The 144179-nt window shown below is 40.5% G+C and overlaps 2 protein-coding genes across 6 annotated transcripts; both read left to right on the top strand.

The window, feature by feature from the left end:
* Positions 1-638: 638 nt before the first annotated feature.
* LYRM7 (LYR motif containing 7) lies at positions 639-9487 on the top strand. Of its 3 annotated transcripts, XM_027670998.1 has the most exons (6): positions 762-973; positions 2972-3066; positions 3638-3710; positions 4332-4402; positions 6412-6493; positions 8861-9487. In XM_027670998.1, the coding sequence occupies exons 1-6, from the start codon at positions 916-918 to the stop codon at positions 8935-8937; spliced, it is 456 nt and encodes a 151-aa protein (XP_027526799.1). In that variant the 5' UTR covers positions 762-915; the 3' UTR covers positions 8938-9487. The 3 variants fall into 3 exon arrangements, with proteins under 3 accessions (XP_027526801.1, XP_027526799.1, XP_027526800.1); XM_027671000.1 differs by lacking the exons at positions 762-973; positions 2972-3066 and adding an exon at positions 639-755; XM_027670999.1 differs by lacking the exons at positions 762-973; positions 2972-3066 and adding an exon at positions 2533-2562.
* Positions 9488-42048: 32561 nt separating this feature from the next.
* On the top strand, positions 42049-125297 carry CDC42SE2 (CDC42 small effector 2). Of its 3 annotated transcripts, none has more exons than XM_027670993.1 (7): positions 42049-42318; positions 43323-43380; positions 56905-56977; positions 92428-92750; positions 118253-118354; positions 122790-122907; positions 123338-125297. In XM_027670993.1, the coding sequence occupies exons 4-6, from the start codon at positions 92697-92699 to the stop codon at positions 122886-122888; spliced, it is 255 nt and encodes an 84-aa protein (XP_027526794.1). In that variant the 5' UTR covers positions 42049-42318; positions 43323-43380; positions 56905-56977; positions 92428-92696; the 3' UTR covers positions 122889-122907; positions 123338-125297. The 3 variants fall into 3 exon arrangements, with proteins under 3 accessions (XP_027526794.1, XP_027526795.1, XP_027526796.1); XM_027670994.1 differs by lacking the exon at positions 42049-42318 and adding an exon at positions 42598-42710; XM_027670995.1 differs by lacking the exon at positions 42049-42318 and adding an exon at positions 43171-43189.
* The last annotated feature ends 18882 nt before the right edge of the window (positions 125298-144179 follow it).

The following is a 144179-nucleotide window of genomic DNA, read 5'->3' as shown; positions in this document are numbered from 1 at the left end:
AAAAATACTCTGGGAAAGGAGAAGGCACCCCACAAGGATGATAGATTCCAACCCTTAGCCCTGCACAGGAGCCTCCCCGGGAGTCACATAAGGTGGTGTCCCGGGGTGCATCAGGAAGGGCATCGCCAGCAGGCCACAGGAGGCGACCCTGCCCTTCTACTCAGTCCCGGTGGGGCCACATCTGGAGTGCTGTGTCCAGTTCTGGGCTCCTTGGGACAAGAGGGACATGGAGCTCCCGGGGCGAGTCCAGCGGAGGGCAAGGAGGAAGGGTGGGGGACTGGAGCATCCCTCTTACGAGGAAAGGCTGAGGGAGTTGGGCCTGTTCAGCCTTGAGAAGAGGCAACTGAGGGGGGACCTCATCAATGTGCATAAACACCTAAAGCAGGGGTTAGGCTCTTCTTAGTGGTGTCAAGGAACAGGACAAGTGGCAACGGGCAGAAACTGATGCACGGCGAGCTCGACCTGAAGACAAGGAAGAACATCTTCACTGTGCGTGTGACCGAGCACTGGAACAGGCGGCCCACAGAGGGCGTGGAGTCTCCCTCACCGGAGACATCCAAGAACCGCACGGGCGGCGGCACCGGCAGCAGCCGGCGCGGCACCTCCGGGATCGCCCCTCCCTCATCGTCCTTCTCCTCCCGGATCGTCACTTCCCCGCTCCGTCACTTCCCGGCTTCGTCACTTCCCCGCTCCCTTCCCGGGCCGGGTCCGGCCCGTCCCCCCGGACGGCGGCCGCCATGGGGAGCCGCGGGCAGGCGAGTCACACACACCTCATGTACTCACGGGAGTTCTCCGGGCGGGGTTGGAGCTCTGTGGCGTTTGTAGGAGTCAAAAGAGATAAGACTGTCAGGACAAGGAGGACGCGAAGCTAGGGAAAGGAAGGGAGGGGTTTTCACGCAAAGGCCGCTGTGGGAAATGGAAGCGAGGCGGGATAAGCGGAGGTTAAAATGCATGGAAAGCGCGACTCGTGAGGGTAAGGTGAAGAAAAGCAAAGAGTGAAGAAATATTTAAACTTTCCGTATGTGCGGTGTAGAGTACTGTCAGGCTCGAGAACACCTTTTTCAGCGGCGTTTCGAAGCCTGGTTTGGGAGCGCTGATGCACTGAGGTGTTGGGGGAGTTCTGTGTTTAAGTGGGGGGCCGGTGAGGTCAGAGGATTCTGCATTAATGTGTCTTGATCAAGGTCATCCAGTGCAATTGCTGTGTGGCTGGGGTGGTGAAAACTGCCCAGGAGGGGTTTGCAGAAACAGAGTAAGAATATGCCGAGTTGGAAGGGACCCACAAGGATGATCGAGTGCAGCTCTTAGTCCTGCATAGGAGCCTCCACAAGAGTCACGCCATGTGCCTGAGAGTATCGTCCAAATGCCTCTTGAACTCTGTCAGGCTTGGTGCTGTGACCACTGCCCTGGGGAGCCTGTTCAGTGCCCAACCACCCTCTGGGGGAAGAACCTTTTTCTAATATCCAACCTAAACCTGCTCTGACACCCCATTCCCTGGGTACATGTCACTGGTCACCACAGAGAAGAGATGCCCATCCTCTTCCCCTTGTGAGGAAGCTGTAAACTGCTATGAGGGTGGGAAGGTGCCTGAAAATTGCTCATCAGAGAGTTCGAAATAACCATAAAAGACTTCCAGGTTTCACCGTACGTGTCTTTGACACAAAACCACTGGTAATGTTTATTCAGTATTTACAAAGATGGTGAAAAGATTACAGGGTAGAAATATTTCAGAATGTCCTGAAGTAATTTAGTCAAATCTATTAAAATACATCTACAAAGGAAAAAAATTTATTTGCTGCGTTCTAATTCTGTGAGTTTACTTTCCACAGATTAGCCCCTCTAGGGAACGTTGCCATTAAAGGCAACATGGTTCTGTTCAGCTGCTAATTATTAAGCACCCCAGAAGCTGAAAAGGAGTTAGCAGCTCCCTGTTCTTTTTTATGTGTTTCTGCTGAGATTGATTTAACTGATTGTGAAGACTCATTCTAATTCTTGTGAAAGTGACAAAAGGTTTTTTACTTGAACATTCGTGAGACTCTTGTGCAATTGAGAATGCACTAATTTGCCCTCTTTCCAGAGAGATCTGTTATGCAGTTACATATACTTCTCAGCATGCTGAATCACATGTTACAGTAAAAGTTACGATGTGGTCTAATCCACGTGGTGAGGTGAGATTTGAAGTTGTCCTTTGATAGCACTAAAGTTGAGTAGGTTAAAGAAGCAGCACTGAACTAGAAAGTTGCATGTACTTACCGGTTTATGTCTTTTTCCTCTTCCTAAAAGCTATCTTTGTGTGTGTGCATGCTTCTGGATGAATTATCTCAAGGTGTGGCCACGTGAGAAGCTGAGTGAAGGAGGAGAATTTAGCTTGAAAATCTAAAAATATGTTGACATCAGTTGAAAACAGTAGCTTTCAGAGAAGATTACCATTTCTGATGTTGGCAGACTTAAAGCAGAGACAACACTTTTGTCAGGGCCCTGCCAGGATATTTTTATTTGCGTTTTACTTTTAGGGGACAGTCATGTTTGCATCTCCAGCTCATACAGAACATGCTGATAAAGAAGGTGGTTATTTCACAGTTACAGCCCTGCATTTCCTCCATATCCTTCTAAGAAATTTTTTGAATACTAATTTTGAGAAAACAATTTAATATTATTATGAAGTACCTGGATTGTGCCTTCTAGAGATGCCAAAACATGCTAGGAAGTACTAGAAGGAGCCTCAAAAGGTATCTTGCTGTCAAGACTAGGTGGGGATTTTTGGTGCTTGTCAGAGATTCTTTTCAGTCTCTGACAAACACCAAAAAAGTCTCATAAGGACTTGAGGATTTCTGTAATTCATTGTAGTCTGGGTGAGTGAACAGCCTAAACCACATGCCTGTGAGCTGTGTTTCTCATGGGTTTTCCTTTTCATACATATTGAGGTGTGTCCTCTCTACATTTAAGTCCTAATTTTTTGAGTGTTTGCTTTTACTGAAGTTTTTGTTTGCTGACCTGGCAGTTGTATTTAAGGGAAGGACTTTGCTTTTTGTTGGTTCTGCCACACCACCTGTAGAAAATTATGCCCAGGTATCGCACAGAGTCATGGAAAATAATTGTTGAATTAGTTAATACACATTTTCAGATCCTTTTGAAATTCACTTTTCTCAAATTGGTTTGTAAGTGTAAGAATACTATAGTTATCTCTGTTTCTGCCTTTTTCAATAATTGGAGAATATCCACTGAGGTACCCTTGATAGTACCTTCAAGTAACTTGTCATTTAGCGTTATTCCATTTCTGTTGGCTTTATTTGACACCCGCACAATAAATATGTTTGTGTCCGTGTATATTCAGGATTATATACCCATCATGCCAAATAATTACTTAGGAATGTAATGCTAGCATCTTAGATTAATTTGAAATGTCCAGAACTTGAAATGTCTAGGATTTTGATTTCTTCACATCTAGTTTGGCTGCAAGTTTTCTTTTTTATGAGGAATTGAAGTAAAATATCTTAGATATTGATTTGATTCTGTTGAATTCTGTATTAAATGGAAATAACATGAATTTTCGACCAAAACATTTTTAGTTGTAACATGTTAATTTTACCTGAGAATCCTGCTAGCAAACAAGTTAATTCTATTGTTGTTGTATTGGCAGGTTTTGAAGCTTTTTAAGTTGTTACACCGAACACGGCAAGAAGTTTTTAAAAATGATACCAGAGCCCTTGAAGGTGAGATGCTTGTTTGGTGTGTGCTTACTTGTATTTCTGTGGACCTTTCTTCTCCAAATACACAGAGAATTCCTAACATAATTTTTCCTTACATCATTCCTTTCCATATTTTTAAGTAATCATTGGGAGAACTTGCAATAAGTAACCAGAGATCCTTCAATTTGAAACAAAAAAATGGTTATTAGATTCAAGCACTCAAGCCATATTTTGTAAGGGAAATATCTCTTTTTTTGAACCCTGCTAATCTTCCTGGGAGATTTTTTTTTCTTTTATTTTTAAACTTCCTCTCTTCAGTCCAGCCAAAGCATGTTTAACTGTACTGAACATTTGAATTAGTTGTCTGTGTATGGTTTCTCCTCAAGGGATAAGTCCTGTTTTTTTTGGTAAACAAGCTTCCCTATATAGTTCAGAATGCTAGATAGGGAATCTTATTTTATTCCTGTACCAATTGACTTAAAATATGACATCACATGAATTGCAAGGAAATCTTAATTGAAATACTTCAAGCGGATTGTCACAGGAAGGTGGAATAAAGGAATTAAGATTGTGAGCTTTGAGGCAATGAAAAGCATGGGATACGATTTTTGTTCACTCTTTAGGTTTTTTGTTTATTTTATTTAGCTGCAAGACAAAAGATAAATGAAGAATTCAGAAATAACAAAGACGAGACATCTGAGGAGAAGATAAATGAGGTACTTGTTTTCTTTTTTTTTTTTCCAGTTTGCAGAAGAATACTTATAAATGACCTTTTTATTTAAAGAATCTTTAAGTCAGTGGAGGTACATTGAGACATCATGAGAGCCAGCTTAGTTTGAAAAAGCTGCTACATGGATCTCTGTTTATAAATATATAAATACCTCCAATGGTATTAATGAGAATTTTTGCACATACAAAAATACATAAGTAGAAAGTGTCTTCTGACAGTTCAACATGATTATTATGGGGAAAATGCTTGCAATTGCTATTTTCATGTAAATACTTTATACTTTGCTCGTAACATTTCTGAGCTGTGGTCACTTGAGTTTACCTGGCCATTGTGTAGACAAGCACAGAAGGATACAGAGAAATTAAATCTGCTCAGTTACTGGCAGATCACAAATGAGTCAGCATCTTTTGTGGGAGGCAAAAAACAGCAAAATTATTATGACTGACTGTAGTATAGAGGTATTAATTATACTACAGGGATTTTTTGCTTCTTCATTCCCCATGGTGCATTAAAAGTAGAACATTCTGTTAACTCACTAAGTTAGTTACCTTTGCTCACCTTTACACTTTTTACTGAGTCATTTCTCTAAAACTTACTGAGGCCTGATATGAAACTTCTGTATTTTAGGTGATTTTAGTTCTTAACATCTATACAGAGTGAATAACTTAGTCCTTGTCATTCAGCCTTTTAACAGATTGTATTTACATTGTCACTGGGCGCTGGTTGGACAAAAGTGCCTCCATTCATCCCTTGCAGAAATAAATGTAAACCTTTTCCTCATACCAACCACTGGACAGTAACATAAATAGTCCTGACCATTTAGTTAGGACTTTCTGCATTTCTGCTCGTTGTCAGCTTCCAGTAGTAATACCCTGTGTTTGTGTTCCCAGTATCTGATCAGCTCAGCTATGTGGTTTGGGGGGTTTTTTTAGTAGATGCTCAGGAAAAATACTTGCTGTAATTTTTAAATCTGTATTTTTTAGGATTGGTAACCTGCAAAATACACGTGTAACTTTTTCATGTGGGTTAGTTGATACTTGATTAAATGTGTCAGTGAAAGAAATGCCAGACTTTCATCCCAACTACGCACTCGTAGAACATCACCGAAGCTGTCAGATTTGTTATAAATACATACATATATATATATATATTTTTATACACACACTGAATAGACAGTTGCAGAAGAACTGAATCAAATGATATACAGGATACCTGCTCCAAACCCTTAAAAGGGAAAGGCATGAGAAGAAATGCAGTGTAGATGTCAAGTCTTGAGCTCTAACCTTTGCAGGGATCCTCTTCTGTTGGTTCACACTACTTTCTAGTATAAACATGTCTCCTGAAGTGTCTCACTTGTGCACTTTCATTTGTTTCTGACACAAGTATCATGCAAACGTTAGGTTCTCTTAATGGTACAGCAAAACAACCAACAAGGGTGCTTCAGCTTATCGTCTTAATGAGGGAAGGAATTCCAGGCCTTTTGCCAAATACTAATGCCTCTGCTAATCTTAGGTAGTGCCTTGTTCTTGTACTGCTTTTCTGTGAAACCTCAGTATTCTTAATTCTTGTCATGTTTTTCCCTCGTTTTTTTCTCCTTATTTGAAGAGCAGTAGTGTTAAAAGAATGAGATTGCTGTTTCACTAGGGCAAATATTATTCAGGCATTCAAAGTGTCTTTGATCATTGGAAGCTAGTTAATTGTTTCTGTAATTGCATTTTACCTTATTTGTTTGCAGCATTATTGTATATTCTGCTGTATGTTACTGAGCTGAAGTTTCTTCTCTCATCTGTGTATCAGAGTAGTTTATATATCAATCTGTAAATTATTCCAGGATCCCCAAGGCAAAAGCTGCATATAGATAGCTAACTGAATAATAGAACTGACTGGCTTTATTATTTGAATAGTCGTGTAGTATGGAAAATATCTTCAGGAATAATCACATATAATGTAAATTACTCTGTTGTGTTTTCTGTGCCTTTTTGTTCCTTTTTCTAGTTTCTGAAAATAGCTTCAGATGTTGAAGTGATTCTCAGAACTTCCGTTATTCAGGCAGTTCATACAGATTCTGACAAAATAGGTGAGTAGGTCTGCATGCTAAAAAGATGTTTAAGAATGTTATAGTTGTGTAAATAAATACAGAATGTGAAAATAAGTAAAGGGATAATGAGACAAATTGTATTATTCTTTGCCCAAACACTTAATGTGAGCTGTTGATTAATGTCACCACCTAGGACAGGTGGAGGCTTCAAAGGTACAAAGTTTCTTACACAAATACTTTGAAATACGGAGGCTGGTGGAAAAGAGGCGGTGACTACTTTTAATGCCCCTGATGAGAGGAAGAAGTTATGACTATTTAACCAGCTATAACTCTTAGGAGGGACAGCAATTGGGTAGCAGGTCAGCATGCAAGTACAGGTTAGTCAGTGTGTGTGTGTAAATGTAGTAGCCACAGTATCTGTGTGTAGGTGCTTGCTCTGCCAAGTGGGTGGAAGCTGCCTGAGGAGAATTAGCAAGTGCAGTGTGTACACTGTTCATAGAACAGCTTTTTGAGGATTTGAGTGTTCTTTCCCAAAACCTTTTTCCAACAATTTCAGATTCAGGTTGTGCTGTGGAAGATCCGTGACGCAATGATGGCCTTGATGCAAAGTCGATCCAGTTCTGAAATTTTGATTCCTGGTTTGGTAGTTCTTCTATTTTACAGTCAAACACTAGAGAAAGCACACAACTGTGTGGTAGGGAATAGGGAAAATCTTCACCTGAGTACATTGTTTTCTTTCACTTGTGTCTAGTGTTTTCTGTAAAGTTTTTTAGCAGTTGTGAGGTCTAGGTTTGGTAAAGCATTTAACTTTAAAATGGCAATTGTGATGAAGCCCAAAGATGTCTAAACCAGTGTCAAGTCTTCTACAGAAGAAAAAAAGCTGAAGACTTGTCTTAGAACAAAAAAAAACAAGGGGGAACATCTTCCCTAGTGCAATTAAATTATTGTGCTGTCACAGAATCAGTTCACAGGGCACTGTTATCCTCTAAAAAGAATTTGAGGCACAGTGGTGTACAGTCATGTTGAGATTCATTAGTAAATCTTTGAGAAAAAAATAGACTGAGGTTTTCTTACTAAAGAGAAGGCAATTTCAATTAGGAGCTTCTTAGTTATATTAGACAAATTTTCTGGTTTTTTTAAATGTTTAGTTACATTACTTGGTAGTATACAAATGTCTCAGTCCTTTCATTTTGCTTTAATTTCTGATTAAGCTGACAGGAGTAGAGCTTACATTTTATATCAGACATGCAGTATGTGCTGATTTTGATTTGGTGTGTTGGCAATGTATGTTCAAAACTTAGCTTTGAAAAGGAAGGTTAAAAATTCTCCTTTCAATTTTTATTTGTTTGTACTTTTACTTTTCAATACTTTATATCCAGTTCTGGGTCTTTTTTAGTATTTGTTCTAGGCATGTAGATCAACATGTTTTGTCATACCTGTACTCCCATTGATTTTATCTAAGAGAAATGTAATGGAAATTTTACTTAAAGCTCTTAGAAACTTATTAAATGCATCAGTATCAGTACTTAGATGCAAAAAGAGCATACCCTCAAGAAAATCAGGGGTTTTTTTCATAAGGTAAGGGATATCAGTGCACTTTGGACAGCATGTTACTCATTGCACACACAAACACACAGTTTTGCAGGTTTACTGCATCTCTTGCAGCCGCCTGGCGTAGTCAAAGTACAGTGATTTCAGGTGTTTGTGATTTAGTTTTTGCTGCTGGAGCAAATCTGACATGACACAGCTCCTTCACTTCATGAAAAAAAGACAAGCTGATTCTGACAAGTTAGACAGCAAGAACTAAGGTGTCAGGAAGGGGTTAAAATGGTGTATAATTAGGCAAACCCTAACACAGTGCACTTCTGTGACAGTGTAGTCAGTTCTGTGACAATATAGTGGCAATAACTTTCACTAAATGCTTTCTTTCCTCTTGGCCTTTAAAACAGGTGTGACAGGATAAATAGTACAGATCAGATTCCAGGACTTGGGGGAGCAGGCTAAGTCAAATTCAGTATTAATTTTTGAAACTATTGAAGTAAACATGACTCAGGCTTGATAAAATTGCCATTCACTTTCCTGCTAAGAGTTACTGCAAGGCTTTGCCTTTTTTTATGGCTCCTTGGTGCTGTTAAAGTTTTCAGTGCTCTTAAAAGGAAAAATGGGAAGGCATTATTGTGACCAAGTGAAGGTAAAAATCTTAGCATTAGTTTTTCTTAGGTAGAAGTCATGATGCTGCTTGTACACTTAACAGAAGTTCAAATCCTCATTCAGATCCTCACCATAAACCCAAAGTTCAGATACTCGTGATCCTCATGAGATCCTAGGGGTTTTTTTGTGTAAAAACAACTTTGGAATAGTATTTTCCGTAACATTATAGTCTTACTGGGGTTTTTTCTATTACAGTGCTTATACCCAGGAAAGATCTTCTACAAGACAACACTCCTTACTTAGATAAACCAACAAAAAAGCAAGAATCCTGAGGAAAATATGTCCCTCTCACCAGAAAGTTAATATCCTGTCATGACATCTCTGAAAACCAACCAACAGTGTATCCTTGTTTTAAAGCCAAATTTTGAAAACAGTTAAATATTGTTACCAGGAAAACAGAGACTGAAGTCAACTCACCGTTTTTATTGAGTGCTGTGATATCATCATGCACTTCTTCTGTGGAAGATACTGATATTTCTACAGAACTTAAAAGTACACTGCTAAATTGTGTTACTTCAGCCAGGAAGGTTTCTGATTATGACAGCTATCAGACAGAGATTGTTTCCTAGCAATCCACAGTTTGTCAAAGCTAAATAAAAATTAAATGCTGTTTTTAATCCTGATAGTATTTATTTGTAAGTTTCTTGTTAATCGTAGGCTGCTATGAAGTAATGAAAAAACATCTTGTGGCGCTTGCCATAAAATTTATGCTTTGCACCAAAAGCATGATTTCTGAAGTGGTCATTAATTGTACACTAATATACTGAGATTCTTGAGAGAGTTCTTAAGGGTTATCTGAATAAATTATTTTTATTTTACAGATGGGAGAGCATGTGTAATGTTTTTCTTCTCCCATGCACCTTGGCAGGAGCAGGAATGTTAGGGTTTGAGTTCTCAGATGACAGCACAACAAGAGAAGTGAGCCACAATCTGGATGTTGGCTTAGATCATATGGTTTATGAATTTATGGTTTGTATTTGAACTTGTGATTACTGAGTGACTTACTGAGGCATTTTCTAAAAAAGGAGCCTTGCTGGTTACTTGCAAGTGATCTAACTTTCCTAGAGTGCATGTATGAGGAGTTTAATTAGTAAGCCCTAATCACTTCCATTTTTTCTTAGAGTCTTACTTGCTTCTTTTGGAATTCATCACAATGAGCTGTTTACTTCCATTTTAATCGGCACCAGCTACAACTGCATAGAATCTTGCCTGTGTGAAGCCAGTAACAGGCACCATACTAGGATCTAAATGCCTCACACAGGAGTGAGGTAGTCCAGTAATACCTCCCAACTCTCTTCCAAGTCCCAGTGATCCTGTTTATTTTTAATAAGCCTCAAAGATGTCAAAATTGCATATCTGTGTGGGTCCTGATGTGGCTTCACTGACTGAGTAAACCAGGAAACTAGTGCCTTCATCCAGTCCCTTTTCCTCACACAGCCTGCTGGTGTTGTAAGTATTCCTTTCTTTGAAACTGTTGCTTTTGGCTACCGTGGGCAGGGCAGCCAGCAGTGAACACAGCCGCCAGTAACCCTCTTGCAATTGCACTGATGCTCCCTGCGCTGTAGCTAGGAGGCAGTAGGCAAATGATGGGGGATAGAGTGAAATGACTGCAGTTCCTGCTATTTCTTGTGTTCTGGTGGCTCCACTACAGTGTCTCAGTCTGTAGGGCATGTCCTGTTCAAGGCCCCTGGTGTTGTTTACTTCCCTAAGGACAAGGTATTTTCAGGTTTCCCATCCCTCTGCAGCCTGATTACATCGACTTTTTTTGTCCCCATAGGGAGCTTAAGAGAGGGGCATGCAAGAGAGATAAAACAGAAGGTAGTTGCAACTGTAAAGAGAAAACAGAGCATTGCCTCAAGCAAAAGTGACTAACTTGTAAGCAGAAATAATTAAACAGGAGTCTGGCAAGACTGGCAAATTATATAACCATTGAGGTGTACATCCCATGGCATGTTGGAATTGGGAGGAATTCACCTCTTGTAAGACCCACTGCTTTAGGCTGTAGGCGTAGCCTCAGTGATTTTCTCCTTCAGATAGATTTCATAGAACTGAGGCCTGGTAGGTCTTCACTCTTTCAGTGCTGCTGAAAAGCAATGTTGCCCGTTACCATTAAAAATATGCACTGGAAGACTTCAGTGATGTTACAGTAGGTGGTGGTCTTCTATATGCTGTTTGAGGAAACCACAAGTGGAGAAACTTTTCACCTGTAGTATTGTGCTGTCGTGTGTTCCAGGGTTTTATTTTTACTCAGAACACATTAGTAGAAGTGTAGCACGGTGTGGTGAAAATCCCTCGCTCAGCACCCTTTGCGGCGAGTGAATCCACGGGAGACAGACTTTGTCCGGGCAGAACTCTCCTGCAACTTTGTTAATCCATTTATGTACACAATAAAAGTCCGAGCCATCGAGCCAGGCCAGGTGTTACTTATCTGCACACATACCACACAGACACTCCCGTGGCCGCTTTCAACCACGAAGAACAATCATGCTTCAAGCAGCTTTCCAGCTTGACCTTGTGATTCTTTTTTACACACACGCTAATCTTAGCTCTGGCTCGCTCAGGACCACAATATTTTTGCTTTAATATTTTCTTCTTCTTTTTCTATCATCCAGGTGGCTGGTGTTGTCTTGTTTAGCTGCTCCTACAGCGCAGAAGTGTCAACTGACAGGATCAGGCTTGGGATTCAACAGGCTCTCGTGTGCTTCATCTTGCCCACATCTTGAATACTCACCGTAAAAACACAGAATAAGTCACCTGAACAGCATACACGACTGGTGAAAATATAGTGCATGGTAACAAAAATAGTTGGTAGAATTTCATGGCCTTCGGAACAATTCTTACGCTCTCTGCAGTATGTTTAGGGTCTGTACGTTAACATTCCATGTTCCTGCTGTCTTTGTGCATTCCTGGGCAGCAAAGACAAACTGAATGTTGCAGTTCTGAGATGAAGAAAACCAACGTGATGGGAAAAAGGCTACTGATGTAAGAGACTGATAGGCCTGTTCATTGTTCTTATTCAATATGGTCTTAAATAGGAATCCAAGGGATATCTAGACCAGGATAGATAGGAATCCAAATACGTAACTGAACCTAAAAGTATTTCAGAGTTGGCTGCTGTCTGGGCCCAGCAGGGGTTTGCTTTCTGCAAATTTAACTTCGCAGTCTTGAAAGACTCACAGGCCTGCTTAATAAGCATCTGCTAATTAAAGGCTTCTTTATGCTAGTTAGTTGGTGGTAGTGACTATTCCTCTTCCCATTATTTCTTGCTTACCTGTTGGTTCACATTCCAGAACCCAGCTATCTTCCCAGTTTCCATTTCCATTTTCATTTCACTCTGGGTGTGAATCTGTTCTTGATACCACTGGCTTTGTGCTTATACATGTTTATTTTCTTTCATTAATATCAATAATAAATAGGACAGGAACTATTGTTGCAATCCCTCTGGAAAGTTTGAAGTTTTAATGGGGAAAATATTTTAACTAAGTGGCTTGGGAGGGGAAAGGCTGATTCTTTACAACAGAGACTGTAATTTAATAGGCTTACAATCGCATAATTCAGTCGCATTAAACTTTTTCAGGTTTACTGGAACTGCAGAATTTTTAAAGCAGATATATGTGCCTTTCATTCTATAGTATGCATTATTAGTCTTGAAAGATAAGCCTTGCAGGTAATTGTTCTTTGAACTGTACAAGGTTTCTTCAGTTGTTTGGTTTTTTTTTTCTGCAAGTGGTAGATCAGGGTAGGGATCAAGCATGATATTAGTATATTTGCTATAGCCTGATACTCATAAAACACAGGTCATAGATTTAATCTATGAATTGATTTTATTTGCGCGGGTAGGATTTGAGTTGAACTTTTTATAGTCTTCAGGTGAAACACGGTGGCTTTTCTGATTTAGCAAGGCCAAATTATTCCCCTTCTCTGTTCCTGTGCAATTTGGTAAAGGAGACATTTAGTTGCTATTTTTCAAGGGAGTGCCTTTGAACCACAGAGTGACTCCACAAAGAGTTGATCTGGAAGTAGCATTAAAAATTCAATTTGGAAAAGTGGCTTGTACATTCCCTAAGGATCCAAGTTCTCAAGCAGTTTTTCAGGTAATATGAGATCGGCAAACCTGTGGCAACTTCAGTAACTAAATTAGTATTAGCATTTTTTCTTTTTCTTAGAAGTCCTGCTGGCTGAAGGAGCTGAAGTAGTCTGAATGCTGCATAACATTATGAGTCCTCTTTGTATCACAGTGGACCTGTAAATACAGCTTCAAATACTGGCAGTTCTTTAAACTTCCTTTACAAAAGGGGAAAAAATATTGACAATTGAAAACTAAAAATAAAGGCTGACCAACTTACAGGAAGAACTGAGTCCTTGTACTTCCCAGCCTTAAATAACTCTTTCCAAACTACTCACAAAATTTAATGCTAAACTCTGAAGTTTGGTGGTCTATCAAATCTTTGACCTTTAGCTTTAAGGGAAAGGAGGTGAGGGTCAGCCTCTTCTGCCACACCTGCAGTGTGAGGACTAAAACTGAGACAGAGGAGATTCATATTAGATATTAGAAAAAAAAAATCACTGTTAGGGTGGCACTGGAGCAGGTTTCCCAGGGAGGTAATGGACACACCATCCCTGGAGGTGCTTAAGCGACGTCTGGATCTGGCGCTGGGTGATATGTTTTACTGGCTAAGGGGTTACAGTGGTAGTTCTGGGTTGATGGTTGGACTGGATGATCTTAGAGGTCTCTCCCAACTTTGATGACTCTATGATTCTGCAGTTACAAAGGTTTGATGTTTTGATAGCTCTAGTAGAAATCTAGTCGTGTTTGAGGGTAAAATGTATGTAGCTTTTATTGGGTAACTTTGTGGTTTAGATATCCAAACATCTGATTCTGTTGAAAGACTTCACCAATGAAGCTTTTGTGATAGATTTATTCACTGTTTTAAAATTCTGCTTTTCTATGTCTTTTTTTTTTCCCTACTGGCAAGAGTAAACCTGAGGAGAGGAAAAGAGAGGAAGGTCACACCTTTGTACTTTGAAAAACAGCAATAGGTTTAAATAATTTGCTCTTTTTATAAGCAAATATTTCCCTTTAGTTGGAACTTCAGTGATCTGGTTTGCATCAGGCAGAGGAGGAGGAGTGAAAGTATCTACTTTTCAAATCGTGCTTTCATTTTTCTTGCAGTATGTGCTTCAGTTTTCCATCTCATCCAAAAGGCTGTGGATTGAACCCAGGACTGGTCAGGATTAAATAAGCAGCTGGTTGGAACTTCAGCCTGTAGAAGCAGGGGGAGAGGGTGACATGCTTTGAGTTGGGCCATGAAAGTGGGAACAGTTCCACTGTTACACCTGCTGCTGCAGCAGTAGCAACCCTGTTCTATGAGGTCGGTGGGTGAAGGGTTGACTCAGCTGCCCTCAGCCACCCCTTCCAGCTGAAAGACATCTCCGTAGCTGGCATGGGGCTTCTGTCACTCCTCTCATTGTGCACTGGAACTGTGGAAAGGAAAACAAGCAGGCGGCGACCCACACAGCACTCTGCACTTTTTCCGGTCAGTTTGTAAAGCAAAAAACCCAAAAAAGGCTCATTGCCATGTTTTCCTTCCCTTCCTGATTGTGTGTTTATTACGTGGTCAGTCGCTGTTCGCCTGCAGACGAGGCAGCGCTGATGTTACTGTGCGGATCTTTTTTTCAGTCTATTCATGCATTTTCTGTTTGGGAGTGTTGCTGGCCTTTGCTTCAGGTTTGCTCCTGGTGCTGAGAGGTACAGTCTGAAGTCAGTTTCTTGGGAGAGTTTTGGAGACTCAGCACAAACTGCCCATAAAAAAACAGGTGCTTTTAAGGGGAAGGGACACGGCAAGATATGTGCGTTTTTCACATGTCTTGCTGTGTCATAATTCGCAGAGTGTGACTTCCAGGCTTGTAATGCTTTTGGATGTGATTCCAAAGGCTACATAATATATAGTAAATTCTTGTAGCAGTTTGGCTTGTTATACTATAATGTTATACTGTATCAGCATGGAAGAGATTTCTCACTACCGTGGTGTTATAGCAAGGGCAAGGAAGGAATCCCTACCTAGCTGGAAATAGTCCCTAGAGGAATCTCCCTTTAATGTTAAGAATATCACAGATTTTAATTTTTTTTTCCACTGTTATTTATTTATGCATGTGGTTTCCTCAGCAATTTTCATCTGAAAATGCTTTGTGGAAACACAAGCAGACAAGTGGTCTCACTGGGCCCTGCAGTGTTGCCCAATAGTAGCTGAGGTGAGTCTGGCTCCTGTCAAACCAATAAATGAAATCCAAAATGAATGAGCATATGAATGAGGGCGAGAGCATTAAAATGCGTAGAAGGAAGAGTAAATGGAATAAAGGGATATTAAGCACCACTTTTGCAGTAGTGAAACAAAAATTTCAATGTACTAACTAGTTCTTTAAACAATTTTCCTCTTTGAAGATAAATGTCAGATTTTCATTGTTTAATTATAGTCTGCAGTGCAGACTGGAGGTGAAAGGAAGACATTATATTTGGACTGAAGAGGAACAGAGGATTGAACAGAGGAATAATAAAGGCAAAGAGTTTATTTAATTTGTGCTTGATCTGGCTTCATTGCAGTCATAATTAAGTCTGCAGCATGTTCAGAATATAACTTATCTGAACAGAAAGGTTTAGGGTCAGTTATCTGTTTTGCAGACATTTTTCTGTCTCTGCTTTATTTCTGTTGCATTCAGTGGGACTTAGGTAAATAAATTCTCGGCTGTGATGACTTGTGGAGATTTCTGGCTGTACTTTTATTCCTTATGGAGAATGAAGGAAAAGAATTTCTCCTGTAAGAGGACTGTAAAACTCTTAAATGTTATAATGCGGAAGAATAAAAGAATAAAAATAAAAGAATAAAAGAATAAAAACTTTAAATGTACCCATATTGCTTTCTGGTGACATTGTAGATGTGCACACATTAGGTAGTAAGCTCTCAGCTTCTCACAATTTCATCAAAATATGGAATCAAATACATTATAAACATGGTAGGTATGAGAAAAGAAATGTGGCAACTTAGTGTCAGACTAACAATACAAACTCCGAAAAAAAAAAGAAGAAAAAAAGGGCTCCAGAAATTGTGAGGTTCATTTTACAACTTGGCACATAGTTGTAAAGGGTGCATTACCTGCCTTTGTCAGGCAGGAAACATCAGTTATGATGCACCAGCTACATCAAATGGTGAATCATACTTAAAGCATGCTGTTTGATGTATTTCCCATTCTCCTAACACAGATCTATTTGAAATTCTGTTTTAAGATGCATGTTGGGATGTCTTTCACTATTTTTTAAACCACATTTCAATGAATATTTGAAACTATAAACACTTAAAATAGCAAAAAACCACGCAAATGCTGACACATGTTTTTTCCCCATTGCAGGGCAGAAGACCTCAAATATACAAGAGAAAAAGAGTGCAAAAAAAGCCTCCCAAACCAGGGAACAAAGTACACAACACTGTTTCTGAGATCAAGATATCCAGTAAAGCTTGCTGCAGATTTTATCACCTTGTTCTTGTACAGTTCCATTTATTTAAAACTTAATTTTCTAACAGATGCAGTAGTTACCTAAGTAATTTGTTAAATATACAGTAACTCAAAGCACAGAAGTTAAGTCAGATGATCTGTCAGGGATTTCTCTTAAGTACCATTTCCTCTGCTGCGTGTCAAAGAAAGAAAATAAACAGGGAAAGCTAAAATTTTAAAGAAACAAAAAAGGCACAAAAGCATTTGAACTGAACTGCCTGTAACATCTGGAATGGTTTTGAAACTAAAATCCCATTTAATCCTATAAAACTCACCTCCGTGGAAGTAATGGGACTTGGTAAGTTTTAGCAAGAAGAAAAAAAATATGAAGAATTTTGGGTTTTATTTTACTTAGAGGACTGTTTCATAAGTGGAAATTGCTGAGGTCAGGCTGGAACAGTGTGACAGCCTACAGATGGGGCTAAGAGGAAGTGGGGAAAACATTGGCTGAATATCAAGAAAAGCATGAAGTGCCATTCTCACTGATGTCAATTAGGCTGTGATCAATGACTTGCCATAGCAAAGTATTGCCTCCTGGAAAATGGACACCCTTTTTGTTAGGATGTTTGAAGTCTCAACTCCCACAGTACCAAAGCACACTCAGTAGAAACATTAGAATGAGTAGGAATAAGGATTCAGCTGGGAAAATAATGAGTTGTACCAGTTATATGTTAAAGTAATGTAGCAGCAACGTGCTCAAAGACACTGAAGGCAGCAGAAGCTGAAAGGGAAGGAGATTCTTACATCTCCACCGCAGCTTACAAGAAAATTAGGAGACAAGGAGAGAGATAGTCCAAAAATGATGCTGTGCTGCACTTGGCTCTGTGGGAGTGTATCTGTCTGTAACACCCCTCTGCAGTTCATGGTCTCTACAGTAGAAAGTCGTCCTGCCAAGTGACATAAAATGAAAATTGTGTGAGGTGCTAGTCTTCTTTTTTTTGTCTTAACAGTTTATGTATGAGCACCGCACATTTGACTTCTGCCTGTGGGGGGCAGGGGGTTGACATTGACATTGGCAAGATGCCAGGTACCCATGGAAACCACTCTATTTATCCCATCCTCATCTGGACAGGAGAGAGAAGATTTAACTAAAGGCTTGTATGCTGAAATAAGGACAGGGAGGGATCACTCACCTGTTACCATCATGGGCAAAACAGGCTCGATCTGGGGAAATAAGTTGAATTTATTACAAATAATATCTGGAGTAGGGTAATGTGTACCAAATATCTCAGATGATTCTTTTTGAGTGATTGATGTTTTTTCCCACTCCTGCTGAACTCTGAGAAGAGTTAACAGCAACCTATTCCATGCCAGGTAGCTATATGTGGAACTTGCAGATCACTGTGGGTATCCTGAGTCCATTAAAACCAGAAAGGCCACTGCTTCTTGTTGCCTTATCTCTACCCATCAACCTCACAACAAGGAAGCAGAAAGGTGCTGTATGAAAACACCACTTTAAAACCCCTGTTTGTGTAGCCCTCACCCACACCATTACTTCTGCAGCAGCAAGAGAGGACTTTCAGTAAGGAGTGTCTTACTTAGAGCATGACTTTGTATGAAAATTCCAGCAGTGGCACAGAATTTGAACTGGGCAGCATTTGAGCAAATACATGCTCTCACTTATATAAACAACCCAATTGAATCCACTGCTTAAAAGCTTGCAGAGCTGGCAGTGTGCTTTATAAGGACAGTTTGCCAAGGAAATAAGGAACTTGGGAGTAAATCTTTCCTGCCTTGTGTACAGAAGCAATATCATGGAATTCATCTCCACTCATAGAGCAAGAAGAATTTGGCATAATCTTCAAAGTGTGCCAAGCTCCTCTTTGCACTGGGTGCCTTTGGGTACGTAGTTACCTAAAAGCAATACAGAAATCAATAGAAAGAATGTGTAACCACTCATTTAATTTCTGGAGCCATTTGAAATCTTTACCCTGGAAAATATCTGTATAGATCTTCGCCATGGTGACTGATTACTTTTCAAAGAAAATAACTCTGTGGCTCATGTCTTGTGTGTTTTATCTCTACTGACAATGAGGCTGTTATCTAAGTGTACCTAGTGCAGTTAAAAATATATATATATACATGTGTGTGTGTGTGATGGTAACAGTCCAAAAAGATTTAGTCACAGAACCAGATGAGAGCATCAAACCTTCAGACCTTCAAACCTGCACTTGCACATGACATTTTGGTATGGAGTAACAAAATTGTCAAAGAAACTCCATAAAGCTTCACATTACTGAATGCTTGCACAGCTGTGCAGTTGTGGACATGCTGCTGCAAAAAGCCAAATTAGACATTGCATCAAGTGTTTTAACGTTCCTCATTTTTTATGCTCATCTTCATGCCTTTACATATGGTATATTAATGCTTTAACAGATTCTAAGGGGTAATTGGAACAATACGTTTGATTTTTTGACACAATAAAGTATTCTAGTTTTCTGTCCATCTGTGTACCTGGACATCCTCAGATAACCTTAGATGAACACAAGCACATCAAACACCAACACCAACACACAGCTGTTTTATGGCTTTCATTTGTGCTTTTGGCTCCTTTACTGTGTGTAATAATCTGTCCTTTCAGGAAAGAGAGGAAGCTAGAGATGTGAGTGGAGAACTGATCCTTGGCGTTCTAGTCAAAAACCTTACTCCATATTTTAGAATTGCCTTCTCAGAGCTCCAAATGGCAGATGGTATTCTGGCCTATTTCCAGCTGACCCTGAGGAGCCTAATGAATGCAATCAGGTGAGGGGCAAGCAAGTCAGTCCCTGGGGCCCTGCTTGGAGAGGTGCATGGCATGGGATTGGGGAGGGCCAGCTGTACTCACACGCACCCACAGCTGCTATTACTGGCACTTAGGAATATGTTGTGCAGGACTTGATAGTGCTGCGCTTTTCAGTGTCCCAACCTTCCTGCACAGCCATCCCCAGCCCCCAGACCAGTCACAATTTCAACATCCCAAACAGTGCTACTGCCTTGGTAGCCTCTCCCATAACCTAGCAGGCAGGACTGGATCCTCCCAGCATCATCGAGCACCCTGGTCAGTAGCTGACCCCTTGCCCTGCTAGACAGGGGTGTTGTCAGTGACCAGCCCCAGACATGGCCATTCTCACTGTCTGAGCACCAACAGAGGGAGGAGGTGCTGGGGAAGTCATGGCAGGTGACGGGGGGGGGTTGTGGGAGGCAGACATCGACCCAACATGAAGAGCTGGGTAAGACAAAATTGCAGAGGATTTCTGGAAAGATCAAAACGCTTCTCAACAGCTGCCTCCAAAGACCTGGAAATCCACAGGAATTTTGTAATTCCCTTCAGCTTCCTGCTTGGAGTTTCCTCACCAGTTAAGCCAGGTGAGTGGCAGCAAGCTGAGGAACAGCTAGGAAAAGATGATGTTACAGACCACAGAAACTCTTCCTTGTTTTCCCTCCTTTAGCCAAAGAATTTACATGATCCATCAGTTATACACCTATACAGCCTTCTCTCATCGAAAATCTGTCAGCAGCAGGCACTGCCCATAGCTGGACCATTTGCAAGCCACAGTTCAGATTTGTCCCTTTTGTTGCGTTAGGTGTAGATAAGTATTAGTTTTACTGTTTTAAGTTGAAAATGCTGTGTAACTGTGCAGATTATGTTTGCATTTTGATTCCAGTATAAAGGCTGAGGACTCAGTGCGATCCTAGAATCCTGAAGATTTCTTCATTATTCCTTCTTGATAGGAGCAGTAGTCCAGAATAGAAACTTCTTTTTTTAATTTTCAGGATTTTTGTGCTGGAGGCAAACTGTCAATGGGGTTGAATGTGTGATATTTGAATGTCAATATCAATAAATTAAGCAAAAGAAAGAAAGTGTGTGTCTGTTACTCTTCGTGTTGGTCACAGTAGCAAAACTAGTTAGATTAGGTACTTCAAAGGAGGATTTTTTATCCAAGTCTCAGCTTGATAGGCCAGGTGTTGAGGATAGAGCTATAGTTATTAAATGGACAAAGAAAATAGCAAGAAATTGAGTAAGGTATCACAAATGATAGTGTGTTGAATTTCATTACTCAGTGATATTTGGCTGTTTTTTTATAGTCTCCAAAAAGATTAGTTTGGTGTTCCAGGCCAAACCTTGCAAAGCCAAGAGCTGCTATATAAATGAACAGTAATTACAGCTATTTAGAATTTTAAACAGTAGTAAAAGCAAATGCTGAAGGGGAGGGGATGGCTTGGAACGCAAGGAAGAGGTTATAAATTTGTTTAAGAAGTAGTGCAGCAAAGGTAGAAACGGTGCTGGATACAACAAAAACTTGACCTATCTGCTCAGCCTAACATCACAAAGTTTTATTTTACGGCATGTATGTATCTATCATATCATAACAGAGACAAATAAACTGAGACAGAGGTATGGAATAGAAATGGGAACTAAGGAGACATTTTCAGGAATAAAAAAGCTGTAGATAGTCAAAAAGAGACCAGGGGCACCTTCAAGAGGAGAAAACCATGATGTGTTGGTAGCAGCCTAGCAGTGTGGAGGGTGAGATGAAGCAGAGGCTGAATTCCTGGGAGGGAGCTGGTTCCCACTTGCCTGGGAGGTCAGAACACCAGCCCTGAGCTACACATAATGAAGAGGATTGACAGGGTCAAGTTTACAGCCAAGCTGCACATTTTTAACATCTGCTTTGTGCAATAGCAGTGGGGAGCCAAAGGGAAAGAAGTTTTAGTAATCATGGCAGTAGATTGTGGGAATTTATACTGACAGTTTGGTCACCAGAACAGCAGAAAGAGAGCAGGTCTTAAAATTTTCCGTAGGGAAAAATATTTTGTGTGTTGTTATTTCCTCGTATTCTGATTATAGCAATGGGTAGTGTTTAGGATAAAGTATCCCTGGCCTAGCTAGGATAGAAATACGGCACTAGGATAGAACTACTGACATAGGACTGTTTTGAATAGAAAACAGGAAATTAATATCTGATTGAGATCTGTTTCTTATCACTCTTGTCCTGCTTTGAAGTTCCTATGTACAAAGCATTATCCCCGCAAGCACAAAATTGTTGTCATAGTAATAACTTCCCACCCTTCCTCCCTTCATGAAATTAGCTGTTGATTCCTTTACATAAACTCTCTGTAAAAAAACATCTGAGGTCGAGGCAGGAGTGAGGTACCCACGTCAGGGTCTGGAGGGTCCATCTGTGTGGTAACACAGAGGCACCAGGGAGTGTAATGAAAGCTGCCCACGCTGCCTGGTTCAGAGCAAAGGAGAGGTCAGATGCCACTGAGCTGCCAGATGTCTGGCTAAGTGAGGGGATGAATGTTGGCTGTGTGTCCACAGTGCATTAATGGCCCGTGCACAAGCGGCAGCTGAGGGTAAAAAATAGACACTGTCAGCAGAAAGGGCTAGAGGAGGTTACAGTTCCCATAGGCAGAGAAAGCTAGCCAGAGAGCCACCACTGTGGCACCACAGTTGCATTTCAGAATGACTGTGTATCTCTTTTTGTCTTCTGCATTTAGCTGTAGGAACAGGACCACAGTAAAACTTAGCAGTGTCAGGAGCACATTTGCATCCACAGCACACAAGCAGCAGAGTGTGCACTTAATACAGCGGCTGTAGAGAGTAACCAGACGTTGCACTGCTATTCACCTGAGTACCCTGCATAAGGTCAGGATAAAGGGGTGGGGTGAGAGAGCTGGTCCATGGTAGAAGTGAGTAAGAGTGATCAGCAGCTGTGGACTTGACCACAACAAAGAGGACACTTCTTAAACTGGAATAGAACATGCAACACCAGCAGCCAAAGAAGCAGAACAGCACCTGCTCATAGCTGGCCGCAAGCAGACCTGTGAAAGGGGACTAGGAGAAAGGAAAAGGTCTGGTGGCATTGCAGAGTTTCCTTAGGGGGGAGTATCTCATCCTTAGTAGTGGAATCAAGAGCTTGGCCCTCCGGGGTACAGGGGTAAGGCACTCTAAAACCCTTCCTTTCAGCATGCACTCCAGGACCTGCTCATGCACCTGGACAGCCTTCTCTGTGTGGAGACATATCAGCAGAGGCAGTTCTCATTTCTCACCTTTAAACTAATTTGTCCCTGAAGAGGAAGCTGTGTGAAATGACATGGGGTTTTTTTTGTTAGTTTGGTGAGAAGAAAACACCTGCCTTTTCTTCTTTACCTGGCCTTCCCATGACATGTCCACAGATCTAAGATCGGGACAAAAGGCCTGGAGGAAAGGCAAGGGTCTGGGATTTGGGGTAATGTTGTGGAGGTCAAGTCCTTTTTTCACAGTGTGTATCTGATATGGATGTAACAATACTGTCAGGGGAGAAAGGTCCTGCTCATACTTCTCATGGGCCTTCAGTGCTTGAGGTCACATCCCTGTTATTCTTGTACAAATAACTATACCTTGTCTTATTCATCTTGTAATGCCCAGTTTTAGAACCCTGCCCCCTTACATGAGGAGACTGGTACCTTTGTATGTGATTTGCATGTTTGTGTATGCACTCACCAACACATCTTACACATAAAATGTCTTGATAACAGCAGTATTGTCATCTTGTCATATATTAGGCTTGATAAGGTTACTTCCAAGTGTTTTTTTGCAGTGAAACAGTAGTATTTTTAGGGCTTTGTATCTGGAATAGGGAATCTGGGAGCTGAAGAATACATCTGCAGGGACCAAAAACTGTTCCAATTTTTCTGCTTCTCACAGCAGTATTTTTTATTAGAAATCACTCATTAAAGTTGATCCCGTGAGATATGGTGCAATGCTGCAATTCCCTGATGGATTACATACAGCGTCACTGTGGCACTACAAAAATAAATATTTCACATCAAAAATACTTTCTGAGCAATAATCATTCGGCAGACATACACTATCCATGAGAGAGCTGAGGAGAATTTGCTTGTGCCCACAACAGGATAGCAAAGATTATACAAAAAAATTGCTATAAGTTTATACATCAATTTAATAGTTGTTGTGTGTACTGTTTGATGCTGTATGCTTCTGCAATGTAGATAAAAGGAAAAAACATGATCTGTTTGCCTTCAACTTGTCCTAAAAGAAGCTCTGAAAATTATGATTATGTCATTAATAAAATGCTTAGATTATGGTACATGCTCTGTGTGTTCTTGCTTATTTATATATATGTAATTCTTGAATGTCCTGAGCCATCAGGTGAGACTTAGACCATGAGGCTCTGACACTCTGTAGCTGCCTCTGTAAGTGTGGAGCTCAGCTCAGGGTCTGAACTGTGTGTCTGTGTGTTTCTTGCTCCACAGCACAAGCTAGACCTTACCTGAGCTGTGTAGGGCCAGTGCCCCTGCAGGGGTGAAAGAACAGACCCAAAGGGTTCCTGCTGCTACATGCAGGTTTCTCAGGTAAGTGTGATGGCTGTGTTTGAAGTTGGCTTAGCAGGTGCTGACACTGCCAGGCTGTGTTTGGTGAAGCTGCCTTTTGACAAATGTATAACGCTGGTGGAAGTTACACGAGGGAGCACTGAAGACAAACCCTGGTGGTTCTGGTGGAGCAGGATGTGTTCAAGACACTTTCTTAGGATAGCATCATTGCTGGGTGAAAACTGCTCTATGATAGAGTTGCCACTGAGAAGGGTGACTATGCCTTGCTCCCAGGTACATGTTCTCTTTCCTATCAAAATTAGGAATTGCTTGACAAGTCAGGTAAGTTTGTTGATCTGGTTGAATGCCTTGGAGCCAGAGTGTGCCCAGGTGGCCAAGAAGGCCAATGGATCCTGGCCTGGCTCAGGAACAGTGCGGCAGCAGGAGCAGGGAAATGATTCTTGCCCTGGACTCAGTGCTGGTGAGGCCACCCCTGGAGTGCTGTGTCCAGTTCTGGGCCCCTCAGTTCAGGAAGGACATTGAGGGGCTGGAGCAGGTCCAGAGAAGAGCAACAAGGCTGGGGAAGGGACTGGAGCACAAGTGCTGTGAGGAGAGGCTGAGGGAGCTGGGGTTGCTCAGTCTGGAGAAGAGGAGGCTCAGGGGAGACCTCGTCACTCTCTCCAACTCCCTGACAGGAGGGTGTAGCCAGGTGAGGGTTGGTCTCTTTTCCCAGGAACCAGCAGTAGGACAAGAGGGCACGGTCTTAAGTTCTGCCAGGGGGGGGGTTAGGCTAGACATTAGAAAAAAATTTTTTACAGAGAGGGTGATCAGCCATTGGAATGGGCTGCCCAGGGAGGGGGTTGATTCTCCATCCCTGGAGGTGTTTAAGGTGAGACTGGATGTGGCATCAGTGCCAGGGTCTGGGAACCACAGCAGGGTTGGATCAAGGGTTGGACTTGATGATCTCGGAGGTCTTTTCCAACCCAGCTAGTTCTATGGTTCTGTGATTCTTCAAGGAAGAAACACTGACCTTCAGCAAGACAGAAGGTTGATATGTCCCGTGGCTGAAGGACCCCTGCAACCACGTGGACACATGGCAAGCTTGAGCAGCTGGATGTCGCAGAGGAGGGCAATTGCTTCTTTTAACAGCAGCATGGCCTAAGATCAGCTCAGGGTGACACTGAAAATATACCCTCACTCAGGATCAGCACAGTGCTGAGTCTCTGGGGGATAAGAGAGTGCCTGGAAAAAACAGCTGCTGATCTGTTTCATAACAAATCTCTCTTTTGGGTTGTAAACGTCATAAGGAGCCGCAGACAATTTATGCCTCTGTGTTTCCTTGGTGGATGTGATTCTCATTAATTGAATCTCTCTTTTTTGTTTTTGTTTTTGGTTTGGGGTTTTGGGGTTTTCTTTTTTTTTTTTGGTTGTGAGGCTTTGGAGGGTTTTTTATTTGTTTATTTTGGGGGGTTTGGTTTTTTTATTTGTTTGTCTTTTTGTTTCAGTTGCAAGCTGGCTACAAGTCCAATAAGATACTAGTAGTCTTTATGGAATTTTTGCTAAACTGGTACAGCTACAGGAAAAGTTAAATCTTCATTTTTGAGGGAAAATAAATGAACATTAGTTCTACCCTCTCCGGCAGCCCTCGCAGCCTACACTTCTATTTAAAATTATCTGAGCAGATATTTCATGGCTTTCTAAAAGCTGTAGTCAGAATAGTTGTCAGAAATTAACTGATTCGTAATCAATGTTGCCAGGAAGGTATCCTTGATGCAAAGCAAGTATGTGGGCAGTGTAATGAAATAAGCCCATTAAAGGAAGTAACAACTTCCTCCATATATGGAAGTTGGTGGTAATAAATGCTAATAAAGTACCTCTTCTTGGCACCATTCTCCACTTTGCCCAAACCCTCCATATGTTTCTCAACTCCAGAAAATATTCAAATTGGGAGTCAAATAGTATATATTCCAAAAATTATGTTCATTTTCAAGATACACCAAAAAAAAAGAGCCTGAGAATTTTAATAGATTAAATCCCCAGGGCTTGGAAAGTATTGCCCTTCTCATTCTACAAGTGAAGAAACAGATGCAGGGAGGTTAAGTGGTTTATTGAAAGTCTTAGATAAAGCTGGTGGCAGAGCTGAGAATGTACTTCAGGAAGACTCAATCTCATGACCTTGATCTGACTGACTCTCACTTTGGAAGGCATCTCATTATTCACAGTTGCTTTTTTTTTTTGCATAACAGCAATACTGAATTTCAATTACAGGAAAGAAGAGCTATAAAAAGTGGTAAGCTATGAGAATAAGGCTAAAAACACTAATAAAACAGAGGAGGATGTTTACTGCTGAGAAAAGTACAATGTTCAGTAAGCTGGGATCATGAACACTGCTAGTTCTGGCTTCTGCAAACAGACTTTGTTAAATTAACAAGTGGCACAAGGGATCCTCTGCTTCATTTCCAGATATGGGCTTAGTTTCCCCAGGGCTGTCTTCCATGCATTCATGTTTAAATCATATAAACCATGACTTCCCGAAAATAAAAATAGCTTTGTTAAACTTAGACTGTTAATAAACTACATCAGATTACATGAGGCAGGAAAAGTATTTCTTTGCATAATAAAAGTTTCTGGCTAGCAACAAGGCATTTTAAGACCTAAAACATGTACAAAATTCTGAGCCTCCTTTTATGTTCACCAGTTCAATTCTGAATAGAATGAACACCACTTATTTCCAAACTTGATTTCCTCCTCATGCTGAAGCTTTTAACAATAGTAAAAACCTAAACTCTACATCTGAATTCTTCTATCAGACAGAGAAGTGAAACAACTTAGAGCAGCATCAGCATTTCATATTTTCTTCTCCATGCACAGCAGAACTTCAATGTGCATGCAACTTTGTGAACAGCCTTGCTGAAGGCAAACTTGACTGTTCTCCTGCAAGGGGATAAAGAAGAAGAACACACCTTTTTAGCTTGTGAGGCAGATTGCCATTCCAGCATTATCCACAGGTCATGTGTTAGGTGAAATTGCAGCTCTGGGAGCAGACTGCCAGGTCATGTAGGTAGTGTTTGACTGCTGGGCTACTTGCACTCGCCTTCAGAACAGGCATTTGGTGAATGCAAGCAGCACAAGGTAGAGCACTGTGACAGGCAGTGTCAGACATGAGTAGCTTTGAATTTTCAGACATGCTAAATGAATGAGACAACTTGTCTGTGTGAGGTTTGACGTGGATGTGTGAAGGGCTAGGGCCTTAGTAACATATTAGACTCATTGCAATTATATTTTCATGGAAAAAATAAAAAGCAAAGCTAAATTCTGTAGAAGTCTCCTGAGATCCAAACAGGCAAAGTACTATACAGTCTTCCTGAGTTTGTGTGCAGGTCTGAATCACAGAGGACTGCTTGCAGTGCATTTTGTCTGTTCACCAAAATGTGTGTTTCAAAACAGTTAGTGAATTTGTGTTTTATTCCCTTTTTCTGGCTAACAGACCAGGGACCTTTTGCATCATCAAAGAGTGGATGTTCATTCAGTTTAGCCTAGTCAAAAGCACAAGCCAAGGAGATTATTCCCGTGCTGAAGAGGATGCTGAAGAAGGAGCCCTTCTTCCATGGGTACTTTCATTCATCCCTGTCAGTAGCTCTCTTTCTTTCACTTCTGTGTTGTTGCAGGAGGTCTATGACTGTTCATGATTGTGAACCCACTTCACCACTGACAGCAGAGCCAAGTGACAACTGGAAAAGACATGTAGGAGAAGCAGCAGCTAAGAACACAGCTTTCTATAGCACTTGCTGCCAGCCTTACTGGAAATTATAGAGCTGTGCACAACATCTTCTGCAATAATTATTTTATCTGGGATAATAGAAGCATGAAATGAGAAAAAGTCAGCTTGCGGGATTAACAGCCTTGCAGTATTAGCATATTGTGGCCATATAAAGACAGCAATAGCTGAAATTGCTTCAGTTGTTTTTTCTCCAGATAGCAGCATTGGCAAGGACTCAAAAATACAGTAAAAATCGCAGCAGAACCACTGATGCAAAAGGGAATAAAGAAGAACAATGGGGATGTTTTTTGATGAACCACTTGCTCTGCTACAGGCAGTTTTCAGAGGTTAATTTTATGATTAGTTTACACACTGTTATTTGCAAATGTGCTCTTGCTAGTACACAACACTGACTAAGTTTGAAAGGCACTTCTCCATTCTTTATGCCCTCACAGAGTTTATGGTTGTTGGAGCCTCACTGAACTGGTTCCTTCTCTCTGTCAACCATGCATGCATGCACGAGTATTTGATCTCAATATTTATTAATTCTCTGTAGAGAATATAAGTACAACAGTCAAACAGTCCTTGTATGGCCAGGGTCTGACAGTCTCATTTTTTGGAACAATATTGAAGTGAAATATTCTATGCACAGCTGTTCAATTTACATCTTTTTTTGTACATCAGTGAATTCAGGCGGCCTAAGTTAACTTTTAGGGCACTTCTATGTTTTGAGATCTCTGTGTCACAGTAGGTTTATCTGAAACTTAAACATGTATATGAATGCGGTTTTCTTTTTTTGTATTGCCAAATGAGGATCCAGCCCTACCTGTCTTTTTCAAATGTGAAAATAGAAAATAGATAAATATCTTATCTGCAGAACAGGACTGCAGTGATGTCCTGAGTATAGGCTGGGAAGCCAATGGCCCTGAGTTCTGAGCCAGGCTGGAAGTTGCTTTCAAACTCTGATGACAAAGTTACGTATGTAAATCCATACTTCAGCATTATAATAGAGTACACATTGTGTCAGGGCTGTTTAGGAAAGACTAAAAGCCCAGCACACTCCAGCCAAGTTCTGTCTATGGGTTGCTACAGTCTGCTGTGTGATGTGCTTACTGTAAACCTGGAATAGTTCAGAAAGACAGTTGCTACATGAGTAAGTAGCATGATGCAGCAGCAGCAGTGCAGTAAAGCAAAGTATTCAATTCAGAGGACCCAAGGTTTACACTACACATATTGTGGAGGTTTTGGAAGACAAATGTAGGTGTGAATTAATCGGAAATTCCTGAATCCACAGTACTTGAAAGGAAAAATTATTGTAAGCAAAAGAGACAATTAGGGGAAAAAACAAAACAAAGCAAAACACTGCACGCGCACACACACACACACACACACAAAAATCCCCCCATCAAAAAAAAAAAACAAAACAACTGCCAGAAAATATGCCTGTGGCCCAATTTTATTAGTTTTTCTTTCTTTTGTATTACAGTTCTGTATGAATTGAGCACCAGCAAAGGCATTTTTTTTTCAGCATCAAATTGGGTTGAAAGCAACCATTTTGATAGAAACCTGGGCAGAAAGATTTGCCTTTTTGTGGGTAGCCTGAAACTGTCAGGCTGGTACCAAGGTGTGTTGGCTTTGGCTGGGGTAGAGTTCATTTTCTTCGCAGTGCCTGATATGGGGCTGTGTTTTGGATTTGTGTTACAGGCCAAGGTCTTTCCTGCTTTACCTATTTGCCACACTGGTGAGGAATTTGGGAGTACATGAAAGGCTGGGAGGAGACACAGCCAGGACAGGTGACCCCAAACTGACCGAAGGGATATTCCAGACTATATGACATCCTGCTCAGTATATAAAGTGGGGGGAAGAAGGAGGAAGAGAGGGACATTTGCAGTGATGGTGTTTGTCTTCCCAAGTCACCATTACACGTAATGGGGCCCTGCTCTCCTGGAGGTGGCTGAACACCCACCTGCACATGGGGAGCATCATTCCTTGTTTTGCTTTGCTTGTGTGCACAGCTTTTGCTTTCCCTATTTAACTGCCTTTATCTTAACCCATGGGTTTTCTGTCCCTGTACCCTTCTGATTCTCTTCTCAATTCATTGGTGGGGGAGTGAGCAAGCAGCTGTGTGATGCTTAATTTCTACCTGGGCTTAAACCATGACACAAGGTCACCTGGCTGGCCATTTAACCATTCTCACCTCCTCCTTCACAATTGTTTCTTAGTTTTACTTGTTCCATTTTCTTCTTCATCCTGACTGTGAGCTCCTCAAGGCAGGATCTACAATCTGAAAGAATGTTGTAGCTGGGTAGGGGTCAGACTCTTGTCCCAGGCAACCAGCAACAGGACAAGAGGGCATAGTCTTAAGATGTGGCAGGGGAGGTTTAGGTTAGACATTAGGCAGAATTTCCTAACAGAAAGGGAGATTAGGCATTGGAATGGACTGCCAGGGAGATGGTGGAGTCACCATCCCTGAAGGTGTTTAAGGAAAGATTGGAAGTGGTACTTAATGCCATCATCCTGGAATGGTGGTTGGACACAGGTTGGACTCAATGATCTCAGAGGTCTTTTCCAGCCTAATCGATTCTGTGATTCTGTGATTTCCACATATGTGAGAAATGTCTTTTTTTGATTTTAAATATGACATAGTGAGGCTTTTGGAAGCTGGCCCAAGATGAATAGTAAACAACAACAAAACTAAAAGTAATCATATTTAATATCCTGACCTTCCACTACATTTTCAGCCTGTTTCTTCTCCCTATTTTCAAAGCAGTTGACTACCTTGAGAAATGAATTCATAACTATTTCCTACTTCTGTAGATTCAGTTTGTTGTACTTATAAAATATATATGCAGGGGTGAACTCCAAATGGACAGAAAAGCCAGAGAAACTGGTTCAGACAAATACACATCAGTAATTACAAAATTTGAACTGAAATTTTACTCTTGTGAGTTTTTTATAACATTAATATGGGACAAATAAACACTGTCTTCACTGTGGGGTAAGTACACTTTGTGGCACATCCCATTTGATACTTTCAAAGTTCCTCCTTCTCATTTTGCCCAAGGTAGACAACTATTTTCCTATTAAAGTTCCTGTAAATCTAAATAGGTTTAATCCAGTTCCCACTGAAGTTAGTAGGAACTGTTAAACTGATTTCACTAGGAACAGAAACAGGCCTCTAGGATATATCTTTGCATTATTATTTATTTTATTTTCTTTGGTCAGATTATGTCATCATAAGTACATCTTCGTTCTTGAGGAAGTCGAGCAGGAGATAGGTAAAGAATTTCATCTCCCAGGCAATTTTTCCAAATCTAGAATTAGTTGGGCAAAAAGACTTGGAAGAACACCCTCCAAATCTGTCCTGTGACCCAAATGAGTTAGCACATTTTTTTTGTTTAAGCACCCACTAACATGTGCCTAGATATTAAATTCAGCTTGCCCCTTCAAATGGGGGCTTATAAAGTGTCCTACCCTTTGTAGTCTGCAAACTTTTGCTAGAGGCTAAAAAATATTCTGTCAAAAACTTCCAGCATTTCCTGAGTGGTGTGAATCTGCCGGTGTAGCGTTACAGGGAGAGCCCTGGCAGCTATGTGGAACAGGTTTGAGCAGCGTTCGTTGCCAGCAGCGTGTCTTTGCCGTTGTTCCCACTTGTTCTCCACGTTGCTGAAGTTGCCCCAGCACTGGCAGCATGCAGGTTAAAAAGCACCTTTAAACAAAAGCTTGGTGCTTGAGAGGATTTAAATAGCTTTTAAACACGATCTCACGTTGCATGGGTGAATTGTACTGATTTTTTCCGGCAGCATTTTGGTTTAGGGCCAGGTCTGGCTATCAGCACTTGAAGTGCCATGGGGACAGGGCCTCAAAATCAAACTACTGTGTATAACCAGATGCTGACAAAACTCTAAAAGCTGGAGGGGAGTCATGAAGCAGAATGCAATTTCCAGCCCTCCACACACAACTCCCTTGCTTTTGGTGTCCTACACACCCTCCTTGTCGTGGTAGGAACGGCCGTGCGACATAAAAAAGGTTCCAACAAAGTTTATTTCCAGGAAGAAGACAGCACACCGGGGCTGCTTAGCAGTCCCTTTAAGTACAGTTTTTGAACACACGTAATCCACACGGATAGGACAGTTCAAACTCACACAGCAGAATTCTTACAGCAAATAGGTGCATTTTCTAAACTCTACTTTCTCATAACAACTTTGCTCTTTCTCAAAACAGCCCTGTGAGGTTCCCACAACAGTCCCGAGCACCTGCTCTTATTTTTCTCTCATATTGATGTTCTTCCCAACCACTCTCGTTCAAAACAGGTCTCTGTTCTCATGAGACGATGTTCCTGTTCTCATGAGACAGTGTTCTCTGTTCCCACGGGACAGTTTCTTCAGGATGCATCAGTATATTGTCAGGATCAGGGCCTCAGTCCTCTCTTTCAGTCCACTCCAGGGGTACACTTTGATCTGGTCAACATCGACTGCTTCGTCGATAAGTGCCAGGCTGCTGACAGGTTCTCTGTCAACCCCCGACACCTCCTCTACCCAATAAAGCCCATAACAACAGCCTGTGTGACACTCTTCCATGTTTTGAATTCCTTGCTGCCCAGGCAGGGCAATGCAATGTCTTAACAATCAGGATGTCTCAGCTGGTTCTGGTGTAGTCACGCAGGTAGGCTTCATGTGGTCTTGGTGCAACAAGTGGTGGTTAACTTGTTTCCAAATGTGCATTTGGGCCAACAGGTCTAAAAATAAAGGAACGAGAAGGGAAGCAGTCAGATGGTGGACACAAGGCACTTAAGTATATACTGACTTTTCAAAATTATACATCCTTATATCCTCCAGGACACAGTCCTTTTTGGGTATTGTTGCCAAGTACAGCTCAGCTGTGCGTTGTTTGCAGAAAAGACCCTTTACAGTTTCAGTGAGGTATTCAGCACTAAAATCCTTGGAATGTTTTCCTAAATATATAAACAGGTAGATAATTTTATATAGTTGTTCCCTACTGCTATCCTCCACATTTTCACTATAGCTCTTCTTTAAAAACATTTTTTGTTTTGTTGGTTTTGGTTTTGTTTACTTACACAGACTGTAATCCGTCTCTTTGTCAGGGATTTTCAAAGTTAAAACCAATTCATCAACAGCTTGTTTGGACTATTTTTGGGATGTTAGGAAAGTATCAATTGTATTATTTAGCAAAGGGTAGACTGTTAAAACTGCTGAACCTGTTCTGGTGGAATACTTGCTTTGCTTATGAATGTTGCCTACACTGGTGTGCTTTGTTTACAGAATGAACTGTACTGGAATGAATGGCTGAAATCTACTCAGACACAATAAAAGTCCTATTGCTTTTTAATAGGAGAAGTTTAATTGCTGAAGTTGCTGTAAATTTCAGTGGGGGTTCAATATCTGAGGCACCTCCCAGATCTGGCTCCTGATTTTGAACCTGAATTACACATACTATTGATTTGAGGCCTAGAGTGTTTTCAAGTTTGTCCACCCAGTCTTATCATGCAGTGCCTATTTTTTCTTTGCAATTACTCACAGTCCACCCAACTCTACTAAGATTGCCAGTTAGCAGGATGTGAATGCTTCTATTTAAAGGGGAAAATCAAGTGTGCATTCCTGCAGGTTTTTTCACTTAGTTGTTACGGATTAATGTGGCCGTTTGGTTACTTTTCTTCAAGCAGTTCCATAACAAGGTGGAGGTAGGGCTTGGGTACAAGTGGTGAATTCTGAATGGCCCGAGATTTCTCTGAGTGACTGTGGGGGAAGATGTTTCTCTGCACTGCAATCACCTCCTGCTGTGCTGCCATTGATGTCTCACCAAAAAAAAAAACAAACCAAAAATAAGGAGGTTCCAGGAATATGTGCAATACAGCACAGAGCAATAAATGCCGATTAAAACTACTTTCAGTGCTGTTCAAAGTGTTTGTTACCATATTAAAGAATATCTAAAGTCTTGTCTCACTGAGTGGAGACCTGATGTAAGAGCCACTGCACCCTCTTTACACCAGTACCACCCCACTGCACTGCACGTGCTGCCAGGTAAAACCCCAAAGACACAGCTGCTTCCACTCAGGGTTCATACTTCTGCATTTCTGAAACCCACTTCTTCTAACACTTCTCAGAAAGCTGTGATTGATTATATTTTAGTTTGCAGCTTACCAACTCGTTCAAACAGGTGAACTTTTCTTTTTTTTTTTTAAGCACAATTTCCAAGGCATTAAATCCCCTTATTTTAGAAATATATTTGTACATGCTTTTGTCTTTCAATATAGTAGGATTGTATTCAATTCAGGTTAAATATCCTGATGCTCTGATACATTATACAGAATTATTGCTGCAGAGAGCTCAGCAGTTATATCTGAGAAAATCTTCCTATCTTTGCATGGTTTCCTGAGGAAAGGAACTAAATTAACTGTAGACTAGTAAAGGGAAACAAAATAGTTGAATAAATGCTGCCTTCTCAATTTTGTGCCACAGGGGAGAAAAGGCAGTCACTCAAGATAGTGAGGAAATAGAGTTTCAAATAATATTTGGATTGCAGTGTGATTTGCTGGCAGATCTTATTGCCATCATATATTGTTAAAGGCATAAAGCTGGAAAAAAAATCTATTCTGGCTGCCTGTGGCAGTTATGATTTTCATCATGTCAGTTGGGTAGACCCATTTTCTAGGTCAATTCTCCAAAATATATACATGTGAAAAACAGAGATTTTTTTTACAGGTATTTGCCTGTTACTCTATTTGCTCTCTCTTCTTAGTTTTGTGGTAGAGCTTTTTGGGGGGGTTGTTGTTGTTGTTTTGTTTTGTTTTTTCTTGAAATTTTTTTGTTTTGTTTTTTTTCTTTTTTGTGCCTGCATAAGTAAAGCTCTTCTTATTTTAGTTCAAATTGTACATGCTGGGCCTGTCTATATGTTTATTGTAAAAAGATAAAGTCCCAGTTTTGTAAGTCCCTACAAGCTTGAGTAAAAGAGTTAGCCCAAGAGATAAGAGAAATACTGTCCAGGAGATGGAAAACAACAGAATGTTTATTAGTCTGTGGAGAAATCCCACAGTAGAGAATTTGTGAATGTCTCCACTGCAAGAAAAACTTTAGTCATCTGACTTTTTTATGAGACAGCAGGGAATCAATCACAGAATAGAAACTCTAAGAAACTAGAATATATGGGACTTCATGGAACTTCATACTGTTCTCTTGTTGATAGTCCATCTTATTTCAACCTACATGCATACATTTGTCCTTCTCTTTTGTAGTTTTGGCACAGATTGAGATATCTCTTCCCTCTGCAAATCTGAGACCAGCCTTCAGAATGGATGCTAACATCCATCTCCATCTCACGAAAACATTCTCCTACACCATTGTCAGTGTTATTTGCTACATCAGTGGACTTGTCCAGTTCAGCAATAAAAGGGCAGGTGTTTGGGTGCTGGCCTGTGCAGACACCCATGCCCTGTTGTGGCAAATTCTCTCTGTCTGGCAGCGTAACTGGACGTGCAGAACTGCACCTTTCCCGAGAATGAATCAGTGAGGCTGATGGCACAGTGATAAAAAACCTATGTAACCTCACACACACATTTTCCGGGGTGTGAATAGCATCTGAGCTTAATTTTTGAGGCAACTTCGTGTATATCCTGCCTCTGGATCGATTGGAGAGCTTTCTGAAACACCCCCGACTCTGCTTGCAGTTAGCGGGATTCCTGTTCTAGGAAAAGTTCAGCGTGTTTTTTCTAGCACATCAACTAGTTCTGCTGTAAGCCCCACCTCTTTTGATCAGTACTATTGGACACGAAATACACCACCTGTACTCAACACTGTCCGAAATCCCAGCTGCAGGTTCGAAGAGCCAATGTTTCTGGGCATAGAGTCACTGCTCAGATGCTTGGGGTGGTTGTTGTTTTCTCATGAATAAAAATGTCCAGTTAAAACCAAATGTTGTCAGTCTATGGTGGCCTGGGACTGAAAGCAATTCTGAATTAATCCAGCAGTTTGTCAAGAGATCAAAAATACCAACAACATATGAGTTGATGCAACTTACTGCCAGTTACATAAACAAGGAAAGCATCTTAATGGAATGGTTGATGGCCCAGCCAAATACTGCTGCAAACAGGCTTTTAATACTACCTACTCATCAGCTGTATAAGATTCTGAACAGAATAAACAGTTGCTTAAAATTAAATAATTAAATTTAACTAGCTACAATAAAGGTCATAGGATTAAAAAAAAAACAAAAACAAAACCAAAACAAATCAAAGCAAAAGTTACACTGTATTTCATAAGATGGAGCAGAACATGGAAGCCCCTGGTATAAAAAAAAATAAAGACCCAAACCCACACAGCGCTGTGTTAGGAAGCTGAATTTTTTTACAAGGTGAAAAACTGGTATCACTGAAGACAATGGCATGTCTTCCACTAAGTCATTTGAGTTTTAAGGTCATTTCCCTGGGTTTAGGAACTAGAGGACATTTAATGGATATGACAGAATTCACCTTAGAAGCACAAAATACCCCTGACACTGGATACAGCATCCTACTGTATTTTTTAAAAGTCAGAAACAGAGTTATTCTGTAAGTATTAGGAATGCTGGTTTTCTTTTCAGTGTTCCTTTTATTCTGGTGATAGGGGCAAAATGGGTTTGAGCTGCTTAAAGCAATGGAGATTACTTTAAAAGAAATGGAGATTTATATTCTTATTAGATGAAGACTTGCCCTCTTGTCATTAATCCTCAGCTACACTGAACTGGTTCTATTGCAGGGACTGCATTTAGAATGTGAGTACACCTGGTTTGCAGTTCAGAACGGGGCTGCTGTGGTTGCTTTCAAAAAAACAATACGTATAAATCCGTCATGGAAATGGTAATTAAAAAAGAAGAAAATGTAACAAGAAAATTAACTGAAAGATCAAAAACAAGAGAGCCATGTCAGCTTTCAAAGTGCTGCCTGGATGCTAGGAGGGATGATGGTAAGTGGTTCAGAGGTCTAGTAAGCCACTTATCCACAGCTCCTGTTGACTTCAGAGGACTTTTTCCCTGACAAATAAAAGCTTCCTGGGAAAATACTTGAACCTAGGTAGCAGCACGGATGAGATAAGTCTGTAAAACTCTCCGTGCCACTAGCAAAGCACCTAGCAATATTAACAGCAGTGGTAAGGAAAATTAGATGCCACAAAAAGGATTCCAAGGTGTTTCTTCCCATTCCCAGACCATTCTACCTGGTTTTTCGTAGTAGCATGTTGCAAGGCCTGTAAAATGCAAAGCAAGCTTTTTACCGTGCCTAGTGGAATGCCCCCAGTCCCTGGTATAACAAATAAAACTACATTTTCATAAAAAGGAAACCGAAGTAAAGCCCTAGAGCTTCTGAAATAATAATGAACTTTAAAAGTGTGGAATTATTTACTATTTGTATCACAATAGCAAGCAGAGAAGCCAAACAAATTGGGAGTTGCTTAATACTGGGCAATGTGCAAACATAGCACGAACATCACAGAAATATGCAACCTAAACAGTCCAGACAGCCAGAGGGTGAGAGAGAAAATATAGATGCATGTTAAACAACTACCAATTTCCAAAGCCAGAATAAAAACTAAGGGAAGCTACAGAAAACATATTAGAATCCTAATTATCAGCAGGTTTCCTGCCAGTATAAAAAATGCTATTGTTTGTGGAGTTTCATTTCTGTCAGAGAAAAAGGGCAATGAATGAAGGTATCATGCAGATATTTCGTTGCAGGCTCACTGTGAAGCAACTATATCACTGCAGCTGTTTAGCAAAGTTTCTTTCTGATAGAAACAGTACTATTATCTGAGAAAATCCCACTGGATTTTCACTTGGTGAGCTTCTTTTGTTTAAGGATCTTCTTTTTATTATGCAGAAAAGCTCTGAGCTACTTTGCTCAGGTCTTTACATGTTGAGTGAGAACTTACTGAGCCAAGAGGGCACGCATTCTTTTCCTCTCTCTCCATGCTTTCTTGGTGAGTGGTAAATCCGCTTCACACTACTTGGTGAAAGAGCACCTCAGTTTGTGTTTCAGGTCTCTGGTTCTAATTCAGAAAAAGACATGCGGCACCTACAAGGCCTTCAGGGAGCAGGCATGGTGCATCAGCTTCCACATGGACAGTTATTGGGCCACATAGAGGGACTTGTATCCAAAATGCATGCAGATTCAGAGACTTTGCTGGGACTTCTGGATGAAACTCCTGCTCTTCTGGAAAAAGTAGCAAGTCTTTTCCTTACCCTGTTTTGTTCACAGAGAAGACTCAATTAGAGGAAACAGTGGAAGGTGAATATCCCCGCCAGCTTCTTCTTTTACCATAAAAGAAGTCAAGCAAGAAGTTAGCCCTTCTTCTCTGCCCCTACCACCCCCACTCACTGGGCTGAGCTCCTCCTAAAGCGGGTGGCTGTGACTGGACTCCCCTTCTGCATTGGCCATAGACAGACCCTTGCAACTGACTGAACGAGCAAAGCATAACACGTTGCCTCTTGTTAGCTGAGCCACACGAACAGGCTGTATTCCTGGTTCCTTGCCTGTGGCAACTGCAAAACAAAACATGTTTGCCCAGGCTGCCATCACGAACCACACACTCACGGAATCATTCAGGTTGGAAAAGACCTCCAATATCATTGAGTCCAGCCTTTGACTGGTCACCACCTTGTCAGCTAGACCACGGCATTAAGTGCCGTGCCCAGTTTTTTCCTGGACACCTCCAGGGGTGGTGACTCCACCACCTCCCTGGGCAGCACATTCCGATGTTTAACAGCCCTTTCCATGAAAAGATTCCTAATGAAGGTATGAAGGTACACAGTTGCTACAGGTAAGGAATGTAGGTATGGTCAGCTAACGCAACTCAGTGAGTAGCAATTACCACTTGTAATTGCTGGTACACACCTTCACTGACTTGTATGTGGCTACAGTAGAAATAGAGGAATCCCACGGAGTTTATGAGTGTTATACCCACACACTATTATTTAGTCACAGCTAACACGTTCGTTGTATTGTTCATTCAAAGGAGGGAACAACATAATATTAAATTCGGAATTATAAGGTAATTTTTCCCTTTTATAATCAATCTTTTTTTGGTTTTGGTTTTTTGTTTGTTTGTTCGTGGTTTTGTGGGGGTTTTTGTGTTTTTTGGTTGGTTGGTTTGGTTTTGGTTTGCTGTTTTTTTTTTTTTACAGACACCATCAAAGCCAGCAACGATGGTTTTTTCTATTTGTTGTGTTTGGTATGCTGGCCCACCAGGTGGGAATAATGTTGTTTACCATCAGAGCTTCATATAAATACTGATTTATTTCTGCCTGACCATTTTTTTTTCATGCTTTGGCACGAGGCCCTGAGAACAGCAGGAGAGGAAGAGGTTTTTGAAAGAAAAAGTTCTTGCCCAGCTTTGGATATGGAAGAAGCAATTAGTGAAAATAGACAGTAATATGGGCAAGACTGTCACTGGGAAAAGAAATCAGAAGAATGGTCAGCCTTTAGTCAGAAAGACACAAGAGAGATACTTGGAAAGTGGTGAAAGCACCATGACTGTGCCTTTGAGGAACTAACCGTAATGAAGCAGAACACAAACTGTTGGTCAGAGCACATTTGTCCAACTCAGTTCAATCTACTGAAGGCTTAATTGAGTTTATTTGTAAGCATGGCTGGCTCTATACACAGTTTGTTCTCACGCACAACATGATTAGTACTTTATTAGTGACAATGGCAGAATATGTACCATTGCTGCCAGAAGCAGCCTGGCACATGACTGCCTTCTGACAAGTGTTTGGCACATGCTTTCACAACATAGATGAATCTTCTGACTCTGCTGCTGGACCTGGTTTGAAAAGGTTGTCTTCCTAGAGGTTTATGCTACTGGCTACACAGCGTCCCTTTGGGCACACACGTGACAGTGGGGATGCCTGAAACTCTGAAGTTGTACTGGAACCATCTCACACAGATGACTGTGGATGCAGGCGCTTTGTTCCTTGAGAGGAATTGTTCAAGCCACGTGTTACCACAGTGCTTGACGAAAATCCCACGACTCTAAAGGAGTATAATGGTACCTGTAAAGTGGATAGTCCTTCAGGGTATCGTTACTGTGTTAGGTGCTTTGGCCAAAGATTTCTGTGATGTTTCTCCAATTCGCCTGCTCCTGCATGAAATTTGACCAACGAAAACCAGAAGTTCTTACATCATATATCTTAAATATACAATATTGAAACAACACATTTCATCGTGTTCACCTTATTGGTTTGGACACTTAAAAAACCAGGATGATGTTTCTGCTGACATTTTCTGTGTAAATATGCCTACTTTCAACATTTCAATTCAACTACACGTAATTTTTTGTGCAAGTTCAACAGAATTTCTTGTAGCGTGTCTTCTTCAGTATTGCTTTGTTCCTTCTCCCAATAATTTTTCAGGAGAATAATTTCTCCAATAATTTCTCCTGAGAAACAGAGCTTGAGAAAGAAAATGAACTTGTGGTTTAGGCTGACTGATCTTCACTCAAACGCTGGATTAAGTTTCTGGTTTTACCACATCCTATATGTATAACCTGAGGCAAGCTATACTGCCTCTTTATGCTGCAATTTCTCGTCTTGAAGGTGGGGATAATAATACTTTCTCTACATCACAGGATTCTTGCGAAGCAAAGTCCATTAACAGTGAAAATCTTCAGCAGAGTGGAAATAACCATTGTAGCTGTTCTTTGCAGGTATGAATAAGGTGAAGTGCCAGGTCCTCCACTTGGATTGCAGCAATCCCAAGCAGCGCAACAGGCTTGGGGAGGAGTGGCTTGAGAGCTGTTCTCAAGCAGGGACTTGAGGATGGGACTTGGGGGTGCTGCTTGACAGCTGGCTCCATATCAGCCAGCGGTGTGCCCAGGTGGCCAAGAAGGACAATGGCATCTTGGCCTGTACCAAGAATAGCTGTAGCCAGAAGGACCAGGGCAGTGATCATCCCCCTGTACTTGGCATTGTTGAGGCCACACCTCGAGTACTGCATTCATTTCTGGGCCTCTCACTTTAAGAAGGACAATGAGGTGCTAAGACTTGTCCAGCAAAGGGCAACAAGGCTTGACAAGAGTCCAGAAACCATGTCTTAAGAAGAGCTGACAGAGCTAAGGTTTGTTTAGTCCCAAGAAGAGGAGGCTCAGGGGCACTTGATCGCCCTACAACTACCTGAAAGGAGGCAGTGAGATGGGGGCCAGTCTCTTCTATCTTGCCTGCAGTGAGAGGACTAGAGGAAATGTCCTTAAGCTGAGATAGGGGAAATTCACATTAGATATTAGAATAATGTTTTTCAGTGTTAGGGTGGTCAGGTATTGGGATAGGTTGTCCAAGAAGGTTATGGAGTCACCACCCCTGGATGTGTTTAAGAGGCATTTGGGTCTGGTGCTGGATGATATGATTTAGTGGCTAAAGTGGTAGTGCTAGGTTGATGGTTGGACTGCATGATCTTAAAGGTCTCTTTCAACCTCTTTGATTCTGTGATCTAAATAAGGGTGTTCATCATTTAAACACATGGAACAGAAACACCATTGACAGGGCACTGAGCTGAAACTGATTTTTTAGTGACTGTCTCTGCAAGGCAAGATCAGTGGCAAGGCATGCCTGATGCAGACGCTTCTCACACTGTGTCCTCCTGAAGGCAAATTAGACATAAGCACATCTGGTACCTCAGCAGACACAAAGCCCTCTTATAAAAATGTCCAAAATTGTAAAAAAATAGTCTGGAAAAATAATAAAAACCAAACGTTGTCAGTCAAGAAGTCCATATTGCTAGTTAAGTGTAAATGTCAGTGACGCATGCAGGCTGAAAAAAGAGATCAAAATGTTTTTAATTATCTTTTATATGCGTGATATCCTTTTCACACTATTTTATACAAGTTTGTGGATTTAGGTATAGACCAGGAAATTTTCCACTCCACAGCTGGTGTCTCCAGTTGCTTTCCCTGTGATACCCAAATTCAGGTTACTGGCAACTCATTAGCACTGCCACATTTTCCATTCTATCTCACGCCACTGAACCACAGATGATGTGCAAACCTGGGACAAGTAGCGCACAGGTGAGATGGCAACCTGTCTCTATGTGGAGAGCCACATCTCGACCGTGCCACTGGGTAGAGCTGCCAGCCGTACTTCTCTACCCAGCAAGGAATATCCGATTTTGTGCATTCATCATATTTCGTATTTAGGTAATGCTTGCCACCTTTAGCATTTTCCCCCTCCTTTTTATTTTTAAAAGACAATGCATGAGCTGGTGGAATGGAGTGGTGACGGCTCTCTTCAAGAGTAGCAGTGGCATCTATTTTGAACCAGTAAACCATTCACAGGTGTGGAGCACCCACGATGAGCCATCACCTCTCTGTCACCGACTCAAGTGACTGCCGGAGGGGCGGGGGGCCGGGGATGTAGCACGGGGAAATTTTACTGGCGGTCAGAGCGCGTTTGCTGCTGCCAACACAGGGAGGTCAGAAGCCAGAGACCCGGAGGTCCGGCCACAACCACACCGGCTTTCGTGACCTGGTACCCGCTACTCCTCTCCGCCCCGGCAGCACCGGCACAGCTCGGACGGTCGGCGGGGACCGCTCAGCCCCCGGGGCGGCGGGAGCGGGGCGGGCGGTGCTTTGAAGGCGCGGCGGCGGCGGCGGGGGAGGAGCGGGGCGGGCGGCTCGGCGATAGCGCTGACGGGCAGCGGCAGCCGCTCTTTGTCCCCTCCCCTCCCCGGCGCGCCCAGCCCAGCCCAGCCCAGCCGGCAGCGCGGAGCGGAGCGGGCCGGGCTGGGGATTCCCTCCCCGCGCCGCCGAGGTCGCCATCTTCGCCCCCGAGCTCGCCTCGGACGCCGCCGGCCAGGCCCCCCGGGAGCCACCGGGAGCCTGCGCCGCGCCCGCCCGCTGCATGTGACCGCCGGGCGGCAGCGGCCTCCTCCTCCTCCTCCTCCTCCGCCGATCTCGGCTGCGTCCTCCTCCGCCCCCGGCGCGGCGGGGAGGGGGCGCGGGGCGCCCGGCAGCGGGACACGGCGGTGCCGGGGCGCGGCGGGCAGACAAAGGAGCGGGCGCCGCCGTGGGCAGCGGTGAGTGGCGGGGCAGGGTGCGGGGACCCCGCGCTGGCCGCCCTTCCCCGGTACCTGCCGGCGGGGCTGGGCTGCGCCGCGGCCGCTCCCTTCCCCGGGGGGCCGAGCGGAGGGATGGGGAGGGGGGGTGGTGGGATGCGCTGCCGCTGCCGCCGCCGCCTGGGACAGCCCGGTGTTTCCCGGAGCGCCGACCCCGCGGCCGGGAAGCGGCGAGTGCGGGCCGAGCGGGGTGCCCGGGGGCGGCGGGGGCCGGTGCTGGGCGGGGCGTTGCGGGGGAGGCTCCGGCCGCGCTGCTCGGGCAGTGCCGCGGGCGCGGCGGGTGATGCTCAGCGGTCATCGCTCCTGACGCTCGGGCAAAGAGAGGAGAGGAGCGAGCAGCAAGACATTTTCTGGTGGGCGATTAAAAAAAAAAAAAAAGATGAAGAGGGGTTGTTTTTTCGTGATTTTTTTTTGTGTGTGTGTGGTTTGTTTGGGGGTTTTTTTTGGGGGGGGTGGCTGGGGGGTTTGCTTGTTTGTTTGTTTGCTTGCTTTTTTAATGGTCGTGTTCCCACGCCCCCTCGCCGGAGCGTGCGGCGGGAGGGCAGGTGCTGCTGTGGGCAGGTGGACGAGCGGCGGGGCAGCGCGGCCTGGGCTCGGGCTTTACTCGGGCTGGGCTCTGGCTTTGCTGGGGCTGGGCTCGGGCTTTGCTCGGGCTGTGCCCGGCGCAGGGCGTGGTGCCGTGGCGGGGATGCCGCGGCGCCTCCTCCCCTCCCTCTCCCGCACTCGCGTCCCCGATCCCCGCGGCGCTGCCCGAGCGCTGCAAGGGCCGCCCGGGAGGGGCAGGAGGGGCGCTGGGATACAGCAGCTATGAATTCCGTGCGCACCCAGAGAGGTGAATTAGGATTTGACGCGGTGACTTGAAATGTGGCGCTCGTCTTCTGGGTGCCAGCGTGTGGTTTTGGGGCGGTTGCTCCGTGTATGTGGCCGTGTGCTCTTACCGGAATTATAACTCTTTTCTCTCCTAGGCCGCGAGAACGTGAGGCTCTGTGACTTTGAACTCTGAAGCTGGATATGCATTAAACTGTAAGTCTCCTGATTTTGTTCCTGAACTTGAATTCATGAATGGAGTAACGATTTCATGTTTGTGAGACAAAAACTGGAGAAGTAATTTAAGTGAAACCCTAAGCAGGCTTTTCCCATGCTCCTAACAAGTATATGTCCCTCCTGGACTGTGATAATTGGTCAAAAATAGAAAAGTAAAGAAAGTCTGTAAAACCTGGGGGAAGTGTTGCCTTAAGCTTGAGTTGTCTTAAGCTCTTGCATTAAGTATGGTTTTGGTGATTGATCTTATTTAATCCTCAAGGGCTGACAGTCACCTTTTAAGGAAACACCTGTAAGTGTAATACTAGTACATTTCCCTATATTTGACTGAAGTAACTGAGGTTAGATGCTGCTTTTTCCTCAGTCATAAGCAATATTTAGTCAATTATTTTGTTTAGGTAATAGTAGCTCACTGAGGGTACGGATACATTTCTGAGAGTTGTTTTTTATGATTTTGAAACATAGATGGGTTTTTGAAAGATGCAATGAAATACTAGATTTCTACTATAGTAATGGTTTTTGAAGGGCAAATGTTGTAGATGAAACTGCAGAAAGTGATCAAGCAAACGATTACAGCCACTAATGAAATAAGTGGGAGCTCAAATAAACCATGAGTTAATTCACTGTATAAATTTAGTATGTACATAAACTGAATTGTGTGTCAATAGATGCATCACTGCTCTTTTAAATTTGGTTTCTCCCATTAGCTTGGGTGAGAAACTAGAACCTGGATATAGTTTCTGTATATCTAGGTTGAAGCTGTATAGCTTAGAAATTACATCATGCAGTCCAGAAAATATTATATGGCATTTCCTCACCAGAGGAACGAAGAACTCTGAAGCTGTTGTTGTGCGTAGCTTGTCCAGAAATGTTACAGCTCTGTCATGCATTATCTTTTGACTGAAAGGCTGTTTTGCTTAAAAAATAATTGTTGATTTATTTATGCTGTCGTAGAACCACACAAAATAAATTTGCTGTAAATTTGCTGTTGATTCTGACCATATGAGGAAGTTGCACAGTGGCTTGATGTGCAGTCTGTGGGAAGCCATGTGGACATGTTGGCTGGTCAGGATAGGGAAAAGACAGTTATAAGTGTTTTGAACATCCTATCATGGTTTCTGCTGTCCAAAAAAACAAACTGAGTTGATTTAGAAACGGGAAAGGGAGATGAGAAATTGAGTGTCTTTCTAAATATTTTACTGTGCCTCTTTTTTATCTAGATATCAGAGCTTTCATTGCAGTGATAAAACATTAACCCTAGAGTGGTGATCATGTGGTATGGAGGCATTGCAGTAAACAAGAAGTATTAAATGTCTCATTTCATATCTTCCCCCAACAAGAAGTGTAAATGACACTGTCCTGGGTTTCTAGGAGTCATGGTTTGTGGTGGTGAAATAACGCTAATCAGGAGTTGTTGCTATAATTGATTGTCCACTGGGGAGGAGTCTGTGTAACACCTGTTAGCTTGACCAAGATTTTTAGAGCAAGCTTGCACAAACCCCTAAGATATTTGTGCCAGACCCTTTGACCCTCAGAGGTGGGGTGTGAAGGAGTTTCTTTTTTTTGCCTCTTTAGTTTCTTCTTGCTAGAATTACAGTGCACTATTAGAAAAACACTTTTTTCTTTAGAAGGAAGGAGAAGGAAAACAAGTTTCGTTCTGTGATATGTAATTGAGATGGCAGTTCCTTAGAGTTGAAGAATTTTTTCAATAGGAATATCACTGAGGTACTTGCTTTGCTTAATGTGATTTATAGACCAACCTTCAGGCATGAAGCATAATATGAAATTAAATTAGTCAATAATGTAAAAAAAAGCCCCCAGTGTTGAAGTACTCCCTGGAAATACCTCTCTTGTTGATTTTTTTTTTTGTTTTTTTTTTTTTTGGTGGTGGTGGTTACTTTCGTTTTCAGTGAACTTAGCCTAGTGTAGAGTGACAAATTGGGTGTAAACTTAGCATACCATATTGGTAAAGAAAATCTCATGCCAGTCTGTTTTGCAAACTCTGTCATGCTTCCTGTTAGCTCTGGGCAGAAACCCACACGGTTAGTGTCATTTGGATAAAATTCAAATGTAACTGATTTTTACTAATTTTTTGACTGATACTTTGACTCTTCGAATTAGTTCTCAGTAACTCAGTTGCAGCTCTTGATTACGCCTGACAGACTGAGCCCAGGTACTAAGTAGCAGTTTATCTTATAGTTAATTACTGCAACATGTTTTTACTAGATAGGGTTCTAGCTAATGTTGTAGAGTGTTGCCTTGCGTAAACATAGGACGGAATGGCCCCGTTATCTGTGGTCCCTGCCATACCTCTGGGTGTCTGTTTCCCATTCTGCACCTCTGTGTGCACAGATAGAGAAAATGGATGAAGACTAGTGTGGCCCTTCCTAGGACCTTGTTGTACCTCTCTGTGTCACATCCATCAAAGCGTGTTTGCTGGTAACTGCCATGTGTGTTTAACATCAGCCTTCTTGTGTCTCCTAATTTTAATATTGACCTTTGAAGGGGATAAAGAGTTTGAAAAGAACTTAGGGTGAAAGTGAAAGTGTTAGTCACTGTTTTCATACTTCAAAAGGGAGATAAATGCTTTCTTGTATATGTTGAAGGGCTGTAGAGAAATGGGTGCTGTTTACCCCACAAACATGGCTGAAACACATAAATGCCTGTCTTCCAGTGCAATTTCACCAACTCTTAAAGTGTACTTAGCAGGGTTAACATGAAGGAGTTTTTTTAATATCGTAGCTGTCTTGCTGTATTACTTTTACATTTAAAAGTACTGAAGCAAAGTGTACACGATGACCGCACAAATAAATAAATTTATTTTTTTTTAAAGAACAGATTTTTGAATAAACTAGACGGAGATTCATTAGAAAAGCATGGACATGGTGTTCCTTCCTGTAACCAAGCCTGGGAGGAAAATAAAGGGGAGAGGAGGAGGAGGAGAAATGCTGCTCTGAGGGATGCTGATCCTGAGAGAGGTGTTTTGGATTTCTTTTTCTTCAAAAAACTTCAGTAGATCTGAAGAGAGGCTTGTGATTATTCACAGTCACTTGAAGGTTTCATGTAATTTTGATGAAACAAGTCTGTCTTACATTATTAGTATCTCTTGTTTTATTGTGTGACTAGCAGTGGTGTTAAGAAATAATGACAGATTCAAGGAAGGAGCAACCTGAAGCAAATGGGAGTGGGTAGGAGAGCAATCAAACAGCTGCACTGAACATGTTGAAGTGAGGGCTTCACATAAAGGGCAGCTCGAAGAGGAAGTTCAACAGCAAGAAAGCTGGCTGTTAGTAACAAACTGAATGTAGGAAAGTTAGGCTGGTGAGTGTCCTACAAGAGGGTCTGTGCTCAGTGACTTACACAGATGGGTTACTGTGCCTGAGAACTCCTTTGGTCTCTTTCAAGTCCAGTGTTTTCTGGGTGGTTGTAAGTGGATGTGTGAGATGAAACTCCCAGTCCAAGGGTAGCTATTGTTCTAAGGGGATCAGTAGTTTCTGTTGACCACCTAAACATCCAAGAGGAAGGGGAACTGTCTTGCTCATGTAGAAGGCACAGTTAAGGGATTGCATACCTACTTTAAAGCAGTTTTACGTGTTCCTTGTCAGTGTCTCATTAACAGAAGGGCTTGGAAAGGAGGTGTAAGGAGGAAGATGTGAGGTGTCAGTGTGATCATCAGCAGGTTTTGCAGGGTTCTTCTGGAAACATGACTGAGTTGTATTAACTTTCTCTTCTGGTTTAGTTAGCTTTTTGTCCAGTCAAATTGGCAGTATTTCTTGTGAGATGTCAGAGGGAGAGCTCATACCTTCTCTCTGCATGTGCAGTAGGTGCATGAGTGGTGCATGGGAGAAAGCAAGCTGCTTGCAATTGCACTGCCTGAAGAGCTAGGAACTGCTGTTCAGCTTGCTTCAAAGTTATGGCTAAGCTATATTCAACAAACTACTGAAATGGGTCTCTGTGGGTTGTGTTCAATGGATGGCTTACTTACCTGGCTGATGTTGAAAGTAGGGATCACTTTACAGGCCGACATCTAGTGATGTCAAAGTTCTGTTGGGTTGCAGTTGCCTGAGCACCTGATCTGATACTGTGGTAATTAGAAAACTGTGAACTCAGTCTTTCACTGAACAGAATTTGAATCCTTTTCCCACCGTTCATAAATTGTAACAGAAGTGTCATGGCCCAGGGTGAGGTTTGTCTGCACTATATAAACCAATGTCTCTGTGCTGGGGGAGAGGTGCTGGAAGAGAAATTGCAATTCATCTTCGTAGTAAAGGAGAAAGTTTGAGCTAAACAATAAGGGGCTTGTAATGCTAGGAGAATATTACACATGGTGATGACCACTGCGATCCAACAATTTTTCGCAGCTTCACAGCTACAGTACTTAGAGTTGCACTTTAGGCAAGCGGTGGTAAAATACTGTAAGTATCTCTAGCCATTAAAGCTAAAAGAGAGAACTGTTTGTTTTATCAATGTATAAACAGTACAAGGACAAAACAGCGCATGAAACAAGTAGCTGATTATAGACTTTATCATTGTTTCCTGGATGTTTTGGTATCTTATGCTTTTTTACAAATTGCTGTACAGCTCAACCTGTTTTTTTCTCACTGTACGTGCCTTGAACGTTATCAGTTACTACACAGAGTTCAGAAATGTTTCCTTAAGAAAACTTTCTTTCCATGGAATAGAAAGTGTTTTGTCATCAAAGCCTTCCCAGTCAAAATCCCAATTGTCCTCATAGAAAAAATAAGTGTGTCTGCCTTTTCAATGAGGTTGGTAATTTTTTACTTTAATTTAGTGCCTTTTCTATCCCAAAGTACTGGCCTATCATGTATGGGCTTGATATACCCTTCAGTTTTGGAAGGGGACCTTTTATCATCTTTCTTGTACTCACCCACTGAATTTGGAGGCCAACTGTTTAAGTCTTGTGTAAAAATAGGACTCCTCTAAATTGCATCTGGCTTCCTTGTCAAAACCGTTATATTACTAAATACTGAAATATTATATGCAGAAAGTGCCTCGTTACATTTATTGGTTGCTTTTATCTTACAGCTCATGTTCACTAATTCTTGTGCTGACTCTTTTAATTGGCCCCACGTGATGCAGCTATTAGCATCAAACATCAGTTGCCAAAGGAATTCCACCTACTCCTTTAAAGCTTCCTGCGAACTATTTCTCGCTTGAGCTCAACTACCTATTTCCCCTTTCATCTCTTCAAGTCAATGGTATCTTGCCCTGATTTTTTGCACTGAAGTTCTTTTCTAATAAGCTGAGTTTTATAAGGTTTGTTCTGCCTTGGTATAATTAAAAAAATTAAAATTGATATAAGAAGGTTGTTTTAAATTAAGTCTAATTCTGTTTATTTGAACTGTGTAAACAGATTTTGAGATACAATAGAAGCTGTTTTCTCCATCCAAAAGTATGTGTAAGTATTTCAGAAGCAGGAGTTTACCCATTCTATTTGGTGTTGACATATCCAAGAAGTCAATGTACAATGGACTGGAAGAAAGGTTTAAAAATATCTGTTTTAAGGCACCTCTAATTTTTAAGGGGAGGGAGGAGGGAGCAGGGAATGGTCCCTCCATACATTTTGTTAATGTATTTACTGTTTAGTTGGGGCACAAAGAATCAACAATTGTCACCTTTGCTCCCAGTCCTTTACCCTGGATATGTACATATTCACAGTAAGATGATCCTTATTTTTTAAGATTTTTTTTAATTATTATTTATTTCAGTTGAAAACTGTGATAAATTAAAGGAGACTACATCAAGGGTGATCCCATTTGGGAGAAACAATAGGCGCAGATCTGTTGTAGTCCAAGTGTGCATTTTAGTTAATATATAGGATATAAATTAAAAATTCCTTTGAAGAAAATACATTGTTCTGAAAGTGACACTTTCTACAGAGAGCTGCTCAAATATTGACTGAGATAATGGATGATTCTAGATTATGCTTTTTATACTGTATATATGCTATTTCTTTTTTCAAATTATTAAACTTCATTCCCTATCTTTCAAGCACAGAAAGCATGATGTGAAAGCTTTGTTGCTTTATTTCTCCTGGTTGAGGTCATACTGAGATGTTTTTGTCAGTGTTCTTCTGCACAGACAACTTTATCAAAACTATTTGTGACTTACTGTCTCTTCAATTGTAACTTAATTTGTATTTGCATCTATTCAAAGATGCTGAGGGCATTTCAAATACCATACTGTTCCAAAGTCCCAGGCAGCAAATTTTGCACATCACCATGGTAATGTCTGTGTGCACATGTGGGAGGAAGGCTAAAGTTGGAATCTGCATTTAACAGAATCTGTTAATATTACATATGCTCAGTGGCACTAGCACTGCTTGTTCTTTGACGTAGATATGTTCTTTGCTTAGTTAAAAACAAAGTAATATAACGGACTTAAAACTCCCCATCGTCCGTTTTTTAATTGTTGGGCTTTTTTTTTTGCGATTCTGAAACAAATCCACTGAAATAATCAGATATGTGGGTAATTATTGAATTCTCTTTCTGTTCAGAAAATGGGACATGATAATCTTGAAATCTAGCAAAGAAATTTCAAAAGCTCTTTGTTCCCTCTCTGAGAACTTATGGACAGGCTTAAGTCACTGTTTTCCAACTAGAGCCACCTACCAAGGACACTTACTACTGATAGCACGTCCTTGTGATTTCTGCCAACTTGCTGTGAATGTTTAAGGTTCTTGATTTTTGGGTAAGCCTATCTGGATGCTTTTGTACATGCAGTTGTTGCCCTCAGTCACAGAATTAGTTCTGAAGTGTCATCAACACTAGTTTGTTTCTTTTTTTCAAAGAGGAACTGTGTTGTGTTCTAGAGTGCTGAAACTGGTTCTTAATTGCCCTTATTCAGTCAGTGCTGATGACAGATAAACTTATAAATGCCTATGAATTTATAGAAAGAGTGGACAGGAGTGAAATTAAATGTGACTTTTGTCTCTTTGCTACTGTAGTCTAAGTAAACTGGAGATATAAATCTATTGGAGGCTTGGATGAAGAGTGATTTATTTTTTCCATTACTATGTTGATTGTCTGAAACCTCTAAGTAGGAGAGCTATGAGGATGGTGAAGGGTGTAGAGTGGAAGCTGTATGAGATGCAGCTGAGACTTGGCTGTATGAGACACCTGGAGAAGAGGAGACTGAGGGGAGACCTCACTGCAGTTACAACTTCCTTGTGAGGAGAAGAGGAGGGGCAGGCACTGATCTCTGCTCTGTGGTGACCAGTGACAGGACCTAAGGGAATGGCCTGAAGTGGTGTCAGGGGAGGTTTAGGCTGGATATTAGGAAAAGATTCTTCACCCAGAGGGTGGTTGGGCACTGAACAGGTTCCCCAGGGCAGTGGCCACAGCACCAAGGCTGACAGAGTTCAAGAAACATTTGGACAATACTGTCAGGCACATGGTGTGATGGTGGGATTGTCTGGTGCAGGGCTAAGGGTTGGACTGTGATGTTCCTGGGGGTCCCTTCCAACTCGGGATGTTTTATGATTCTATGAAATTTTGATGAGTTGCAATAACTCACTAGTTTAAAAATACTGACCCACTGGCATTGAGAATTACAGAGGCATTGATATGGGTTCAAAATGTCAAGCCATGACTTCTGTGTTAGATGGCCTGAGAGGGTGGGCTTCTTGACGCTGTTGTTGCATAGGTAAACCTAAAACAAAACCACCAAGAAGGACGTGGAGTTAAAATGCTCTTGCTGCACAGGATGAGTCAGAGGAGGCTCATGAGAGCTGCTTGTACCACCAGCAGAACAGAGTCATTAGCCTGGCGTGACATGAACTGTCAGACTGTCCTGAACTTACACGGTCATCTGTAGATCTGAGCCATCTGTGTGTGCACTCGCGTTACTTTGGAGTATTTTGTTTTTACAATGCTATTCACTTGTTGTACACAATCTGTCATAGTAATAACGCTTATTACTGCGGTGTTCTTCCTTCAAAATGCCAGGCCTCCTTTCGAGAGTGCAAGTGTGGGAAGTGATGACTTTGACAGTCTTTGCCTTGAGAAAACAACTTGTGTTTTTTCAAGGTTGTTTTTGTGAAGGCTGAACACTGCAGGCAGGGGAGTCATTTGTATATCTAGTGACTTGCTTGTGGAGGAGGAAGACGTTTAATGTCCGCTAACAGACTATCGCTCTTCCTAGTTCTTTAAAAGACAAAACTTGAGGGTCAGGAGGACTTCAAACAGTGGTTTGGGTGGGATTTTTTTTGTTCCATTGATTCCCTCGGACTTCTATTTCTGTTGTGTACAGTATTTGTAGTAGCACACAGGTTGATTGCCACCTGGGTGACATAAAGCAGACAGCTAAGGGATTATTCACACTAGAATTTGAAGGAAAATTTAAGTAAATTACATCTTTTACCTGATACATCACTGAACCTGCCATGGCAGGTTCTCGAAGTCTGTATTGGCAGCTGTGAAAACACAGTAACTGCTTCTGAAAAATATGCTAAATGCACCTTCCTCCCACCAAAACTCCCGACAGTCTTAGACTCTTTCAGCTGTTTCCTTATTAAAAAATGAAAGCCTTTATGGTAGTAAAATAATCTGAGAAAGAAGCATTAGGGCAAAGATACTTTTTCCTTCATTTTAGAAAGGCTTAGCCTTTCAAACACTGTCATACATACTGAGTGTCTCCATACTAAAAATTTAGTTTGTCAAAATAGAGAGAAATATTAAAAGATTTCACTCCTTATGTAGCTGAATTTTTGCACTTCCAGCCTCTGACCAAGGTATCTCTCAGTCTTCTCCCTAGTGTATTTGTGCAGCATTGTCCATTCATCTTCCAAGTAGATATGTGTGTCACTGATGAGCCAAGGAGTTTCACTGGAATAGAGAAGAAATAGGAAAGCCAGAGACCAGCACAGATACACATGACTTGGAGGTCAGTTGTCCAGGTGTCTGACACCTACTGGTTTCCAAAAGAATGATTTTATTTTTTCACTTTTTTTGCCCTCGGGGAGATTTCTGGATGCCAACTGAAGTAAATGCAAACATTATAAAGGACTGAAATGTCTTAGTCTTGCTGTCTTCTAAGGATCTCTTGAAAAAAAATGTTTGAGGTGGGGAAAAGGTGTTCAGAGATAAGTTGAAGCAGGCTACTCTCCCAAGTCCTCTCCTAGGCTAAGTTGGTGAATAGAGTATCTTCCTCCTAAATCCATATCTAACTGTAAATTCTGTCTCTAATTTGTTCTGTAAAGGACTCTAATTTTGAGATTTATATCCCTCTGATAGGAATAGGAGAAACTAAAATGAACTTTTATGATTTTTTTGTTTCTCAACTTACCTTTAATATTATGTGCCTTATGGCCCTTTTGGTGCCAAATATGCACAGCTCTGAACTCACTGACATTTCCTGACTCTACACCAATTCATTTAATAGAGCTGTAATGAATGTGAACAGTTATAAGCTTCATAATGAAAAAATGTGCTTTACTGGCTATTTGTAATTTTCTGTATGTATGTGACTTTGCCATTGGCTAGAATAGGAGGATGGTTGTAAATCTCTGTGTATATACTATTTATGTCTATGGGGGTGAACATTACTTAGCAGGTGCAAGGCTAATCCTTGGTATTTTTTCCCTTTCTGTTTTTAAAAGCTTGCAAAAGGATGAAAAGGTTAGATGTTATAATGAAGACTGTAAAACCCAATGTAAAACTTAGATTATCATTTTCTTATGGATAAACCAGTGAAACTGCTGGAGTTCACTGCTTTTTTTTCTTTTAATGGAAAAGACTGAATGTTTGCAAGCTACTTAACTAGTTGTTCATGTACCTTAAACTCATGGTCTCTTTAGCTTAGAAAATAGTTTTTCTTATGACACAAATACTTTTTTAAAGCTTACTCTGCATGTGTAGTGTTTTCAAGTACTGTATCAAATTTCAGCCTGTTTTGTGTAATTAGAAAACAACTTAGAAAATGTTGTGGGGCTACACTGACGGTTTTCTTCTCTGAATTTGATACTTAGGAATGACAATATTAATTTTCTCAAGTCTGTTAGTGCTTGTGTTGCTTCTGTAGCTGCCCCATTAAAATATACTTCTTTGGCATTTAGGTTCTCTAAAATAATGTGTGTCTCTTCTAGAAGCACTGTAGATACATTTCACCTTTCTAAGGTAACCTGTGTCTCACTTACCATATTGATTTGTACCTTGTCATCTTCGTTTTCATACACGGGTTTCATAGTGAACTCCTCAAAAAAAAGCTAATATGACTTTTAAGCTGTGGTGGACTAAGACAAATAAGAAATCATCTGACCAGATAGTATCAGGATGACAATTAAATGACCTGCTAGTGTGGTGACGTTAGTGATTTCTTGTAACTGCTTAAATCAGTGATTTAATTATTACTTAGAAACACAGGCTTGAAAACAAGGCTTCAGACAGGCATAAAGCTTCAAATTCTCATGCAATTGATAACACTTAGACAATTGCTAGTTATAACTGACTTTTTTTAATGAAAGGGTGATGTGGGCAGATCTGCAATAAGCTGTCCAGACTTAACAGAAAGTGGGCACAGCTTGATTAGTGATGTGCCTTGGCAGTACCTGCAAACAGCCATTCTTTCCCCTCTGCTGTCATTTAATAGCCCTTCAAGCCAAAAGTCTACCATTTATAGAAATGGTTTTGTTAATTAAATTCTCCATTGGGATGTGGGTTTAGTCTGTGGGCTTCTTTCACATGAGACTCCAAATAGCTGTGATATGATAACTTACAACCACTGGTCCAGATCATCTCATTTGTGACTGACTTTTCGTAATGTTGTGTACGAGGATGGCTTTCATTGTTCTGTCCTGCTGCTCTAACAGCATGGCCCTAGATTTCTAATGCTACAATTTAGGAAAGTCTGTAAGTCTATACTTAGTCTAATTTTCTTTAAGGAGAGGAGTGGAGGTAGACATTCGTCTTAGAAGTTGTAAATACAGATACTCTTATTTCTACCCTTACCTCATTTGTTACATGTTGAAATTGTTTATACAGAATTGCAGTCTCTACATGTTCAGGATGTTATGTATGCTATTAATGTGTACTCGGTGTTAACATCTCATAATGCTGAATTGTCTCAATTTTCTCTTAGTAAAATTTACTAATATGGATCTTTCTTTCGGTTGCATTACATTTGAGTGAGCAGGTCTTTGCTTAACTGCAGTTAAACTGGTTGTTTCTCACAACTATATATCAGATATTGTCTACAGAGTCTTGAACTGGAAGGTAGCTAATTTTCAATGACAGTTCAGTTACAAAATTGACACCTGCTCTCAAGGTGCATGTTTGTGTTGCTGGCATTAAGGGGTTTGTTTGCTTTCCTATTGAGCTTGTTAAGCAACCAGTGTGGTATCATGTGCTATAAACTGGTTGCTCGGTTGTTTTGTCTGAGGAACAACTTATTATGGTATGGTTGTCTTACCAAGGGGGGAAAAAAAAGTCATCCTATCTCTATTTACAGGTATTCTGAATATTTTACATAGTTCATATAGTTTATGTGGAGCCCAAGTACCATCCTGTTGAAGTGTTTTTCTTGTGTGCTCTGTTGCTTTGCTCCACCTAGATGTCCCATCTTTGGGATCTGTAGTTCTCCAGCCCTCATCCAGCAACTCTGTACCTTTTATATAGTCTGCTAAGCTTATTGTTCTGTTAGTTAAAGTTTACTTTTGTCTCCACTTCATTACTCTGAGGTAACTAAGGATAAACAAAGAGTAAAAACCTTTTGTCTCACTCCTTAGCCAAAGGAAGGAGACTGGAATCTCATACTTTCCACAGAGTCTCCTTGTGTCACTGTCAGGACTGTGCAATAATCAAACATTATTTTCCTGAAGGCCATTATAGCCAATTCTTAATACTGTTTCTTTTAGTGATCCATTCATATGACATATTTGTTTTCTGTACACCCAGATTTCTATCCTCATAAAAAAGGTGCTCAGAGCTCTTGACATCTAGTGCTGTGCAGACAAGTTTCCCCCTTTCCTCCCCAACATTTTTCTTTTGTTTTAGCATTTTTCTGCATTTGTAGTCGATTTTACTTGCTCTCATCTGCCTTAGCTCTTTGTTTCTAGTCCATAATTTTTCTGACAATCTTTTCTGAAAACTACGTGGGTAAAGATAAAAACCCCTTAATTTTACTTTTTAAATCTGTCTTATGTCAGTCTGAGAGAAAATAGAAGACTCAGTTCCCTAGGTTGTGAACAAGGAAGGGCTGAAATATGAAAAACAAGACCCCAGTAAATGTCAGCAAGCAAATCTTGCCATGTAGCCTGAAAGTTAAAACATCAGGTATCTCAAGTGTAGCAGAGAGGTGGGGCTTTTTGTTTGTGGGTTTGTTTTGCTTCTTTTTAAAAATAAAGTCTAAAAAAACACTGCCCTACCTAACATAGGAAATGCATAAAATCTAATTTCCTACTACATTTACCTTTATTTTTGCGTGCACATTTGAAGAGTGAACTGGATTGTTTGGGTTTTTCAGCTTTCTGTGCAGCTTCTGTCTGTTCTGAAGCCCACTTCTGATATATGAATGCTGTCATGACAGCTTGTCATTACAGGTGGATGCTCTCTAAACACAGGCTGTTTTCTGATTTATTATGTTTGTGTTTTTGGGTGTTTTTTTTTTGGATACAGGTTTAACAGCAGTAACAGCAGTAAATAATCTGCTACCACTTCAAGTAGCAGTGATTCTTCTTGTCTCTCAGAGCCAGCTCTTATGAGTGTGTTTCCTTTCTGTTATTGCCTGCAGTACTTGTAATCCATCCTTCCTTTAGCTGAGACCTGCTGAACTTGGTAACAGATGTCGTGGATGATAACTCAATAACAAACTTGTTTGCTAAACTTCACACACATCATGAGATTTAACTGCCAAGTTACACGTTTTTATTGGGATTTAGTAGAAACTAGTTATTCCCTGAACTACCTGGTATTACCAGTAATCTGAAGTCTGATCACTAAGAAAGATTACCTAGCTAATCTTGCAACAACAACAACAAAAAAATTGGAATATATATCTGGTTCAGGGCCTTTCCACATACTCCTGCCAATATTAAAGTCTGAGCCTAGCAAAGAAAGCAGCCAGGACTAAGTAGTTACTGCTTTTGTACCCTTGCTCCTTATTTACTTTGTATAACTGTCATATGTATGTATATATATATATAAATTATTTATGTATTTTAAACAGTGTGTGAACATATTGGGATATAAGAATAAAGAATAAAGACCTGAGAGTCACAAGTCAGTGAAAGTTTTTTTCCAACACTGCTGTGAACAAGGTAGCCTCTTATCCTTGAATTCATTCATATATGGAAGTAGCTCTGTCATTCTGACATTTGTGGTGCTCTGCAAAAGAGAACTGTTGGAGAAACTTCTGACTCTTCCCCCTTGGTAGCTGTTTTCTTCCTGGAAACATGAACTTACATTGCTCTTCATTGTGAATAATTTGCATTAGGAGCTGTAATACACGGTCACTTATGTAATATTTTTTTCCCTTTTCCGTGCTTTCTAGTATTGGGGATTTCTTCACTGAATAACTTGCTGCTTAAAGAAACGACTAGAGTAACTGAAGTTGGGAAAGTCAGGTAGGTAATACTGTCACTTTATATTTCACATTAAATATCAATGTAAACATAGATGATCTATGAATATTCATTGTTGTACTAAAACCATCAAAGCATGATATGGATTTTAGGCTTAAGTAGATTGGACCTGGTTTCATGGCACTTTTTGTGAATTCTAAGCAGCATTTCAAGTGCTTGGTGAGAAGCCCCTGATAAGAAGTCCAACAGACTTATGATAAGCAAATGTACTTTGTGCTCATAATAAAAACAGATTAATATTCACATCTAATTGAGACTAATTTTGACAGGAGGTCCAGGTATAATTAATTTAACAAATAATTTTTGACAGCATTGTCTTATTGCCCCAACATACTCTGGTATTCATGGTATGTGCAGCCACATACACTCTATCTAATTTCCTTCCCCAATGTTCTTACCAAAGTAATTTCTCAATGGATTTGTTAATTACATCAATTTCTATACCTTTGTTTCAAGTAAGGCCTCTGAATAGATCTCCAAAATGTAACTCTTAGATAAGATGGCAAAATTCTTTTGGTGATCTTTATGTAGTACCTTTCATGGCTTCAGTAATTTGATTTGTGATGTCATGTAATATGCTATTGTTTGTCCTGGTTTGCACTGATTTTAAGGACCGATTCAGTTTTCTTTCCTTCACTACTTTCTAATTCCCATCAAGTATGCATGTGTGGGGGGAAGCCCCACAATTAAAGTTTGAGGTAGTGCAAAAGTGAGGCCATGTTCCATGGGAGCAGTGGAGCTGGTTAGATGGTTTCCATGGACACGGCCTTGGGTTGCAGGGAGTACAAGGTTAAGACGGTTTGATAATGTGCAGGTGCTGGATTCCTGGATGTTGTTGTAGGAATATGTTTGTGTTGTGTGTGAAGTTGGCAAACTCAATAAAGGCTGCCTGCTGCACTGAGCAGACAGACATCTTGTCTCACTATCCTTGTGTGTCTTGTGCGTCTTTCTTCCCCCACCGGACCAGGCCTCAAGACAAGATACCCTGCGACATGCATGCTTTGGTGTGGTGTTACATAATATGTATGAATGGCCAGTGTTCTTAATCAGCTGAATTTGCCTCCACCAAAATTCTGAGATAGCTCTGTTCCTATTTGACTTTAGTAAGTGATAATGATTGTAGTACAGCTAATGGCTGTGAATTACATGAATAATGATGGAACAGTTAAACCCTGAAACTATTGCTGGTTTCTTATGAAGTTCTGTATAGCAACTTTAATTTTAGAAGGCTGCAGATTCTGCTTTAATACTGTTTTCTTGTTTTTGTCTAAAAATCCCCAATGAACTCTGGAAAAGGATTCTGTAGGGTACCAGTACTTTAGGAAATGTGCATAAAAATCTCTTACGTATGCTGTTTCCTTCTGGTGTAACTTCTGGAACACATTGCACAATTCTCCACATAGTGTTTTGCAGGCTTTGGTCTCAGCTTCATTTCTCAGGAACTACATAACAAGTATCTTTCTGTTTTACCTTGCTCTTTGTGCTGCACCATTCAGGCAGTACATAATTCTCTTTCCCTTCCCCCATGTTTCTTTGACAACTCTGAAGTGTTTTCAGTGCAGCTGAAGGTACCAGACATGTTTGGGCTTATCCTTCATGTTGTGCACTTCCTTTCCATTATCACCTGGTCTTTTTAGTTCTGATTTCACAATGACTTGTAAAATGTTTCAGCTAGAGAGGCTGGGGAAGAAAGAGTGTGCATATGAATTTGCCCTGGAGAAGTATGCGACAAGGAAGTGGTTGTATTACCAGCATGTGAAACTGAAGTGTTTCCCAAAGTGGGAGCAGGAACTGCAACCTCTGTCAGTGGCCCTGCAGTTCCTCCTCTGGCTTGCTTCTCACTGCTGTTGCTCAGGAGCATCCCCAGATGTTTATATACCCACCCTGTGAAAAAATGTTCCATTGCAGAATGAGAATGGGCTGTGCAGATGGGGAATCTCTGTCCTTGAGACTCTGTCAGGACAGGGGAGAGAGAAGAAGGAAATAGTAGCCTGACCATGTAATTTTTAAGTAATTAAATAATTTTAAAAACTACCAACCTCGTAAAAATCCACAACCAACCCTCCCTCCAGTAAAGGTGGACGGAAGGGGGAGAAGGGAAGGCAGGCAGTTGGGGTAGCATGTGTAGGGATGATAAGGGCAGGTAAAAGATGGTGACGTCTGTTTGAAGAAGAAGACTAAGAGGAAAAGAGGAGCAACATTTAATACCAGAGGGGATATGGGGCTGTATTGCAAGCAGCAGGAGAAGACCACAGGTATGGATGAGAGCTGATGCAGGAAGACCAAGTGGGGAAGAGACAGGACTTCTGGAGCACTGGCTCAGTCAGTGGTGATCCCCACTGGAGCTGGAGCAGGCAGGAAGCAAAGAGAACTCCACAGGGCAAAAATATGTGTATTTCATTCTTGTGCCAGAAACAAGTGAAGTGCACTGGGTGTTCCCAACCTGTTGGCTGCCCTTTCTGTGCGTGCTCCAGGAGTGTCTGCAGGAAGCTTCAATCACAGGTCAGGAAGTACAGCCTTCCTGACTTGCCTTGCTGGCAGCTATGAAGTTGGTGAGAGTAAAATCTCCATAAACATCTTACATTATGCCCTATTCCAGCCTGAAAAACAAAAAAAAATAGTCCTTTTATTTTATCCTTAGCCTTAAGTCCTAATAAAGTCTCTTCATTTATCTTAAGTTTTTGAGGTTCAAACTGATAGAGTGTAAGACAGTGATGCAGGGCAGTGCTCTGCTGCTATTTCCTGCTGCCTCTTTACCTAGAACTCTGAAACTTTTCCTTCCTCTGAGCCACTGCAGTTGTGTGGTTGGATTTGCATCTTTGTTCACATGCCAGTGTTTTTTGTCGCATGACTTTGACCACGTGTTTAGTGGATGTACTTCCAGTCATGTGAAGTAGAAGCATTAAGGCTTGTGGCTCTTCTTCATAGTTAGTATATTCCTCATCTGGTCTCGTGATACTCTGAAACATATACTTTCCAACTGCTTGGAGCAAACCTAGAGAAATATGGGGAAAAAAAAATACATGAAAATGGTGTTTTCCTCAACTCTTCCTTTCTAGTATTGCTAATTCACTAAAGTTCTATAATAATGGGGTGGTGAAAAAGATGGAAAAAAATACCTTCTGGAGGTAGTGTCAAAAGGGTAATGAATTTTAGATAAATGCTTTTACACCAGGAAATTACTTGAGTTTGTTGAGGAAGCCTTTGTTCCACTCGTGTCTGGCACTAAAAGCTCGTGCAACACTTCTGCAGTGCACTCCTGTAGCCAGAAGAACTACCTAAAATGTCAGTGGATTGTTTGTGGGTTGTGTGCACATCTTGATACCACTGCAGAAAAGCCCACATATCTTCAAAATCTGAATTGTGTGTTTTCTGTTATTTAGCTTTTTCAGTTTGCAGTTTTCAAATTTGGTTCATGGTCTGGCTTCTCTGAGCAAGGTTTTAATGGATTTTAGTTTCTTATGTAAGGAAATGTTTAGACTTCATCCACTATGCTATCATCAATTCTGTATGATTCCAATTTTCAATTTAATAATTGATTCATAAATTTGGAGCCGTGCCATAAAGAGAAATTTTATTTCATTTATATAATTGAAATTTAGCTCAGTGCTGTTCACTTTTAAGGGCAGAGGAAGAAAACTCATGTAAGATGTTGGATTTCAACATTTCAGTTTAGCTTGACTTCTGCCTTTAACTCCAGATTTCTGATCGTTGCATTAATTCTGTAGAATAACCCTGAAGTAACATCGGTGTAAAACTGTCCTTCTGTCACTGCATTTCAGATGCCCATTTGTGCAAACACTCACATTTCAGTACTGCTGTCTCTTGTACCCTCTGTGTTTGTGTCTGACTGTCCTCCACTTCCTTCATGGTTAGACTTAGGTCAGAGCACTGGGGTGCAACTGGATTATGAGGCTGATTCAGCTTCTCACATAGGTCTTCAAAACTGGTTTGTTGTTTTTTTCTTCCCCTGAAGCATCATATTTGCATTTTGAGGTAGAACACAGCTGATCCAATTGACCTATATTAGTGTAGAAGCCCCCAGTGCAATTTTTGCTCTCACTTTTCACAGTGAGGTGGAACATGAAGCACAAATTCTCTGAAGCTTTGTGCCACTGGAAACCGTAAAACAGGGGAAAGTTAGGAATCAAAGACTGTCAGTAAGAGAATTGAAGTCATGGAAGCCAACTTTCATGACACCTGTCTGTATGAAGAAAACAGTAAACAAAAAGTGGGAAAGAAAAGTGTGTCAGGAATGTTGGTTGATGTCTAAATTAAATACTTAAACTGGTTTGTCCTCCTCTGTGGTGTAATGGGGAAGAGAAGGAAAGCACAGGGCCCACGAAGAAATTATGCTAGGAAATACACCTGCATGATGTTCAGTTTCTGTAATTTGAAATATTGAATATCCAACCTGAGAGATCTTTCATTTTTGAGGTTTTATATTTAGGCTTCTAACTAGCTATAGAATGTGCTTTATGATGATATTTAAGTATCTCTAACAGATTGGGTAGATCTCTTCTACAAGATTTTTTTTTTCCCTTTCTGGAAGCACAGTCATATGCTGTAATCTTTTCCTTAAATTGGCTAATCTTATGTACAGTGTGAACTATGGCATCCTGAAAAACCCATATGTGCTTCCTGCTCTCTAACACACACTGCCCTTTGCAATCAAATTTTTGTTTTTATGTAGGAAAAAAAAAATGTGCCGTTTTCTAGTTAAGGCACAAAGCCTAAGAAGCCTAAGAGTATAATTCTGGCTTTTTCCACCATGAATAATCACATCTCCACGGAAAATGCCACAAGTCCCTGTAATAATGCTTGGGACAAAGTGTTGTCTGCAGAGAGAATGCCAAGGACAGTGTCCTTGGACTACTTGAACGTTGGCATCCTGTTTCCTGGGAGAGCCCAGACTAAGTGTTAACAGTCCTTGTCACAAATTGTTTAGCACTTACTGTTTGTCTTGTGTACATCAGATTTGTTGTTACCCCCCAGTGTGTGATGCTTATTCATTCAGAAAAGTTACCAGACGTGTTATGCAGTCAGATTGCTATAGGTATGAAATAATTAAGGAACCCTATTCTGCAGCAAGAGATTACTTGAAATACTTAAAACCTAGTAAGTTAGGTAGCTCAGAGGCAGAGAAGAGCTCCTGTAAAGTCTGAGAAGCTGAATCTTTACAGCAGGCTGAAAGTGTACACAAGTGGAGGAGATCTGTTTCCTTTAACGTACCTTAATGTTGTTTTTGAATTCTGGGTTGGACTTCTAACCATGACAACTGTCCATTTTCTTCAAAGGAAGGAGAAGGATAATATTCTCTCCTATATGAATGACCTAATATCAAGAAGAAAAGAGCAAGCCATGAACAGACTTGTATTAATGGCAGAATTTAACTATCAGGTTCATCTTTGCCACAGAAAATACTCTCACACTCTGTCTTTTGGACCAACAGTTGCTACAGCACACTGAAGGACGTAGAATAGATTATATTCTCTTTGTTTCTTAACATTATGTACAACTTACTGATTACTCTCTTATTAGGAAAAACACTTTTAAACTGTATTCCTTAAAGGAATGATGTGTTCCGATAAGCACTTGTTCAGAATTTTGACACATAGTTCCAAAATACTGTCTTGAAAATCTTATTAAGATTAAATTTTGGACATGCAGATTTCAAAGACTTCTTTCTTCCTTTCTGTCATTTCATAGATGCCTAATTTGCATGGTTTCTCATGTCCAGAATTGTTTGGTTGAGCTGCTCTCATGCCCGGGAGAGACTGATCTGGTTTATTGGCATATGCTCCATTCAAATCATATTAGGCTTACCACAAGATATCACTCAGTTATGTAATTTTCTTTTTTAAAATATAGTCAGTGAAGCAATTCCTCTCTGCTCCTGACTCCTTAAACATGAGCTACAGCATTTTTCAAGAATCTGATTTCTTCTTTTGACTGAGGCAGTCCAAAGGAAGCACATCTTGCCTTTAAGTCTGTCTTTGTATTGAAATGTATATCAGTCTTTAATCCTTCCAGTCTTTCTTCATTCTCAGTTATTAATCCTACCAGGAATGTTTTCTGTTACTGAGCATATTGGGGAGGAAAGGTAAATAGGCCAGTATTTCCATTATTCCTGTTGCATAATGGATCTGTGCCTCTTTCTGACTGTGTTATGCATGACTGACCTTTCGTTTGGGACTAGTTTGTTAGACTTCATTTCAAGTATCTGTCAAGTTACTTTGTCAGTCACAGACTCACAGAACCATAGAATATGCTGAGTTGGAAGGGACCCACAGGGATCGAGTCCAACCCTTAGCCTTGCACAGGACCATCCACAAGAGTCACACCATGTGCCTGAGAGTATCATCCAAAGGTTTATTGAACTCTGCCAGGCTTGGTGCTGTGACCATTGCCCTGGGGAGCCTATTCAGTGCCCAACCACCTTCTGAGGGAATAACGTTTTTCTAATATCCAACCTAAACCTTCCCTGACACCACTTCAGGCCATTCCCTCAGGTTCTGTCACTGGTCACCACACGCCCCTCTTCTCCTCCCCAGGAAGCTGTAACTGCGATGAGGTCTCCCCTCGGTCTCCTCTTCTCCAGATGAACAGAACAAGTGCCCTCAGCTGCTCCTCATACGGCTTCCTCTCAAGACCCTTCACCTTGGGCAGTTGCAGTGGCTTCACCGGGTTTTTCTTTGCTTTTTAGTTAACATGAGTGGACTTCCCATATAGCCAGAGGGAGAAACTGGCACTCAGGAACTGTGAGAGAAGCTTTTCAAGCAAGTAACCCCGGAGAGTGATGAGAAGAGAAGACAGCAGCAATCACTGATCAGAACCACTATTCCCAACCCCTCATTGTTTAACCCCCGGGCAGTTCAACACACTGCTCCAAGCTCTTCCTGGAATCCTCCTCGGAGTAACTTCAGTTCGACAAAGCTGGAATAGGCCAGCAGATGATCTTTCTTGATAGTTCTCCAGTTATTTTTATCAGACTCCAAGTCCTGTAAAGATTCCAGATATTCCTCAAATGTCTGTATTTTTCTTGCCATTATCTTCCCTTTCTTACTGGCTTCTTGTGGCTCACCTGCGGCTACTGCCCAGGAATGGTTTGTTTTGGAACTATAGCATCCTGGAAGGGTGCTTAGGGCAAGGGAATGTCCCTGGGAATATCCCTGGGTTTGAGTGTAGGTGGCTGGGGGAAAAGTAGGGAGTGAAAGGCTTGCCCTAATCATTCTAGTGGGGGAGAAGCTTGTGTGCCCCTATGAGGTTGTGAGCTGTGCTGGCGGTGGTATATGCCTCTGGCAGGGTCTCTCATGCCAGACAGGTCAAAACTGAAGGGTCAGATAAAATGTGTCCGTGGGCAGGATGAGCTCACTAGCCTCCTGGCAGTCATCCTAGGAGAAGGACAACTCTAATTCCAAACCTGGGCAGATGGTGCTCGCTTAGCCCTGTAAGGCCATCCATCTAAGAGAAGGATACTCTAATTAAACAGGAAAGTTTAAGCAGTACCTTTCAAGTGCCTCTCTCTCTCTGCATTCCTGAACATCTCTAGAAGAAAGTGTCAGTTTGACAAAGCTGGAATAGGCCAGCAGATGATCTTTCTTGATAGTTCTCCAGTTATTTTTATCAGACTCCAAGTCTTGTAAAGATTCCAGATATTCCTCAAATGTCTGTGTTTTTCTTGCCATTATCTTCCCTTTCTTACTGGCTCACCATCACCAACACTGTCTTTCAGCAGAAAGATAGTTTGAAGACAACCTGGATGCATCCTAGATCCAAGCATTGGCACCTCATTGATTATGTCTTGGTGTGACAGAGAGGCATTCGCAATGTTCATCATACCTGTGTGATGCCGGGTGCAGAATCCAAACAGATCATCGACTTGTGCGCTGTAAACTTAACTTCAACCTCTAGTTCAAACCTAAAAGGGGCAGTAATCCAAGGAGGAGACTCCAAGTTAACAATCTTCAAACAGCTACAGTGAGAGACAAATTCCAGGCAAATCTTCAAACTAGGCTCGAAAACCATTCCGTAGATCCCTCTCCTGAAACACTTTGGCAACGTATTAAAAATAGCATCCTGCAGTCCTCTGAAGAATCCTTAGGGTTCTTTTTCAAGAAGAACGAGGACTGGTTTGATGAAAACAATCAAGAGATCCAGGAAGAAGAGAACTGCTCACCAAGCACACCTTGCACTGCCATCTTGTCATGTAAGAAAAGCAGCCTTTTGTCTTGCATGCAGCAATCTCCAGCAGAAACTTCATGACATCCAGAACAAGTGGTGGGTCAATCTAGCAGAAAAAATTCAATTATGTGCAGATAAGGGTTATCACAGAGGATTCTATGAGGCTTTGAAAACAGTGTACGGACCTACACAGCAGGTCCAAAGCCTTCTACTCAGCGCAGATGGTCAAATGCTTCTCACTGATAAAACCTCCGTTCTGAATCGATGGTCTGAACACTTTCAGACTCTTTTCGGTACTAGTCGTGTACTTCAAGACTCAGCAATTCAGTACATTACACAACCGGAGCCCCAAAGAGAAGATACAAGGACTCCCTGAAACAACCTCTCAGCCTTGACCATGTTGATCTTCATCACTGGTCTACTCTGCCCTCCAATTGGGAGGTCTGGAGACACACCATCTATAACGCTGCTGATGCTTTTGAGAAAGCACCAGGATCACCCTTGAGGAGAAAAGACAATGCAGAAAGAACCGTGTCTTGTCGATACCACCTCAGGAGTCTTTCTGCTGTGCCTTTTGCAACCAGACATGCCTGTCTCATATTGGCCTTTTTAGCCAGCAACGTTCTTGTAACAAATGTGGGTAGAGTCCTTCCCCAATCTTTGTTCGTGAAGCCTAGCCATGATGATGATGATGAGTTAATGTGAGTGAATTAAAAAATGAGAATGGTAATGCCAGAATAGATCCCTTTTTAAGAGTAGTTTATTCTTAATGCCAGTATTGCGAAGAAGGTGCTTTTACTGTGGTATGGAGGAAATTTGAAATACCTTCTCTTAAAGAAGACTGCATGGGTCTTATTTGCTGTAGTATTTGTAGATACATAGATACAGATATGAAAACATATTAATTGCCTTATGCAGAGGAGGTATTGGAGGCACAGAGAAGCATTGTAATTAATCATTGGGGGTTAGGACTGCCAGAGGAATTGTCTGATTTGTAAAACAGCAAGCCACATCTGTAGTTGAATAGCACCTTCATCTCAAAAGATCTGTCAGGCTTTGAATGAAAACTGCTGAGTGCTTGGCACTTCTGGAAATCTAGCTACCTAACTTTCCATTTGAGTTTTGAGATGTTTTTAACATAAGGGTCCTAATTGGGATGCCACAAGAAGGCTGCTGTATTGAATGTTTTCTGTCCTTTAATGGACTGTGACTTAACACATAAATGAAAAGCCACACATTGACATGAATCTCTAGTCCCAGCTAATTTTAAAGTGCAGATCTAGTTTTTATACAGATGTTATTACTTGATTGATCTGTTGTAGAGCAAACAAACTCGTGGAAGTTAACTGAAACTTCTTGTTGTTAACAGAGTTGCCGTGGAAGAAAAATATGATTTACTGTCAAAATTTCATTATTTATCTTCAGATAACTCAGTCTAGAGAATGATTTTGTCAACAAGTGCTCTCTTATAAATATGATGGTTCCTTTGTTTCTGTACCCTGCTTCTTCTCCTCAATATCTCCTGCAACTATCTTTGCCCCTGGATATTCAGATAGATTTCAGCGAAGCTTCTTAATGTAGTAGGTTATCTGTCGTGCTTTTACTTTCCCTCCTTTAATTTCTTTTGTTTGTTTAAAAACAAATCCCCCACTCAGTTATTTTATATTGTATGTAGACTTCAGACCTGTTTCATAAGTGTAGTTTCTTTTGCTCTGCTGTGCTCTGCCTTGCTTCTCCCCCTCCTCTCTCTTTCCCCCAGCACAACACTGGCTTTTCCTGTTACCCCCAATATAACACTAACCTTTCCTGTTACCTTTGTGCCTCTTCCTGTTCCTTTCTGCTGCTTGTGTCTCAATATAGCTGTAGTGGTTAATACCACTGTGGTGATGCTCGTTAGCTGGACCAAGAATTTGAAGGCTGATGGATAATGTTATGCTATGAAGTCCTTCATGGGGTGGTACAGGGGACAAATTGTAACTAATTCTGTTTTAAAAGCCTTGGAAAAAGCTGATAGCTCTTCAAAAACTGGCTGTGGTACCATTTAAGGGCAAGGGACTTGATATGTGTTACAAATCACAGAATGGTTTGGGTTGGAAGGGACCTTTAATGTGGTGTTGGAGACTCTTGGATTCTCTTTGTTAACCTCTGTATTGGTTTGCTGTGACTGGTAGCTCCTTGTAAATAGGCATCAAATCCCAGGTGTTAAGTTTTGTTGCAGAAAAAATTGTTACATATCCCAAAAACAAGCATGTTCTTGTTCTAGTCTTTAGAGGTTGATGTACTTTCATTTCCATATATGTTTAAAGAAGTCATGTACGGTTAACTTACCGGAAGCTTCTACAACAGAGTAGTGCTGCAGCTATTGCTAATTTGGTAGTTGAAGCTGAGCTCAAGTGTGGAAGTGGTTTTTGTGTTTGTTTCACTGCCTTTTTTTTTTTTTTTTTTTCAACTGAGAATCCTCTGGTAGGAAGACTCACATATATCTCCAGAAATAATAGCTTGTTTTGCAGAAAGTGATGATGTTCTGAGGATGTGTTCAACAGCACAGTTGCTAATAACATGGAGTTACAAAAAAAACAAAAGCCCGTCACTTGACAAGTTAAGAGAAGTAACTTCTCAGAAAAGCTTCTGGAAAGCTTTTCACTATTTCTTTGTTGTGCTGTTAGTATTTGTACATTTAGAAAGTACTTCTTTTTGAGATACTGCATTTTCAATATTACAATAAAATAGGGTATTCACCAAGAAGTGGAGGACAGTATTTTATTGTTTTCAGAACTTTTTTCAAAAATCCCAAACACTTTGTCTCGTTCTCCTTCAAAATACCAGTATGGAATTAATGAGTCAAAGTTGATGACCACTATCTGCTGATTATTATTACTGGTGTAATACCAGCACTGTCTAAATTTTACAGCTGCCTGGGATATCAATATGTTATGAAGCAAGTTAAATCAGCATTTGTTTTGAGGGTGGTAGCTTTGTGCATGTCTCACTGAAGCAATTAGAATGCTTGAGATATCCATTTAGCAACATAAAAATATACACATATACTAGTTAATTTCAAATGTTCAAAAATGGATGTACTAGTAACATAAAAAGCAGATTTACTCTCTTTTGAGAAATGTCAGCATTATTCACTACATTGCATGTTCAAGAACTGCAGTTGTTTCAGCACCACTTTGTGTTATTCTACTGCTCCTCTAACTTTTGTCCCTCTTTATTCTTCTAGTTACTTCTGCGTTGCGTGTTGCTTAATGTGAAATAACATGTGTGGTTTTATTGTGGTTGGTGGAGTTTTCTTCCCTTGGACTCTAGCTGATGTATATGTTTAACATGGAAATTGAAATTCTTTATACTAATTGTTCTACCATCCCAATTACAGGGCTATACAATAGGAGGTGGGAGAGAGGTATGAGATCAGGCTAGATAGAAGAGCAGATGGAATCAAGTATTAAAATATTATTATATGTAAACATGGTAGCTGTACCTTTTCTTGATCTTATTTTGTTGTTACTTTAAGTATTTATGAGATGTTCACATGGAGGAAAGCCCACAATTGTAGCTTAAGGCATCACAAATTCTGGACTAGAAAAAAAATTAACTTTTTGTGGCACTGGAAGTTCTTCAGTCATGGTTCTTGAATAATACCAGTTGTATTATTCTTCAGGATTAAATGCTTTACACAGAACTGAGACAGTTAACTGTAAATGTGTTGCTTTTGTAAGTTCACAAATTAGAAATCAGGTTTGTTCATCTCTGCTTTTCTTTGTGCCCTTCAGAAATAATCACATGAGGATCAAAGACCTTAGCAGAAGTACCAAGGGGAGACATATTAGAGAAGATCTCTTTCTTAAAAGGTTACCATGAAGTAGACTAGTCTGTCCTTTGTTAACACAGAGTTAAAACAGCATACTTCTGTCTGTGGTCCTTCCAGTGCTAGGTCACCATTGTCAGGTCTTGGGACAGGTAGCAGCCTTTTAATTTCAGGCTGTGTCTGGAAGTCATCACCCCCTGACTGTTCAGGAGTGCAGTAGGTGCACAGCCTTGCCAGCATGCTCTGGTAATCTTATGGGCAGGAAATGCTGCAATTCTTATTGCCTTCTGTGGAGACTTGGCTTCCTCAGAGCTGGCGCAGATCCCACTGTCTGCTGCACAAAGAGACAGACCTTCAGGTACTGCTGATTTGACGACATTTAGTGAAAAACTAGTTTGACCTTTAGTTAAGGCCTAGAAAAACTGTGATTTCCTTCTCACCTTTTGTTGTGTGATAGTCTGACACCCTAGGTGACAATGCTTTTGTACCCCATGTAATCTCTGCATGTGCTACTAATGTAAAACTAAAGATCACTTCAGCTTGCTCACCACACAGTAAATATTCTGTTTCCATTGTAAACAACTTATTTGCACATAGACTCAAAAAACATGTTTTATGAGTTATGTGTTGGTACTCAGGGTTCTAATGAAGAGTTAATATCTTTCTCTTAATAGTTTTTTGCTCTTTAGCAGTGAATTTTTTGCCCTGAGGAGGAAAAGTCCAAAATGAAAAACAATTAATTTTGCTTGTTTTCTTTCTTCTGACATTAGAAATGCCAAACAACTTCTTTACAGGAAATTGCTGACAGCATACTGGCAAGCAAGATGGTACCAAAACCAGTCCATGAAACAATTAGTTTTTAGATATTTTGATTTAAAAAAAACCCCAAACTATTTATTTGGCTACGTTTTCTGAATGGAAACACTGCCCATATCCCTCTCCTTCGCAAGTGGCACAATCATGTGAATGCGTTCATAAATGAATCCAGCTGTTAAAGCCAATAAAGATTTTAGCTGAGCCCTGGGAAGGTGGTTCAGTGTGAATGAACAGTGCTTAAGACCACAGCACAGTGTGCTGATTCAGTCATTGATGCTGATTCAGTCACAGTATGCCGATTCTGTTTTCTGTCTTTAATTTGGATGTCCCAGAGAAGGCTAGGACTTTTTAAAACAGAGTTCTTTCTGGAAGATTGGGGCATATTAGGATGTTGTTCTTGCTGGTTTTAAAAACACAGATCTCATCTCAGTAGTCCTTAAGTTAAGGTGCAGTGCGAGCTTCCTGAGTCGTTTAGCCAAGACTGGATCATAAATGAGCATCTCCTTAGGAGCATCCCTGGAGGGGGGAGCAAGCTGTGGGGGTGACAGGCAGCTGAGCCGGGGCACCCGTGCCTTTCTGCAGCTCTTCACATGAGCAAGGTCACGTCTGGCAGCAGCGCTTGCCTGCTTGCTCTCTGGTGGGGGGAGAGGGGGGAGCGCCCTAATCTGGCGGTGCTGTGCCTGCTCGGAGGAGCAGATAATGAAACCCTTTGTGTCCCCCTCCAGAGACATGTGCTTCGGCAGCAATGGGCTGTGCAGCTGCAGCCCTGGCAACAAGGGCCCGGAGGAAAGAATGAGGGCAGCTTCCCAGCGCAGGATGGCTGGAGGGCTGGGGATGAGCAAATTAAACCGGTGGCACAGTGTTTAGACGAACCTGTGTGCCTGTTATCCTTCCTACGGATGCTTGGGGTTTTTTTTCCCTAATTTTGACCCTTAGAGTGAAATCTGTTTATGTGGTTTTTAGTACATGGATAAATCAATGGCTACAGACTTACCAGTGTCTTTGTTTGTTGCATTTTCTGGAGAATTTGCAGTGTTGGTCTGATACAATGCACAATTCATTGTCAACAGTTAAGGAGCACAAAAGAATTCAGTTTGAGCTGATTTTCGTAGCATAGGTGCATGAAATACTTAAAGAAGCCACGGTTTGGGAAACTAATTTATTTTTAAAAGTGTATGTATATGTATACATATTCATGGAGATATTTGCATTGGTGCTTCCGAGGTGGTTACGCTCATTGTGACAGCTGTCTTCTAGAAAAATTAATGTTGAATGTTTCATTTTTAAGGTGCAACAATCTGATCTATTTGCATGGGAACTTCCACGAATGAGCTGGGGATAAGGCTGCTGTTGATGTGAATATGATAGGCTCCATTAATTACCTTAGCTGTAGGCAGCGATTCACAAGCCCCAGTTGGGGCTGCGTGTCTGGGAGAGAGGGGGCATTTGTTTGAAGGAGAGACAGAATAATGAATATCTTAAACCAAATGATCTGTGCCTGAGTGGCAGACAAAGAGGGCTTTGGGGCAGTGGCTGATTATTCTGCGTGAAAGGACCTCAGCCATATCTGCCTTTTGTGCTGAACCTCTCATGTGAGCCATCGCCCCCTATTTTTGGGGAGGAAAAGGGGAGATCAAATCCACTTAGGAAGCAAGTGCACCTTGCCAGTGAAGGTGCTGTTTCTGGCTCCATCACGTGCATCTGGTTAGTGTAGAGAGGAATGGAGATGTGGAAATTTTGGTTATTTTATTTCTGTTTTCTAGTCTTTTGACAAATACAGTAGACATTTTTGAGCAAGTTATGCACAGCCCTTTGTTTGTTCTCTCTTCCACTTCCGTACCTCCTAGATGCAGTCTCTAATGTCTATGCAACAAGCTGATTTTAAGTCCAGAGCCCAGAGCAAATGGAGCAGCAGATGTGATATGATTCCTGGACGTTCTCTGAATCAGACCAGAGTGCTGACCTGAGGCAATCACAAGTCAGGACCACGTTTCCTTCCACTGACTGTGCTACACAGGCACTATTGTCCTGCACAGGAGCTAGGTGAAAAGCTAGTACAACACCATCTTTAACTTCTCAAGCAAGAGTTAATGAAGCTGGATTGTAGACTGAATGAGTTACTAATTTCTTGGGTTTTCTTTTTTTTTTCCTTTTTTTTTTTTTGTTTTGCCTCTTCCCTCACTTGTTCTGTGTTCAGCTTGAGCAATGAAAGAGGACTGCAGGTGAAAGCTAGGGAGAACATCTTCTTTCACTAGGTGTATTTACCCTTACTTGCTGGAAGGGTCTTGCACTTAAATATTTGGAAACACCCTGAGTCTCAAATTGTAGAATTCTCTGTCTTTTTTGAGGGATAGGAAAAATGAGGGAAATGCTTTGGGGCTGGGAGACGACTTGAGGCTGTACTTATATGGTAGGTTTAACAATTGTATCTTGTGCTCTTTTCAGAAGTTGCTATTGAAGGCAAAGCTACAGATTTAAAGTTCTTTTGTCCTCTTTAACAGTCCTTTTCCTTTATTTGAGGAGGAGCAACCATAATGGAAAAACATGTTCAAGAGCAACTGCAACTTTTATCTATATATGCATACTTCTTACACCTTAATCTTAAGTTTCAGATAAAAATTGTTATCCCAGGCAAAGGAGCTGGTGTGTGGTTTTGTGTTTTTTGTTTCCAAACATACACAGAAAATCCTTGTCAGCAGATACAAGGAGAATGTCCCCCACCCCACCCACACACAGAAAAGAAAAAATGAGCGGTTGTGTGACATTGGAGGAGATAGGATCTCAGTCAAAACAGAGAAACTTTGTATGTCAGACTGAATTGTCACAGTGCAGCTGTTTGGCAGTTTACTCAAAGGAGTTGCTGCTTGCCTTTCCTTTGAGTTGGTTTTCTTAAGTCAATTCTACGTGCACATTGGATTGTACACTGCAGCAAAACCCTAATGACTCATCTCCAGACCTTTCTCTGGAAAGGGTTATACAAATGAAATACTACGGTGTTAGCAAATGTTTAAAAACAAACAATACCAAACAGAATTAAGACAAGTGTGAATGCTGAAAATACCTTTGTTTTCCCCCTCTTGAACAGAGGGGCTTCCACTGAGTTTTACAGCGGAAGTTGTTGGTGGTGGTGGAGTTTCACAGCAGTTCTGTAGTGTGCAGAAAGAATGCTCACCACAAAGTTTGTGAATGTCAGTAAGAAGATATTTATCAATTGTGCGTACTCCAAATATATTACAATGCCTTCTTTAAAAATGGTTGCAAACCTTCTTAGGAGTTCAGGGTAATTGGGGGCTCTCCTTAGGAGAAAATAGTGCATCTTCTCTTAAAGTCAAAAAATCTGCCACTGTAGTTCTTTTGTAAAAGGCAGTGTGCTAGTTTGGGCTATTGTAATCTTTCCAAAACTTGTCTAATCCCTGTTTCTTGGTCATTTGCCACAGCAGTTCTTGAGAGAAAATGAAGCTGTTGTACTACTTAGTGGTTTGTTTCTCCAAATTACTGCAATGCTGGCATGGGACAAAGTTCCACTGTGTTTAATGAGACTATGCCCGTGTTTTAAAAGGGAAGCATGTGCTGACCATGGCAGTACCAGTAAAGGTAGTGGATTTGTATGTTAGGAAATTCTAATGGCTTGTCCTGTTTCTCCATAATAACAGTTGGAGCCAGGATGACACTTCTGAATATATATTTACCTTGTGGTCTAAGGAACTAAATATTCACCAAGAGAAATAACTCTGATTAGCTAAGTTTACCTGTCAGAAGAGCAGAATAAGACACCAGATGGTGAGAGTAGAGTAGGTGGTGTTGGAAAAGCATTTTTTTTTTCCAAGCTTAAACTTGAAAGCATCTGATGTGAAATCCATCAGGAGCTAAGCCTTGTGATTTACTGTGCTGTCTGTGGCTTGTTCAGGTCTTGGAGGAACCTTATAGTCCTTCCTGATGTGAAGAGCTGCAATGGTTGCCCCTGCCATTTTCCTTATGGCAATTTTTTATGGCTTTGTCATGTACATCACCAAAAAATTGCTGCTTATGCTGCCTGTCTGAAAAACTTCCGTAGTTGATCTTGAGTAAAAGGAACTTTCATTTCCCTGTTTCAAGTGGGCAAATGGTTTTTGAGTGATGTGAGAAACACTTGAGTCTTCATGCTTGTATTTACTGAGAGTCTCACTCTATGTGGCAGCAGCATTCTTTTCATAGCCAGGCAGCACAAGTATTATACTTCATATTTGTTATTCAGGACCGTTCAAGTTTATCAGCACAAGTACTCTGTGGCTTATGATTGTTTTGGCATGAGAGATACCATGGTCAAAACACTGTTTATTTTATACACTTTCACTAGGGGCTCTCTCGAGGTCAGAAGGTTGGAGAGAAAAGGGCAGTAATTTTTGCCTGCATTTTCTTTGCCTTCCTCACCTGTTGGCAAGCAGGTAACTAACTAAAACACCGTGAGAAAGATTGTGTGGGGATAGTATGCCTCTGATCCATACCACAATTGCTGATACTGTTTTCAAAGGTGTTTTCTTATAAATAAGCTCACTTATTCCTTTTCCTCCCTCCCAAACGAATTCTCCAGAGCTGGGTCTTTGTCCCTGAAAGTGTTCACTCAGTGTGGATCAGCAAATATGGACAGATAACATGACAGCAGAATTGAAGTACCCACAATGGGAAAAAGAATGTAACTTCATTGCTGTGCCATCTTACAGTGATAAGACTTTATTTCACGCTGATAACATCTGCTATAAGTAGATACTATTTTGACCAGTACAAAATTCAATATCTAGTGAATCCTTTTTCCTTGCCATATGTGTTCATGGAGGAGAGAAGTACAGATATTCTTGAGGAGGAAGAGAAAGCAAGAAATAGGTAGGAGCAATGTCTGAAGACTGTGCTGAGCTTGTGTGGAGACCTTGACAACACAGAACAAGAGCAGGAAGTACAGGCTCCTCTTTTAACAAAACTTCTGGGAACATAAGTGTAAAAGGACTTTGTAGCAAGAAGAACCTGTTTCTCTATGAAGGGCAACACCTGTGTGGAACATCACTGTATGGAACAGGTGGGTGCAGCACGGAAGGGTTGCTCTGCTTGTTCTTTCTATTTTGTTTTCCAACTTTTGGCTCCTATCCCTTCTGTCCCCAGGATGTAACATGCCTGCTTCACAGTGCAGAACTGCAGGAAGAACAGAGGCAGCACAAAGAGGAAAAACACTAGAGACTGAGAATTTGGCAGCCTGACACATCTTGAGGGTGATTATTTTGTTTGTTTGAAATACCAGCAGAAAGATAAAAGTTGCACAGAGTTCTATTATCAGTTTCAGCCTTAGCAGCAGCATAACCGTGCAGATATCTTGAGGGAAGAGTTAAGGAATATGCTTAGTAGTTTGGGGTTCACTTTTCCCAAATTCTGCATCTCTTGTCACTCTAGTATCTTTATTTCTTTAAGATTTGAGCTGTATTTGATAGACCGTTTTACAGAAGCTAAATAAATAGACAAGACCAACAGAATATTCATTAATTTAAAAAAAACCCCAAAACATATGGAATAAGTCCATGGCAAAAATGTCGAGGTAGATTGTGAAGTAGGGAAAATTACTACAAAGCTTTGATTATTTGTTTATAAAGAAAACAATGTATGTCTCTACTTGGAATGTCATACATAATGAAAATAATAGTGAAAGGCTAGTGATGTGTCATCTCCCCCAACATTCACACCTTCCAGATGCTTATTTGCACTTCTTCCTGTACCTTCCCTTTTGAAAATTGAGGAGGTAGAGCAAATGTTCCTTGAGAAAGCAGAAAACAAAATTAAGGGGAGAGGGAGGGATGAGAAAGTGTTGTGGATTGTAAGGAAATGGAGGGGTGTATTTCTAAGACTTAGCTGGCTTAATCATTAGAATAACTTTCTAAGGGTACTAATGGATATGCATCATTTGTTTTCTTCAAATGGCATTTGAATGCCCATTTAAAAATGTGAATCACGAAACAGGCTAGAGACTCACTAAAGATCTTCAATCATGACATCAATGTCTCTTTGTGTAGGGTATTGGATGGCAGTGTTGTGGAGGCCTTTTCAGATCGGAAGCACATTGGTCTGTTTATCACTGTTTCTGTTTGTAACTAGAAATTCCAGAGCAGGCCGTCCTTAGTTTATCTAGCATTTGTCTACACAGTGAACTTTCAAACTCCAGGGAGGTTTTTTCTGCTGCTTAGTTTACAAAAAAAAACCAAACAACAAAAACCAACCAACCAAACCACGCTTCCCCCCCCAAAAAAAATAGAGAGAAAAAAAAAGACTGAACATTTGGCTAAACACAGAGCAGTACAAAGTACAACTGTATTAGTGGCCACAAATCAACCAATGACTTAACTATATATTTATTTGTTGTTTTGACTTGTTAAGAATCTACTTTCAACTTAATCCTCCTTGGCCAAGAGCAATCACACAAAGAAACGTGGTTCTAGCAAATGTATGCATCGGTAAACAGGATGTTGTTGTTTTCCAGGTAGCTTCTATAGGTCAGCATTAGTAAGTAAGCTTTCTTTTCAAACTGTGTTTTGTTTCTTTAGCCTGCTTTTTCTTGTGTAACTTGCCTGACTTGCAAGGCTTTTGACTCTTAGTTGTAATCTCAAGCCGCAAGTATAAAGTCTGTGTCTTGAGAAAAAGATTAGGCATTTAAAAATCCTGTTATGTCATATGAAAATCATTTCAAAATAAAATACAAATTTTCAGTGGCTTACACAGACCCATGTATTAATAAACAATAAGAAATACAGTGCTATCTGGTGCAGTTACAGTCACTTGTAGCAAAGACAACAAATCTTCCTTCGTGTTTTTGAGATATCTTTTCTTGTACCTGGCAGGTAAACATTGATAAGTATGACAACTGCATATGTGATATATTAATGCTACCTAAAGAACAGACTCACTGTGTCCATTAGGGTTTTTTTAGAAGGTTGTGCGATGAAGTCTTGTCAAGGGCTGCTGAGGATACTGCAGAGCTTTTATAAATATAAAGGCAAGGTTGACATAAGGGAAATGAAACTACTAAGAGCACATAAAACTTGATGGGTATCATACTCTTAACTCCCCATGTGGATACTGTAATTTCTTATGTCTAATAGAGAAGTAGTACCCGTGGATAGTGCAGCCACTGCAATATGTTCATAATATGGCTTACTACAGTCAGTCTTTCCCACCTAAGGAAGGATTAAGCCTAATCTTTTCTTAAAATTATGATGTTAGTTGAGAACCAACTGCCAGACATGCAGAAGACTACTTGTTATATTTGTTCTGAGCAGCAAAATCGAATATCTGAAAAGACTTCCTTTAAAAATAATGTTGATTTTATCACGAAATGGTCTGATTATGTGTCTTTTTAGTTGTATTGGTAGAATGCAGCAAAAGCAGATACTGAGACAGATGTGTGGAGGTGGTTTTTTTTTTAAACCATCACAGATGAAAACAATTCGTGGCAACTGCAGAGTTCTGTGAGCAGAGTTCAGAAAAACTTCTGCCGAGGAACATTTTTGTTGCTTTCTGTAAAAAGGTAACATAGCTTACTTTTGTTATACCTGTTCATAAAAAGGTAAAAGATTAACATACAGAATTCTAAAGTAATAAACATTTGTTGGCCTGCTGAAAGGCTGAAGGGTTGACCTCTGTCTTTAGCATCTCTGTGCAGTTTCAATGTCCTACCTCTGCAATAAGGCATATGTTGAAATCTGTACAACGGTGGAAATTCATGTGCTTAAAACTAAGTGGACTAAGAATGTCCTTGGCTGTCTTGGGTTGTAAAATAATAATGTTGTATTATTTCTCACAGATGTAAAGTGGAAGAGGTTCAGGAGACTTTCTCAGAGTCAGAACAGTCATGACAAAGGCTCCAGAGCCTGTCAGAAATCTCCTGCTTCTCAGTTTGTTTTTAGCAGTTAAATTAACTCCTGTTAAATAGTTAGAAATAGAATTCATGATATTTGATTGTACTCAAAGATCTTTTTATGTATGCATGATGTTTTCTTTCAGTGATTACCACCCTTTGCTATGACAATCCTATCTCCAAACTGACTTCACAAATTATATCAAAGAAGTGACTGGGGCCCAAGATGAAGAGTTATGCCTGTGTTAGAATTGTGGGAAATACATGAAGGAAAAAATTGTGGTTTACTTACCTGCTTGATACTATTTCTCAAAGTTTTTACTAAGTCTTTAAATGGTTACTGAATAATTTATTTTTTTTTTGGTAATGTAACTTCTTAACATACATTAAGGTCCTTTTGATTTTTTTCCCCCAGAATCATGTGCTAAGACTTCCACTATTTGCCTACTGAGACTGTTCTACAATTTAGAAAAAAAAATTGAAAGTTTTTTTTTATACTAGCTTTCCATTTTTTTTCCTATAGCATTTAACTTGGGTAAATTGTGCTAGAGTAGGAAGGGGACCTGGAGGCTGGGTATCAGAGTACAGAAGTGCTTGTTTGCAAACCTACCTTCGGAAGTAATTACCCAGTTATATCAACAATGTAATTTGTGTTTGGGGAATAGTAATTATCTTTCTAATTAAAGTTGAGTTTTATGATTCCATCTTTCATTTGAAAGCATGGCCATGCAGATAAAAAATTGTTATGCTTGGTAAATAGGCTAGATAACTTGATCTCATGTTTATTCTTTGTAATTTAACTTTGATTTTTCTTTTATTGGTGAAAATGCTGCACTGGTCTCTTAATTGCTCTCAGTGATTAAAAATATTGAGTTAACAGAGGGCTTTCTAGCCTGTTTCAACTAAACGAAAAATCCACATCTCTGTTCAGCTTAGGCACCCCTCCTTCTCTTCAGAGCAATGGTATCTTTCTGTGAAATTAAAGCAGGCATCACACAAAGTGTCTGAGTTGGCAACATGCTCTGAGCTTCTGTAGGTGCTGTGTAGGAGTTACTGACAGAAGAAGTAAATGTTTGATAATAGCACTACACTCTTAAATGTGTTTGACTGAATGAAACAGATTTATAAGCACAGTGCTATTACAAAACATAAACTTAGAACAAACCCAAGATCTTTTAAACTGAGATATTTTATTATTATTGTTATTGTTGTTATTACAATCACCTGGGAATAGTTATTTTAGTTTTGATATGATGCAGCTCTGATTCTTCATGCACCATAGCAATACACTGGAATTTTCAGGAGGAAAAATACTTGTCTGAATGATTTTTAACTAGGTCCTACCACATGTCTCTGCTTTTCAAACATCACATCTTATAAACTTATAGAGTTAGGTCTAGCTCTTGATGCCCAGCTATCAACCACACACAGGTGCCCATGCAGGGGTTGAGGTACAGAGCATGTGAGGGAGCCTGTGAATTATTTTAAGGACAGACTTCCAATGGCAGAAGTTGTAGTGTAGGAACACAACTAACTGAAAGCTAATAAGATGTAAGCGGCAAATGTCTGGCTTTGAGCTAAAGAAAGAAATATCCTTATTTGGGGGCAGGTAGGACTGCGATGTGGCTGTCTGGGGGATTTTTTTTTGGGTGGTTAGGATTTTTTGAGAAGGTCTTGTGTTGTTGTGGTAGCTACTTACTAATTCAGAACCAAACCTGATAAGAAGAACTGGACATCTCGTTAATTTTTGTGTAATGAATTTGGAGCCTAGTTAAGACTGCAGATAGCTCAAGCACAGGGGCTGAATGCATTCACAACATCTGTTTCTGAGCACCTGGCAGCAGGATACAAAGTAGTGTTTTTCAGACTGCACTAAATTGAGAAGCAGATAGCTTTGCTGCGAGTTGAGTTTTGGTGTGCATAAAACATCCTTCTACCAACAAGAAGGTTAACAGTTAAACCAGGGACTGCGAAGGTAAATTGAGCAAAAAAAATGTCATGTTACTTAAATCTTCTTTATTGCCCTGGATCGAAACACAGAGCAGATTTACAACTCTGTGTGTGCTCTTTGCTTTACAATGGCTTATTTTTTTATGTTGCAGTGGCCTCGCATTTGAACAATTTGCAGCATAGCAAAGGTAGCATTGAAAGCTGCAGCACTGAGATTTTTGGTAGGAAAGCTCAGTGTGTACCTTCTCCTTCCCGTCCGCTGGTTGGATTGAGACTGGAACCTGAAAGTTACTCTCCATATAATTCTTTATGTCTTCTGGTGTACTTAACCCCACACTTCTCATCACCCCCCTTGCCAAGCTTGTGCCATTAGGAGCAAAAAGTACTGTTCTGATTAATTTTTAGCTAAGTTGTGTTGAGTAGCTGAGTCTGGCATGACTCTGCTTTGAAAATGTCATGTTTTGCCTCCAGTGAATAGAATTGTTATTGTGTGACATGAGCTTAATCTAGAATATATTAGGAGAAGAATAGGAAGGGTGTTTCTAGTGCAGAATATGTCTAAGAGCAAACAAAAAGCATTTTTAAGGAAGAGATCATGCATCAGATGCATGAGTGCGTCAAAGCCAGCTGGCTGAAGCACTTCTGCAGTCGGAATAAATGAGTAAATGTGATGCAGGTGAATCAGATTTTGTTACTGGGGAGAAAAATAAAACCTTAGTAATCTAAGTATCTGTCTTGTTTTCTCCTCCAGCTTTTAAAAGAGTTGTCAGCTATCTGCACTGAGGGTGATTGCAGATGTACGTGGCACTAGTGAGTCTGTACCTGGGGGTTGGAAAGCTGAGTGAGGGTCCAAGGCCCAGGGCTTGTCTCCTGGGAGTCAGGCTGGTCTGCAGGCAGCAACCTGTGTGCCCACTGGCTGCACAGACCCACCTTCTTGCACCCTTGGCCAAGAAGCTGCTCTGGATCTTTCCAGTTTACCTGTTCATCTAGTTATCTTCCCCTGCTGCCATATAGCCCAGATCTTAAAGAAACCAAATTCTTCCATGTCACAGAAAACTTTCAAAGTAATGGTGAAATAGACACAACCAAGAGAATTGATATCTCGAGGGCAGACAAGAGACCACCTGCCAAATCCAGATGTATCCTGAAAAGTATCTCTGGCTGTGTCCTGAGGAACAAAACCTCAGAAAGTGGCCAGGTGTATTGTCTCAGTCCTCTCTTGCTTATTAATAAAATATAAAGAAAACACTTCCTTTGCATCACAAAGAACAGAATTACGATTACATTTTGAAGTAGCTGTTGTTAATATCGCTGGAAGTTCATGATGGAGTTCAAATAGTGTCATCCTGTGGTTATTTGGTGTCAGAGTACACTTTTCACCTTGCCTACTCGCTTCCTTATAGTGACACACTGATTAAGAATTGAGATACGTAAGTTTTACTTTCATATTTAGTAGACAAGTATTGCAAGTTGATTATGATTTTGTCAGCAGCTTTGAGTTTGGGGAGCTGAAATAAACCTATTAACATTTAAAGGTATGAACAAGCTGGCTTAAAGCTTGTTGGAAAAATAACTTGTAGCCTTGACACACCTTTATATTAGGTTTTCCCACTCACTGGATACCTAACAATGCAGGTAAGCCATAACACCTCTATATATGTGGGTCTTTCCTGTGGAAGCCAAACTGTTTGAGATTTACAGGGGTTTTACATTGGCCGTAAAACTCCAGGTGAGTTTTACTCTGCTGCTGAGATGTGTCCCTCAGGGCATTTTCCAAATAGACATTTTTTAGCATTGAACTTTCTGTGGGTACACAGGGAACACGATTCAGCGTTCCTTGGCAGGACAGACAGGTCACTTCTGAGGAGACAATTTAGCTTCTTTTGTGTTCAGGTCTCAGAACGGCACTAACTGTTCCGCTGAGAATACATACTTTGTCAAAATGTTTCTGGAACATTCTGAAACTCCCTTTTTTTGTACGGCACTTTGTTTCTTAACTAGGCCAGTAATTTTGGTATCTTCATTGAAATTGCGTTTAAGCGTTGGAAATCTGTGTGCCACGTATTTTTATTTTAAGATGACTATATGTACTCAGCTATTTTTCTACATATGTAGGAAAGACGGCATAGTGCCTTTTGGTTTTAAAATTGCACATCTCTACCTTATTTAAATTTTAATAACTTATAATTAAACTTCATTTGGTAAAGTTTTCTTGTTGTCTAGTGTATAAAAAGACGTGTTGCAGGTGAATTAAGAGAAGTCATGGTTATAATGTTAACTAAAAATGTTTTGTTAGTGATTAAATGATGATCAAATTATAATTAATCTGATTAAATGATGATCAAATTATAATTAATCAGTGGTTAAATGCAAATTAAATGGTAATCAATTAAGCAGTAATTGAATGGGAACTAAGCAGTGATTTAACCCAGTTTTCAAGAAGGGTGAGAAGGAAGACCTTGATAACTACAGGCCTGTCAGTCTCACTTCAGTATCTGGTGTGGGAGTTACTGGAAAACACCTGAAGGACGACGGAGTCATCAGTCACAGGCAGCATGAGTTCATGAGGGGAAAGATCCGTCTGACAAACTGGATTTACTTTTAGAACAAAGTAGCCCACCCCGCTGACCAAGAGAAGCCAATTGATGTAATCATTTTGGATTTCAATAAAGCTTTTGTCACCATCTCACAGGATCCTTCTGGCCAAAATGTCCAGCACACAGCTGGATAAACACATCACGTGGTGGGTGAGCAATTGGCTCATGGGTCGGGCACAGAGGGTGACTGACTGGGGTGACACCAGACTGGAGACCTGTCACTAGTGGGGTTCCACAGGGCTCCATCTTAGGGCCTGTGCTGTTTGATGTTTTTATAAGGGGTCTGGATGCAGGTTTTGAGTCAGTTGCATTACATTAAATAAGTTTACCAATTACACTGAATTAGGAGGAGCTATGGACTCCCTCGAGGGTGAAGGGGCCTTACAGAGAGATCTGGATAGACTAGAGGGATGGGAAATCACCAGGAGTATGGAGGTTAACAAGAACAAGGGTCAGATTTTGCATCTGGGGCGAGGTATTGCTCCTTGAACATGCAAACTGGGGGCCAAGAGTCTGAAGAGCAGCCACTCAGAAAGAGAGCTGGGAAGAGACCTGGCGTTCGGGTTGATGGCAAGTTGAACTTTATTTAACAGTGTGCCCTGGCAGCCAGGAGGGCCAGCTGTGTCCTGGGGTGCATTAGGGACAGCAACTGACAGCTGGGGGAGGGAGGTGATTGTCCTGCTCTGTGTGCCATTTTGAGCCTCACTGTTTAAGAAGGATATAAAGCTGTTGCAGAGGGAAGGGTGACCGAGGCGGTGGAAGGTCTCAAGGGCAATACTTCTGAAGAGAGGCCGAGGTCACTGGGTTTGTTCCGCTTGGAGAAGAGAAGGCTGATGAGTAACCCCATCACAGCCAGCTCAGCGTGGCACAGTTTGGTCCTGGTAAAGGCATGGCCGAGATTCCGTAGTCCCTGTGAAGATACAGCCTGGGGCAGGTTTGCACAGCGGGGCTGACTTCAGTCAGACCTTCTTGTTGGTGATGCCTGAACCAAAGCACTCCTCACTCAGAGCATGTGCATCCACCACGGGCTTGCCAAGCAACAAACTTGACCTGCACTTCCAACCAAAAAAATCAGTAAGCAAATATCTATCACAAAGTGAAAGTCAGCAAGGATTTTCGAGACTTTGTTTGCAGTTACATTTTTTTCATGCTCTGATTGTGGGGGTAAACATTTTATCAGTGTAAGCAGCAAGAGCTTTCTGTGGTCAAGTACTTATTTCAGAGTAAATTAAATACTTAAATTCAGCTGAATATTAAGGATCATTTGCAGTGACTCTCAGCCTGGGAGAGGGAGAAGCAAAGAGCAATAGTTCCTCTTAATAAATGTGCAGTATCTGAATCAAGCTGCAATTCAAAGGTGGTCCCAAAATAGGATATTTTGGGAATTACAGTATTTCATCTATGATAAACAAATCTGTATAGGTACTGGTGTTAATGCTACTAATGAGCTGTGACTATGTGTGCATGTGTAATGTCTTGGTGCAAGCAACTGTGGAGAGAAAAAAATACGAAGAGTTTCTTCATTTTTCTCCCGTCTCTGAATTTAATTCTGTTTTGAAAAATGAGCGTTCCTTTCAATAAGAAAGAAAACGTGCTGTTGGCTCGGAAAACTTCATTTCATACTGACTGCAACTGGAACATATGAAGTTTTTCTTTACCAGCTGACCCTAGTTCTCCTTAATAGAGCCTGGTTGTCTGAGGTTTGTAGAGGTAAAAGCTTGTTAGCTTTCTCGTTGTTCACATACTTGCATGATAGCCTTGGCCATAGGAATGAAATACTTTATGATTGCTGCAGTTACTAATTACAGGTTGTGTGTGTGTGGCTTCATATGGGTATGTGCATGCACATGCAGTCGTGGTGTTTGGTAGGTTTCCTGTGTGTAGAAGTGTCTAAGGGTTATCTGTTCTGTGGAAGTCTAAAAAGCTCTCTTGTGTGTCACTTGTTTGTAGTTGTATTTCAGTTCATTATTTTCTTTGCAATTGTTTAAGTGTTACAGAATCAAGACACTCTTCTATGCTTTATGGCGTATTTAAATTATGGTACAGGAACCGAATTTCCTTGTTGCTATGGTTATGTCTAGATTTTCCTTTCCCTTGAGTGACTTAAGAAATGTCTCAAGGCAGGGGAAGAGAACCATTTCTTGCTGTAATGCTGCTAGACAAAGATGAAACCTGACCTTCCTGTCCAGGTGTCACTTTGTGCTGCATGTTACACACTACTGTGCTGCCAGATCTCAGGCTATTGATGGATGACTAAGAAAAAGCCATGCAATGTATCAGGTTGTTTTTTCATTTGTTTTTTTTTTTTTTCTCCACATGATCTGGTTTGAAAGCACACATAATGCTATGGTAAGCATTTTTACATGTATGCAGATTCCTGACTAGAGCATTCTTTTTGAGACGTGCTTCGTCAGTCTGTCTACTGGTGCAGCTCCCCATGCTCAAGTTTAGAGCAAAATCCAAACAGGCCCAGTTATCACTTGCCACCTCTCACCAGTTCTAAAATTCCTGTGCTTTCTGGCTCTGCCATATGCCCTAGTAACATCCTGCTTTTCCTGCCTAACTTGTGTGGTATTGCTCGTGTTTCTGCTCCATTTTCTGTCTGAAGATGGAGTTTATTTAGTAAAATTAACCAAACATTTAATATACTGCTGAAGTGTCTAGTCAGGAAAAACTGATACCACTCCAGACCAGTTGTAGCCCAGTTTAGACTTGTGTATGTGTGGTTCTTGTGTGAGTGCTCTTCAAATGAGCAACCATTAAGGGCAGTGGAAGTTGAAGCCGACTTCTGTCACGTGTATTAAGCTGCAGAGTGGTCATTTAATGTGATTTCTGAAAGTACAGTCCAGTGGACAGTAACAATAGGCTGTATTGCTTCCTGGGAAGTGATACTCCTGAGAAAATGGGCTGCATGAACTAATAGGTCTCTGCCTACAGCTTCTGTGACTACATACTCTAAAAGTCCTAAATTCCGCTTCTTCTCTACATTGATCCAGAGTATCTTTGAAAATGTGATTTGTCTTAACTTTTAGGTTTCTTTAAGCAATTTCCCACGTGCCTACATGCGGGTGCACATGCAGAGTTCAAATCATCTAAAGCAGCTAATAATAGAGAAATTATAAAAGGGCTAGAGAATAAATATATAAATAGTAAGGCCTTAGGTGCCAGCAGATTTAAAAAGTACACAGTTCTGTCGCACTTTGAACAAAAAGCTGTTGCTGTTTTTGTTGCTTGCAAGCTGTGGAACTGAAAGCTACAGCAGAGACGTGCTGCTTGAGCTGATGTTCCTATTTGGAACATTGCACTGCCATGTGCCAAGGACAGCTTGAACAGAGGTGTTTCATCTGTTGTTTTCAAACAGGGGCATGTGAACCCTTAGGTAGTGGCACTGGGCGACTGAGTGAACTTGGTGTCGCAAAATATGACGCTGCTTTTGCTTACTGTAATTGATCTCATAATTTGAGACCTTGAGTGGGAGGTGACGAAGTGATGTCCAGGTATTAGATAAATTACTTGTTAGTAGAATTGCCTCGTTAGGGTTTAAGGCCTGACATGGCTCCATGATCTCAGACTTGGGGAGAAGTTAACAAAGATTGGGGAGAAGGATGTACTACTGATAGTAGACAAAAACAATGCAGAATTCATAGGCCACAAGGACTTCTGGCAGAGCTCTCAAGATAAGGAAGAAACTAACAAAGCCAACTCAGCAACTGTGCTGAAATCAGCTCCAGCTGAATAAAAGGTAATTCTGGCAGAGGGAGATTGTGACCACTGACTCACGGCCCACTGACTCAAGAAACCCACTGATTCAAAAGAAGAGGATAACTGAGCATGCAGTCTAATTAGCATAAGAAGTGAGAAAATCATTTAACCAGTAGAAGATATAGTATTAATTAATAAGAGAACTATGTAACTTGTAGCCAGTGAATTTATTGTTGCCAGTGAATCACTTGCAACCAGTGATTTATTTGTGTGTTAAAATGTGTAAGTAGCGTAAGGTTTTGATGACCAGGGAGACAGCCTTTTGTGGGTTACCCTACTTTGTGCAAAATGGATCAAAGAAATAAAAACACCTTGCCTCGGTGTGTAAATTGGTGCTGCACACCAGCCCGCATTCAGGACAGCAGAAGTGACAGCAATAATTTGCTGAAGTGCCTTAAAATGCCTTCAGATGCAATGTCAGACTTGTGTTGCAAGGCTGTTTTACCATAGATGGTTAAAATCTGCAGTAGTGGTGTGCCATGGTGATTGATTTTTTTGACATGAAACACTTACTGTACTGGTGAGAGTTTGACTCTGTGAACTCCTTGCAGTTTTAGTGGCCTTTTCTCCTTTTGTTCACACTTACTCCTTTCCTCTATCCTGAATCTTTCTTGAAAATTGCTTTTATGTATTTGTTTCCCATGAAAAAAAGAATATTATAAAGGCTGTGAATAATGCTTTTTATCTATTGTCATGTTAAAAAAAGGTAAGGGTCCCTATCTTGTATGGTCTGCATGCAGTTTGTCATGAGCATGACTATTCCCTTCCTTTTAATGCTGCTCTGTTTTTAAAATTATGGTCTCTCTGGGTGAAAATATTGTGGATTCTCCATCATTACTTTAGAATTAGTAACTGGGGGTTCTTCAGGGAGGTTTGAGGTTTGTTTTGGGTTTTTTTTCTTTCCATTCTTTATGGAAATGGTACCTTGTTGACAGCCTGCCTTGAACCATTACTTTGCCCTGGGAATTTTTTCCTCTCTGATTGATATTCCCAGTTAGAATTAACAATGAGGCTAGCTGAGAAAAGCATTCTTTTGTGTTACCCTCAATAGGGATTGCCACTTAAGAAGAAAATGTTATTGACCAATTAAAACTTTGACTAACAGGAATTTATTTAAAATATAATATGCTATCAGTGACCTGATAGGAAAAGCCTAGTATTTCTGCTTACAAACTTACTGTGGTTTCCTCCCTGTATCTTTTGCTGCCCTCCCATGTATTAGCCCAGGTGGGTACGTTTTGTTGCAGGGAAACTTGTGATGGCTTCCTAAAAATTGAAAACACAAAACCTAGAGGTGTTCTGGTTCCAGTGAAAGATGAGATTGTTTGCAAAGCCAGACTCCGTTCTATTACCGACAACAACATTTTAAAAGAAAAATCAACCCATCTGTCTCCTTTAAGTATTCCATAATAGTGCCTTTATCCTATTCCCTCATTTTAATAATTCTTTCAAACTTTTCACACAGAAGCAAAGTACTGTCGTAGTAGTAGTCGTTTATGGCTATTAATTTGTGTTGAGCTTGATTTGAAGTACAACCTTATTTCTGCATTGGAAATATACTAATACAAGCCATTTCAGTATAAATAGGGACAAAAAATAAGAACTTATTCCAAATGACCAGTAATCCCAAAATAAAACCCTGGAATAAAATCTTATAAATGGCTTTACTCATAATGTGCAAAACTATATCATAAAGACATGGATAAAATAACCTCTTCACAGAGTCAGGACCTATGTGTTCAGGACTTGAAAATGTACAGAAAGTCTAACTCAAACTTTGAAGAAGATTCTTAGATGTCCTGAAACTAAACGCTAAAGCACTTGGCTGGGGGTTGGGACAGAATCAGTATGGGAAAATTAAGAGGAAATGAAGAAGGGATTTCAGCCTTATTTGGCCTGTGTTGATGGTGAATGTTATCCCTCTTTTGTCTGGCAAGAGTTACTTGCAGCTCAGGTTTCTCAGGCCCTGAAAGTGCAAAAGATAATTGGTGCATTAATACGAGTGCCAGAGTTCCCAGAAGTGCCTGTTCTGGTAGCAGTGAAGGGAGGAAAAGTGTTTCTGTAAGTGCAGTGCCCCGGTGAGGAGGTAGTTTCTGATACAAAATTCATGCTTGAAGGCAACTTTCCCCATAGGTTGTGTTTGTTTAAAACCTCTTGCTTCTTGTGAGTTGTTTTATTTAAAAACATGAGACTGGCAAGGGAATAAACACTTCTCACTTCCTTTGAGAGCTGGAGAGCATCCTCCAGCTGCTACAGCTGTAAGTGTATGGAAGTGTGCACACTGCAACCCCTCTGTTGGTTTGGACACACCTTAATCCTCTTTCCTCCTCACTTCTGGCTGCCATCTGACTTTATGGAGTCATCATCAAGAGGAAACTGTGTGGCTACAACAGAGGTTTAAAGGGAAAAACATGAAGTCTTAAAAATACGCTCAGAAATGATAGTTTTCTACTTACAGCTTGCAGGATTGAAACTAATTATAGCTTTTTAAAACCTTTAAGGCAAAAAAAACCCCAGATGAGAGCAACCATGTATTTTATGGAATTAATCTCCAATACTGAGAATAACTGTAAATTTCTTTCTTATAAAGTACTTGAAACTAAAATGCTAGTAGTAGGTCTGGTTGTGACTGTGCATACATGTGCACATTATCATGTACGTGTCATCATGTTGTGTCATGACATGGCATACTTAGTTATGATTTTTTGTTCACAGTTTTGGGGTTTTTTTGTTGTTTTTTTTTACCTTCCCCCTCCTCTCCTTAAGCAGTAGTCTGAGCTTTGAAGCAAATCTAGCTAAATTCAGATACTAACACCTGCTGTCATTTTTTTTTCTCTCTTCCTGTGGTTTTATTTGCTTCAAGTAATTGTCAAAGAGTGTTGTTACTGCACTTCCTGTTTGAAGCCACAGTGAACAGTATGCAGTCAGAGGACACAGAGGGTTCACCCTTAAAAGGAACTATATAGATGTTTTTTTAAAAAAACAGTAGCTGTTCTTAAGCTATATAATTAATAAGTAGCTTTATTTTAACTGACCCTTCACAGCATACAGCATGTTCCTGTATGGATCAGCTAAGGTAAATGCTGCCTAACCTGCTTTTTATCAGTAAACATAAAGAGCTTGGGGGGAAAATTGATTTCTTTGCTTACCTTTCCTGCTCTGTATATTTCCCACAGAGAAGTTAATACTGCTTTAGTAAGAAAAATGGGTGATACTGTAACGGAATGTGCTCTGCCCTGACTATACATTGATGCTGTGTTTGCACTTGCTGCCTTTATGACTGGTATTTTACAATCAGCCATAGTTTTGGGTTTTACAGTAAACCAGTCACCATGGAATAAACCTTAGAGTAATGAAAATTACCTTACTGGTTTTCACTCTAAATATTAAACAATGTATTATTTTAAAGTATCTTTAATTTCTTCATGCTACTTAGAATGTCTGTAAATGGTATGAAACTGAAATAATAAATAAGGTATAAAAGCCTTAAGATGCAACAAAAGTTGCATGATAGTCCTGTGTGTTCTTGCAATGTGAATCATGCACTCTAAAATAAATTGCATTCAGAGTTCATAAGGTTTACGTGGGAAAAGCAAATAGGTGTTTCACCACTCATCACTTAATAAACTTACCGGTTCAGACAGAGTAAGTGCCTTATCTTTTCCACATGAGCTCTACAGTGTTCTGCAGCTCTGAGCACCATAAACTGTGTAAAGAGCAAACAGAGGGGTGGCAGAGCTGTGGTCATGAACTGTGTTCTTCAGCCTCTGATCTTTAAGTTCCCTTCCAGCCCAGACCGTTCTGTGGTTCTGTGATTCAGATCTTAATCCTGTGACAAAGCAGGGAACTAGCTGTAAAATATTGCACGGATTTTGGGACCTCATAAACTGCAGCCAGGTTTGAGGTGCAGTTCAGGCTTAGGAGGAACACTTTCCCACGAGATTGCTAGTGTGCTGATGCTACGTAATTACCTGACTAGTAGCTGTAGGTCAGTATGGTGCTTTTTATTTTCTTTCTTTATAACCAATAATTTGGGAAAGAACAGCAGAATTTTCCTGTTTCAACTTGTTCTTTAAACAGGAAACCGGCAGTGTAAGACAAGTTCCTGATATGTCGCCATTGACATCGCAGCACTGATACACCTTTTTCTTTTCAGATTAATTGTTTTTTCTTTCCTTTTCGGTGCAGCAGATTTATACCTTATATTTTATATTAATTTTGCCACTGTGAAAAGTCATGTTTAGCAGGCTGGGGGGGGGAGTACGAAATTCTGGAGCTCTAACAAATACTGCTAAGAATTTGTTTGCCTTTTAAGAGGTGCTTTTAACGTTAGTTTTCTCCAGACTTAGTGATATGTCAGCCATGTTTTTTTAATTAAAAGACAACAGATTGAAAAAGTGTTGCTCAAGTGTTGAAATCTTGAAAAAGAACCATGAAACTAAAGGCAAATATAGCACCATACCAGGCTATAGAAGATAAAATACATTTTTAAGAATGAACATGTTATCGGAGACTATTATTCACAGTCTCTAGGTTGGCTTTGTTATTCAGCAGCTTTTGATCTAAGGCGAGGAGTCAGTTTTGAAGAGAACTCTGTCTTGAAGGTCACAAGTCTTGGGTGCTGAAAGTGGCTGGGTAGAGTAAGATTTCTGCACCCTTGAGCATTCTTTAACCAGGAAGAGCTTTCCAGGCTCACAGGAGCATGCACAAACCCTTCATGTTTGTTTCCCGGGGCTTCAGGACGTTGCAGTGAGCTGGAGGAGTGTGCCAGCTCTCAGAGAGCGAGTGCAGGGATGGAGTGACAGCAGGAATTTCCCTGCCCTTTCCATGTGCACCTTCGGTACCCAGGTGTAACAACAGGGTGAAAGCTCACCCTCCATGGAACAAGAATTTAATATGTGAAATCTGGACTTTGTCAAAGAGAGATTGCAAGGAAGCAATAATACAAGAGTCAGAATTTCAGGAGTTGCAAATAAGAATACTGGGGCACTTGCACAGCAAGAGAAGCTCACTGCACTGTATCTGTTTATAGCTCCATCACCTTGCAGTGTATTAGACTTCAAAATGCTAAATTTGAATACTTGATTTCTCAGTTTTTCATAATCTGAGCAGCTAGCACTGGGGGAGCATTGCTGTATTTCAGAACAACTTGGAGCCTGTCTTCTCAGAATTAAACCAACCACATTTTAAGGAGGCATAAGCTGTACAGTTACTGGACTAGAACTGTCAAATGTTACACACTAACAGGAGTTAACCGTGTTATAGTTCTGATATTGTTACATACTGAATGAAATTTAGAAATTTGTGTAGCATGCAAATGCCAGTACTGCAGAGAACAACAGATTATTTTCTTGTCAAGGTTTTCTTTGTTAGTCCAGGTCTTGCTGTTTAAAGTTCATCATATTTTCAGTCATATAGACAGCTGATGAAGGTGATATCAAAGTGGAACTGCTCTGACACAGAATGTGTGTGTATATTTATATATAATGTGTGTGTAGTTTTATGCATCCCATGGAGTCTCCAAACCACTTCATACTCTGAGGAATTGCACTGAAGTATTGATACATAGTTATGCAAATGTTTGTATGAGTGAAGACACAGTCGTATATAGAATTATTAAGGAGTATGGATGTAAAAACTTCTGAGTACTCGTTGTCTTGCTTTCTGTTAAAGTCAAGTTTATGATAAATTTCAAGATAAATGAAATCTCACAGGAATTTTTATTGCACTCCTACTGAAAGAAACCTGAATGGAGATTTATCCATAAACAGTGTTTTAGCAAAGGAATGGTTGGAATCTGGAGCCTCATTTGTTCCACTGGAGGAATTTTAGAGCTTTTAGGAAACAGTTTCAAACTCTACGATGTCCTGTTTTGAAGTCAGTTGTACATGAAGCATAAGGTAGAAGAGAATGGAAGGACAATACATTGTATAGACCAAGTCCAGCCATTTTGCAAAGTTTTCATGTACATAAATTTTATTTGTTTCCTCAACATTTAGGAAAGCATCCCTTTGACTGACAATTGTGTGACAGGGTTGAGCTTATATACTGTTTAAACCTCACGCTGTGAATGGACTGGGTAATATTTCCATTGAGTAATATGATGTCAAGAGGTGCATTTCCCTAAGAAGTTTAAAGGGGTGTGTGGGCAAATAATCACTTTCTGAAATGACATTTGGGAGTTAAAAACAAATCAAACCAAGATGACTGCCAAAAGATTGGATGCCAGTTCTTACTATCACTTAATCTAACCAAAGCTGGAATGTGGGCCTCGTACAGATTTTATGGTATATGCCATTTTTGGTAGTCACTGCAGAAATAAGCACATGACTTCAGTCTGTGATTCGGGATATTACCAAAAAATTGGTGCTGTGGGTGGCTGGCTGGGAGCTTGAGGTTCTGTATATTCTCTCTTTTTGATGTAATGTACTTCTCTTTTCAGGTTCACATAACGCTAGGGACCAAAGAAGCATACATAACATTTCTGTGGTGCTGGGATCAACCTTCTGAAAGAAGCCTAAAATAACCTTTTGCCTTCGAGTTGTTTGTCCTGGGACTGACTTGTCTTTGGAGAAGAGCTCAACAGAAAGAAAAGATTTTCACATTGGAGCCATTATAAATAAACCTGTTTGAAGAACTTGCTATCTGCAGACAGGCTTAGGAAGGTTGAGTCCTGCATTTCATCTGCGTTCCCACTTCAGACTGTAAACAATGAGTGAGTTTTGGTTGTGTTTCAACTGCTGTATTGCAGAACAGCCTCAGCCTGTAAGTATGATATTGGCACTGCTTTGTTTTAATATAATTAACTACATTGTTCATATTTTCTGGTTTTCTTATGGCTTTTTAAATTAGTGCTGTTTGGCCAAGCTTGGTGAGAATTAATTAGTCATTGCCTTGTTGTGGATAAAAAAAGGTCTGTTCTAACCTGCTGTCATACTGGTATTTTCCTGTCCTTAGGATCAGATCTATACTTGGAAAGAGCCTGTATTTGTTTGAATTGAAAGGAGGAGAAGGGAAGGGTGATGAGGATGTAGACTGTCATCCTAGAGTAAATGACTTTTTAGTGGAAATCTGTAAATGTCCTGACTTCTGTATGGCTGAAGGCCCACCTATGGGTGTGGCTAGACTATGATGGGAGAAGGAAATGAATCTATTAAAAAGTTCAGGGTGAAATCCAGTCCTCCACTGCCTCAATTTAATCAAGGATTTCAGCTTTAATAGTTCTGTTAATTTTTAGAGTAAATCTTTAAAGAGTGAAGGGATGCACTCCTATTGTAAATACTTTTTCTTTTTAAGTGGAATTTGAAGTGGTGGTTGTGTGAAAAACTACATAGCGACCAGTTGGATGAAAGGACATTTCAAAGCACGTGTAAGGAAAGCAGAAAAATTCTTGGGACATGTTCTTGGGTTTCATATACTCTAAGTACCTTTAGAGTATGTTTCTGAGTTCAGTGCTGTTGGGAGGAAGTCTGCCTGCATGAAGGTAAAATTACCTAAGGAATATGGTTAGAATTGTGAGAAAAATCCTTGTATGGTGGCATTCAGATCAAGTTAATCAATGTATAGAAATTACAGTGATCTTACCATTGTGTGAAAAAAAGCCCAGTTACTACTAAAGGATGTGCTGGTATTACAGTGACCAGGAGAATCCCAGGGTGAGTAAACTCACATTAATATGCTCAGATGTTAATATTTGGCTTTGGGGAAGCCAAAGGATTGAGGAGAAAAAAAAAAAAAAATCTGACATTAGGTGTTGTCATTGCACAAAGCCTGAATGCCAGACTGAACCTTGGATGGCATGCAAATATTAAAGTGTGACCATTACCATTTTGAACTGATGAGTGCAACTTCATCTCAATCCTAGTGAAGCAGAGCTGTGGGAGATGAACTGTGAGAGACCAACATGGGAAGCTGTGATCCTCTCCTGTTGCTTGTATACCATGCAATCCTTTAAAATGCTAGCTGCATCCATATATAGCCAAAGTTATTTGCCTTGGTTTCTGAACATATATTTGAATAAGATATGACAGTTCAAAATGTTTCAGGTAGAAAAACTGAATATTCTGTTTAGTTTTGAGAATCTCAAGGCTCAGTTCCTTATAAAATCTTGACTCAAGCTTCATGATACATTTTAAGTTACTCCCCAAGAAATACACATACATTAATATAGCACGTGGAGGTCTGTTGGTCATGACTCATGGAGCAGGTGGGAAATTTACTTCAAAAGTGGAGAAAGAGGAAGCAACCCATTTTTTTGTTTCTGCTGATATAGTGGTGTGCATTTGCTTGATAATTAAAACCATCCTTTTGCTTAAGATACAAATAGCACATTGCTGAGCATTGACCTAGTTTCTGAAATCTGCCTTTCAAGTGTTATAGGAGACTTGCTTGTTATGAAGTGCCAAAATTCTTAAGGATGCATCTCAGAAAAAAAAGAAACAGCCGTTGTTCTGCCATGCACTATTGCACTAAGAGGGGTGTTTAATCAGACAGGTGTACCTCTGAGCAAGTACAGCAATGTTTTCTGTCTCTGACATATACTGTAAATGTGAGGCAAAGTGATAAATGAGACAAGTGGTGAGGAAGCAGTGTTTCCCCTGTCTCTGCAGGTGCTGTGTGATTGCATGTTTGGGAGGCTTACATGCCAAAAAACCTGCTTGTTTTTAGCCCAAAATACTGTTACTTATTGCCCTGTTGTATCATAAGCTAAGTGAAACATGCAAACTTGCATAAAAGTTACGTGTCGTTCCCCTGCTCTGCACTCAGCCTGTCAGTTGAGTCCAGTTGCTCAGGAGAAATGCCTAATCTGCCCAGTTTCATCCTTTTCATGTGCCTTCTTTCATTTTAACTCCTGCATCTCAACTTCTTCGTGACCTGCCTAACAGTGTCCCCACTGAACTTTCATGTTCAGCCATTGCATGTTTAAGTGTACTTGTTCTGTGGATGGACTAATATGGTCTTGTAGCAAGACCAGCAACCACCAGCCTCTCAAAATAGACCTTGAAAGCAGGAAGTTAACTTGCTGCTTGTTCTGATCAATGTTCAAAATGTTTCTTCTGTTTTTAAACTTATATTTGTCGTAGAATCATCACAGAATCATAGAATCAGTTGGATTGGAAGGGACCTCCGAGATCATCAAGTCCAACCCTTGATCCAACTCCGCCGTGGTTCCCAGACCATGGCACTGATGCCACATCCAGTCTCATCCTAAAAACCTCCAGGGATGGAGAATCCACCACTTCCCTGGGCAACCCATTCCAATGGCTGCTCACCCTTTTCGTAAAGAATTTCTTCCTAATATCCTGAGTCTGAAGTGACCCACAAGGATCATCGAGTCCAACTCTTAGTCCTGCACAGGACAGCCCCAAGAATCACACCCTGGTGCCTGAGAGCATTGCCCAAATGCTTCTTGAGTTGTGTCAGGCTTGGTGCTGTGACCCTGGGGAGCTTGTTGCAGTGCCCAACCACCCTCTGGGTGAAAAACCTTTTCCTAATATCCAGCCCATGCAGCTGCTGACACAGCTTCGTGCTGTTCCCTCAGCTCCTCTCACTGGTCGCCAGAGAAAGGTGGATCAGCACCAGAGAAAGGAGGAAAATCTTGTCTACATCATCAGTTGTCTGTCCATCCAGTTCCATGCCTGTTGTGTAAGGGCACCTGGGAAGGTGAGGCAGGCTGGGAGGGGGCTTGCCTGCCACCACGAACCTGCTTCCATTCTCCCCCGTCTCCTAGGTCTTCTCCTCCTGCCTGGTGGCATTCTCTGAAAGATGAGCTTTTTTCTCATTGTCTTTGGCAGTTGCTGATGTCTGAGACACCTTTAATGCCATGGATAGTGACATAAATGTTAAGCCTCTTCACTAGAGGGGGAAAAAAATGAAACTTCTAGTAGTTGCATGTTTCTGTGGTATTTATAACATCCATTGAGCATCTAAGGAGTTTCCTCCTCTCTTGAAATCCAGGATGCAAGAACTGTCTCTACTTTCTTCTGGCAAAATCATAGCATACTGTATTAGAAATCATCAAGTACAGCATCTCTATTCTTTTCAGCTAGAGTGCACTTAAAATGAAAACTATGTACATGCATGAGCCCTTTCAGTCAATTTTATAGAAGAACAATGAGAACATGTTAGTTACTGAATTTCACTGCCATTACTTCTCTAATAGCATACCCTAGAGCAGAACAGTAACAATGTTGCAGTTATATACTAGTGCACTTTGAGGTTCCTTAATTCAAAGATGGTATTCAAGCATTACCATCATCTTTTAGTGATCTGTATCACGGCACAGCTTTTTGCCTTTTGTCGGTGCTAAATGGGTACAGCCTCCAGCTGTGAAATAAAGCACAGATGTCTTAGAAAGCAGTGTTCTACTCTCTCTCCTAAAACATTGCTTTGGTTGCTAAATATTTCTCTTGGTGTATCCAAAACTGCAGTACTCATGGTTGTGGAAGGCGCACGTTTGAAACTGGGTCTCTAAGCTTCTCTGAAATAGGGTGATAAGTGAGGAAAACAAGTATTCAAAGAAACAAGGGTAATCAGGGATGCTGTTGAAGGAAGCATGTTCCTGATAGTGTCTTAGGTCTTGCTTTTAACTAGCCTGAGGTTTTTACCACAGTAGAATCCAAGCAAAAGCCGGTGGAAGGTGTTCTTGTGTGAACTTCTTTTTTTGGATTGATAACATATTTTACCACAGTGAAGACTTCAGACAACCAGTTGCTTCCATATCTGTTCTCATGATGCCAAGGAGGTGTTATTAATCTCTTAATAGCTATGTTCAGGTTTTCTTGGTTGTTTAAGTAGCCTGGATTCAACCACTTATGATCTGACCCAAACCTTTACTTAGAGAAGAGTAGCCTTTCTGTGATTGCACCAGGTTTCTTACACCTCTCACTGATACCCTTTATAGGTTCTGTAAGCTGATTTTGCGTTTCCCAGTGCAAGATCATTCTTCCCATGCTTTCTCCTTGTTATCATCTCATCCACTGCTCCTTTCAGTAAACTGCCAAATCCCCACTACCAGATGCATCGCTTGATAACAGAAATTTAGAAAGCCCTTTGTCTTGCAGGTTTTCACAGGTGTCCAGTGCTTTCTTTTGTAGGCTGAGCTTGTCGCCTACAACAGGAACCTGTTGTTTTCCTATACTTCTTTTTTCCTGTTCTGTCCATTTTTAACTTGCAAAGTTAATTTTTGGTCTGAGAAGCCTTTGGTCACGATCTGGTGCACTCCCACCTGGTTTGGGCCAAAGCTCAGTATAGCTGAGCTTTTCACTTTGCTTTGACCTTGCAGTAAAATTGCTGCTCTTCTACAAAAGAATAAAAATGGTTTCTTCCTTCTGGCTTCAAGCTTCCTTCTCAAGTTAATTAGTTGCTGTTTTGCTGCCTGACTTTTGTTTAGATGATTTCCATTTTGTGTTTTTTGAGGAGGCTGTTTCGGTTTTGTTGCACGCTATGCCGTAAATGTTTTAAGTGGTTTGGAAAGTGAAGTTTGCTCAGTGTCTCTCTTGATGTACGAAAGAGGATTGAGAGATGGGGGGGAGAGATAGAGTGGGGAGGCCCATCTTAAAATAAAGGCTGAAAAAACCCTGCACATACTGCTGTATTTATCAACTGAACTGAAAGCTGATTGTTACAGAAGACGTAAATGATCTTGACCCTGGTTGGTTAAGGAAATTAACCACTGATGGATATTGTCAGCCCTAGCTTGCTTTCTGGAGAAGGAGTCATAGATAGAGCTAAGGACATATCTACAACTGCAATTTGTGCAACTCATAAAAACTTGATTACAGTAAAGATAGTGAAGCATTCATTATGCCAAAGAACTGCAGAATAAATCACCTTCAGTAGGCACACATAGCAATTTTGGTCTTTGCTACTGAAGAAGCACTGGTCCAGGCTCCCTGTTCAGTACAGCAGTGCTGTGCAAGTGCAGCTTCACGCTTAAAAAGTCTAAAACTCAGTCTCTGTTTTTCATTACATTTGATCAGCCCATTGCATTCAGTAAGCCCATGAAGGACTCGTGTAAAAAAAGGTGACAACTTTATAGAGCCATCAGATTTCAGAGTTGTCCTACTGAGTTACATATTGAGCTGTCAGTTCAAATATTTCAAATTCCTTCTTTTTCCTATTCAGTGCTGTTGTCAGAAGTAGCTTGAGGGAACACCTCGTCGAAGGGGACAGAGTTAAATAAGCAGCAAAATGCTTGGCCTTTATTTCTCAAACCTGATCTGCTTCTGCGGCTTTCAGCCTGATAGAGCTGGTTTGGGTTTTTCTTTTACCTTTAAATTAGCCTCCACATGTCTTAAAATATCTGCTGTGGTGTACAAGTATTAAAGTGTCCACAAAAAAAACCCCAAAAAAGATAGCATTTTTTATTTATATATAAATACCTGAATGAAAATTAACTGAATATTTTATGATATTTTATTATGGCTGTGAAATTTTTAGCTCTCCCTTGGCTTTATTGACGCTGTTTACTTAATATAATGCCGGTTGATGACATGGAAAATAGCTCTTTGGGGGAGGCTGGAAAATAGAATTATGCCAGCTTTCTGTTGATGAGAATGTGTCTTGCCATTATCAACATACTTGAAGAAGGATGTAATACGCTTTTAATATCTGCAGGCTCTACAGAGCCCAGGCTTTCCACTTAAACATGGGGAGGATGTAGATTGTGTTCTTTGTTGACCTGGATACCAGTGTTAGAGCCCTTGAATTGCTTGGTTCTCTTAAACCTTGAAATCTTTCAGGAGCAGCTGCAAGAACTAGTTGATACTGCCTAGCAAAAGTTGATAGGTTGGTTTTTTTTGCAACCATCCTTGGAAACTATGTTGAAGCATTTCTGAAATTACCAAACCCAGTGCAATTTTTTGCAATTTTTTTTTTTTTTTTTAATGTGAGTTGAAGGTACAAAGCCCTGGAATTTTTGGCGTGTCTTGGTTCTAATGCTCGGCAGTTCAGCTGTTTTTTCCCTGTTCTGCTTTTCATGTTGTAGCAGGGGAGATGGGCAAGCATGAAGGTTTAGGGCCATTTCTACTTGCCAACAGCTAGAGGCAGAGGTATTTTAGACATAGTCTGGGAGATGTGCACTTTCACTGACACTACATGGAAGTATGCTTTGTGTTAGTGAATAGAGAAGTCAGTGACTGCCCTGAAGCTAAGTGTTCAGCCTTTTAGCTTTAACTGTTTTTCATATGAAAGGGTGTATTGAGACTAGTAGCTTCCCCTGCTGCTATCTTACTATAAAAACACTGCTGTATTTTCATCGTAACTTTTCTGGAATGGATGTCAGATACTCTGTTGGAGGTAATTCCTAAGACCAGCATGCAGGTCACAGAATATGCATTTTTAAATGGCTGTTTTAAAGATCTCTGCCTGTACTTACATTTTTCAATGCCCAACATGAGCATTTCACAATGCTGAAAGTTTTCATTTTTCAGACTGTTCCTCAAACCTTTGGTTCTGCAGTTCCTGTCTTGATACTAACTTATGCATGAGACATGCATGACAACAAACTTCTCATTTATTTATATTATGACTATTCTCCACGTAGTCTCAAAGATCCTGAAATTTTAAGGTACACATTAAGCCACAGGCTTTAATATGTAATCATTTGCAATGATTTTCTTGCCTTAATCTTCAAAGTATCTTATCTGATCACTTTAAAATGCTGACTTCTGTAATTCTGGGCTTATATCCTGCCACAGAGTGAGTAGAATAGAAGAGTGGAGGTTGGGCAGAAAAGCTGAAGCTTGAACTGCACTCTGGTGCAGATTCAGGGAAGTGATGAATCTGAACCCATTAGAGTTTTTTGTTTTTCAAATAATTTTGGAGAGTTTTTTTAGCTACTTGGGCGTATCCTCAAGAGACCTGTAGTTTACTGTAGCCAGGGAAAGATAGTATCTCTCTTTGTGTTCTCTCCCTTAAATAAATGTGTGACACTGAGTGATTTGTTAACTGTCATGCTCTGAGAGTGTCCTCACATCAAAAGGGGTGAGGCTCGCATGGAATTTTTTTTAATAGTTTTACTACGTTATCTCTCTTCTTGCAATTATAACTTCAGCTCATTCAGGCTCAGAAAATAATGTGGGTTTATAATATGCTGTCTTTAGCAGGCAGAGAGTCTTCATAATTGTATGTTTCTCTTGCTTGTGGTATGACTTTTTCAGCGTGAACATAACAACCCTTTATGTTCTGCTTGATGGTGTATCAAAAAGGACTACCTGGTTCATAATTTGTGTGTTCTGGGATGCTCTCACATCAGAATGTTTTAATTTTGCCATGTCTTTGGCAGGACCACATTACAGTTTATGTGTTTCTCACCAAGAAACACAAAGATTGTTTCAAGTTAGTGTGTGGCTGTTTTATCTCCAGATAATGAGAAATTAATTGGGACCAAATTGTGATTTGTCTTTTAAGTTTGCCCAGACCAGCCCTTCTCTGCTGACACTGAGCTGGCTCCTCATGCTTTACTGCCCAGCCAGCTGGAGCTTTCCACCTGTGGAGCAGAGGTGCAGAGCTCATCTCATCACAGTGCATAGGAAGAAATAACTGTTGCTTATCAGAGTCTGCATTATCCATAAGTTTACATTCATCTCTCTGAGGGGGATGTGGTGTAGCACAGAGCTTTGTGGTTTCACTTTGTTAAAAGACATTGTGACCTCTGAAAGTATTGTACTTACTTAAAAACACTTCCCGTAAGCGTTGTGTCGTGACCACGGAGTGCGCTGGAAATTTGTAGCATTCTCTCATTCTGGGTTCAGGCTGCTTTAAGCACAGGCTCAAGGCTCATCTCTGCTGAAAACCCTCCCAGTTCTGCCACTAATGCCAAGTTCAGGTCTTCTTGCAGTTCAGGCCTGACTCATTCAAAAGGTCAGCATTGCTATGTCCTTGCTTTACAGCTGGAAGGAGTCAGGCAGGTTATTTGAAGAGCTGCATGGTGGTCCATCAGTGGCTTCAGAGCCTGGGACCTTAAATGAAGAAAGAGCAGAAAAATTGCTTGGGACATGAATCAAATTTTAATGAAATTGGATGGAAAGACTTCAACAGGACTTATGAATAGATGTTAATTGGGGATTACACCAGAATGATGGAATTTTAGAGGTGATGTCACAGTCAGGGTTTTCAAAAAGAGAGTTGCATAAACTGTGGTTACCAATCTTTACCTCACCATGTATGTTTGCATAAAACTTGCCTTTTGGGGTGCTTTGTTAGTTTTGTGAACTTTCAGGAATTAAATTATCTAAAGAAAGCACACTTGGCTACCTGCAACTGGTAACTGAAGTTGTGTCTCAAGGGAGTGTATTATTTAGAGAAGGAAGTTAGTATTATGACACATCAGGTTCTTCTAAATGTAGGGGGCTTACAAGCTAAAATCCACTTCAGGCAGACTTCTTGCAAGACTACAGCAAAATGTATATAGGGCATGTCCTATTTAACTCTGTTTGGAACAAATATTACTTTAAATACAGCTTGCTGTACTCCGCTTACTGAAAAGACCATTTAATTCCTGGGCTCTAGGATGGTGGTTAAGTAGTGGATTACTGTTAAAATGGGGGAAAAAATGCTGCTGGGCACATATTCCAAACAAATCTGCTAGGATATATAAACACACACACGTGTGTGTGCAGGTATGTAACAACCTGGGTTGCTTGTGTTTGTGGTAGCAGCTTGGCATTGCTAAACCTGTAAAGGGAAGAAGAAATGCCAACACAAGAACAGGCATGCTGATCTACAGATCGGCAGGCAGAAGAGCTCACAGAGCCTTTTATTCTCCGTGGAAGAATACCAAATGCGTATTTTCTCTTTTTTAACATCAGAACTAAGCTTTGAAAAATGAAATTTCTCTGGGGTTTTTAGTGCAGAGAAAGGAAGATTTGAGGGAAAAAGAAAAAAAAGTTACAATGCATGTACTTCAGAGATTAAAGAAGAAACAAGATGAGAGAGAACTGAGCCTAGTTAATTATTGCTTTTAAAAACTTCTAAGACCTGTAAAAGATTTCTAGGCCCATTATGCTATGTGGATATTTACTTTTCTATAAGCTAACCATGAAGACAGTGTAAATCCATAAAATGCAACCAATGTTTGGGAGGGAGAAGAGGTGATTCAAGTGGCCATGGTAAAGCAGTGTGGACCAAACTGACTGCTGGAAGGCTGGAAATGTAGTTTGTGTGGTCCTTCCCCTAAAGAAGTAAAACGTGTGCATCTCAGGTCCGTGAGATTCAGCTGCTCTTTTTAATTCAGGAATAAAATGCCAACATTTCCATTATTAAAGGAGATTAATGTTCCTACACAGGGAAGATTAAGGAAGAGGAAATTTACACCTTTTCATACATACACACCTAGATTAAAATCTGGCAAAAACCTGACTGAGCCATGAAGACGGATGTGTGTTTACCTGATTTAATGGTTAAAGAACTGAAGGTTATGGGGTTTTCTGCAAGCTGCAGCACTTAGTGTTTTTCCATATAGCAAAGACTTTTTCTCTGATTTGTAAAAGTATTTGTTGGAATGCAAGGTTGGATTTTGGTCTTTAGTTGATTTTTTTTCTGTTTTGGTTGGGGTTTCTTGGTTTTTTTGGGTTCTTTTGTGTGTGTTTTGGGAATAATATTCTGAACTACAGCAAAAACCAACTGCCACAGTATTTTTCTTGGTGCTTGCCTGAGATCCTGCTGATTGCTGAGATACTCTTGGATGTTTAGTAGTAGTTTTTATGGGCAAAAAATTTATTCTAACTAGATTTTAAAATGGATGATGCTACTTCTTGGTTACGTGTACATTTTTTTTTTTTTACTTTGCTTACTTGATGTTCACTGTGAGCACCTTTTCTATATCTAACTAGATTATAAAACAAAAGTTCCTGAAGCAATCAATATTCATTGTTATGAATGAATCTGCCATAACATTTTACAAATGTGAGGGCATCTTGATCATCCATTGAAGACAGTAAAATTATTCTCCTTGTGTGCTGCTGGTAGCATGTTTCGTATCAACAAAATTATGTTCTGCAATATCTTTGTCTCCTTCTCACTGTCTGTGAGCTTGACACCAGTGTAAAGACTGTTCACTCTATTTAGTCAGAGAAAACACAAGAGCTTACATCAGCCTGTTCTCTCTCTATATAATAGGAAAAGTGACCCGGTACCCTACAGTACCTTACATTACATAACAACTTACGTAATTTAGTGTCCAAGAATTAGTCAGCTCACATCATTCTCTAGTGAAAATGAAAGAAAAGATATAAAGGGAATGAGAGGACTTTATGTTGTTTCGTTGTGCTTGTAATTTTTGTCTAAAAAGACAGATAAAGCTTTCCCTTTGAAGGGTGCTCTGAAACACAGGTCAAAAACCTATTTTACCATATGGTTGTTTGCTGATCACTAAAATGTAAATCAAGTGATTGACTCTTACAAGGACCCACTTTTGAAAATAAGTAAATCTCCCAGTTGCCAGGTCTACAAGCTCCATCTTGTTTCAGAGAGTCAAGCTTTTTCCCACACTGGTACAGCAAGTTTTCCATGAACAATCCCTCTGCTTCAGCTCACTGGAATTCAGTAAATAATTTGGTCATGCCCAAGAAGGAATAGAATTCAACTTGGGCTCTTAGCAATGTTGGCTCTGCAGACATTGCAGGGCTGAGTATTACTGACAATTTACTTGTTATGACCAGACATAGCAGACACTTTATGTTTTTAATGCCAAAGACAATAAATGCTGTAGGATGCACTGTCTGTGGTACAGATCGTGCTGTTACTGTTCCCCAGATAGGCAGCCACATCTAAGTTTTACACTGTGGTTTGTGCAAGTTTGTGTGGTTTAGTTTGTTAAACAAAAATGAACTGTAACTATACAATCTCTGAACACAGGAGTGGTCTGAAAATGAAGCCTGCAGGGAAACTGTTGGTAAGGGCAGAAACATTTGGGTTTCTCAGGGTTTTTTTCTCAGCGATCACGGAATCAACAAGGTTGGAGAAGACCTCTGAGATCAGCAAGTCCAACCTTTGACCTGACACCTCCTTGTCACCCAGACCATGGCACTAGGTGCCATATCCAGTCTCTTCTTAAATACCTTCAGGAGTGGTGACTCCACCACGTCCCTGGGCAGCCCATTGTAATTCCCAATCACTCTCTCTGTAAAGAACTTCTTCCTAATGTCCAACCTAAACCTCCCCTGGCACAGTTTAAGACTTGGGTGTAGCTCTACAGATGGTTTAGGACAAAGAAAGGTTAGGAAATAGCCAAAAGCTTGAAGTGGCAGGATTTCCTAAGAGTACTGTGTTGTCTTCTAGCTGTGCAGCCTTTGTGATCCTTTATCCAGGTGACTTGTAAATTGGTTGTTCTCTCCAGTAAGAAAAAGTTGGGTAAAGTTGGGTAAAGTTCCTCAAAATTCTCAAAAATATTTGTAATGTGCTATTTCCAGATGTGTCAAGGGAGAGGTTAAAGAGGTTCTGAGTAGCTCTCTGTAGGGTAACAGGCACCAGTGGTGTTTTACCAGTTCCATGGTAGACAACTCAGAATATGCCTTTTCCTGTTGGTGCATTTCTTCTTGCCCTGAAGTATTTTGGTGTGGTATACAGCTCTCCACAGTGCAGAGCTTTGCCTAGTTGAGAATCGTGTCAATGTCTGTTCGTGACAGCAGCTGCAGGTGGCTCCTCTAATGCCTCTGTCTGTGGATATTGTCAGAACTTCAGGGAAGCCTGGTGAAATAGTGAACCAAGGTTGAGATACAGAAAGCATGCAGGATATCTGAGAATAAAATTAACTTGTGGCAAATTCTATGCCTTGATCATGGAAGCAAGTGTCTGGGTGGTATAGCCTGGTGACAGCGTGGCGTAGGGAACTCTTAAATAATCTGATACGACCAACATTTGGCAATTATCATGCAGTGGTTCAGAACTAATTTCTTTTTTTTTAATTGGCATAAGCTGCCATAGTCCACTGAAGACCTGTGTGTTAGTAAAGGGTACCTGACACTTGGATTATGAAACACAGAGTGGGGGTGGTGGTAATATTTTAGCGGAGTTGTTGGTGTTTTTCTTTAATTTAGGAACAACATATATCCTCCTACAACAATTACTATTCAATTCTGTGTTCACAGCTCTAGTTGTTGGGAAAATGGAGTTGTGTCCTGTCTTTCTAGGTATCATATGGTTCCATTTGCTGAAGAGTAAAAGGAAATATATATATTTACTATAAAAAATCTACACTTATTATTATATTATTGATCCTACCCATGACTCTAGCAGTAAAGTATGAGTAGTGAATATATCTTTGTCCTCTACAAAATTTCTGTGTCTTTATGGTGCAGATAGTGGAACAGTAAGGAGTTGTTGCTGCTACTTCTCCTGAATACTTATTTTCAACAATGCTGGATTTAGAGTAGAAGAATTTGACAAATGAATTAGGAGTATGGAACACTTTCTGACTTGATGAAATTAAAATAGTTAGTGATTGTTTACGCTCAAGACCTCTGGAATTGTGGCATGCCTCAGCAAGAATATACAAAAGTGCCTGTACATGTTTGGAATTGGTGTTTTCCTTTTGAGGGGACACTGGACAAGGCAGTAAGTATTCCTTTGTTTTGCCAAGGAAAGCAGAACACTCCTTAAAAGGGCTTCCTTTTTATGTTCCTTGTAATGAAATAGGTAGGCTTACAGTGCTTGACTAGTTTTCCCTCACAATGGCCTTTTTCTTTATTGTCTGTCTTTTGAACCTACAGATTTGCAATGGCACATCACGTTGCTCTTCCTTTGCTGCTGTGCTTCTGTTGGAACTTGTTAATTAGCTCCCAAACAACTTCCCTTCTGTCTTTGGGGTGTGTTTGCCACACTTCAGGCATAGGCTTTTGTGTTGCTGCTTGGTATCAGATGCTATTCTGAATATGTCAAAAGCTGAGCAGAGAGCTAATTTAAGTCTAAGTGCAGCTGTTGATGAGAACATTCCTAAAGAGTTGCTGGTGAACTACTCTTCCAGAGATGCTTCTATCCATTCTAAGTGTGGGCTAGGCATGTAAGCATCCCTAAGCATCTACTTGGCCATCTGTTCCTAAATTGTTCTGGCTGGTTGTTGCATTGCCTTGTTGTAATTTCATGTATTAGTACCATAATTTCCACGTCCATTAGTGGGATCACCTTTCAAATGTGTGACTTTTTTTCACAGCATGGGAAGAACATGGGAGGCTGTTCCTGCTTCCCTTGCGTAGGTTCTAACTCCTTTTTGCCTGGATGTTTTAGGAGCAAGCGAAGACAGACTGTCAGATTATGATGTATTTTGGGATGCACTTTTCCCAGTGACTTACCTAAAATGAACCAGATGAACAGATTTCCAACGCTAACAGTGAGATCTGGGAGCTTTGCACAAGTCTTCAGAGGAGCAAGACGTGGGATGGCACAGAAGGAAATCTGTGATTCCGTGCTTATGAATGCTTCTCCCCTACTGCAGAACAGGGTATCTGAGGCCATGTGACAGCACTCACATGTGCTGAGGAGGTAACTTGGTCAGGATGCCTTTGGAGCAGAAAGGACAACCCAGAGATAATGCTGAGTTTACTCAGGTGACAAATAACTTCAGCAAGGAAATGCCAGTGGGAAGAGCACCAGAAAGGTCAGCAGTCAGGAGTGTGTCTCACAGACTGACATACAAAACTAATGGGATTTCTTCCCTTAAAAAGGGATACGTATAAAAATAGAGAAAATATCTTCATTCAGGGACACACTCATTTTGATAAAACTTCACTGAGAAGTAAAACCAGGAGAGTACTTAGGTATTTCATTGCATATGTATATAGACAAACAAGAAACTGCTGCTATCTGGGCAAACTGATGCCAAGTATCTGGGATGAATACTCACGGAGGTATTTAAAAGCTGACAAATTCACTGTGTGTGTGTGTGTTTGTTGACTCTTGAGGATATTGCTCTTAAATGTTGTGGCTTTGTTTTTGCCTGCAGCGCAAGCACTAGAGATTCCACTCATTTCCTACTGCTGACAAATACCAGTGCCATAACTTGTGAAGATCCACTGTCTCCCACTAAGGGAATTACTATGAGTTGTGTACAGGGGTTTTCTGAAAACCCGAGGTGTGCCCTGATTTATTGTAGTAGTTAAAGGGGAATGGCAACGTTCAGGCTTGTGAGCACAATTTAGAGCTATTACCTTCAGTGCAGTGGGTGTTTTAACTATCTGGTCCAGAGACAGTGTTAGACTTACTAAGTGATTGGTTTTGTGTGGTGAGTGTGACTGAGGATCCTGTATCCTACAGTGGCTATTATCTGTTCAGAGGTAATATTTCAGTATATTTTGTGTTCTTTTACTTTTCTGCAGTGGAGTTTGGTATGTGCATATCCTTCTGCTTTAGAAGATTATGCAGAGTGTACATGGAAGTACAGAAGGCTTGTATGTGATGTACCTTATGCAACACGTGTGCTTCCACCTAGGTGCAAGTGTGTGCAGACACCTGCATACACAGTACATAACAAACTTGTTTATATTAGTCAGCTAGCTCTAGGAAGTCTTATTAGAGGATTTGCAAGCATGAAAGGTAATTTCTCAACAAAGCAATTTCAATACACGGTGTATTCAAGGACACCCAAAGCTTTTGTTTGTGTTGTAGCTGGGGAGTAAAGAGACATTCATTTGGCTACATGCAATCCTGACACATGTCCTCTGGAGAGCTACAGCTGTCATCGTGCTAGATGATCTTTCATCCAGCAGTATTTCTTGTGTTCTCGTTGGGAAAGGTCAGTGAGGGAAAGGAAAGAAAGCTCAATGTGATGCAATTCGTGTCGTGTTCTTATCAACGCTTGGGGATTTAATTTTTATCAGAAGCTATCAGAAGTTTCCAGAAGGTTTGTATTGTGGTGTGTCTTTACATCATCTGTTCAACTGCTGCTTTATGTCGTTATGGTTTTGATTCCTGGGGAGAATATACAGGAAAGTCAATTCCAGCCCACTCTGCTTTCTTCATCACCATCTGAAGTTAGAGACTTGGAAGGTAATCCAGGTGACAGGACACCTCTGGGTACCATCTAGTGCGATGCACCTGCTCAAGGCAGAACCAGCCAGACTTGGTTTTTGCAGGGCCATGCCCATTTGTGTTCTGGGGATCTCAAAGAGTGGACTTCTTGGTCCAGTGTTGGACCACCCACATGACGATTTATTGTATTTATTTGTTTAATCAGTATTTTCTATGTTGTAGCTTCAGGTTGTGGATTTTCAGACTATCACTGTGCACCTTCAAGTCTGTCTGTCTTCTGTACCCACCTGTTAGATGGTGGAAAACTATTAAGACCACAAGCAGATGTCTCTTCTCTTCTTAAGGGGAAATAAACCCACTATTTCAGTCTCTCTATACCCTGTACAGCACAATTCTTGTCCCTTGTCTGTGTCACAGGTCTGGTTCACTCCAAAGGAGCAGTGATTAACTTCGTTTCCAGCTGTGTGGGCTGGTAATAAGCACTTGATCCAAGCAACAGCTAACCTATTGGAAGTTATTCAGCTAGGCAACTGTAAGGAAAGAGTTAATACATTAATGTTAAGGTCTGATCTTTGCTGAGATACTACAGCCAGTATCACAGACAAGGGAGCCTACAAAGGCCTAAAAAGGCAGAAGAGGGATAGTAGAAAACTATCTAAGTATTATTATCTTAGATGTTTTGAGTTTTTTTAATTTATGTTTTATTTTTTTTAATTATGTTAGAGACATTAATCATCAAAAGCAATTAAAATAAAATTATTAGAAAGATAAGTAAGGATTATTTTTGTGGTACAAAGTGGCAGCCAAGTTGAAAGTTTTAAATGTCATCTTAAAATTGTACTGATGTGTATTTTTAAAAGGAGTACTTAGAAGTTATACCAAGGAGTGAATTCAGATTTACTGTGTTACTTAAAGTTGGTTTAAGCATCTGGAATGGAACAAATTCCCTTTGATGAGTGAGCTAAACACATTTCTTAAAAGACCTATTGTGTTTCAGAGTCATTTGACCTCATCTGGCAATTTTTTCCTGTTTATTTAGAAAACATAGGCTACAATTGCTAGTTTTGTCATATGATGACTAACATCATCATAATACAACAGAATATTGTGTAAACAAATCAAAAAGCTTATACTTCAAAAGATTCAAGAAGGTGCTGAATTTTCTAAAAGCAAAGGAGCTGTTTTAGATAATATGCAATCGTATTAATTTATGAAATAGATTAATTTGATGTGAAGTTGAATATAAAATCAGTCTGGAAGATTTGTATAAAGTCAGCTTTGCTACCATGTTAGCTTCTTTTTCCTTTTACCTTTGTTTTTTTCTCTATATGAATGGAACTGCTAATTGTTTTGCCGAGGAGTTCAGAAAGCAATCAGATTTCGTAATTCTTTTTGTTTCCACTCTATTCAGCCAGTATATTCCAAGTGATTTTGCCACAAATGCTAAATACAGCGACCATTTGATAATCAGTTTCTTAGATGCTAGCTATAACAGCTTACATTATTCAAAAGTTTACATCTTTTCCATCCTGGGTCTCCATTTCCTAACTCCTTTAGCTAGAGAAGTCATGAGACATCCTGAATTTTTGGAAACTTGATGAAAACTGAGTGTGCTGGACGCCTGCTACTTGTCACTGTTGCTAAAGAGCTGGTGTGAAAACCTGTGCTGGTTTCCTCCTGCTTCTGTTCTGAGGAAGCCTTAGTTTGTAAGATCCTTAATCAGACAAGACTCTCCAGGCAATCTGCTGGAAACTGCCCGTGTAGGAGACTGAGGAAAATGTTATGTTAAGGGCAGCAGCTTTGGTGTTTTGCAGTTGATGAAGATCACAGCACTGGTCAGAACATCATTATGCCGGGCTTAGGTACCACATCTTACTGCTTTAGAATAAATCTGTCACTGAAATGTGGCTGTTTGGAAGGAGTGAGTGGCTAGCATTTCAATTTGCCTTGCACATTATCTTAGTCGTGCTTCTCTCTGTGCAGCAGACCTTCTGACGTGAAGCATTTGAAACTTACAGGTCTAGTCCTTCATCCTCGCTTATTCAGAGGGGATGTGGGCTCCTGTGGCTCAAATGGTCATTGTCGCTTTATGGTTCAAAAGTGAAATTAAATGTTCAAAACTTAAGGCATATGCTAGTGCTTTCTGGAATTTTAACATTACTCTGTGTGGTGCCTCTTCAATTTCGTCAGCTTCTCTACAAACTGCAAGCACTGTGCAAAAGTTGGACTTCACAGTGTAAGTTCACAGATTTTAAAAAGCTGAAAATAATTGAAAATACAGTATTTGGGGAAACGTTTAGGGAGTGTGGAGCCTTTTCTTCTTCAAAAATATCACACTGGCTTTCGAATGATATTACACATCCAGCCATTGGTTTCACAGTATTAGCTTGGTACCTGATGGTCTAATTGCTAGAGATGGGAGTGTATTAGCATTCCTGATTTATACACATGCATGTTTTTCTGTTTTTAACATCAACCTGTGGGTTCCTAATTTAGGGAGGAAAGTGTGGAGAAATGCATCTTAAACACACAATGCACAAAAACAAATACAAGGGACACCATTGCCCCTACAGCCCCCTCATGCAGGGTTTGGTCAAAGACCCTACAGCCTTTTTAGGCAATTTTAATGGGTCACTGTTGGGCAGCCAGACACGTCACTAAGACCACAGCTTGCTATGAGAGACAAACAGCCATCCTGTGCACATGAGACTATTTTGGAAGCAGAACAGCGTGTGTGTGGGAGGACAGAAAGCCACCTCTACAGGGTGATGTGATACTTCTATTCTGAGCAAGTCCCTAGCCCTTCCTTTGTGTTAGTCTGTGGAGGATCAGCTGGGTGCCACAGCACAGGGACTCTTTTGCTGCTGGTATTCTTTCAGAGCAGATATAAAAAGTAAGAAAGATCAAAGAAGGAAAATAAAGCAAAGGATGTTTTCTCTCTTTCAGTTTCTCCTCTAACCATCCAAATCCCCCATCTTGAAATGATTGACTATCTTGACTTTGATTAAATCCTTTCCTTAGATTTCTGTCTTAGTTTTTTTTTTTCTGTCTTTGGCCTTCACTGCTTTTGAAGTTTCAGCTGAGTTCTTGAATGCAAAGCTAGGAAACAGCTCCTTTTCAACAGAGAGTTGTATCACTGAAACATTTAGTAGATCACTTTGTCCTCAGGGAAGAGTTATGAAACACCTATCTTGATTGGTGACAAAGAACCCGGAGAGTAAATCTGCACATTAAAAGAGTTTGCTTTTTGCCTTGGGTAATGCTGAAATTAACACTAGAATAAAAAGTAGCAGAAATTCTCAAAAAAATGTTGCTGTTTGAGAGTTTTTTCTGAAAAGTCAAACACAATAGGTGTGAGCCTCCATATAAATCTGATAGTTCCTATTTAATTTTAAAAAATCCATATCAGATCCATATTATCTCTGTCTTTTACACCCCTATAGTGTGAAAACAAAATATGGTGAAAACAAATGTATCATGCAGATACAGTGGAAAACCAGGAGTATATTCCTTGTTTGCATATTCCCTGTCTACCCTAAGAATGGCAGTTGTGGTGGCTTTACTGGCATTTATTTTCTTTTAGGAGGGTTTGGGATTTGGATTGGTTTAGCATGGAAAGATGTAAAAGTGCTAGATCTCCTAGTGTAACAAAGGATTAGATGATGTTGTTAAAAGTTATTATATTTTATTATGTTCAAATTACTATACTGTTACTTAAAAGTCGAGCTTGTGGAGAAATATCAGAGAGTGAATTTCTTCTTATTGTATTTGATGCCATTGTAACAATTGAGATAGCAGTGACTGGGCAGACTGAACAATTGACCCTTATGTGGTGGAGATAAGTTTAAAAGCTGTGTAACTTTCTAGTGTTTACGAGTGCACAGTCACCTTTCTGCTATTGAAAGAGGAAACTTTTTGGAGGCAGTAAATGTTAAGTGATCATCCTCTGACCACAGAAACTCATTCCACAAAGCAATTCTTTATAGTGTCCAGATTGGGCGTTCAGTTCTCTGTTCCCAGTGGGGAGTTAGCATGTAAATTTATTAAGTCTTGAATGAGGCTTCAGAGAGAAATTAAATGTTCCTTAGTTATCTTTTGCCAATGGAGATAAGCCTGTTTTATGACAGTATTCATTTAAGAAAAGGGGAAAACTATTTTTTGGCTTAGCGAGTCTGCAAGCCAACAGTAAGCATTGCTGATTCCATGAAGGCCATCCTAGCAGGTGATGCTCCTGCCATAACCCACTCTAATGTGGATTGTTAAGAATATCTTGATCTCCACGATCTCCACTGCTTTTAGATTTTTTTTTCTTTTTGATAATCTGAAATTAGAGAAAAGACTGATATAAGACTGCAAAATTAATCTTGGGAAGCTGATGCTTCTACTCTGCATCAGTTGAGGTGCCAAAGCATGGTACATAGTGTTGTTTTTTCTTGTGTCATGAAAAATAATAGAGAGTGTCGTGCAGAATAAGGAGAAATAATGACAAATTTGAGCCAAAGTTCCTCTTATATAAATAGTTAGAATGAGAGACAAGACAGACTTGGTCAAAAAAAAGGAAGGTGCGTCGCGTCACTTGCTGTTTTATATCTGGATCACTTCATGTTGACTTGGATCTAGTTGGAAGCACGTTGAACAAAATTAGACTAAATAGAACATATCAGCATGCTATTTCCTTTCTAATGTATTTCTAATGTATTTTACTGTGCCCTGCAGTTTTTAGAACACAGATAAATATGAAATTACTGAAAAAAATGCCTTGAAATGCATTATATAATGATATAATTTATGTAATACATAAATATGTATTTTTGTACATATATATTTTTACTGCATACAAACCGGGACAAAACTATGTCTATAAAATGTCATTAAAAATTACACATAAAGTTTGGGTAATGACTACAAAGTTGGCAGCAGGAAAGTTATCCTTTCCTTGAGGTGTGCTGATGGTATTAATAAGTAACAGTTAAAGTTCTGCTCCATAGAAGCACAGCTCTGTCTGTGTTAGTTTTAGAGAGGAACCATTAAAACAAAGATTTGCTACTTGTGACTTAAATACCAAATTTTGTCATTCCAAATGTGAGGTGCAAAGATCCAGCCTGCCCCTGCCACTGGTGTGTTGCTCACGTGGATGCTGAGGGCAGCAGGTATTCTGTTGCATTGCTGTGTGGGGGGAAAAAAAAGAGTTGGCAGGTTTTCTTATTTGCTAAGTGGAGATAAATTAAATGGGTAGGTGATAGGAGAAAAAAGTGCCACATGCGTGAATTTTAATAAGGAAGTATTGTTTTCAGAAACTCTGTGTTCACAACGTGGTAATAACTTATCATCCCCTCTGAATTTCTTGAGTTTCCCCCTTGTATCTCTTTATGCATAGAGTGCATATTCTTCGTCTGCACTTGCAATACCACTTTCATGTGAGGGCTGACTGGGGCTGAGATGGAACCTTCTGCAGGTAAAATCCACGCAGGCTTTTGTGTTGCAGGGTCCTTTGCAGTGCTGTGTGTCACTTACACTCGGATTTGTAACACGTTTCTATCAGCTATTTTATAAAAAGTCTGGTGTAGATTTAGCAGAACATGCTCCTCTGCCAGCTAAACAGATTTCTTTGCTTTTGACTCCCCGTGTGTGTGGGTTGGCACTTGACTTTGGAGTACCTTTGTATGATATTCTGTTTGGCTTAATTTGCAACTTCAAGTTTTAACATCTTCCAGAAAAGTAATTATCAGCCTCCTAGGATCTAAGTGACATCACTTAAATAGTTTTTTGATGTGTTCGAGACTGTGATTTTACTCTGCATATCTTGTCTTTTTCTTCTTTTCTGAGAGGGCCTCTCATGAAGAGCAGAGAGAGATGCATAACTGTGCAAAGGGGAAAAATTTCCAGAACTTGTATTTTTCATATATATATATACAGGCAGAGAACTTGTGTAGCTCAGAACTGTTGCCATCACTTGTGAAGTGGCTTGACCTAAAGAAGCACAGCCCAACCACTGGACAAAATTTGGAGATAGTGACAAAAGATCACTTCTTCCCTGAAAGCCAAAAATAGAGGGGAATAAAAATTAGAAATTAAATTTTACATGCCTCTGGACCCATCAGTGACAATTGTTTGTTTGAAGAAACAAATTACAGTTCTGAATTTTTTGCCATAAGTAGTCCTTTGAACTACGAAAAACAGCGTTTCAGTAAAATGTTTGTGTCTTTGCTGAAGGGCAGGATCAATTCATGGTATAATTATATTTACCTTTTAGACAAAGGTTTAAAATGGTTTATAGTTTCAAGACACTTGCAGGGTTAAAATAAATTGTGTGATGCAACTGTTGGTGGCTCTCTGAATTCTGATCTGGCACTTTGAAGGAAGTAGTGGGTGCAAAGCATCACTTGCAGGTTAAGAATAGAAATGATCAATTTTTACTTCATTTCCTTGGGAACCTAAATCTGATCCTGTTTCATTGCATTTAGTGTATGTTCAAAGCAAAGCTCCTCAGATTGCTTCCATTCCTTTCAGACATTTAATGCACAAACCTGCATCTCTTCTGCTTCTGTTTAAATATTAGTTCTACTTTTCATGGTGTAAATATTACCTGGTATGTGCTTTGCAATCCAGGTTCTGCAGTTCTGTCAAGGGAACAAACTGAGTAAAGTCATTAAATGATAATAGTTCATATACCACTTCCAGGATCCTTTTACCAGTCTTTTCATCTCGTCTTTGTTGTGCTCCTTGCCCCCTTTGTAAAGGCGTAAATGCCTTGAGACAAGGTAAAGAGGAAAAAAAATTCATATACTTCAATATAAATTTTAAACCTTTTTGCCCATCGATGCCGAATGTTTCAGTAACTTGATCCAAACTGACAAGAAAGATAACAGATAAGTTAGCTAACCATAATATGAACTTCCTTCTATTTCCCCCCTGCTAAGAAAAAAAATCCACAAGGAACACAGATACAGGACACATGGCCTCATTGCAGTCAGACTGATAGAGTTGAGGCATATATTTGTTCTGCCAGAAACTTATTGAAAACAAACCTCTAGATGATACAAATATTCAGGGGTGTGTGTGTATGGTAAAGTTCTTTGCACTAGCCTCACAAGCATTCTTTTTTTTTTATAGATTACCTTTATGGTGAGATCTAATTATTTACTCATTACTGAGTTAGTGGCATGTAAATATATTCTAAGGCTAATTATTTATGGTATGATACCAAGTGGAGTTTGGGGTATGGGCAAAGGTTAGTGGTATTAAATTTTGCTAGGCTCTGTCAGTATTTTATTTTTTTTTTAACACAGAGTATTTTATAAGTCTTCCCCTCCCAAAAGTCTCCGTGATTATCTCAGCTGGTCAGCCACAGCTGCTGGTGGCTCTGCAGAAGACAGTGGCCAGTTCCCAAGAACAGGATTTTTAACTCCCAGAGCACAACCTAAATCAGTCCTCCACCACAACAAATCAATCATACAGGCAGATTCGTGACTTATGGAGAGACACAAACGATACACAGAGGGCAATGAGCATAACTGTACATTTAATTTCTTCCTAAGTAGGAGATGAACTGCTTCTCAGCCTCTTTCAAATTAAATTTACTACAGAATCCATCTTGTGTGTTAATTCTTACTGTTAATAGAACAGTGGTATTGCATGCATTCCTACAGGTACAGGAACTCAGAAAATACAACTTCACAACAAAATCCTGTCAAAACTTGTGTTTATGGTGTCCTCTGTAAAAGCTCTGTAACCTTTCTGGGTACGTTCCCATACTACTTTCTTATGTGTTACATTCCTCACAAAGGGATGACTTTTTACAGTGTTTCCCGTGTCCCTTTAAGCATCCTAAATTGGTCAGTTTGGTTTTGGCTGAGACTGGGCCTCTAGAAATGGCACACCCTAGTAGGAGAGCAGAACAGTTGGTGTTGAGGAACCACGACATGCATTAGATGTCTTTTGTCATCTGCTCCAGACTGGCTCACCTGGTTCATTGGGCTCAATGTCTGTTAGCAATGGGAGGGCATCAGTTAATCTTCTAGTTCAGCTTCATCCAAAAAAAATTCTAATTTGTAAACCCCAAGATTAGTATGAAATTAAAATTGAATTGTGGTAAGTGGGGACTGGTAAAGTTGTTTCAAAAGCATTTTCATGATCCAAGCTAAAACAGTAATGTAAATGCAAACAGGGTGCTCAAAAAGGAAAAAAAAAAAACAAACAAACCCCAAGCTACTTTTTATTTGCTTTCAGTGTGAACTACTTTGTGGTTTTAATACAGCAGAGCACTTAAATACTGTTCCATTGCTTCATGGGGCTCGCATCAGTGGACACATGCCCGGGTGTAACAGGCTGATGGCCTCTGATAAGGAACTCACTTGAGATAAGAAACGTGGTTTTATGACAGTGCAGTTTAACTAGTGGTTACTGGTTGACTAGCTGATGATTAGTGGAGAATCATTTACAGTGATTCACAAGATCCAGCACTCCAAGTCTGTTACTGGTATGCCAGTGACCTTAACAACAAGGAGGAAAATAAGTCAAGTTGCCCGAAGAAAGAGTTTGATTGTTTGTAAAACGCAAAAACAAGAAAAAGAAATTAAAAATCCTTGGGTTTGTCTGCATTTTCTCTGCATCAAGACCCTGCATTTCAAAACTTTACTAAAATGAAGAAATCATGGATGCATTGTTTAGATATATAAATTTCACTGTTAATTTTTTGAAAAGGAGAGGGGCAACTACCACAGACCTGAAACTATTTTAAGTGTTTCTGTTGCAGCTCTCTAGATCTTCTTTCTGTGTCAGTGGCACAGCATATGGCAGTAGTAGATTGTGTAAATACAGCAGTGTGAGCTCCAAATAGTCTCATACCTGGTAGAGATGCTCCTGAACATGTCAGATGAGCAGTCATTGTAGTTAGCTATTTCTGTGGGAGAATTTTATGTGTTCCTCCTCATCCCAGCTGTATATATGATGCAATAAGGTACTGAAACCTACTGAAATCTGGTTTTGTAATAGAGAAAAGGTGCAGGACAGGATTAAATGTGTTTTGTACTTGCTGGCTAAACCCCATGATGTATTCTCATGGTTGTGGGCTCTGATTCATAAAGATTTAATCTGCAGCTGTGTTTCAACAGCAGCTAGCCCACTCATGAGACGTGTACCTTCGACTCTTGTGTCTGTGTGGTCTTACAGTCTCATTGCAGATTAGAAATGGAGATCCGTAAAAATGAGACTGAGTGGACTTTAAGATGTTGGGAAGATTTTACCTGAGCTCAAGTAGTTTCTTAGATGTTACACTCTACTTTGTACAACACACCTGAAACTTGAGATATTGATGCTGTGCTTCATGGATATTTTATTTTTTCCAAGCACAGGCACTTTTCAGATTATGGGCATGTGGTGATTACACACTGCATGGATCACTCTGTGTCAGCTCCCTGGCTCTGGCCTAAGAAAGGAGGATAGGAGTTTCTTGTATTGTTCCTTTAGATGCAATGCTTAGCTGGAGGCAGGTAACCAAAGCAGGTTTAATTAGAGGAAGTCTTTGCTGCCTCTAATTTTTTATATGCTTGTTATTATATTAATAAAAACCAAAGCTGTGACTCTGAGAAATCAGAAGCAGAGGTTAAGCAATTCTTGCCTTCTGTCTCACAGTACAGGAGTCTGAAGAGTCCCTAATCTGACATTTTGCCCTATTACCCCAGTGTACCCCTTCAGGTCACACTCTAGAATGCAGACTGAAAGTTATCTTGAGTATAGGGGTTTCAGAGTTCAGTAAAGATATGCAACTAACCCTTATCAAAATCAAGGAACTGTTCTGAACATCACTATAAAGTATATTACAAATAGTGGCATAAGTGCCCATGGCATGCAAATCAGAAATTCTGTAAATTAGTGGTTTCATAGGCTATTCTAATGCTCTTTGTTCTTTGATTCTTGTTTTCAATGACTAAACCTCAAATTCGATCTGTCCTGCCATGACTTAGATACAAATATAGGCAGAAGTTATTGCATGAAACATCACAAATATTGGTTAATAAACTGCAGAATTTAGTAAGGTTATTTACAAATGGCCTAAATGTTAGGAGTGCTATCAGTGCTTGTCTAACATCTGCTTTACATCCTCCAAGTGAAAACAAAGGACAGTGTTACACCAGTGTGATTGGTTAACGTCAGAATTTGGTCCCTGCTTTTTGACTCTATGGAAGTATGTTACAGTATATGCAATATCCTGTAGAGGGTTAACTTCTGCATTTATGACACAAACTTGTTTTGCCTTCGCAATGAATCTCAGTTGGATACTTTCCTTACCTTCCTTTCAGAAAAGGCGACGACGGATTGATCGGAGCATGATTGGGGAGCCAACAAACTTCGTTCACACAGCTCACGTAGGATCAGGAGATCTGTTCAGTGGGATGAATTCAGTAAGTGTGAGCAGATTAACATGATTTGATATTCAGCAGTATATGTATATTGTTGCTGAAGCAATGAGTCTTTCAACTATAATGTGTATGAAACAACCTGCTAGTGTTTTAATTCCAAGTCCCAAACAGTTGCATCCAAGAATATGGAATATAATTTTTTTTAATTCCTATATTTATTGACAATGCATTTTAGATGCTGTATAAATTGTGCAGAATACCCTCTAAATTAAAAATTTATTCTGATGTCATGTGTGAACCAAAATAGAGGTACATTTGAAAATATGCTAGAGTATTATATGGGAGTCTTATAACTGACCAGATTTATTACCTTAAATGCTTTAAACTGTTTTAGATATAGTTTGTCTAAAACTCTAGCTTACATTGGTTTGCAGTGCAAACACATTTTTTTTGTGTGTGTGTTCTTGTTGAGGTTTTTCTATATTCTGTAGCCCTCTTTGCAGTGTGAATTATTTCCAGAGGAAGCAATGTCACAGGTGAGGTTTTGTGGCTTCCTGTAGATGATAGGAACAAGAAATATTTTTTTCCTCTCTGAAAGTGAAAATCAGAGGCTAAGATAACGATTATGGAAATAGAGTTATCTTGTACAGCTTCAAATTACTGTTCAATGTCAATCTGTTTTTAAGGTCAAATATATATAGAAAAGGGCTATATGTAGATAATGGTGGCAAACACGTCTTGACTTTAATAATTCTCTTTAAAGGAAAACATGTTTGGAGATGAAAAATACTTGCTGACAAAATAGAAGAAGAATCTCTGTCAGAAGTATCAGAATAGAGAGCAGAGCTGTAAAGAAAAGAGTGTTGTTGTAGGCAAGTGAGGTCATTTGTAGTTTCAACTAGTTTAAATTGATCTTACTGAGATTGGACAAAAACTTTTGTAACTCAGCATGTAATGGGGAAGGGCAAAGCTAGAAAATTTGACATAACAAACAATACACTACATTTTCCCTGAAACAATGTAGTGGACTGAAAGTGATTTGTACTAAACATCTGTGAGCAAGTTAAATGCCAAACAGCTTCAACTTGATAGAATTTAGGTACAGCTAATTACTTATTTATTCCGATGTATTACATTAACATTTAAAGCATTACAAATTGAAATAATAAAGTGATAATAAACTGAGCAGTTTTCTTTTTTTTTTCTTAAGCATGGCTTTTGCTTTTAAAATGTTTGTTGTCTTTCCTGGGGGAACCCTCTTCATTCTCACAGCTGAGCTGCCTCATGAGGTTTGTGGCACTTGCCTGAAGCTTTGTTTTTTCACCTCACACTTTCCCTCCCCCTGCTTGCCCTCACCTTTGCCTTGCGTAACATTTCAGTTTATCTCCAGATAGTAGGTAATTATTGTTGGCTCTCTGCATAGACTTTTTCATTTTGAATGCTCATAACTAGCTCTTTCTCTCACTTTTTTTTTTTATTTGGATAACGTGGTGCATCAGTGGACAGAGGGATTTTTCTGATCCCAGATAGAAAGTATCTGTATGAAAAAATTAGTGTTTTTTTCCCCCTCTCTGGCTCCAGAAACTCAAATCTCTACTTTTTCACACTACCTGTTTTCTGCCTCTTTGCAGTGTAATTTCCAAGACTGCAATGTTAACCTCCACATGTTTTTCTGCTGCGTGATTTTCATTCGTAGCGTGGAGATGATACTCCTTCAGGAATCCCCTTGTACTTTCTCTCTTCTAAATACCCTAGGAAAATACCTGCAATTTAATTGGAATTTCCCATATAAATTCGCTTCTTCATCCACTTTCTGTCTGCTCTGTGGCTTTTTTCATCAGCGTTATTCTTCATTACATATCCTTGTGATTTTGTGTGAGTAGTTTTCTGACTACTGAGTTATTTGGCTGTTTTGTTTGCTTCCTCTGTAGAGTGCCTCGTTCCCTTGTCAAAGGTACACTTAAACAGCAGGAGCCCCCTGTGCACTGGTTCTTTTTCATTCCCATCCCTTTCTTCCCTGTTTTAGTTTCATACTCTGTGGTGAAATCTCCTACTTTCTTCTTCTGCTTCATATTCTTCAGTCTAGTCTTTGATTTAATGTATTTTGTGTAGTTTTCAATTGTTTTCTTTCTCAAGGTCCGTCTGTGCTATTTCCTAATTCGAAAAGGGTGGGAAAGAAAAGGAAAGAAGGAAATTAATGAGACAGATAAGCAGCACAACAGTTTGTATGATCTTTAATTGGTGCAATCCTCTTTCCCTTCCAAATCCTTATCCCATTTAAATTAAACATAAGAGAAAAGAGCCTTGCTGTTATGTATCATCAAAGAAAGGCAATGACATCTTTGGGAAAGAATAAAAAATTAGTTTGATTTCAGCTCAAATTGCCTCAAAAGGAGGGTGCTTGAGAAAGAATACCACCCTATATGCCTGCTTCTGCAGTTAAACCTGCTTTTTGTTCAGAGTTTTTAAATCTGTATGTCTTCTACAAAGATTTTCATATACAAAATAGCCATGGAACTGTTAATGCAGTCAAATTTAATTTCTTGCATTCTCTGCTTTAAGTGCAACAGCCTCTGCATTTTAGACTGATAGTTCCTTACCCACTAACACAAGCATTTATGTGTGTGACTCAGGAACCGGGGAAATTATTGTAACCTTTGGAAGTACTCATAAAAATTTATGCTTTAGCCTTGCAATTTGTGTTGATTTGCTGCTCTCAGAAATTTTAAAAGTCCTCGAGGCAAGTTGTCAGGCTCAAAGGTGATGTGGCCTGGAGGCTTTCCTAGTTCTTTTTCACTGGAGGCAGAGGGTTCATTGAGATGAAATTAACAACATCCTGAAGTCACTCTTTTGAATGCATTTACATGTAGATTAACCATTTTCTGAGGGGAAAAAACTATTTAAGTCAAACTCCTTTGTTTCAATGAGCAACAGAAGATGCTTGGTGAAGAAGAGCAGCCTGGTGAAATGTGAAAGTTATTAAACACATCCCCATGAGTGTGATTGCGCTTCTCCACACTTCCTTACAGAATCTGTGGTCTCTGATGTCAGATGCACTAGAGTATTGACTCTGAATGCTTTTCCCTGAAGAAAATTGAGATGCTAATATTGCTTTGCTGCAGATGTGTCACTTATTTTAGCAAAAGGCCAAGGTAGAAGATGGTTTTGCATTGCACTGCTTAAATACATAAAAACACAAACCTTTTGCATAGCATTGCAGTATGCCATACAGTTGAAGATAAAGATAAAAAAAACCCAGGCTCTTTCATCACACAGGTTTGAAAAACTGTGTGGAAGAGAGTTCTGCTGATTCATTTTATGTGTGCATGTGTTTTGCTGTGCCGTGGAAAAAAAAAAAAGTGTACTTCTTTTGTCTTTGTGGACAGGGAAAATATTGTGCAAGCTACTTTGAAATATTTCTCCTGTGCTGTTTTAATACAGCTTTCCAGTGATGATTTTAGGTCTCTGCTAAGGAGCATACATGAAATAATTGCAAGTGGTGCCCTGCAGGCATAGCCTTGCATGAATGCTATTTTATGCTCATTGTGTAGTTGTTATGTATGCTCTGGGGTGCAGAGAGAAAAAGGCCAAACCTTTAAGGTTCTGGTTGTCTTCCTGCAGGCACTTGGACGTGATTATTTTGTCACATGCAACACAAGCAGGAAAGAACTATGGATTCCCTTTTTTTGTTGTTGTTGATAGAGGCAGTGCAAGTCATAGTGGGATATGCATGTCCTGGGGTATGGGGGTCATGAAGGGCATGTCTTTATGTATTTATTTGCACCCGGCAAAAATACTCTCAAATAAGCTATTTTCAGGGAAGTTCAGATTGACTATGATTTGAATAATAAATGCCCTTCCATTTAAAGGAACAGTAGCAATCAATGAAAGCATTGTGTGCTGTTACATAAATAGATAAATCAAAAACATTCCACAAACAAAAAGGTCCTTTTTGATTTAGAAAGTCCTGTTTTATCCCTGTTTCAATAATCTGAAATTAGCTGTACAGTGCAGATACTGTCCAGATATTTGAAAGTTGTCTATTATATTTTTAACATAATGGTGTTAACTTCTCTGGTTTATCATACTTGCCAAAGAACATTTTCCATATAACAAGATGAATTATAGCTTGTGAGGTGGAGTTTGTGCCAGTAAGATATTTGAATTTTTTTATATTTATTTTTTGATTCATCAAGTGGGTCAGTGAAAGCCTGAATCAGCCACTTTTCTTTGGGAGAGAGGAAAAACTTCTGCCTCAGCACCAGTTCTTCCATCTCTCCTGCTGAGCTATGTGCAGATATTAAAATTCCAGCAAGCCTTTGCTGCACGTATCTTCATGCAAAAGTAATGTAGCTGTACTGTTAAAGGAGCTCTTGAAAACTAAACCTACAAGAAGAAACAAAATTGGAAGCAAGAAGATGCCACAGCTCACTGTCTTTCTTCTTTCCTCTGCTCCCCTCTTCCATTCTGTCTCCAGGTCAGCTCAATTCAGAACCAAATGCAATCCAAGGGAGGCTATGGAGGTGGCATGTCTGCAAATGTTCAGATGCAGCTTGTAGATACGAAGGCAGGATAACCTTGGGGATACTTTTCCAGTAAGTATTGCACTCTATTTTTTAGGCACTGATAGAGTAGTAGGAAAAACAATCATACGACTCCCTAATTAGCTCCCTATAAAAGGCTGTGTCTTTATGATGACCAATTTTAAAATCCATTTCTGAGTAAAAAATTTGATAGTGTGTAAACGTGCTAATTTCTTTACACAATGAACAAGAGATTGTTCTGACTGTATCAGTCTGTCCTTAAGCCTGTTTTAACCAAAGGTGATATTGTAGACTAATCTTTGCAGGCGAAGTTAATTGTAAAACAAATCATCTCAGAAGCATGCTAGTATATGATTAGGGGTTTTTGCAATGGTTCCATAAAATGTATGGTGTTAAATCAATGAAAAGCAGCGTTACAGCTGGAAAATTGTTACTCAGAATGCTCAAAACTCGGTTTAATAATGTGTTTTCTGTCTTTCAGGTTTATGTGAATTCCTGTGTCTTCTTTCCTGTGTCCTCTCTTTTGCCTTGGTGACTGCTTTCTGTGCTCATGACAAGAGAAGTGATGGCTCATTGTTCACCCTTTGTGATTAGTCCAGTGAAAAGTTGCTGTTTTGCTCTGATGATGCCATTTATCAGATTGGTCCAACTGTGCCTTTCAGTGGCATGCACGCATTGGCCTCTACCAGTATCATGGACGTAGAGCTGTTTAGGATTGGTTTTCACTTTTTTGTTTGTTTTTAAGGCAAATTAAAGCACCAACCTTAGCTTTCCTCATTCCTCACAGATACTAATGCACAACATCGTGTTGCTTTATAGTGTTTTAATCTTTTTTCCTCCACTCGAGTAATTTAGAAATGAATTGAGTTTCCATTAACGTCTTCAATCATCTGATGTTCATGCCCATTTTTGAAAGGTCTGGGACCTGCAAGCACAAGTAATTGTTTCGTACAAAATCAACAGAGTAGATGACCGCATGCTTTGTGAGGTTGCTTTGTTTGGTGGCCTGCTTGGTGCTAAAAGAGAAAAAAAAAAATTGCTTACTGCAGATGTGAAAAATTTTGCTGTGGCACCAAGTCATGCCTGTTTCTGAAAAAGGACTTGTAACTTAGCTGCTTCAGAGTTATGTCTTTATTTTAGTTTTCACACAACTGGCCTTGAAATAATAAAGAGAGAACTTGCATTCATGAGGCATTTGTTGTAAATGTTCGGTATATTTATTTTGAAAGAGCTGACCTTGAGACTGTAAACCAGTGTAGTACCGTATCTGAGTGTTGTGGGATTGCTTTAGTCTATTTAAAAAGAAGAGCAACATGTTTGACTGCTTCTTTTTCTTTCTACACTTTTTCTTAATTTTAAGCTGTACGGTCATTTCCAGTAGCAGCATGTCAGACTGCCTGCAATATTAGCTGAAAAGTTTAGTAGACCTTTCTAAGTAGTTGGCAGTTTCTGTGTACTGAATATTTAGGGGCCATGGAAGTTGCTAAGAGCAACATACTAATCTGGCAGAACAGGTGCCAATGAAAACAACACACAGGGTGACTTTTTATTAAGTCAGTAAATTGCCTTTTGCTCAGGTTCCGAAGCATGTTTCTTTTATATGTTGTGAAACTGCATTTTAATACTGCACTGTTTTCGGATTATCTCTGTAAATGGTCCCTTTTTTTGCTCCTTGTTGGTGGTTTGAGAGGCATCAAAGATTTGAGTCCTGGTTTCATGAAATTTTTATGTGGAAAAAAAACCCCAAAACATCCCATCAAATAAGGCATAACTGAGCTCAATCAGATCCATTTTTATATGCAAACATGCATGTAGATTGTTGTCATAAATGATTTTTTTATTCTATTTCCATCATTTCCCTGATTTCACGTTGCAACAGCTGTCTGGTTGATTTAAACATTTATGAACCTACCTAATCTTCTCTCTCTGTTCGTAAACAACACGTAAAATGCAGGGCCATGGAGGTAGTTTGCCTTCCCTAAGTTGTATTTCAGTGGTAGATGTCACTTATCTGGTTGAATAGTTCAAATTAGGTTGGATAGTATTCACTGATAAAGGTACTGATTCCTGATGACAGAAGATCGAGATGTTCAGTTGTCTGGCTGCATAAACACATGGCAGTGCAGTGATATATTTTTTTTTAGGGGTTAATATTTCCAATGCCACTTTATCAATGACTCTTAATTATACTACAAAATTATTACAAAATTATTTGATCTTTGTTACTGGTAATAGCAGCTTAAATTTGCTTGCCAAACCTATCTTGCACTTGCCAAAATGTTTTCAGCTCAAAAGCCAGGAAAAAGAATTGACATATTTTTATAACAGACATACTTTTTTTGTACATTGTGTTCATTCTTGAATAAAGTCAGTTCAGTGTTGGCTTGTAGATATTAAAAGGAAAGTATTGACTTTGATTCAATAAATGTTTTCTTTCAGTTGGTGGACTACCTTTTTTCTTTTACATAAAGTACCTTTGCTTTAGAAAAACACTTGCATCTTACAGACAAATTAGTGCTAAAAGTTCTCTGAAGAGTAGGGTATTAGTGTCAATAAATAATTTCCAGGCTTGAGTCTTTTTCATGTCACTTGACCATTTTGCTGCCAGGTGGATTAAACCAGAATTTTATCAGCAGCATTGTTGCATTGATTTAGCATGTATCCCAAGGAAGGAAAAGTTTCTTAAAAAATACTTTGGAAATCTTTCCTTTTGACTGGAACTCATGTGTGTGTCACTTTCCTGATTGTGATGCAGATTACTGTGGTGATCTTCCTTGTCACCGTAATATGCTCTTCTGCATTAGAAATACCTGCAAGGCACAATGTTGTCTACTCTGTATTTGGCTCAATTAATTTTTACCTTTGACATTCTCAAAGTCAATTCCTTAAGCAGTAATTTACTGCATGAAATTTCATGCTAAATTGTTTTAAAAACTGATAATGAATTCTTCAGCTCATGCCAAGTTCATTGAATTGCCAGTTGAGATAAAAAGCCTAAATGGGAAGTAGGTTCCTAAAGGGAAATAGAGATAAAGCCATGAGATATCAATCATCTAGAGGGTTCTTTTCTTTAGTTGTTGAGGTTATAGAAACTTAGGACTACAAAGGTCTACAAAGGGCTGCTTAGGACTACAAAACTTAGGTCTACAAAGATGTGTCTGAATTGGGTACTAACCTATAGTAAATGTTGGGGGTTTATGGCCAAATTGGTTGGTTTTAACCTGAATCAGTTTCTTAATGCTTGTCCAGAGTAAGCATGGGAGCGAGTGTCATAGGATCAGAAATAATCTCTTATGGGGAATATTGGTAGCTTAGCCTAGCTGTGGAAAAACATCAAGCTTTCTGAATTTTTAAAAAAAAAAAAGCACACCACCAAAAAAACAATCCACAGAACATTCTGCCTAATGACAAAGTTTAGCTGCCCCTGTGGCTGTGAATATGTCCACTGCAAGGAGTACTCCTGCTTTTTGGAATCTCTTTTTCCAATGTGTTTGGCTCACTAGCTTTGTCCAGGTTATTCTGTTTGGTTTGGGGGCACAGAGCATGTTGTACATGTCGCCAGGAAGTCAACCACATCATCACCAAGAGTCAGCCAACCTCAGGCAGCATGATTCATTTCTGCCATCAGTGGTAATTCTATCTATCACCACTACACAAGACATAATTTTCTGCCTTCACACAAGCTAGGAGAAATGATGAGTTCAGACTTCAAGTAGGTTTCTCATTAAGCCCAGAAAACTCAGAGTGCTGGTTAAGCTGGCAATAATTTGCTGAATACCAAGCTTGCTTTCTTAAGTATGCTGCAGATTGGTATAAACACATTCATGAATGACTGAGCTGCCATGCAAAAGGTGGATTCATTTGGAGGTATTTAGGCATTTATGTGAGGTTTTTATGTCATGCATTGTCTATAGACAAGTTTATGTTTGGGCTTTTTTTCAAGAAATTTGATTATCTATTTTTAGATATAAGATAGTAGCAGAGCCCATTAGCAAAAAATGAAAGTAGAGTGTTACATTTGGTTTATCAGTTCTGTCAAGTGAAGTGGACGTCACTTTTGGACTTGGCTTGCTATAGAAGACACTTCTGGTGTGCCATGGCACACACACAGAGCAGGGCTGGAGATGTGGTAAACACTGAAATTAGCCTTCTGGGATTTTCCAACAGGCTGGGAAGCTGTTGGTGTATGGAAGGGTCATGGTAACCTTTGTTAGTTCCACGGTGACTTTGAGAGTGGGAACTATTTCAGCATTATACAGGGAACCACTCACTATGGATACTATGTCACATTTCCTCAAAACGCTAAGCAGTAAGAAAGCTCCATTTGTTGGTGTCAGCACTCCAGGAGTGCTAGTCTTCTGCCAGTGTTCTGCATGGCAATTGTTTCCCAGGAATGCTCTTTGTTTTGCCCATGCTATGCCTTCAGTGCCAGGAAGGGGCCTTTGGCTTTTGATTTGTTTTTTTTTTAAATCTCTCACCATTACCTCAGCCTTTGTAGGTTATAGTTGATTTGAAATAAACATATATTACATTTGTGCATTTTCTGGTGGGAAGCTTAGATGAATGACTCCTGTTGACAGAGCAATGGTGAGAGGAGCCCTCATGCACCACACAGGAGCTTGGGTTAATCTTTTGCACCTGCTGTCACTCACCACATCCCTCATCAAGTGCGTGAGGTCGTCTGTTGTGCAAGGCCAGCTCTTAAAACATCACTTTGGGGAGGAAAATGAGTATTACTTGAATTTGAAGTCCTCAGCTTTCTTGAAATGTGGCAAGTCCAGGGAAATACTTATTCTGAAATAGAGAAGTGGCTGTTCTGAAATAGTTTTCCTTAGGAAGTCATCTTTACAGAATCAATAAAACATTCAAAGAACCATACTCCTTGGAGAAGAGTACGTTGTCCAGGTGGTTAATGCTAATGTACATTTTGGCACTCCACAGCTTTTTCCACTTGTCACAATTTCACATACTGGAGCAGTTAACAATCATCTCTTGTATGGTGTATGCATTAAGGAGCAGAGATAATGCATTGATATGGGTGCACTGTGCAGTGTTTTGATTCCTGTTCATGAAGGAGAAAAACATTCCCAGAGATGAACATAAGGAATAAACAATCACATTCCAGCAAGCAGTGCTGGGTTTGAAACAATGGAGAACTGTGGGGAAGGCAGATACTAATGGTGGGTGAGTGAAAAGAAATGAGAATAAGTGGGGGAGAAGGATAAACTTTGATAGATGACCTAGCACTGTGCTCAGGCCAATTCCCCGTGGCATTATTTCAAGAAGGAGCTCTTGGCAACAGCCACAAAACCAGAGCCCAGTGCAGCAAGGCTTGTTCATTTGTCACTGTTTTAGGTAGTAGGTTCCAAGTCAATTACTCCTTCTGTAAGTTGCGACAGATGTTTGGTTTCCAGCTGGCATAGTCAGGATCTGGCATAACAGGTGATAGGAGCAGCCCAGGGGAACAGGGCTGCATGGTGAACAGAGCTAGGAAATTAGGCTCTTTTTGACAATTTTCAAAGTCTGTATTAAATGCAAACTATTTTTCTTAACGTGAACATACACAAGATGGTGCAGTGGATGCCCATGCAGCTCCACATCTCTAAAAAAACCATTCAGATGTCTGTTTCCAAACTCATTTGCTGGAGCTGGACAACAAAAGGATGATATTTGGAGCTACTGCTCTATGTCCAAATCCTAGTATTTTTATTGATTAGAACCACCCACTTCTATCTGTTTATATCTATCTGCAATTCCACAGATGCTGTTTTCCTCAGAGACTACTAAAATGCACCAAACCCAGTCCATGGAAAGGAACTAATTGCCATGCCATGATTTGGTTAAGCTATATCAAGAAGACTGCTTACAAAAACGATTATAAATAGGATTTTCAGCCTCTTAAAACACAGTTGCATAGTCACTCAGTCATTTGCATCACGTTCCTAGGCAGCACTGCTACCTTCCTAAGTGCAAGTTTGCACAGTACTGCCCTGAGTTAAGAAAATCCTTTATGAAACAGATTTTCTAAGTAAGGACACTTGGTTAACTCTGTGCAAAGAAAGTCAGGTCCTCCTCCTCCTCCCTGCCCCCATATAATAGGGTTATGCCAGCACAGTCAGCTAATGGAAGGGCAACTGTAGCTGTTTATTATCAATACAATAATCAGTGCTGTCACTGCTTGGAAAACTCTGATCAAGTATGTGCAGCTGCTCATTTGGATGGCTTTCTCACTGAGGAAAGCTATCCACACCCATGATGAAAAATCCTCCATGGGACTGACATGCCTGCTAAATTTAAGCTTCTCTGTAAGTAAGAAATTTCCACAGTCCTGTCCAACAAACCATGCCACAGGGCCCATAACCTCCTCTCGCCCTGCCTCATTATTTGCAATATTGATGTTCACATTACGACATGTTTAAAAAGCTGTAATAAATAGTTAGCTAATTAGAAAGTGGACACTGCCCTCCCTGGATGGGCAATTGCTTCAGATAGCTCATTGTCCCATGATAAAGCCAGTTCCACAGCACACTGGACTATTTCCCAGTTGAGAAACTTACAGTCAAACCCTCTGACCATAAATGAACACGCAAATGAGAGTGGCCTTTTCTAATCAGGCCAAGAGGATCCAGAATCAGAGGGCTGCAGAGAGCTTAGAGGATTTTACAGAACTAAGAATACATTTCTGTGGTTCAGGGTTTCATTACTTTGCTTTTTCCTCTGCACAACCTTTTGCCTAGATTTCTGGTCCAACCCATTATCTGCATTTTTATTCCTTTGCTGTGTACTGCTTAAGGTTCTGGGCTCCTGAGAACTATTTCTAAAGAATTTGTATGCCACTGTTGTTTCTTGTTTCACGTCTGAGGTAAGTCTTAATTCTCCCATCACAAATGGCATCGTAGCCCCATTTACATGGATTATCAGGAATATGCAGCAGGAACTAATGAATTTAAGTGAGACTTGAAATAACAAACGTGGGAAAGCTACCCCTACACATCTGCAATGCTCCTGAAGTAGCATCAGTGGTGTTTTGGTATTTGGTTGGGGATTAACACCCTCTGAAGGGTTACAGCAGTGCCATATTTTGCTTTTGTAGCATTGCATCATCCTCACCTCAGTCAGTAATATTTATTGAAAAGTCACTTCATAGCTTTCTAGTGAGGTGCACAAGCACACAGGGCATATTAGGCGCTTTGAAAAACTCATTTATTTTTTATTAATAAGTATATCAAATCAGCCATTTTACCCATAAACTAATTGCCTTATCCCTTGCCTGTGTTCTGCAGTCAGAATGATAAGACTGCTTCAGAAGCAGCAGGGTAACGAGAGTTCTCTACTGCTTCAAGCAATTACTGCGATGTAAGAAAAAATAGATCTTCTGAGAAAAGTAAAAAGGGTCATAGCATTCTTGTCAAAAAGCCTCATTTGTTTTAATGAAAAGATTTAGTTGAACAAGGGCTGCAGGAACTAAGCCAGAATAGAAAAGCTTGTCTTATCAGAGGTCACTGCAACTTACTTTTAACTTTGTTCCTTTATGTCAGTAAGAGCACTTAGGGTCATCTGGGTGAAGAGAGAGAACCTTTCACTTCTGTTAGAGCTGTTAGTGATGTCTGTCACAAATGTTGACTTGTTGGGACACAGGAACAAGGTCTGTCCTCTGCCAAGCTTCTGTAGAGAGACAGTCCTGCTACTGACGTCTTGATATGATGGAAGAAACACTAAGACACAGTAGGTGAGACTTAGGAACTTGCAGAGATAGATGGGATAATTCTTTTTCCTCTAATACCTATAAGCAACACCTCCAAGGAGAGATGGAAGAAGAGTGGAAGGGTAGCTGTCGCAATCATGCCTGCTGTGAGTGCTCTGTCTGCAAGGGCTGCTCATCTGGCATTTTGCTCCCACACAGTGTCATGGTATATCACCAGCTCTTTGCAAGAGGCAGAGCTCTCTGACTGTGCAGCCTTGCATGGTTTCAACAAATATATCTGTGTGCCTGCACGTGATCATCAGAGAGATGGTGTAAGACACTAAAACATCCCCTTAGTCAGCCCCAATGACAAAACATTGATATAATATCACCTCCAAGAAGAGAGGTGTCAAAAACATACCACCTATTTTCCTTACAGACAGAGTGATTAATTGAGGAGTGCTATTGTGAGCATGGCACCATGTCCTTGTCAGAGCTAAATGCTTCAGGTCTTGCCATTTAGCTCCTGTGGTTAAATGCAAGGTCAATATTGATTTTGATTGTTTGTGGTTCTTTAATCAGCAAGTGGGTTTGATGTTTGCATTCGTGGGTTATGGGAAGCAACAGAAAAATCCCAGCCTGCCTGGAGGTAAAAGTGCACTAAAAGGTGTGTGCTGCAGGGTCAGCAGTTTGCTAAAAAGCCAGACCCACAGTGTGGCTGCCCAGCTGCTTTGAGGCTGAGCACAGAGCTCAATATAATATCCCACAAATATAAGCCAGCTTTGGCAGCAGTTATTGGGAGTAAGAAAAGGAAAATTCAGCAGCTACTGCACTTCCAGGCTCCCCTAACTTTGTTTGGTCAGGCAGAACTGCCTAGATGGAGGAAAATGGGAAAAGTCTTAGGAGTGGTCCCAGAGCTGGTCCCTGAAGGAAGGAACATTTTGGGGCAGACATCTGGTCCTGGACTGATGAAAACGTGGCAGTGTGGAAAGTCTCAGCTGACAGATGACTGTCAGCATCAGGACTCAAGGAAGATGGTAGGCTAAGTGGCATGAGTTTCTTGTAGCTCATGGAAAACTGGAAACTGTCTTAGAACTCTGCATCTGCCTCCTTCAGCAGGAGCAAAGAGATGTTTGGTGCAGAAGTGACTATAGTGAATGACACAGTGATGCCACTTAATGAACTGAAATACTTTGTTGCAGAAGCCTTTGTGCAACACTGATTTTGTCATCAGTTTGTCTTTTGTCTTGCCATGTAGTCTGAGGAATCATAACACTCAAAACTCACTACACAGTCCAGCTCCACTCCAGTCCTTGGCCCTGGTGCCAGTTTGCCACCCATGGTGAGTTGACCCTGTCTGCATGCCAGGGGCCCACCAAAGCTGCTCTATCCCTCCCCTGCTCATCAGGGCAGGTGAAAGAAAACGTAACAAAAGGTTCATGTGTCTAGAGAGGGTCAGGGAAGGATCACTCAGCAATTACCATCAAGGTCAAAACAGGCTTGACTTGGGGAAATTAATTTATTACCAATCGAATCAGAGTAGGATAATGAGAAATAAAACCTGAATATTAAAACACCTTCCCCCACCTCTCCCTTTTTGCTCGGTCTTAACTCCCAAATTGTCTACCTCCTGCCCTGCAGCAGCATAGGGGGAATGGGGTTAGTTCATCACACATTGTCTCTATTGCTCCTTCCTCACACTCTTCCTCTGCTCCAGCATGGGGTCCCTCCCACAATAGACAGCCCTGCATGACCCTCTCCAACATCAGTCCTTCTTGTGGGCTGCAGTTCTTTGTAAGCTGCTCCAGCGTGGGTCCCTTCCACAAGGTGTAGTCCTTCAGTAGCAGATTTCTCCAGTGTGGATCCACCATGGGGCCCACAGGTCCTCAGAAGACTGTTTCTGCATGGGCTTTCCAAGGAGTCACAGCATTCTTCAGGCCAATTTACTTCTTCCAGCATGGGATTCCCCCACCAGCTGCACTGGATGCCTGCTCCACTGTAGACCTCCACAGGCTGCACAGGGACAGCCTGCCTCATCATAGTCTTCACCAGGGGCAGCAGGGGAATCCCTGCTCTGGTGCCTGCAGCATCTCCTCCCCCTCCTTCTTCATTGACCTTGGTGTCTGCAGGGCCCTTTTGCTCACAGATTTTCACTTCTTTCTCCCAGCTCTTGTTGCACAGAGGGTTTTTTTTTTACCCTGTGTTAAATACTCTGTGAGAATCACAGAGTTGCTACCACTGTTTCTGATGGGCTCAGCTTTGGCCAGCAGCAGGTCCATCTGAAAGCCAACTGGAAATGGCTCTGTCTGACATGGGGGAAGCTTCTGGCATCATCACACAGAGGCCACCCCTGCAGTCCTCTCAGGTGTCAAAACCTTTCTGCATAAACTGGTGCACTCCTGCACTTCTTTATATTAGAGAGCTTATTTGAAAAACCTGGTGGATAGACATTATCCTCTTTTAGACAAGGTGAACTGGTGAGTGCTAAGCTTCATGTTCTTCAAAACACTGCACAGAATAGGTGCTGTAACATGTCTGCTGCCCACATTCATATCAACAGCTGACCTATAGATCTGAGAGTATACTGATGACTACAACCGGTGCAGAAGCATACAAGGGCTCAGAGGTCCCCTGGCACACTGCAAGTGGTGGCGTGAGTCACCATGTAAGTCTCTGTGGTGTGCTACTGCCCTTGGTCCTCTACATTTGTCTCTGGATGAAGGCATCATGAACTAGTGAGAAGCACACTGATGTAGTTAGTGACAGGTTTCTCATTCCAGGAGAAAAATAGAAACATGTGAATCTAGAGAAAAATAATAAAACCCTGTATGCTTTTTTCTCCCCCTTAACTTTGCTTTCTTGCCACTGCAGAATCACTGCAGAACACTGCAGCTTCAGGGAGACTTATCTTACGTGATAACCCTTAGGCCAATCCTGTTTCTTACTGAGCATTTGGCTGTGAGTCTTTAAACGGCCTAACGTCCTGAAAAATTGTGTAAATGAAGAAAAACTGCAGTGTAACATTACTTATCCACTAGATCCCAAACATTTGATGGACGGCTACAAATCAGCTTACAATGGTTGGCTCAGCTGAGTTAAGTGAGCCCCAGATTCCTGCCGTGCTCCCATCTGCACCATGAGCCCCTCTTCCTCTGGGCTGCACAGTCAGATTTTAGCACCTGCTATGATTAGCTCTGTGATGACACCCATGGAACCCTCAGGTCAAAGAAAATGAAAAAAAAAGGCAGCAGAAAACACATCCCTCCTAAAGGGCAGAACAGAGTTGCTTGTTTGACACAGTGCCATATGTGCCGTATTAATGTCTGCTGTAATCTTTCACTTCAGCTGGAACTGAAAATCCTAACTGGCAGTGCCCATGGCTGTACACTGGCAACCCCACCTCCTCTTGCACTCTGTCTCCTCACTTCTAGCTGTGGGCCTTGTTCCTGAGCATTTTAGCACCAGTTCCAGACAGGGCCCATGACCTACCAGTTTCCTAGTAGACACACAGAGAAGAAGCATTTTACTGCCCTGAGATAATTACCAACTCAGAAACACAAAAGCTTCTCTGCATGTCCCTTAAGATTGTCCCAAATCTCTGAGGACCAAAACAAAAGAAGTAACTAGAGACTGTGCTTTCTCCTCCTTCCCCTACAGCAAGACAGTAACAAGTTCCAATAAATACGTGCATGATGAGGAAAAAAGTTACAAGTTTTCTGCAGCATTTGGCCCTCAGAAATAAGCACTAGTTAGCACAAAAATATGGATGAGGCAGAAGAAAATGCATAACTCAAACTGTGGTGCTATCCTTTTCCAACAAGCCTGGCTATATTCTGGATCTCCTTTCCTTGTCTCCTCTTAGACCTTGCAAGCAGCTGACCTGGCAAGCACAGTTGAAAACTATTGCTGGTTTTGGACATCTTCCATCTCTGTTACTTCCCTGTAAATAAATTCACAGAGGTGTTGTATGCAACCACTTTTATTCTGGCAAGGTGGAATAAAGGTAATTCTGAGCCAGATAAGAAATATACTGGTTTTGAAATATGCTGTACAGAAAGTGTACACAGAACAAAACAGTACATGCATAAGCATGCCTGGTTCTCAGGTCATGCTTCAGCCTGGTACTGGTTTTCAAAACCTTCATTTTCTCTAACTGCTTGTGAGACAGATTGCATTAGGTATTATTAAGTAGCAAGACAACATTACTGGCCCTTTAGCCTTAGCTCAGGTCTTCCTGCACTGCTTTGTTCTCACATCCCACTCCAGATTTCTTGTCCCAAAGCTGATCCTGGCAGTGTAGGACATGTAGGACCAAGGTGGCATGAACAGTCCAAAGTTCAAGGAGTGAGCACCATATGGAGCACATCACATCCACAGTAACCCCAAGGGCCTCATGCTGCTCTGACACAGCCATTCCCCTTGGGAAGTCTCCAATTCCGCTCCACTTGGGAATGGCAGAGTGAATGAGTGTTTCCCACTCTGGGTCCCTGCATGTGCTTTGCCTTGAAATACTTCTCCATGAGGACAAGCTGGTTTCTGGAACCACATGTAAAAGTTCCCTACCAGCAGTAGGAAAAGAAAGTTCCCCACCCCTCAGCCCTGTCAATATACACTTTGTGCAACAGCAAAGCTCACACTTACACTTCTCCAAATTGTCATCTGGGATGAGAAACCAGCTCTGCGGACACATGAAATATTTTGAGAGCAGATGTGAAAGCTGCCTAACAATTTACAGGGAAATCATTGTTTCCATTCTTGATGAAGCCACTTACACTGAGGATATTCTGGTCAGCTACAAAGGGAATAGCTATCCTGTGCTTTGTGCAGCTCTACTCTCTCGGCTGTTTCCTGCACACTGAGAGTGGTGGCACTGCCACTGCTGGGTGCAATTGCTCCATCAATCTACACACTGCCCAATTTCCCCTCCCTTCACTCCATGTGCCTGCACACCTTGGACTGCTAGAGGTGCCAAGTACATTTATCACACAGATAAGGCCTCTTCAGTAATGACAAAATAAAGGTAGCACTCTGTAAAATAAGAAGCAGAGCAAGGTACGCTGCAGATATATGGCGTGAAAAATATCACACATGCATTAAATCTACCTATAAAACTTGTTTTCTTTTGCCAGTCTGTAGCACAGCGAATTTCGAGATATCTGTGCAGCAACTGGCTTCTCCCCCAACCCTGTACTTGCTTCCACACTCCTCCTACACTGGTGAAACCACTCCAAATTTCCTCTTGAGCTGCATCACACAAAACATGACTGAGGCTTGAAAAAAGGCACCAGAACAGGGCCATTTTTAAAGCTCTGCTTGGTTTGAATGGGGTCAGGAGCATCAGAAGGAGCCACTTTCTCAGTCCCCGCTCCTTCCCCTTCAGGTTCCTCTGTGATCCTGTTCTCTCTCCTGTCTGACCCTGTGGCCAAAGCTCTGGCTAGTCTGCTACTGCTGTCATCTTATGCTCTTTATGCCTTGTCTCCCTGCTTTGAGAGTTCCTTTATTTTTTTCTCCATGTGCTGTTCATGATGATTTTCCTTTCCCCCTCTTTGGCACTGTTTTAGCGTTGTGTTGTTGCAGAACCTCGTGGTGTGTGTCCCTTTTTCCTGTTCCTCTGTGCATGACCACAAAAGGGTAGTGCAAAGCACATATTCTCTTTTCTTGACTTTTGACATAGAAAAAAAAAATCAGGGGGAGGGGGGCAGAAGATTAGTGATTATGAACAACACATCTGGAACTACAATGGTAGGTACACTGTCCTATAAGTGTGGTAAGCTACCAGCAACTATGTCCTCGAGGGTTCAATAATAAGATTCTCTAGAAGAAATGTCCCATTACTCTTGCTCATATAATGCAGGTTTTTCATTGTAGCAATGAAGTGCTTGGCAAAAGCTGCTCTGCAGAGACATGGAAGAGAAATATTTCAACTACTAGTACACTTTGAGCTCTAGTGAAACATGTCCTGACTTCTGATGTTAGACTTATTTCCATAGCTTATTACCTCCTTCGGGTAAGCTCTTCTTGGGTCCCATCTGCTGGAAGGGAGCTTCTTCAGGCTGGTAGGTCTGAGGAAGTGGTGCATATCAGGGTGCCTTGATTACCCATACTAAATCTATGAATTTTCCTTGAGTGCTTGAGAAGTGTTTAGACACTTGAGGAAAGATGCAAGGAAGATGAAATTTAAACGTTAAGAGTTCCCAAGCCCATGGCAGGGCACAGCGACTGACAAAACAAGAGCACTGTAGATAGTACTTTTGCACTTGAACTTCAAGCATTTGTGCAGAGTATGATGATTTCCTCAAGCACTGCTGACCTATTCTGCAGGCAGTAGTGATGGGAACGTGCCTGTAACAAAACAAACTTCTAAGTATACAGTCAATTCTTTTCCTGTGTTTTCTTTGTGTGGTTTCGGTTCTTCAGGTAAGAGTTTTACTAGGGATGAGGAAACAGCAGCGTAACTCATAAGGACAAGTAAATAAGGCACAGAGCAGTGAGCTCACAGGACAGCTGTGAACTCAGCTGGGAGGCTGAGGGTCATGTGGAGCTAAGAGAAAATAGGGACCTAATGCAGCTACCAACAACAAAAACTTCCATTGTTCACCACACAAACATATATACGTGGACTCAAACAAAAGGTAATGAGCATGGACAGTATTCTAACATTTCTTTGTTCTTCTTGCCATCAAGGATAGTCAGGCCTCTCCAATTCCTTTTCTGTAGTTCATATTATGTGGGTGAACTGTTTTAAAACAGTTTTGTCAATATGAGCCGGGATTGAACAGTTTGTGGGAAGTTATCATCCAGTAGCTGATGAGACGTGCAATAAGAAAGAGCTGCGTGTGATCCACATGCACTCCGAGGTGGTTATTTGTCAGTGCTCCCATAAAACACTGGATACTAATTACAGATACTTCTAAAAGTTTTGCACACCTTTTGTGATGTTTTTGGGCAGACTGTCAAGAATATGCTGGCAGAAAAGTCTTTAATAAAATCAAAAGAGAAGCCAGAAGGGCAGAAAAATAAGTGCCTCCTAAGAATGCAAAAAGTGTAGTTTTCGTTTTGTTGGCTTTTTTGTTTCCTTTGTTGCTGTTGTTTTTCACTTACACTTTCAATACCAGGCTACATACCTGTGCTAATAAATATCTATAAAGATCATTATCAGTCTTGCTAAATTAAGAAAAGCACTGCCATGTGCCAGAAAAACACTGTAATTTTAGCTTTAAAATGAGAGTGGATTGAGAAGAGACAGTTATTTTGAAGTGAAACTTAGAAGCTGTTTCTTGGTGACAGTTTTGGGGACTGTGGAGGAAGAAGTGAAGGACAAAGGCAGAGAGGAATGGAGTCAGATCAGGTCACTCTAATCTTTTCTGGTTTTCCACTCTTCTCTTAAAAGCAAACCCAAAATACAAGACCTTAGTGTCACAAGCTAATAATGGTGTTTGTACACTTCTGAAGTCTCTGCTCAAGTATAAATCTTCCTTAACTGCTCAAGCCAATTAAACTTTCAAACAATGCCAGAAGAGTAGGCTGCAATCCTGACTTCCAAGCACGAACAGTGCAGGCATTCCCTTAAGGACAGACAATGTTGTATGGGACAGGGAAGTGTATTGGCAGCAATCTTCAGACTACATCTGCAAAGTCATGCTTGTTAAATAATTAATATACTTAGAAGTTCAAGGGAGAACAAGTGCTTTAGGATATCTACAAAATCACTCATGTAGTACCCTGAACTATTTTTTTGCATTACAATTATGCCTAGAGGCTCCAGCTCAGACTGAGGACCTCATTTTCAATAAGCTCTGAGTAATCAGAACAGTCACTGTGAGCTCTCCAGAGAAATTTGAACCAACAAAACAAGAGATAAACGTTACTTTCAGGAGTCAGACCAAAAATACAAAGAATTTTTTCTCACCAAAAAAAAAAATTAGTGCCTTCAGGTTGTGGAATAGTCTCTTGTGAAAGAGGCAACTGAGAAGTATTTCTGCAGAAATAGTTTGTGACTTCCTTTCATCAGTCCTTAAAACATGTCACATTTACAGGCTTTATCCTACCTTTCCATTCTATCACAGAGTATAACTGATGCCCACACTGAACAAGAATTGCTGGATAAATAAGTTTTACATCACCACAGTTTTTCTCGAGGTGATAGGTGTGCCGGTCCAAGCTTTGAATTGGCATTAATATTCTCTTATTTTCCATAAGCCACCTCACAGTAATGAAACAAATACAAGCCAGAGGGCTTAGTACACTGTAGGTGGCATCTGATGTAATTAAAAAGCTAGTTTAAAGGAAAACCACAATGGTTGCTCTGTCATACCTCCTAGAAATAGCTCTTGGGAACCTTTACCAGTGAAAAAATATTTCTTAGAAGAAAGCTACTGAAAAGGAGGAATTAGATGAGGAAGTCTCCATTCCAATATTAAAATAGCTTGACTTCTTCAGAAGTGTATCATCAGCTCATATCTGACAGACCTGAAGTACAAAAGATGCATCATGCATTCATTCTGCTCAGAATATCCTTGTGTTTTATTTCCTTGTGTTGCTACACGATGGTGTTAGGATAACCTCATGACAAACCAATGAAATCTACTTTTTCTTCTTCCCTGTCCCCCTTACTATGTCAAGAGATCCAGTGTGTCACCTTTGTCTTGGTCAGAGGCACCAAAGGACTTCTGTCCTTCCAAACCCCTTTGCTAAAGGAAAAAGTGATTTTTGCCTAGCTCAGGAATGGTACCAGTGGAGGTTTTTGCTAGAAGGGCACTAGATGTGTCATTTCATGAGCCAAGTCCCAAGGCTGAAAAAAACCCCAACAAACAGTCATATGTAGCTTTTAGTGAAGCAATGGAGTATATGTACAAAGGTAGAAAGGTAGAAAACACTCACTTTAGTAAGGGTTTTATTTATTTTGTACCTTAAGTGATCCATTTTGTTGACTGGCAGGTTTGTCTCGGGCTGGAGCAAGCCTGGGTAACGCTGAACCTCTATGTCAGCAAAAAGAGGCTACTGCAAACAAGAGATTTAATTACTCCCATGTATGCAAAGAGATAGTTTCTATGCATGCAAAAAATGCTAGATGAAAGTAGATGGGGTAGGTTGCTGAAACACAAGCTTCTCCCTATTTTCAGATGTACGCCTGACAACACACAAATGCACGCAGAAAAGTACACATTTCAGCTTTGTCAGGGAAATTTTTAGCAACTTAGCAAGGGAGAAGAGGTCATGAAGGCCATCACAGTTTTTTCCAAGGCATGGTATTAGGTAATTCACAAAGTGTTGCATATTCAATATGCCAGTTTTCTTTCAAATCTGTAAGACTAAAAAGATGAAACAAAACAAAAAACCTCCTTCTCTAATTTTATTAGACAAAATTAAGAAACTACTCAAAAATTTGCATTTTACCAACATCAAGAAAACTACTATAAGTCTTGAGATATATTAAATTACTGGATTTAATGCATTATTAGCAAAAAATGATCCTGTGGCATTTGGTGAAGAAAGAAACCCTGAGAAATCAGCTGTCTGGGTGTCTAGTTCCTATGTTGCAGTAGAATATTAAAAAGGATATGGATCAAAGAACCCAAGCAACAATGAAGTTATTTATCTTGATGGACAAAGATATCAACATTCTGGGCTAAAATAATGCACATAGGTGGTGGAATAGTGACATTGTCTCACTAAAATGTCTTTTCTTTATTGTGAATCCATGCAGCACTGTTAAAAATGGAGCATTTATTTTTAGCATGAAAGATAAAAATGGGGAAATTAAACATTCTTTACCCCAACAGCAGTTCACTCTTGTCACCCTGCATTTATTGTCTTACAAGAAATAAGAGATGATTTTTGACAATAAATTTTTTTAGTTCCTCTGAGCAGAAGTTTCTGACTGTGGTGGCAGCAGATCCTTTTTCTCTCCCTACACAGAACTTTTCAGAGGAAATCTTATACAATGGAATTAACTCTTGTTTTCCCTTTCACTAACCAAATATGACAAAACATCTAAGAATCAGCAGAAACTGCTGATTTAATGAAACATGAAGGAGGGGACAGGAAACAGGTTTACTTCCAAACAGCCCAAAGCTACAGAGCAAGCTCAGCAGGTAGCAAGAATTACCTCTATTTCCATGGTCAGTTATTAAAAAAGAAGGTACATCACAGCACTGAACATGCACTGGAAACATTTTCCCATGTGGTTATTGCTCTGAAGCACAGAAATTCTACAGACAGATAATTGCCTAAGGCTTTAAAGGAAGTGTAAATGCAGGTTTTAAAAAGCATCTGACTTAAAGGGTCAGTTTGTCTTTGCACGGACCACAAGAATTTCTTCCCCCCTTGCACTTCTCGATTAAAGAATCTGGCCTAGCATGAGGCAGGAAGCTTGGGAAAAAAAGAGGAGAGCTTTGCATCTCAACGTGAATTAACTGAGTCCCTAAACAATTTATGGTATCTGCCTCATGGTGCTAAAGACACCCAAAGTTAATAACCCATAAAGAACGAGGAGGATAAATTCAAAGAAAAAGGCTTAAAGTTTTAGAAAAGACTATCCTAGAAGCTTGTAAAAGCAATTAAAATATGATTCTTTAATGGAAGAGAGACAAAAGTTTGGAGGCATTACAGTGTTGTGTGGTACATAGCAAGAGCACAAAACGTGGACTGGATATTAGTCACACTGTCATTTTTTGCCTAAAGCCAGCACCAAGGGACTGCCTGGGCCATCATCACACATGCCTTTCCGAAAGCAAACACATTTCAATCATTCCACTGAAGACTGAGCAGCCAGCAGGGCCACAGGAAGGCTCTTGTCAGTGAACAACTGGAGAAGATGTGCCAGAAACAAACGAATAAGGTGCTGCAGGAGCTACAGGAGCAGCGAGTCACTGTGCAGAAGGAGCCTGTTGGTTTGCATGGGTAAACAGTAGCAGCAGCAGCAGGAAAGCAACAGAATAAGATGTCTGCCCAAGTAAACTCACTTCCTTTTCATTCTGTCTTTTGACACAGATCACTCTCTTCATGGTTTCTGAGCAACTCTGTAGCTCAAATACCCTGTCCTAAATCATTCCGAGGAAGTAAACCTTCCAGAACTGCAGTTTGCTGGCCTCAGGCAGCACAGCGATAAAACTACAAAAAGTATTGTTACACTGTTTAGAATTATACAATCACAAGCCCCCGGGGGCTTTGCTTTAGAAGTTTCCTTTTGGCAGTAAATCTCAAAACACTAAATAGTAACAGTGCTCTGCTGACAGAGGAATTGAAACAATTTGGGGATGCTTCTCCGAGGCCTTTCACTTACTGACCTCAACATGCTTGTGTCTTACAAACACAAAACTGTGAGACACCATTCTAGTTTTCCTGGATCGTCAAACCAGTCACAAATTTCCAATTAACCTGCTGACCTAGCACTTGCAGATAGGTTTGAATTGCTGATCAGATAAAGGCTTTGTCTCAGGCAGCAAAGATCACATACAGTGCTAGTGCCAACACTGCACTCATTCCTTGAACAGATAAATCAAAGCTCTGGGCAGCACTGTAAGTTAGGAAGGCCTGTTATCTAGCTTTTGTATCTTAAACTGCACATCCTGGATAATTTCTGTGGTACTGCCATATGGCAAGATTTTTTCCTGGAAACAAATGTGGGGCAAGCACTATTCTATCCTAAAGATTTAGCCACCAGGAATAGGAATTGACACTATACAGGCCTAGCATGGCAATGGTTTGCTCAGCAGGTATAAAATCCTTCTGCTTCCTGATTCACCAGTAGCACTTTTTTTTGATTATTTGATAGTTAGATGTTCCCAGGTGATGCAGAAATGGGGTGCTTTCTCATGTGTATTTGCATAGAACTTGGCATCTTCATCACCTATACAATGTGAAGCAGGAATTAAAAAGGGTATCTACTTGATATATATGCAAAGTCAGGGTTTGCTTGTGCTTATCCTCAATTATATATAAGCACAATATCATATGCCCTGCAATGCAGGCCAGATAACAAGTCCCAAGAAAAGGGCATCTCTGTGTAAGAGCATCTCAGCTTTGTCATGACAGAGAAACTTCCCAGATACACAGGTTATAGGAATCCGAGTTGGAATCTGTGACACAGTTTTGCTGTATTGACCAGAGCTCAAGGTCTCAGGAGTAAAGTCAGCTTGCTCAAGAAGATTAAAAGTCATCCCAGCATTACAGGGCAGAACTTCAGACACTTTTAAAAACCGAATTGCTTATTTTTTAATATTAAGCATACAATGATGTGATTTTTTTCGATAGGTTTCAGATTTTTTTCATCTATATTTTCAGGTCAGTGCAGATTTATACACTGATGATGAGGGATTTAACACGGAAATCGTGAAGACGATGCTCGAAACCACACAACTTCTGAGTTCAGTATAAAAGGCAGCAGTTAAACACCTAAGAAGGCACTTGTGAACAGGGCTGGGAAGGTTACCAAGGTACTCTGCAGAGTAGTTGACTAGAGACACAAAAAGCTATGGACTGCTGAGTTAGTTTATCCTTGAGACAAATGACTGAGTTCACACGCTGTATGAACAGACATTGTCTAGCTCTGCTTGCAGCAGGCTCAGCTGCAGGCACAGAAACACCTCCTGTTCCCCACAATCTCCACTGTCCTGTCTTGCTGCTGGCTGTGGTGATGGGGGCATTTCCCAGCAAAACCGACAGCGGCAGTTCCTGCCTCCCTGTCCTCTGACCTCTTCCCCTGTCGCGTTCCCTCCCGGTTTTGGTAGTTGTGAGGTTTGTGAGACTGCTTCTAAAACCACAGTTAACAAAACCAAGGGACTGAGTAAGGTTAAAAACACTCTTAAACAAGCAAGTGAGAAGCAGCAGCTTTGCTCTGGGGTCAGGTATCCGTGGACCTACCACTTCTACAGTGAAGATAGTATATTCTATATAGTCCCACCACTGCTTTCAGCCTGACATGTATAAACCTGACCACCTTAGCTTACATTATGAACTAAGAAGAACAGGGTGCAGATACATGGTTGCATTGCCTGTTCCTGCAGTGCTGGGGACAATAACCTTGGGGAAGGTTTGAGGCAGGAAGGGAAATCAACCACTGTAGCTCAAGTTCTTCGTGATGGTGAGTCAGCACTCTGGGGCTTCAAGTAGCAGTCTGCATCTGGTTCAGTTTCTTGCATATTTATTTTTCTTTTTCAGAAATAATAGTGTGAAAGTGAAATTTCAAATTCTGGAGTGCAGTTCCACGGCAAGGGCATGTATGGAAGGCCAAGGAGACTTGCTCAGTAGATTGGTTAGGAGTCTGAGATTGGTTGCTTCTGCAAGTGTTTTTTCCCTATCACTTCAGAATAAATCCAGCTTGGCACTAGGTAGCTTTTACCAGACATTTTTTTTTTCCCTTTAGAACATGAGATCAAATTTATCCTGAGCCACTCAGTTGTGGTGATTTCTGTACCAGTTTCTATACATTAAGTATTAATCAAGTAATTATTCTTCCTGACTCTCATGACTAATCAGGAATGTCTGTTTTTCTCATGATTAGTCTTACACTACAGATTTCAGTCACACATTTCTCAGACATCTGAAGTTCCTATCACTGCCCACCATAGGTAGGTCAGGAGAATCCCCTTACAGAAGTACCATTACATTGGTCTCTTGTTTCTGCAGGAGATGAGCA

The sequence above is a fragment of the Neopelma chrysocephalum genome, unplaced genomic scaffold (assembly GCF_003984885.1).
Source record: "Neopelma chrysocephalum unplaced genomic scaffold, ASM398488v2 Primary Assembly neopelma1_97017, whole genome shotgun sequence".
NCBI lineage: Eukaryota > Metazoa > Chordata > Aves > Passeriformes > Pipridae > Neopelma > Neopelma chrysocephalum.
The sequence above is the reverse complement of the archived record's forward strand: the minus strand, read 5'-3'. Positions and strand labels throughout refer to the sequence as shown.

What these genes read in the sequence shown, in the direction of transcription:
- CDC42SE2 (XM_027670993.1), top strand. Translation starts at nt 92,697, where the DNA reads ATGAGTGAGTTTTGGTTGTGTTTCAACTGCTGTATTGCAGAACAGCCT. An exon ending in TTGCAGAACAGCCTCAGCCT is followed by an intron (nt 92,751 to 118,252) that starts GTAAGTATGATA and finishes CCTTCCTTTCAG; the next exon opens with AAAAGGCGACGACGGATTGA. An exon ending in TGTTCAGTGGGATGAATTCA is followed by an intron (nt 118,355 to 122,789) that starts GTAAGTGTGAGC and finishes TTCTGTCTCCAG; the next exon opens with GTCAGCTCAATTCAGAACCA.
- LYRM7 (XM_027670998.1), top strand. Translation starts at nt 916, where the DNA reads ATGGAAGCGAGGCGGGATAAGCGGAGGTTAAAATGCATGGAAAGCGCG. An exon ending in GGAAAGCGCGACTCGTGAGG is followed by an intron (nt 974 to 2,971) that starts GTAAGGTGAAGA and finishes GTTTGCTTTTAC; the next exon opens with TGAAGTTTTTGTTTGCTGAC. An exon ending in TACAGATTCTGACAAAATAG is followed by an intron (nt 6,494 to 8,860) that starts GTGAGTAGGTCT and finishes TTTCTATTACAG; the next exon opens with TGCTTATACCCAGGAAAGAT.